The 138,822-nt window shown below is 52.7% G+C and overlaps 23 protein-coding genes across 23 annotated transcripts; 14 read left to right on the top strand and 9 right to left on the bottom strand.

The window, feature by feature from the left end:
* Positions 1-11,693: 11,693 nt before the first annotated feature.
* HRG_09850 (MULE transposase domain-containing protein) lies at positions 11,694-13,405 on the top strand (the record flags this gene model as incomplete). The annotated part of the gene is made up of 3 exons (XM_044868321.1): positions 11,694-12,168; positions 12,228-12,257; positions 12,810-13,405. The coding sequence occupies 3 exons, from the start codon at positions 11,694-11,696 to the stop codon at positions 13,403-13,405; spliced, it is 1,101 nt and encodes a 366-aa protein (XP_044716902.1).
* Positions 13,406-13,555: 150 nt separating this feature from the next.
* On the bottom strand, positions 13,556-13,954 carry HRG_09849 (transposase-like protein; the record flags this gene model as incomplete). Its single annotated transcript, XM_044868320.1, has 1 exon — positions 13,556-13,954. The coding sequence occupies one exon, from the start codon at positions 13,952-13,954 to the stop codon at positions 13,556-13,558; it is 399 nt and encodes a 132-aa protein (XP_044716901.1).
* A 7,795-nt stretch (positions 13,955-21,749) lies between these two features.
* Positions 21,750-22,413, top strand: HRG_09848 (uncharacterized protein; the record flags this gene model as incomplete). Its single annotated transcript, XM_044868319.1, has 3 exons — positions 21,750-21,829; positions 21,973-22,173; positions 22,227-22,413. The coding sequence occupies 3 exons, from the start codon at positions 21,750-21,752 to the stop codon at positions 22,411-22,413; spliced, it is 468 nt and encodes a 155-aa protein (XP_044716900.1).
* A 38-nt stretch (positions 22,414-22,451) lies between these two features.
* Positions 22,452-22,736, bottom strand: HRG_09847 (uncharacterized protein; the record flags this gene model as incomplete). The annotated part of the gene is made up of 1 exon (XM_044868318.1): positions 22,452-22,736. The coding sequence occupies one exon, from the start codon at positions 22,734-22,736 to the stop codon at positions 22,452-22,454; it is 285 nt and encodes a 94-aa protein (XP_044716899.1).
* Positions 22,737-25,437: 2,701 nt separating this feature from the next.
* On the bottom strand, positions 25,438-27,932 carry HRG_09846 (endonuclease-reverse transcriptase domain-containing protein; the record flags this gene model as incomplete). Its single annotated transcript, XM_044868317.1, has 8 exons — positions 25,438-25,876; positions 25,965-26,127; positions 26,214-26,363; positions 26,515-26,529; positions 26,576-26,849; positions 26,916-27,141; positions 27,219-27,517; positions 27,738-27,932. 8 exons carry the CDS (start codon positions 27,930-27,932, stop codon positions 25,438-25,440), a joined length of 1,761 nt encoding a protein of 586 aa, XP_044716898.1.
* Positions 27,933-28,885: 953 nt separating this feature from the next.
* HRG_09845 (DDE superfamily endonuclease domain-containing protein) lies at positions 28,886-30,060 on the bottom strand (the record flags this gene model as incomplete). The annotated part of the gene is made up of 7 exons (XM_044868316.1): positions 28,886-29,039; positions 29,097-29,268; positions 29,350-29,464; positions 29,510-29,645; positions 29,710-29,747; positions 29,794-29,849; positions 29,907-30,060. 7 exons carry the CDS (start codon positions 30,058-30,060, stop codon positions 28,886-28,888), a joined length of 825 nt encoding a protein of 274 aa, XP_044716897.1.
* A 5,232-nt stretch (positions 30,061-35,292) lies between these two features.
* On the top strand, positions 35,293-35,571 carry HRG_09844 (uncharacterized protein; the record flags this gene model as incomplete). Its single annotated transcript, XM_044868315.1, has 1 exon — positions 35,293-35,571. The coding sequence occupies one exon, from the start codon at positions 35,293-35,295 to the stop codon at positions 35,569-35,571; it is 279 nt and encodes a 92-aa protein (XP_044716896.1).
* An 11,877-nt stretch (positions 35,572-47,448) lies between these two features.
* On the top strand, positions 47,449-50,022 carry HRG_09843 (uncharacterized protein; the record flags this gene model as incomplete). The annotated part of the gene is made up of 7 exons (XM_044868314.1): positions 47,449-47,584; positions 47,636-47,871; positions 47,925-48,069; positions 48,460-48,848; positions 49,111-49,365; positions 49,426-49,542; positions 49,612-50,022. The coding sequence occupies 7 exons, from the start codon at positions 47,449-47,451 to the stop codon at positions 50,020-50,022; spliced, it is 1,689 nt and encodes a 562-aa protein (XP_044716895.1).
* Positions 50,023-60,512: 10,490 nt separating this feature from the next.
* HRG_09842 (uncharacterized protein) lies at positions 60,513-61,578 on the bottom strand (the record flags this gene model as incomplete). The annotated part of the gene is made up of 2 exons (XM_044868313.1): positions 60,513-60,782; positions 60,979-61,578. The coding sequence occupies 2 exons, from the start codon at positions 61,576-61,578 to the stop codon at positions 60,513-60,515; spliced, it is 870 nt and encodes a 289-aa protein (XP_044716894.1).
* Positions 61,579-66,820: 5,242 nt separating this feature from the next.
* On the top strand, positions 66,821-67,138 carry HRG_09841 (uncharacterized protein; the record flags this gene model as incomplete). Its single annotated transcript, XM_044868312.1, has 1 exon — positions 66,821-67,138. The coding sequence occupies one exon, from the start codon at positions 66,821-66,823 to the stop codon at positions 67,136-67,138; it is 318 nt and encodes a 105-aa protein (XP_044716893.1).
* A 4,916-nt stretch (positions 67,139-72,054) lies between these two features.
* HRG_09840 (helix-turn-helix, psq domain-containing protein) lies at positions 72,055-73,221 on the top strand (the record flags this gene model as incomplete). Its single annotated transcript, XM_044868311.1, has 6 exons — positions 72,055-72,202; positions 72,260-72,387; positions 72,476-72,595; positions 72,641-72,781; positions 72,995-73,008; positions 73,068-73,221. 6 exons carry the CDS (start codon positions 72,055-72,057, stop codon positions 73,219-73,221), a joined length of 705 nt encoding a protein of 234 aa, XP_044716892.1.
* Positions 73,222-76,702: 3,481 nt separating this feature from the next.
* Positions 76,703-79,904, top strand: HRG_09839 (polyprotein; the record flags this gene model as incomplete). The annotated part of the gene is made up of 13 exons (XM_044868310.1): positions 76,703-76,715; positions 76,806-77,045; positions 77,127-77,364; positions 77,526-77,618; positions 78,007-78,232; positions 78,405-78,464; positions 78,509-78,529; positions 78,684-78,702; positions 78,793-78,837; positions 78,901-79,046; positions 79,096-79,217; positions 79,403-79,758; positions 79,807-79,904. 13 exons carry the CDS (start codon positions 76,703-76,705, stop codon positions 79,902-79,904), a joined length of 1,677 nt encoding a protein of 558 aa, XP_044716891.1.
* A 5,464-nt stretch (positions 79,905-85,368) lies between these two features.
* HRG_09838 (ent-kaur-16-ene synthase) lies at positions 85,369-86,473 on the bottom strand (the record flags this gene model as incomplete). Its single annotated transcript, XM_044868309.1, has 5 exons — positions 85,369-85,422; positions 85,496-85,585; positions 85,640-85,929; positions 85,993-86,113; positions 86,168-86,473. The coding sequence occupies 5 exons, from the start codon at positions 86,471-86,473 to the stop codon at positions 85,369-85,371; spliced, it is 861 nt and encodes a 286-aa protein (XP_044716890.1).
* Positions 86,474-88,272: 1,799 nt separating this feature from the next.
* Positions 88,273-90,171, top strand: HRG_09837 (cytochrome p450 domain-containing protein; the record flags this gene model as incomplete). Its single annotated transcript, XM_044868308.1, has 6 exons — positions 88,273-88,374; positions 88,431-88,668; positions 88,930-89,219; positions 89,321-89,398; positions 89,461-89,814; positions 90,121-90,171. 6 exons carry the CDS (start codon positions 88,273-88,275, stop codon positions 90,169-90,171), a joined length of 1,113 nt encoding a protein of 370 aa, XP_044716889.1.
* An 831-nt stretch (positions 90,172-91,002) lies between these two features.
* On the bottom strand, positions 91,003-95,532 carry HRG_09836 (PIF1-like helicase domain-containing protein; the record flags this gene model as incomplete). Its single annotated transcript, XM_044868307.1, has 4 exons — positions 91,003-91,266; positions 91,396-93,325; positions 93,377-95,074; positions 95,429-95,532. 4 exons carry the CDS (start codon positions 95,530-95,532, stop codon positions 91,003-91,005), a joined length of 3,996 nt encoding a protein of 1,331 aa, XP_044716888.1.
* A 2,944-nt stretch (positions 95,533-98,476) lies between these two features.
* HRG_09835 (PIF1-like helicase domain-containing protein) lies at positions 98,477-102,549 on the bottom strand (the record flags this gene model as incomplete). Its single annotated transcript, XM_044868306.1, has 8 exons — positions 98,477-98,515; positions 98,578-98,718; positions 98,848-99,151; positions 99,241-100,264; positions 100,314-100,771; positions 100,823-100,941; positions 100,995-101,927; positions 102,157-102,549. The coding sequence occupies 8 exons, from the start codon at positions 102,547-102,549 to the stop codon at positions 98,477-98,479; spliced, it is 3,411 nt and encodes a 1,136-aa protein (XP_044716887.1).
* Positions 102,550-104,978: 2,429 nt separating this feature from the next.
* On the bottom strand, positions 104,979-106,169 carry HRG_09834 (nmrA-like family domain-containing protein; the record flags this gene model as incomplete). The annotated part of the gene is made up of 4 exons (XM_044868305.1): positions 104,979-105,244; positions 105,293-105,622; positions 105,689-105,842; positions 105,897-106,169. 4 exons carry the CDS (start codon positions 106,167-106,169, stop codon positions 104,979-104,981), a joined length of 1,023 nt encoding a protein of 340 aa, XP_044716886.1.
* A 7,434-nt stretch (positions 106,170-113,603) lies between these two features.
* HRG_09833 (reverse transcriptase) lies at positions 113,604-114,623 on the top strand (the record flags this gene model as incomplete). Its single annotated transcript, XM_044868304.1, has 1 exon — positions 113,604-114,623. The coding sequence occupies one exon, from the start codon at positions 113,604-113,606 to the stop codon at positions 114,621-114,623; it is 1,020 nt and encodes a 339-aa protein (XP_044716885.1).
* Positions 114,624-115,331: 708 nt separating this feature from the next.
* HRG_09832 (reverse transcriptase (RNA-dependent DNA polymerase) domain-containing protein) lies at positions 115,332-117,404 on the top strand (the record flags this gene model as incomplete). Its single annotated transcript, XM_044868303.1, has 8 exons — positions 115,332-115,457; positions 115,524-115,797; positions 115,845-116,114; positions 116,181-116,348; positions 116,420-116,454; positions 116,509-117,035; positions 117,084-117,130; positions 117,310-117,404. 8 exons carry the CDS (start codon positions 115,332-115,334, stop codon positions 117,402-117,404), a joined length of 1,542 nt encoding a protein of 513 aa, XP_044716884.1.
* A 2,089-nt stretch (positions 117,405-119,493) lies between these two features.
* HRG_09831 (taurine catabolism dioxygenase tauD, tfdA family domain-containing protein) lies at positions 119,494-120,985 on the top strand (the record flags this gene model as incomplete). The annotated part of the gene is made up of 5 exons (XM_044868302.1): positions 119,494-119,704; positions 119,791-120,132; positions 120,291-120,677; positions 120,737-120,800; positions 120,931-120,985. The coding sequence occupies 5 exons, from the start codon at positions 119,494-119,496 to the stop codon at positions 120,983-120,985; spliced, it is 1,059 nt and encodes a 352-aa protein (XP_044716883.1).
* Positions 120,986-121,947: 962 nt separating this feature from the next.
* On the top strand, positions 121,948-124,113 carry HRG_09830 (MULE transposase domain-containing protein; the record flags this gene model as incomplete). The annotated part of the gene is made up of 5 exons (XM_044868301.1): positions 121,948-122,028; positions 122,188-122,904; positions 122,961-123,413; positions 123,476-123,525; positions 123,576-124,113. 5 exons carry the CDS (start codon positions 121,948-121,950, stop codon positions 124,111-124,113), a joined length of 1,839 nt encoding a protein of 612 aa, XP_044716882.1.
* Positions 124,114-126,185: 2,072 nt separating this feature from the next.
* HRG_09829 (PIF1-like helicase domain-containing protein) lies at positions 126,186-130,529 on the top strand (the record flags this gene model as incomplete). Its single annotated transcript, XM_044868300.1, has 15 exons — positions 126,186-126,330; positions 126,587-126,973; positions 127,275-127,407; positions 127,449-127,610; positions 127,691-127,723; positions 127,929-128,349; positions 128,477-128,554; positions 128,639-128,689; positions 128,762-129,055; positions 129,113-129,545; positions 129,713-129,948; positions 130,002-130,052; positions 130,125-130,152; positions 130,201-130,240; positions 130,310-130,529. 15 exons carry the CDS (start codon positions 126,186-126,188, stop codon positions 130,527-130,529), a joined length of 2,712 nt encoding a protein of 903 aa, XP_044716881.1.
* Positions 130,530-130,875: 346 nt separating this feature from the next.
* Positions 130,876-133,087, top strand: HRG_09828 (DDE superfamily endonuclease domain-containing protein; the record flags this gene model as incomplete). The annotated part of the gene is made up of 4 exons (XM_044868299.1): positions 130,876-131,402; positions 131,534-131,631; positions 131,689-132,455; positions 132,572-133,087. 4 exons carry the CDS (start codon positions 130,876-130,878, stop codon positions 133,085-133,087), a joined length of 1,908 nt encoding a protein of 635 aa, XP_044716880.1.
* Between the last annotated feature and the right edge of the window lie 5,735 nt (positions 133,088-138,822).

Here is a 138,822-nt window from a genome sequence, read left to right as displayed (position 1 = left end):
CGGTCGGCCGAGCTTAAACTCCCGAGGAGAACTCCATACAACGACCGAAGCTTGCCTACCGTAACCTATCAAAGCGTTTCAAACTCGCCGAATAAACCCGCCAGGGCCGCCACAATGAATCGGAGTTACTATAGTCGCCGGTCGTGTCAACATGCTGCCAGCGATCAAAGCATTCTCCGCATCGGCCATCAACCACGGGATAGATACTTACGATCTAGAGTTGCCATCTACATAAGCATACTGCGAGCAGTCAAGACTCGTCGTCAACCACGGGCTAGATACTTACGTTCTAGAGTTGCCATCTATATCAGCATGGCTGAAATTCACAAATTTCTCGAACCTTTTCACGACGCTACAATGGCCAACGAAGGCACCGGCAATTCCATCTCTGACGTTCTGCCAACCATGGACTATCTCTTGCACCACATTGAAGCGGCCAAGGAGGCCACTACCATCCCCCACTTGGCTACAATGATGGAGACGACATGGGCCAAATTAGCCGACTACTACGAATTGACGGAAGATTCGCCAGTCTATTCAGCAGCGACGGTATTAAATCCTTCCTCAAGTGGGCATATATGGAGAAGACTTGGGACGACAAGAATGAATGGATTGAGAGAGCTAAAGCTCGGGTAGGGGAGCTCTGGAGGGAGGCATACAAATCTACCACTCCCTGCCCTGTTCTTCGACCAGCTTCCGCACAAGAGCCAAGTGCAAGACGACCAAATGGGTACAAAATGTGGATGAAAGAGCAAAAGGCTACGATTTTCAACATGGATGACGACGAGTACGAAGTGTATTGCCGCGAGCCTGTGGTGATGGTATCGGATCCGTTGAAATGGTGGTTAGAGTCAGCGCAGCGGCGACGGTTCCTAACTTATCTTTGATGGCCATTGACCTTCTATCGATTGCGCCTATGTCTACTGAGACAGAGCGGCTCTTCTCCAAAGCCAAACTTTCGGTAACCGACCAGCGAGGATCTATGAACATTGAAACTTTAAATCTCTTGGAATGCCTACGATCCTGGGACCGGAGCGCTCTGATACTCCCATCCGAGGTAAGATTTCTGTTTCGTCAGATGAAGATTGTCTAATTATGGATTCCAGTGTCGCTATATCGATCCGGAAGCCACCGGTACCGGGTCTGAGCCTCTGATTCAGGAAAGGGCGAGGAAAGCTGCAGGTAAGGCAGGCAATTCGGTGAGGGCGCTGAAAACTTGAAGGCAACCTTGCAGGTGCGACGGGTGCAATGCCAAATGTCAGACTATATGTTCACACTAATAGTGTAGACCACAGTTTGCACTGTAGTTCAGTTTGGCCGTGACGAACAGACTAATAGTTCAGTTTGAACATCTCAGGCACACTGGTAGTGTAGTGCGGCCAAGTCACACGCACTGAATGAGCAGTTTGAGGGGTCCAAACGCACTGGCCACACTATTAGGAGCATTGGTTGAAAGTGACCACATTCGTGCTCCAATTGACGATTGGGTTGTGATCTGTCAGCCAGGGTTTTCCGAGTATGACATTGTACTTCCCAAGCTTCGTTACGTAAAATAGCATCTTCTCCCTGTGTCCCTTGATTTCCATGTTGAGTTTCACCACATGAGTGATATCGCCAGCCGAGGAGGGTCTTCCATCGACTACGTTCAGCCGGCGACGGTTTCGTAGTTCATAAAGCGTGAGTTTGTTGGCGTGCGCGAAGGATTCGTCTACAAACCCTTTCCAGTGGCACCTGAGTCAAGCATTGCTTCGGTTTTAATCAGAGTGGAATTGTCTTCGATTAGGTTACAAGGCAGTAGCAAATGAGCTTGGTTAGTGTCCAGAGAAGAGAGCAGTAGATCGCCCTTTTTCTTGCGTCTCCTGCGGCGACTTCCGTCGGAGACTACACTTTTTCCGTCCTCCATGGTGCGGTGTCGCAATTGAGGGAACGATGTTTGCCTGAGCTGCACCAATGGCAGAGTCCATGCGCTGTGAAATAGGCTCTGCGTGCCCCTCTCTGCTTCCGTTTGGGGTCTACGACCAGAGGCGACATCTTTGGCCCCCCAGGTGATGACGCTCAAATCCATTGAATCCCCGCCGTTAGAGGTCGTCGATTGTGGCGTAGTGGAGGGTTGTAAGGTTGCTTTGTGACTTGCTGAGTTGTCGGTGTTTTTCTTGAAGTTGTCGCGAAGCACGTCTGAGATCTTGAGCTCGGGGTGACCATAAGGGGTATACAGCTAAGGGCCCCGACGGGCTAGACAGAAAGGCAGCCTGCAGAGAGTTCTGAGGCTGCAGAAGACTATTAGGAGACCGCATTAGGCAGCCACACAGGCTGTAGAGAGACTGCATATACGGGGGAAGCTGAAAGAGCCCTCGGCGACTAGGGAAAGTCAGTATGCAAAGGGGGGGCTGGGGAAAGGAGCCCAGCCTCCTAGATATTGTACCTATACAACTGAAAAGGGGATATCAATAGGGAACCAAGGGATATAAATAGGGAGCCTAGAAGAGGGCATTGCAAGAGGGACAGACACAACGGAATACAACAAATCATACCCATCGTTACACAATCAATGCCCACTTGCATGCTCTCTTCGTGAGAGAAGTAATTGGCATTGACTTGACGGCATTCGTTATCGCAGATACGGACAAGGTCCATAAATTGACTAATTTCGGTAGGAGTATCTTTGCCCTTAGTGAGAGAAAGTCTCCAGATAACGTTGTCGTGGAGGGCACGTCGGAGGTGAGCAATGAGCGCCCCACTATCCCACTCGGTGAGCTTGGCGACGGCATACCATTCGGGAGGAATGTCGTAAGGGATCTATGGCCTTGTTTCATGTCAAAGATTTTGAGTTGGGCGGTAGCTTTAGCGTCAATATCCCCGAAGGCTGACTGAAGGGTGTTTTTTATGGCATTGACATCGTCGAAGAGAACCACCCCATCTTTAATGTTGTAGCGGACTTGGTCATGTGCTTTGCCTTTAAGGCATGAGACGACATATCCCATACGTTGAGGTTCCGAGTTCCACCAATCTTTATTCATTTCGAGCTTCAACTCGAGGTGCTGGAGGAAATTCGGCAGAAGCGTGGGGTCCTCTCCGGTGAAGGCCTCAGGATCAGGGTGTTCTGGTGTGCGGTGAAGCTCCTTTGACTGAATGATCTTTATGTACGCTTCATTTTCTGCCATAAGACGGGCGATCATTGCGTCTCCATCACTTTTAGAAATGAGCGTGTTTTCTAGGCGGGTTTGGAGGTCCTCCATTGCCCTATTTGTCGTCGTGGTCGAGGCACGTAGTGAATCGATTACCGCTTGCATACTGTATGCGGCATTGCATACGAGGAAGACTTCTTTCATGAGACCGGCTGGGTTAGCAACAAAGGCATTTCGGAACGTTTCATCGGTATTGCTGGCGTTGAGGAGGGCAGGGGGCACTCGATCGACGGGTGTGGGGGTAGCGGTAGCCATTGGGTTGTTGACGGTGATGGCTATAGTGCAGGTGGCGTTCGACAGTTTCGTTACGTTTTAGTTGACTTTGCGATTGTGATTTGTTGGTTTGTTGGTTTGCTGATTCGTTGATTGGTGAATTTGGTGCGGTGGTGGTGGTTTAGGTGGAAATTTGGTTGCAGGGTGTTTTGGTGAGGTTAGAGGTATCGAAATCAATAGTCACGTCGCGGACAGTGGTCTATTGAGGAAGGGTAGTCGGTAGACAATATGTGACGGTACAAGTGCACGAACAAGGTCGAGTGCGACTTGGGTAAAGTGATTGTCTACAAGAGAGAAAGAGGTTCCTAAGGAAGACTCTGACTTTCGCTATTTACATGAAAGATACCTGGGTTGCCGCCGAATACGCCGTCACAGGAGTAAGCAAAGCTGTAAATTTATGTGCTACGAAGGCTGTGCTTGGAGAGGATTGCAAGCAAGCCAGCAATTCCCCTTATTAATCGTCATCCAAAAGGCTCCTGTTCGCTCCTGTGCATATGATCAAATGGCTCAGACTCTCAGTTAGAGAAAACCCCATCCCCGTTTTTGCTGACCCATAAGAGAGCCAAATTGTCACATTGAGAGTTTCTGCAAGCAGGCGAATGTATGACCAGTCAATTCAATGCTTCCTGGGCAGTCACAACCTGGCCAGCACGCCGGGCAGCGTCAGCAGCCCGAGCAGCCATAGAGCCATCCGTGCGACGCCGGATATCATTGAGATCAAAGGACGCATCAAACATGATGCCATTCAACGTCTTGGCGCGCGAGACGGCGACGTAGGTGAGGCCAGACTGGAAATCGCGATGGGATATATCGGCAACAACCCATTCAAGCGTAGCACCCTGTGCCTTGTGCACAGTGATGCTATATGCAATTGTCAAGGAAACTGAGTGCGAGAGCAGGGCATACTACCCTTGATGAAGTCCCGCCAGGAGCGAAAGATAGGCTGGACGTTGGCTAGCTCAGGGTCGTCGAAATAAGGGGGGCCGGTATAGCGATCGAAGCGGACCATAATGACAAAGGGATGATGAGCTTGAGGATCCTGTACGTGATCCTCATAGGCAAAGTCATATATGGTCCCCAGTGCACCATTAACAAGGCTAACATCAGTCCAGACGTTCTCAGTCAACATAACTCTTGCCCCAATGCAAATGGGTAACTGGTTATGTAAGTTGCCAGCAGTCATAGAGTCAGCTTCGGCGGCTTTTGGACCGACATTTGTTGCCCGAACCTGTATGCAAGGCACAGCTAGGCGTTCCATATGATCCCTATTGAACTCGCGGACCTGGGCATTCGTTGTGTAGATGCGTACTGCCCCGTCAAAGCACGTAACCTCGGCTAAGGTCAGATTGGCCTGGACGCGGGTGCAGAGCAGCTCCCAGTCTAGGACAGTAGGAGCATTTATACGTAGGCTCTGAAGAGCAGTGCGAAAAGGAGCCTGCTCTTCGCCCTGCTGACGCAACACTTGTCGTAACACAACTGTCTTGTCGAATGCCAGGTAGGCATTGCGGCCATTGATATCAGGTAAAGCCGTGAGCATAGACGTAGTAAAGAGCGGCTTCTCCATAACAGGTGGAAGCTGGTAGAAGTCGCCGAGCGACAAAACGCTACGGCCGCCGAAAAGGTGTCTTGATATTCGGGAAATATTTGTCGGAGGCGGCTATCAATGTAGCCAAAAGTACGCAAGCCAATCATTGACTTCTCGTCGATAATGAGGTAGCGGAGGTTGCGTAGCTTTGACTGTAGGTTGGCAATGTCTGTAGGGCCTAGCAACGGCAGCTCCGTTGAAGATTTGGTAAGAGGAGTCGTAGAAGGAGTGTAGTGTAACGCCGCCAATTGCATTAGCAGCCACACCGGTAGGGGCAGCCCGAGCGAAGCAGGTTGGAGATAGCTGCCCAAGACGTGCACAGAGCGCTCTGATCATAAAGGATTTACCTGTGCCACCTTCTCCGTCTACCTGCACAAGGAGCGGTGCCGGGTTTGGCTGTTGAGGGTCGAGAGCCTTCTCAAGATGTCGAGTAAATAGGTCAAACACAGTGCGCTGCTCGACGTTAAGCTGATCAAAGAGGCCATCAGGGACATCATCTTGGTTGTTGCCTAGGGGGTGTGAAGCTTTAAGCTCCTTCCAATAGTCATGCCCCAGAATGGCTAAATCCGGATACTTGCCAATGTAGGGCTGCCAATCGTGAGCAAGGTCAAAATCGCGATTCCCCAGTAAGTCAATGTCATCTTCATCTGGACCACGATTTGGAAGCACTGCAGCAAGCTCTTCCCAACCCTCAGCCGCAACATCTTCCTCGTTACGCGGTTCTTCCTGGAATTCCTCTTCGACTGGAGGAGGGAGGTCCCCGTAGTAGTCGTCTGGATGAACGTCGTGGACAGCAGAGCAATGGTCGTATGCCCCAGAGAAGGTGTCGAAAAGGGCGCCATCTACCTCTTTGAGTTCCTGAGGGTCGCGATGAGGATGGTGGAGGGTCAACTTGACACGACAAAAGTCTCGTACTGCTCGTTACCGCGGAGGGCCTTGTACCGAGGAAATAGCTCAACACACGGTCAGGGCTCGGCTGTAGTAGTGCCAGGCTGCCGGGCGTGTAAAGTCAACTTTGGTGAGAAGCTCAAAGTAGGTCAACTGCGCCCATTGATCGTTGCGAGCGAGGTATTTCTGATATATATTCCTTGAGGCCCGAATACCATCAGCAGCTTCATCTACAATAGCTGCCTGCCATTGCTCTTGAGGAGGGCGGCAGTCAACCGATCGTACAGTCCTCGTGCTTTGCTGGAGTGGTAGGCTGAGCAGCAGGTGGTTAATCTCCATAGCAGACCAGTCACGCTCAGCCGTAAGCTTGTTCATGAACTTGGCGACGAAGCTGACGAGACCCTGTCGTGCATTGACTCTAGGCAAGATGGCCCTGGCGACGTCGCGGTAGCTCTCCGTCTGCTTCTCAGCTTTAGAGCAGTACTTGCCGAGATAGTTAACAACTGCATGAAAGGAGGTGCAGGAGAAATGTCATGATTTGCAAGCCAGCCAATAGCCAAAGGGGATTGAAGTTGTTAAGCAGAGGGTCGTTGCGTGCGCCATCATACACAAGGAATGTCGGGTTAAGGCCATGTGTGACGTGGGCCTCGGCATGGGAGGCGCGAGGAAGTGGAATCGACATAGCTTTTCCTTGACAGAGAGTTGTCAGGCAGTCGGCGGTGTCGCAAGCAATAGAGCTCAGAACAACGATGGCGTTGTACGCGATTAACAACCTCAGCGAGGAACTGGAAAGTAGGCGGCGGTCGGACTAGTACCAATGGATTTGCGTCGCCTTGCTGCATCACACGAAGCGGCTCTGGGTTAATGGCAGAGACATAAGGGGCCCAGAACCGGGCAAACTCAGCTTTGCCTTCGAGAGTAGACATATCAGGCTTTGGTGTATCCCTAACCCAATAAAGGCCGTGCACATGCGTGCTGCCACGGGCCTGCCATTCGTAGCGAAACCAATAGTCGGTAATGTTGAACTTTGGCATCGATACTATCTTAAGGAAGCTAGTAAAACGGCTGTGAAAGTGATATGCTGCGATATGAGGGTTTTCAAGGAGATTCCGGAACGCAATAGCACCCTTACCACGGCTATCAGCCTCACGCCATTCAACATATGACGGCATGTGTCTCTGGAGGCTATCCCAGTGAAGATCAGCAGCTGAGAAGGTGAGGAAGACACCAGGACAGGTAAGGCCGTGGACGAGGGCCTCAAGCTGATGTCTCTGGCCGCCCCAGTAAGCTCGTGTGCCTTTTAAGCTGCTTGAGAAGCGCACAATAGAGCTCAGGAGTGCGCGAGATTCCGGGGTATCTTCCTCAAAGGCATTGCGTAATTCATCCATGTCAACTCGCTGCTGCAGGCCAGGCCTCTTCACAAAGAAGGAACTGTGAGAGTTAACCTGTTGCCGCATAAGTGTGTTAAAAGCAACATATCGAAAGCGTGGATGCCTAGCAAAACGACCATCATGGTATCTCACGGCGTGTGCGATATACTCATCGTACCGAATTGTCCTCTGACGAGGTGCCACAAAGTCTGCCTGCCCAGTAGGGTAAAGGGTAGGAAAGGCGAGAGACAGCAGAGGCTGGGAACGATTGAACTCATTGAGAGGCGTAGATCGGATATTAGGCATCTCGATGTGGGCCTGGCGCAGAGGGATCTGCTCGGGCGGTACGGGTTCGTGATCCTCAAGCTGAGCCCGGAGACGCTCAAGGTCAGCCTGCGCTGCAATGAAGTTTGGGACTGCTGCTGCATCGTAGTCGTCGATGCCAGCTGCATCAGCATTCTCAACAGCCTCAGGGTCAGGGTGCTCTATAGGATGTTGCTCTGCTTGCACGCCCTCAGGCACAGCGACTTCCTCGGCAAGCATTTGATCAACCACATCACCGTCGTTTGGTAGCTGACTTAGGCGTTCAGCGTCAATAATGATATCTCGATAGCCAGGGTGGTTAAGTTGAAGGTGCTCCAGCCAGACGCGAATGTGACCTTGCCGAACACGGAATTGACGTCGAAACTGCCGGACGACGTGTGGCTGGTTCGTTGAATCCGTGGGCGTAGTATGATGATGTCCAATTCGCGCGGCAGAAGAGGAAGCTGCGTATAGACGTGGCCAATATCCCGTAAGAAGTTAATGACATGACCACGATACTTATACTGCTGGCCACGGTACTGGAAAACCTGGATGTGGACATGCACCCGCGCAATGAGCATCTCCTCGACTTGGGATAGTTCTGGGAGCTCGTTGGGAACGCTGCCGAGATCCAGGTTATTTTCCTGGGAGAAGAGGAAAGGTTCGTGAGGCTGCCTTTTCCCATCGGCGTCACGACGACGGCAGGCAGAACAGACATCATTCACAAGGACCAGGTTGAACCAGGACTCCTTGCATCGACTGCAATACTCAAGAGACTCAGATTCAAGCCTGTCGTTCCACAGATTAAGGAGGTCCTGATCACTCTGAGAAATGGCCTGTGCGTTGAGATCGCCGGCAAGGGCCCAACGATGTCCAAAGGAGGAACGTCTTCATCGGCCTCGTTGCCTTGGATAGATTGTAGGCTTGCAGGGACAGAAAGGCCAATGCGAGGAACCAGGGACAGATTCAAATCGCCTGCTGCAAAAGCAGAAGAGGCTGGAGACGACACGTTAGAAGGGCTGCTTGACTGCGGATAAGAGAGATGAGAATGTGTTGCTGACCGCGGAATGGAGAGCGCAAGAAATGAAGGGACGGGAGACGAAGGGGCCGGCTGCATAGAAAGCAACTGGGAGGTGCGTTGCGTTGCGGATGGCTCATGGCCTTGCCGTCTCTCTATACGATGATGTCGACTGATGGCAACTTGGCGGGCGTGTGCCCTTGCATGGCCTGGACTATCCTCTGGCCGAATGCCCCGACGAAAGAACCTCCTAGGGGTCCGAGTGCGAGGCTGTAGTGGAGGTAGGCGTAGCGGAGGCGGGGCAGGACGAGGCTGCAGAACAGGCAGAGCAGGCAGAGCTGAAGGTGTCTGTGTAGCTGTAGGCCTACGCGCCGTTGGACTCTGCACATCCACGCTTGCATGTCGTTTGTGGATCGCTGAAAGGCCTCGAGTAGCTGCCATTAAGCGTTGAGCCTAGGTGAAGGAAGATTAGCAGACAAATTGGGGAAAGGAGGCAAAGGAGAAACGCACACCACGATTATAAACCTGACGACAGGAGACATTTTCTAGTGCGCCTAGACGGGTCAATCAGATGAATGAATTGATCGTCTTGCTTGAACTGGTGGCATTGAATGCAAAGACGATGGGGAAGGGTATTGGGTAGATCTGAAAGGCCCCCAGTGGGAGGAGGATCCCCTCGGAGGAGACGGAGACGGCATATAGATGTCATATAGGCAACTTTCTAGATGATTAATTTACCAGATTTCGAAAGGAGGACTAACGTCAAAGGAAACAATGCCAAAGGATTCGAAAAGAAGTTCAATGTCAAAGGACATCAAGAATCGAAATTTTCAAGAGTAAATTGGGACTTTCCCCCTGCGCGGGGGGGGCCCCTGCAGGGGGCTACGCCTGCGGCCGGCATTTTCGCCTGCAGCGGGCTTTTCGCCTGCGGCGCTGCATGCCACGCGATTCTTGCGGCGTGATTCTTAGCATCATATTTGCCAACAGCAGGCATTTCTACAGCTCAAGCTCCAGATGCAACAATGCATTAATATAAGGCGCGCGCTGTGTGACGTCTGTTGCGGCAAAAGGTGCCCTCTCCACGGCAAAGGCACGGGTAAACTTTTTGGGCCAATCAGGAGCACTCATTACGGTGTGAATAAATTTACTGCGTACAGTATACATGAGCTCTGACCAATCATAACGTTGCCCACGGATAAACTCTGGGTAAATCTGACCAATGATGGTTCTGCAAATTGTGAGTAGGGCCAATCAAAACGCTGGGCTAGCAAAACAGTGGAACGCACTTTTTCCTCAGTAAAGAAGCACAGCTGAATCTGCGCACTGCGTGTACTTCGTCACTTCGTAGCACAAATTTACAGCTTTGCTTAATGAAAGTCACATGATCGTTCCCTCACAGTAATCCCAAGTAAGCAAAGCGTCGAAGAGCTGTCGTACAAAAGCTTTTGTCAGGTTTGCTTGTGTCCACGTATCAGTTTGTGACTGAACAGCATCTCCAACTATGGGGAGTGGCGATAAAGAAGCGACAGTCGGCAAAACCCGTATCGAAAGAGTTTCATTGGCTTCCACCAATACGCTGGGATAGCCAAACAAAGAGCGGCGTACCATCGAAGAGGGCAGATGAGTAAGGCAACCCGCACAGATGACTTCCCCATGGCCGTATTAATGGGCTCAACTGGATATGCTATTCGTGGAAGGCGTCTTGAGACGGACCGGCATTGTTTTTCTTCTTCTCCAATGCCTTCAAGACGTCCTGACGCGATTTGTTGGCATCCTCAGTCGTTGAATAACCGCTCTGCACGTTTCATCATGGCTGAAAGAGAGGGTTTCGAGCAGTTTGTCCTTTCTCATGTTGCTTTCGTTTAACCGCTCGATTTCGGCCCGTAACTCGCGCTTTAATTTGCGCTGCGAGTCGTCGTAGAGGCATTCGCTATCAGCGTCCCGACATCGCCAGCAAGGGTTTCGTCCATCACACTATCAATCCCAGTTTCAGTACTATCATTCCGCTGGGAAACTTTGAATTGGAGTAAAGGCAAAGAAGTTGAAGAGTCCAATTTTTGTACTACCTTGATTCGTTTCTTGCGGCAACGCTCGCAAGCCTTGGGTACCTGGATTCGACGGGGTATATTCCGTTGTTGCCGCCCCGTAGATCGTTGGAGGAAAGGACTAGGCTGAAGTCGGGGTTGAATTTGTGGCATCCCTTTCATAGAAGCAACTGCAAAGTTCTATCGTCTCCCGATCCACAATACTGAGGTTTGGGACACGGACAGGTGGTTTTCCATATCTAAATATGGAAATACCCTTTCCATGAAGGCCCCTTTCCGCTCCCTGTGCCCGATTTTTAGTCTCCTGTGCACCTTACCGTACTTAGCAAGACTCACACGTAGACGCGTAACACACCATAATACACACAATTGGCGTCGCGGCAAGCAGTGCCTCCTGATACAACACCACAAGCCAAAATAACTCGTGATAACCACCCACCTCGCAATACCACATCGCGTCTGCGCAGCTAAGTTTCCAGAGGCACACAACCGCCACAAAGCAGCTAATCAAACCGTTCTTTCGTCAAGATGCTTCTCAGCCCCGCCAAACAATATGCCACTCTTTGAGACCTTTGACGATGCGTTTGACGAGCTCCAGCGGCATGCGCGCTGCCAAGGCTACGCCATAGTTAAGTTCAAGCCAAGCAACTACGAACATGGGCTCCCACGCCGTTACGACATCGTATGCGCATGCGGCGGCCGTGAATACAAGTCAGCCTCGTTAGGGCTCCGGAAGACTGGCACTAGGCGGACTTCCTGCCCGTTTAGAGTCAAGGTTGTGCGCCTGAAGCTAGAGGGAGACCTCTGGCGAGTCTCTGTGATGTGCCCAAGGCACAACCATGAGGCCAATAGGGCCGGTGCCTTCCCAGAATACAGGCGCCTTCATCCACATCAACTCCAGCAGGTTAAAGACTCGAGGAAGGTGCCTTCCATAAAGAGCTACTTGACGATGAGGATCGCTTCTTCTACCAGATTGTGGGCCTTGACCCTGCCTTGCGGCTTTGGGCACAACATTCACACCTCATGATGGCCGACGTAACGAACAACACGAATAGATATGGCCTCAAGCTGCTAGAGATCAATGGAATCACTGCCTTGGACTCTATCTTCCCTGTGGCTTTCTGTTTAATCCCTTCCGAAGCCACGAACGCATTTACCTGGTGTTTTATACAGCTTCGCGAGTGGTTACAGTCAAAGGCAAGGCTAAGAGGCGAGGCTGACGGCAATGCCTTTATCCCACACATTATCATCACTGACTATGACGCTGCTGCGCGCGCTGCATTGACGGCTACCTTCCCGGACTCGCAGCTACAGGTCTGTACGTGGCATATCATGAAGAACATCACTACAAATGCGAAGAAGCGCTGGCTTGGCGACTATGACGATGACGACCCATTTGACCCGCCGCAAGAGCCCCAAGGCGATGAAGACCCCGGCGCTCTGCTGCTGCCGGAGCCACTGCCGGAAAAAGAGGCCCTTGTGCCTTCACAACAGCTTTCCGGTCCGTAATGTATGCCCCGACCGAGGACGAGTTCAACAGCCGCTGGGACATCGTCAAAGCGCCTTCTCAGACCAGCACATTATTCTTAGGTATGTGGAAGAGGTCTGGATGCCTGTACGAACACAATGGGCGCGCGCTTGGGTCTGCCGTTACCGCAACTGGGGCCACACAACGACCTCGCCTTGTGAACCCCTTCACTCAAGCTCTCGCACCTTCCTTCGCAACGGCCAGTCGAATCTGCTTGAATTATATCATGCCTTGCAACTACAAGCCTCAACCTCACGAGAACACCATGATCGGACCGTTGAGCGCGAATCACGACGGACTCGCGACCCGTTCCGGCTACCATTATATGAGGAAGCCGTCGAGAAGGCGTCATATCGGTCTCTCGAGCTTGTACAGAAACAGGCACTAGCCGCCTCGGCCGGCCTCCTCAAACCACAAGAGCGGCCACTTGGGGAATGTGGGACTAGCTTCACTGCCCAATACGGGCTGCCCTGCAAGCATATTATCGCCTCGTACCTCCAGGTCCAAGGGGAGGGGACTAGCCGCAAAGCTATAGCTACAAGACCCTTGCCCTTGAACTTGTGGGACAACCACTGGCTTCTACGGCAGGATCTTGCCGTCACAGACCCATACAGACGAATTCGCGATCCTCGAGTCATTGCCCGGCGCCGCAGACCAGCCAGAGCCATTATCCATAGCCTTTGCACCTGTGGCCACGACTGCAGCCGTTGCAACAGCCGCTGTAACTACACCTGTGGCCTCGTCAGCAGCAGCAGCAGCAGCTACCCCACCAGCTTCGCAACAGCCACAGCCTCGCGGGCAACAGCAACAGCGGCAGCCAGTCTTGCAGACAGTGCTTTCGCGGCTTGAGGCTATTGGCAACTACCTTGGCATTGGGCCGGCTATAGCTTCGTGGCCGGTGTCAACACCACAAGCAACGTCAACGCCACAAGCCGACATCGTGATCCGTCAAAAGCCTACACAGCCGACCTCATACCAGCAGCCGCAGACTTTCCGGCGCTCAGAGTCTGCCACCCAACTTATGCGGCGGCTACCCTCCGCCTTCGAATATCACGAGCCGCCGCGGCCGCCGCCTCAAGGAGGGTCTCAACGGGGGCATCGCGAGCGCCCTCGTCTCTTTACCCTTGGGTCCTCGACCCCTCTTTCCAGCACCCTTGCATCAGTGGAAGGAGGATTCATGCCGCTCCCGGCCAGACTTGCAAATAGATAAATCAAATCAAATCCGGGGTCCAATTTGATTTGATTTGGATAGCAAAATCATGGATCTGATTTGATTTGATTTGATTTGAATCGATTTGGATCTCATTTGGATATCTGGATAGCCCCACTTTTTCCCACGACAAAATACATTGAGCCGCTCCTATACCTTAAGGTCCGCTTTGATAAGGTCCGCTTTGAGGCGGCCTCTCTGAGCTGCGGCCATCTGTCCGGCAAGGCTAAATATTCTCTCCGGCTCTGAAGACATCGCCGGAATGGAAAAGAGGTCGATTGCCATTCGCGACAGGCGTGGATATTGGCGTCTGCGGAGAAGCCAGTACTGGATGGGATTGTCCACAAGACAATCGCCCGGATCGGTACTGCCCACCCATTCTGCGTACTCGTCACGCATGGAGGACGGTGAGGGCGCAGGTTGGGCGCCAAGTTTCCTAATTGAGGTCATGAAGTCATCTAGGTCCGTTGTCTTCCTTGCAGCTGTGGGCTCCTCGGGTATCGTATCTTGCTCGACCGCGAGGTTCGGTACTCCTCCCATATGCGCCATTGCAGCAGTCAAGTGCAGAGCTGTCCCATTTTGGCCATCGGCTACAAATATCTCCCCGTAATATGGCAGATGCACCCAAAGATATATTTCACGATCAAACGTGTCAGGTAAAACACAAAAGAAAGCTTGGTGACACGGCCTGGAAAAGCAACTGCCCGTAATTAGCGACCACTCTAGGCCAGGCAGGGCTGGCTCCCAAAACTATTGGCCCAGGTCGCCATTGTGGGGCGTATCCAAATAATCAGATATCCAAATAAATTTGGGTGTTGCGATTTGATTTGATTTGATTCAGCGCAGGGGCAATTTGATTTGATTTGATTTGGATTAATTTGATTTAATTTGATTTGATTTGATTATGATTTATCTATAAGCCGGGAGTCCCGGCTTCGCAGCTAAGTAACGCTACAGTTAGAGGAAAGGGGGGACGCTCGCCACGGTGGAAAAGAGGCCACGCAATGCGGCAGCCGTATGAGCTTGTAATGCGGCTAGAAGATATGGAGGAAATGTGCGAATAGCTTCAAATTCACAATGTTCAACGCAAAGACTACAATCCGTGACTACCTTCTAATTGGTGTGTTGCACACAAATGCAAGTCTTGGCCGATTCGCGATGCTTCTACCTAATACGGTAAGGTGCACAGGAGACTAAAAATCGGGCACAGGAGCGGAAAGGGGCCTTCCATGAATGGCATGGAAAGGTATGGATATGGATCCATGTATTTCCATATTATTGGCTAAACCACGCCACTAACAGGGTTCCCACAGGGGTTATTTACAAGAGTCCTTGTTCACCGTAATCGTTGTAAGCCCATGTTTGCTGTACCTTATTCCAGGGGCTTGAACCCGCAAAAATCCCCACATCCACGAAATCATCTTCCCACCAACCCACACCATATTATCACCTCGCGACGATGGATTCTGAGTCTGTGTTATCCTTCTTCGATTCTGAATCCATTATTTCAGATTCTTCCACGTCTACATCTCGCAATACAAGAGGAAAACCGCCTTTGGAACATGGAAACATGCTCGTCCGGCAGTGAAAAGGGAAGCGGAGTTCAAAGGCAGGAACCGCCTCATGTATTGTCTTCATTGTCCCCAGGAGGATCCTACAGCACTTCGGTTACCACCAATTTTCGAAAACACCTTGAGGGCAAGCACGACATCAATGTCGTAGAGAATTTATCTCCTCTTCAATCGTCCATCATCGAAGGGTTTGATCAACTCTATGGGCAAGCGCGGGATCTGGGCCGTGCGACAGAGATTGAGTCCCAGGTCTTCAAAGGCTACCTTGACGAAGAAAAGATCAATAAAGCGCTAGCTTGGTTAGTCGTCATACTAAACCTCCCATACCGAATAGTTGAATCTCGGGAATTTCACCTATCGCACGGAGGATGAGCAAGTGGGCATAAAGATCAGGGACTGGAAGACTCTTGATTCTGCTATCTAAGGTGGGAAAGAGGCGAGATCTTTATAGACTGCCTGAATATGAGAATGGAAGGGAATGGTAGTGAATGGAAGCATCTGATCGGATCATCTGGAAGCCACTGATGCGTTGATGATGCCTCCTAGAAGTTTCTGTGGGGAAATGTGGAAACGGACTGTGCGAATAGGGGGTCAGACTGTTGGAGGCTGATATCCTATGTGTGACAAGGGGTTGGAACGCCATGGACCGGTACAGAGGGCAACTTGTCCAGGGGCCGTGACGACACCATGAGCTCTCTGGTGGAGATGGACCAAACAAGGATGGTCAAAGACACGAGCAAAAGGTGTCGTTGGTCCGTTCCACATTGGGATTCGTGGGCAACAGCGCGGCTGCCGGAAGCGTGACTCTCAGCTGTGACAATTCCGCAAGGTGGGTTTCGAACTGGCACGCAGAGCCAAGAACTTGGCTCTCTCCTGGTCGGCCTTATCGGGGCCATTGGTCGTGAGCGTCAAGAAAGGCAGGATTGTCAGGCTGGAAGGGAAGGAACAGAGAATAGATCTCTGAGATGGGAAAAGATAATTAGTTACTGGGCAATTCCTTCGGCTTTTCCATCTCTTCAAGAATCATCTCCATCGCCCTTTCTAAAAGTGCTCTACCCTTGGGCCTTATCGCTGTCCAACTCATCAACAGAACACGGTTCTTGACCATCCATAAAAACCGCGCTCGCACCGCAACTCGCCAATTTGACAAATCTTCTGGACTCTTCCTGCCATGCTTCGTGCATACTTATTTCCATTTCGGCGCTGATGCTCCTGAAAACCGGAATGCCCTCCCACACCCAACCTGGAGTCCTGGACGGCCCCAAAAATATCTATCCTCATTCCTCACTGAGCTTTCGACAATACCAGTAACGGAGAAGAGATGATTTATCTCTGAGGTCGTGGAAATTGTGGTGGAGTCTTTTGTGAGGGTCCTGCATACACCTCTTGCAATTTTCGGTGATGATCTGAAAGGGGTGGACTCCAAGTCGGCATGGCTCCTCATGGCTGCACTTCTTCTGATCAGTGTCGTTGAGGTGACCGCACCTAATCGAGCATGGGGTGACAAGATGTGATGCCATCGTCTTATTGCAGGTAGCTTGACTTTGTTGAGTCGCAGAAGACTTAGAAGACTTGAAATGGTGAAGACTTTATCGCCATTCGATGCCATATATACCAGAAATCCAGCTCCGCAGGTGCCTGCACACTCTCTGCGCCTACAATGCGAAGAAAAGCCAATAATACTTCACCTGAAATCTGTCGCAGGTCTTAAAGTCTCACTACTGTGCTATGTCGTTGGCCATGTCACCTGCAGCGTGTGCAGGGTGCAAGCAAGCCCGGTACAGGATCGATCAGGCCTGGCGTTGTTACTGTATGGCTGTGTCCATATATGCGCCATTTATAAACCCTGCTCCGTAGCTGCCACTTTCTCGCCCGACGCTTCAACTAGAAGCTGCCGCAGGATTTGAAGTCTCAGGAAGGCGTTTAGACCGGGCCAGGGCCACGCATTCATGTTCCCTGACACTTGTTGGTAGGGGGACATGCCCTTCTAACCCCTGCGAGCTGGACCACGGATGCTTGGCCCCTGTGATTACGAGGAACGGTTCGGATGGAGCCCAGCCTGTGAAATGGATGGTTTTAATTCGCCGGGAGGCTCTAAGGTTATGCCCAATAGGGCCTAGACGTCTAGCTGATTGCGCTTCCTCTTTTGTCTCGACCGCCCGCAAGCCCTTCCTCGCTTCCTACGCTCTGCATCCCTTAACCTCGTAATGTCAGTGATAGGCCCGCCACTTTCTCCAAGTGTTCGGCATCCTATCCTCAGCAGCTGAAGCGTGGTCTGTCGCTGTGTGAAACTTTTTGATGCTAGTGTTGCTCAGTCTGCATAGTCACCTCGACTGCTGCCCCTGCTCTCTGTCGAGCCTTCCCGTCGCGATTGGGAATTTGATCGCTGCTCTCACTGCTCTCGTCTAGCGCCCAATTCCCCGGGTCGTGCACTGCTTGTCCTTCACAAAAGTACGACAGGTTTCCGATTTTTGTTCTCGCGCATTGCAGCATGATCTCGCGTTCCGCCATCCATTTCTTGCATCGGAAAAGAAGATGCTCCCTTGACCGCGGTCGTACAAAGCGGACTCCGTGAGCCCGGCCCATGTTGCCCACAAAGAGGCGAGATGGGGATCATGATAATTAACCAAGACACAGCGGCCACAGTTGCATCGCCATTCGGGGCCCATTTCTATTGGCACACAGACAAGCCGAGATGCATTCGTCAAGCAGACAGTCGGTGCGGGCCAGACGCGCCAGGCGGGAAGGCCGATAACCCGGATATAATTCCGGCTGCAAGACTCGAGTCAGCATCCCTTGCGTCTTCTCCAACCGAAGGTGATGAAGAACACAGCCGCGCGTACGCCCGCCTCGGACGGAGGCCAGCTGTCTGTCAGGGTTGTCGAGGGTGTACGGATCGGCCGTCCGCAAGGCGAAGCGGCAGTGCCGGGATGAGGCCAAATGAATCCATCGGGCATGCGAGTCGCATGGAAAATGAGTGTCGTCGGAAGCAACGTTGAAGGTAGCACTCCAAGATGTTGGTGGACTATCCTACGACCCATTCAGCCAAAGAGGAGATGATGGACTGGGAGAAGTGCATGTAGTTGAATGGTTGACGCCAAGGCCATCACGTCAAGTTGCTTCTGGAGAAAGTTGTCACCAGGGGTGAAATCTTGCGGGACGGAGGAAGAGGGCACGCCGCTTCGGCCGAGAGCAGACTCCGAGGAAACGTATCCGAGCCAGGACTCGGAGGCAGAGGACGACGGGGCTGCAAGTTGAAGGACTACTCGTCCCACAGACCCACGTAAAGTGGGTCCTCACCACCTGTCTGTGTCAACCACCTGGCTGTGTCACTTGACGGCTTCAACGCCAACTTAATTTAATAATAAAACGGCAAAAAAAGTTAAAAATTGATGCATACGATAATTGAATACTGGCCGCAATAGTCTACCTATTTTTGACTTTTGTAGCTTATAAAGCTGATCGTTGGGCTTCTTTTTCGGCTTTCTTAGCCGCCCGGGCTGCCCGTCGCTCCTCGAGCTCAATCGCCCTTTTCTCCCTCTTTTGCTTCGCCAGTACCAACTTTTCTGCTTTTGCAATGCGAATATCTTCCTTTGACTTCGCAATAGCCCTCCCTTCGTCTACAGTCAGTACTCCACCGCTTTGAAGGTGGCGGTTCTTGTATTTCTTCCGGCCTTGGCGTTGCTGCTCGGCAAGCTTGGTATTGTACAGATCGACCATCGTTTGCTTTAACTCGTGGCCTTGGGAGATTGCACCTTTAACGTAGCGTTGAAGGTTATGTACGAAGACCTCCTTCTCAATATCATCAATTGGGTCAAACTCAAGGAGACGTTGGCCAACTGATTCAAACTTCCGTACGGTATGGGGTACCAAAGGGGATGAATACGGCTCTGCAGGTAGCTCTGTCGGCGGCGTCTGGTCCCGTACCCTCTCTTTGAGTCTCTCGAGGATTGGCTTTGGATTGAATGGGTGGATTCCTGTTTTTGAATGCCGAGAGGATTGTAGACTCCTTGAAGGCTTTGACGCGGATTGATTGGATCATAGCGAGGAACTCCAGCTTGGTGATTTTACTCGCACCACTGCGAATAGCAAAATCGACTGCCCGACTGTGGTAATGTTTATACGGCTGAAATACCACGACGTCAAGCGGTTGAAGGAGATGCGTAAGATGCGGAGGCAATGCAAAGAGCACAATATTATGGGCTTCAGCGTACTCGATAAGGTCAAGGATATGGTGGAGCCGTGGCCGTCAAGGAGCAATAGCCTCCAAGCACCTTTGCTCTTTGCATGCTTATCGAAATGTTGAATCCACGCTAGATTGAGCTGATCGTTCGTAAATCCCGTTTCCGTAACACCAATAAGGGTATCGCCATCTAGCTCCTTGATGGCGTACCACTGTTCGAGTGGACCTTGCCGGATAGGATCAAAAACGCAGGGATGTATCGACCATCGGCAGAAATCGCTTCAACGGCTGTTGCCGACTCCTGTTTTCCTCAATACCAAAGTATTGCGATCGCCTTGATTTCGTGACGACAACGGTCCCTGCCAATACCAATACGGAAGCCCGTCTCGTCCATATTCCAGATATCAGCCGGGTTAATCCCGTACGAGGCAATCGTCTCGTGGAGCTTCTTGAAGTACCGGTACTCGGTAACGTGCGGGACTGATTCGGCAAGCTTGCGTTGGTTATCGAGTACCTTTTGCTTCATAATATGATATCCCTTGCGTTTAATAAAACGGGATATCCAGTTTTGCCAACAAAGCATTGGGAGTCGAAGGGTTCGTTGCGGGTACCATCAGGGCCGACCGTGGAGCTTAGAACCCGATTTGCTGCATCGCGTAATAAGTCCTTCCGCACCGCAAGTCCTATACGCTCAAGACGATCGATATACAGATCGATTGAGTCCTCTTGAGCTGGCGATAGCCTCGTATGCGTTGCTTTATGGCCGCTGCGAGGTTGGATGCCGTGAAATCGCAAGCGGAGTCGTTCGCGTGGAACCCCAAATTCCTTAGCCGCAGCGCGAAGGGACATATTGGGATTTGCCTCAATGGCTTTAATAGCCTCGGCTACGCGCCTTTCAAGCGTAAGCTCTTTATTCTTCATAATGTGCCGTTGTTGAGGTCAAGATAGAGGCTTGAAGCGGTGAAGTGACACAGCCAGGTGGTTGACACAGACAGGTGGTGAGGACCCACTTTACGTGGGTCTGTGGGACAGTAGCTAGCTTCTTGCGTTTCCTTGAGGAAGAGCCTGTTCAGCTGGGGTAGACAAGGTGCACAATAGTGCCGCACAAAGGAAGGCGTCGACGGTACGTGGCTTTTGTCAGGGATTCCGCGATGCGAACACGGCCAATACAGACTAGCATGCTGTGCTACCGCAAGCGGACAAGAGTAGAGTGGAGGAGATAGCATTGGCTCAGTGGCTGTCAATTTGTAATCCTAAGGGTGCTAGAATTGCTTCCCTAAGGACAGGTGAGTAACGGTCCGTGCAGAGTGCACGTGATGCTTGAACCGAGGTGGCTTGTTGTCGGCGGCCTCAACTTCATAGCCACCTTGGCTATGAGCACTTGTTCCCGGACGAGCTCAAGGGCGTTGCGCTGGTAGAAGTTGATCGCGGTAAACTCGTGCTACGGATTTGCCACACGGCGTATAATCCCGGGCGAGTAGCGGCAGGCCGTGGTAGCCAAACCACGTCAAGGTCACGTCATGGTGTCCCCAAACAATGTGCAGCAGCTGGTGACGAAAGTGCTGCTGCACCGCTCTTGCACGTGTCGTGGCAGGGGTGGAAAGTCAACTTCAAGTGATTTATCGGGTCTCCTGTCCGTGAGGCGGCGAGTTGTTGAGGTGCGCTTGTTTGGCTGAGGAAGATCAATCCTCGCTATGCCGAGATCGAGGTCAACTCGGCAGGGATGATAGTTGGGACCGCACAGGGTGTCGTCGTGGGTGTACGATTGCCTAGAAAGGGCTGCACATCGCCAGCTATACTGTCCCTCCTTAAGCGCATATTCTTTTCGATGGCCTGTCGGATCTCTCCGACTTCCGCCTTGCTTCTGTCCTTATATTCGACTCTGGACGTATCAAAGTACAGTACAAGGTCTCAGTGGAGGCGCTTGGTGCTGTGCGAATCAACGAAAGGTGCGGACGTTTGTCGCCTGGCTCGGGGGTGATGTGTGGCCACATCTGCGTATGACATTCGTGGACCGGTCTGGTGGCTCGCGAGGATCGGCTACTCGCGATCACATTAAGCTTGTCGCGCATGTGCTTCAGTTCATCGCCTGTCTCCTTCACTTGTCGGTTTAGTTCTTGGATGATTTGCAGCTGTCCAGTGCCGCTGCTGCTGACCTTTCGCGGCTCGGTCGTGCTGTTAGCCGCAGCCTCGTCCAGTGTCGCTCGCGTCGTGCTTCTGGCGCTTTTCACTTTCCTATTCGCCGGGTCTTCAAGCTGTCGTGCGGTGTTTCGGACCTTGCTCCTAAGCTTGACTCGACCTTTCGTGGGCGTCGGGTGAAGGGCGCCCTGCCCCACCATGATGACGGCCTCCGCCCGCCCTTCAATATTCACCAGAGTTGATAGCCGGAAAATATTTTCCCGGCCTTAGGCGCCAGCCCGATTGTTGCACAACCGTCACCTTCAGGCACCGATGGACCTTTCTGTCCATCAACCTCTGCTGCACAGTTCTGCTTATGGCGTCAACGACATTCTCTATTGAGGACGCAAGGAGATTCCTTCTTGAAGATGGCTTCTACCACTTGTTGGACCCGGAACAGCAGGAACATAAAATGGCCATGGCGCAGGAAGACTTTGCCCTGTCGTCGGAGTACGGCCTGGACTTTGCAAGCTCAAAGTCCTTGACGACTTGGTCAGTAATGGCGAGACATCCTGGTGATATTTACCTAACTCGGATAAGCGCATTCGATCAATCCTTGAGGCTTTCTTTGAATGGTCCGGCCTAGGACTCTATCTACGATACAGAAGAGATCCAGGTCACATATTCTCCTTTAGGAGGGGTGGCGCAAAGGCTGGTTTGCGCGTCCTGCTTGTTCAGGTGTGGAGCAAGGGATCTCGAGCGGCATTCTACAGCGGTTCACATTTGCATTCGTTACCTACCGTTCGAGCAGCAAACGACTTGTTCGAAATACCATCTGCTGCCTTGAGGAGAGTGGGCTGTGAAGGCAAAGAGACTGAATTTTCGAATGGCGGCTTGTGAGTTTATCCGCCGCCGCCGCCCCGGCATTTACGTTCTGACGTTCGTTTAGAGTTATTCTCGACGCTCGACTGTCTTTCGAGATCAAGCAAGGCTCCGCAACCATGTTTGCATTTACAACCAGGGACGAACTGGCGACATGGGCTAAAATGATCCTGCCGAAGTCACCGGGCTTGGCGCAAAAGGTCGCCGAAATGGAGAGCACAACTATCGGCGTAAATTTTGCATTTGAGGAATGAGGAGTGAACTCTGAAGACATGGCTTAACAGAAAAAAGATTATTGCTCTTGGTACCCTGCAGCTTCATCCTGTGATTCCTGGAATTCAACACCATTGTTTTGCATACTTCGAGACCGATCAACTGTTGGAAGCAAAGGTGAAGTCATGATGTCTGTATGAACTTGATCCAACCCCCCCTGGTATTGCTGCGCCGTATGGTTTGGCGGAAAGGTCATGTTCCAGAAGACGGGAGCGCTATAGTCTTCATACGGTTGGTCCAGAAGTTGCGAAGTCCGGTACAAGGTCGGCACTGGAATATTTGCAAAGTCGCCACCGATAGCCATGGCCTCATCACAGCTAGCCGATGGCCTAAGAGTGGTGACTGATTGCATGGAGTTGAGGACGTGGCCACGGCCCGTGCCTTGTTGGACGTTAGAACGCTGGCGAGAAAATTCCGGAAAGAGTTCCATACCTATGAGGTCATGGAAAGGAGCTGGTGGCAATGAGTTCCTAATTTTCTCATCGACGCTGTTAGTTTCTGCTCTTGTCCTGGTCCTTTGAGCCCTCGAAGTCGTCGGGCTCAATTCCATGTTTGCGACATCCAAAGATCGTTTCTTGGTCCTATTTTCCCCTCTTTTTGATGGATGCCGAGATCCTGCAAGTAAAGGACGCAGCTCATCATCGACCCGTTTACGGAGCCCATCGCAGATCTGGGCTGTATACGAATCTTAGCCTCATGCCCATCTCTATGGCTGCTTGCATGCCCAATGTACTGACTCGCCCTGGTGAAAACTCGGAAGCAATACACGCATACTTCTTCGCACCGAACGTCTGCGCTTGGAGTATTAGCAATCCGCCTATCCAGAAAATGGAACGAGTGTTACGTGTTGCAAAGTGCCGCCGAAGTCTTTTCTTTTTGTCGAAGGGCTCGTTTCGCCTGCAGTCTTTGTAGGGGCAGTAGTGTGATCGCGACCATGCGATGTTCGTCGCTGCATATGCTACTTCACCGTCATCGTCCTCTCCGTCGCAGTTATCGCCATTCCCATTATCGTTGCCATCATTTCCATCACATGGCGTATCGTAGCTATCGATGAGCTGACTTGAGTGGGCTCGACATTTGGCGATCTCGGCTGATAGAAAGCTTTCCTTAGACTGGAGAAAGATCAGCACGGCCAGTGAAACGGCTAGAGATAACTTACTCGATATCCTTCAATATGGGTGCGTAGCTCCTGTTTGTTGGAAAGCAGCCCAAGCAAATCTGACATTGTCGCTGCTGATAGATCTCATCCGACATGTTCTCGTCAATTTTGGAGGACGAAATGGCAAGACAGTCAGCTGGGCAGAAAATTAAGTGGAGGATACGGGTATCACATGTTGCCCTTGTGGCCAATAAGCAATTTGCTGAGGTAGCGAGCTGACAAATTTCCCGCCTTTAGGTTTCTCCACCTCTCATGTCGGGAAGCATTCACCTTTTGATATCCTTGCTAAGAACTATTTGACTCGCCTTGACTCGCATCTGCTTACAACTGCCTGTGCCGAAAACGAAAATGTCCAAATGTTCCACATGCGCCGGTCATGGCGTGGTCAAGGAATCATATGCCCTGATTGCGGCGGGAAGGAGAGACCGTGAAGTGCAGGCGGGCATCATCTTGTAGGTGAGCGCGTCTGGAACGCACGACAGCCGACAGATTACCGCTTCGTATTTTACTAATTCATCTGTCAGCATAATCACGAGCCAAAGAGCAAGAGCAAGACGAGCGGAAAGACGAACAGCCAGAGGAACAGCCAGAGGAACAGCCAGAGGAACAGCCAGAGGAACAGCCAGAGGAACAGCCAGAAGAGCAGCTAGCCAAGCAGCAGGACGAGCCCCTTAGAGCAAGACTACCGACATGCAACAAGTGCCACACAGAAGGTCATAGGAGAGGTGCAAATGTTGCCCATTATTATTATTATTATTATTTTGTATTGCGCCCGGAGGGTTCCCCCATAGAGCCACTACGCTAAGCTACGTACCTACTATACATGGTTTCTCCTCACCTAAAGCCCAACGCTTCTTTCCATCTGTTTCAGCCTCGTTCGCTGTGACATGACAGGCCTGCTTGAAGGTCAGTTTCTCCAAGTGTTCAGCGTCCTACCTTCAGCGACTGAAGCGCGGTCTGCCAAGTTGAAGGCTGTTGTGTTAGTATGGTTGTTCTTGATCAGTACATGGCCCGTTAACGGTCCATACTGAAGCGTTTTGTCGCCAATGCGAACTGTATCGTCGCACGCACAGCCCCAATATCAGGTTGCCACTTGTCGTCGTCTGACTCTGCCTTGCCTCCTAGGAAGAAAGACAAGTCTCCCACCTTTCCGCGCGCATATCGCAGCATGGTCTCTCGTTGTACCGTCCATCTTCTGCATCGAAAGAGGAAATGCTCCACTGTTTCTGCAGACTGCCCACAAGTGCACTCATCCGATTCCACCGCCCCGATTTTGCAGAGGTAGCTATTCAGCCGCGATTTGCCAGTTCGAAGTTGTATCAACACTTCGGATTCCTTTCTTGTTAGCTCGTCGTACAACTTGCGGGTGTGCTTGCCCGGCAATGCCTTATCGATGCGCTTTGAGTGCTTTCCAACCCCTTCCGGGATCTGACGAACGCGAGCGTTTTCGTTGAGCAGCAGTCGTAACGTCGTTGATCTTGCTTGAAACGTTGCTGGTTCGGCGATGCACTCGTCTCGCGTCGCTCTTTTCGCTTGCATTTTGGCCAGTGGCCCAGGGTGAACTCCTCATTCTTTGCAGGCACCCAACGAAGTCTGACTCTGCAGCCTCTTTTCGCCAGATACTCAACAGATCCGTATATCGCCCGTATCGTGCACTGACCAGACTGTTGCCGTGGCCGCCCGATGACTTGCAGGACAGAGCGGTTGCTCGTCACAACCGTGAGATCTCGGTCATGAAGACCGAGAGGTACACACCTCAGAGCCGTGGCGATTGCCTCGAGTCCTGCTGTGTAGGCATTCTCTCATCACTGGAGCCGAGTGACGGAGTAGCTGGCCAGCACTTCGTCTACGCTGTCGCGGAAGCATCCCGAACGACGCCTCCCAACCCGACCTTGCCTTTCCTTTGCGAGCTGGACGTCGCAATAGTGATGTCCTCCGGGTCATCCGACTTCAGCACCTCCACTCGGTCTGTCTCATCCGTTGCCTGCACTCGTTCGTCCCACGGCGCCAGTGCGAACTCGTGGATGACTTCCAGGCGCTTGGTATCTATTCTTCCCATCGCCGAGGCGAGCTTCTGCATTGGCGACGCATACCTCCTGTTCAGTTTGAGCCTCAACGATGTCAGAGGATGCGTCTTCGGGAGCGTCCGCATCCTTATCCAGAATTTCGCTGCCGCTTGAGCATGCCGTTCTCGGAACGATTGCACGCCGGCCTCGGCCTCGGCCACTGCCGTTGCCACCGTGCGGAAGCCTCCCGTGACAGCCTGGGCTCCGATTCGCTGGGCCCTGCCAATCCACACCGCTTCTTTCACCCCGCACGCGTGCGACCACGTTTGAGGCATAGTCCATGGCTGGCGCCACGGTCGCGACGAACAGTTGCCTCGCCATCCGTGGCGAAGCCATCTTCAGTCGTTTCAAACACATGGCCGCGGCCAGCCCCTTGGCGGCCGCTCTGGCGATGTGTTCCTTGAAGCGAAGCGCTTTGTCCATGATGACTCCCAACAGCTTCACGTTGCTCTTCGGCTTGACATCGTTTCCTTTGATGATGAGAGGCAGGTCGCTGTCACGCTCCGCGATGCGTGTGAAGTGGATGAAGGATGTCTCTCTGCTTCAAATGTGGCGCCGCTGCGCTTCTCCCAATCAAGCGCATCATCGATAATCGACTGGATACCATCTCTGTTTGACTCTGCCGTTGGCCCCGTGACCCAGGCAGAGTAATCGTCCACGAAGGCGATGGAGCCACCGTTATTACTGATCCGTCTTTGCACCAGGTCTGCGTTGAAGAAAAGAAAAGCCACTGGCGACAGAGGAGATCCTGGGTAGGCCGGCCTGCGGCAGGGTTTGTTGCTCGGATGTGTGCCCGTTGACAACCACCGACGCGGTCCGTCCCGAGCAGAATGCGTCTATCCAATTGACCAGTCGACTCGGGATGCCTCGGGCTTTCATCCTTTCGAGCATTCGCTCTTTGCACTCCGTTGTATGCGCCTTTGACGTCAAAGCTGATGAGGCTGAGCACTCTGCCCGTTCTCCAGGCCTTGTAGATTCGCTCCTGCAGAAGCACGAGTGCTTGATCTGCGGACCTGCGCTTCCGTGCACCAAAGTGGTTCGCGGGCAAAAGCCCTTGAGCCTCGACTGCATAGCTGATACGTTCCGCGACGACTGCCTCCAGAATCTTGCCAAGCGTCGACAGGAGAGAAATCGGTCGCCACGCCTTGGCCAGGGTGTAGTCTCCTTTATCTGGTTTCCTCAGAGGGATGATCTTGGCCGTTCGCCATTGATGAGGCACGACGCCCTCTCGGAGCGATGAGCTGAAGAGCGTCCACACCCGGTGCTTGACCACGTGCCAGAGCTTCTTCCACACGATCGCAGGAAGGCCATCCTCACCAGGCGCTTTCCAGGGCTTCGCCGCCATCACCTTCTCCTCAATCTCTTGCAAGGTGAGGTCTGGCATGGCTATTTCTTCTCTCTGCGGACGTTCACCCTCCGGCTCGATCCTCGTTGGCAGAGGCGGAAAGAAGGTGCTCAGGAGTTCCTCGGCTTGCTCGCCCTTGCTTTCGGTGATCGAACCGTCGGCTCTCTTCAGCGGGGCACCTTGTCATCCGTCATCTCCGTACCAGGCTTCAGATACTTGGCAGCCCTCCAGATGTTGCTCCCTTCGATGACGAAGTCATCCCAATGGGCCTTCTTTTGTCTCCGCAAATTGTCGTGGTACTCCTTCGCAGCCTCCTTGGCGCGCTGCTCCAGATCCGGACGCGATTGACCGGCTCTTCGCTGCGCCCTTGCTTGATTGCGCCAATACGTGTACGTCCGACGGAGTCGCGTCAGGTCCTTTGTCCACCATCGCTTCGCGTATGACGGCGGCTGGGCTCGAGGAGTCAGATCTCGAAGCGCCTTGGTGACCACCCGCATGAGCTGATCCGCCTGCGTCTGCACCCCCCACAGTCCACGGAAGAGGCCGAAGCTCGTCCTCGACCCTGGTTGCGATGGCGATCCACGGCGCGTTCTTGAGCATCAGGCGCTGCGGAAAGGTACGCTCCGGCACTCGAATGTCGAAGGTCGTCTGGATCGCTCTATGGTCTGATCCGTGCTCTGTTGGATGAATCACGCAGGATGTCAACTCGTCCGCCAGTTCCGCCGATGCCAGCACCAAGTCGATGGTGCTCTCCTCGTCCGACCTTTGCCACGTTTTCGTTCCTCTCGGGAGAAGGCTGCTAAGACCAAAGTCGTCCATCAGGTCAATGATGGGCTGGCCCTCCCCTTGTCTGCTCGCTGACACTTCATCTCCGCCCCAGAGGAGGTCGTGGCGGTTGAAGTCCCCCGCCAAAACCACAATGTTGCCCATTGGTATGGATTTATTTCGCCCGGAGGATACTTCCTATAGGGCCTAGACGCTCTGGCTATTGACGGTTCGATACACTGATGCATGACACCTCAAGCCCCACAGATCATCTTACGCTGCGCCAACCGTTCCACTGTTCGCTTCATGACAGACCTGCTTGAAGGTCAATTTCTCCAAGTGTTCAGCATCCTATTCTCAGCAACTGAAGCGTGATTTGTCGAAGTTGAAGCTGGTTGTGTTAGTAATTGATGGTGGTTGGTACGCCGATTGTACTTGACGTATTCTTCTGTTGCAATTAACTTTTTTTTTTGTTTTCGGTTCTTCCTTTGAACTTGACGTTGTGAACTGGTGTTCTCTCATGACGTTGGCCCTGATGACGAGCGGGAACCCGGGTGTACCCTGTTCACCCAGGGGTGCCTCCAGCCGGTTTCGAACCGACCTCTCTGCAGAGCAGAGACTCCAGACGTGTCACCACTACGCCATGGAGGCAATGTTGCCCATTAAAAGGGTAGCACAAAGCGAATCCCAATAAAGTGGGGGCGGGCACGATTAGCCTGTAGCGAGAGGCAGGAAAATTTACCGTGGACGGTACTGACTCAGCAGGGACCCGTGGCTTGTACGGACCCGTGTAGTTAGTTAACTTAGTTAACTTAACGTAATCCAGCCCCTTCCCGGTCACACCCCCTACCCGCTCAAAAATTTCCCACCGACGCGACCCGCACCTCACGTCACGACCAACCGAACACAACAGACGGCAATTGATTCCAAGAGACAAACAAGCAAGTCAATTCAGAACTGTCTATCTATTACACGTCCGGGCATTGTGTTCAAAATACCTGCATTTACTATACCGTGGTGGTGCACGCTGTCTTAGGACGCATAGCTCTTCTTCTCTCTGCCGTCGGGCCTGCTCCTCCTCGACAAGTTGTTGCCGTGCATCATGGTTGCCATTCCTGTCAACCTGAACGCGTAACCGTGACAGAACCCGGGTCAGATTGAATGGGAAAGGCCTGTGGCCATGAATCCACTTCGGATGTTCGACGGGAGAGTGCTTGTCGGCGGGCCTCGACGTATAGAGGCAGGAAGTCCTCTTTCTCGATGTGGTTGACCCTGCGAGCATCTTCTCTTGAACCTTCCGCCCATATATCGTTTTAAGGGCGAAAGCGCCCGACATCCAGAGGCTGTAAGAGATGTGAGGAATGAGCTGGCATTTGGAGTACCACAATGGCATTATCCGTACAGTACTTGTCAAATTCCGGCGTAACATGGCTGCCGTGCCCGTCGAGAATGAGAAGTCGACGTGTTCCAACCGTACGGCGCCGTGTGTATGGGTCGAAAACTGCCTTTAACCAATGCAATCCAAGGTCGTCGGAAGTCCAACCTTTGTTGCTCACGGCAATCTGCCAGTCCTTGGGCACACCTGCTTTGTACCAGCTTGCTTTGTGCACCTTGCCCTGGAAGATGACCATCGCCGGCAAAGCCCAACCTTGGCAATTGATAGACTCAATCACCGTAACCCATTCTCGATTTCCTGGCTGCATGACCATAGGCCGACCTCGCCGGTCAGACCGAGTAAGGACTCTTGCCGTCGCAATGACTCCCATTTGAAACCCCGTCTCATCGAAGTTGTAGACATCCTCGTCAAGAATCCCCCATTTCTGCTTCGCCATTGCCACTCGATCGTACCATTCTTGGATCGTCTTCGGATCTTCGCATCTGGCACGTTGGTAATCATATCGACGAGTATTTCGCCTTGATTTCGTCGTGGTGGCCAACGAACTTCCGCACCCAATTCTCGCCGACAGTTTCTTGGCCGCGCTCAGAGAGCAACAAGTTGGCCGGCCATGCGGCGAGTGTAGACCACTGTCAGCGGCATCCCTCGCTCGTCCATCGGCAGGACCCATTGTACGAGGGCAGTCTCTTCCGTCGTCGTCAACTTCCGGTTGTTCATCTGCGCGTCGCGTCGGGAGCGGGCACCACGCAGTCGACCAGATACTGTCGACTGAGGGACATCATATGCCGTCGTGGCCTTGTGGGTACTGTCGAATTGGCCTTGCTGATAGGCCTTGACGGCGAGCAGGACGCGTGGAATCGATTGGTCTCTAATTTCCGTCATCGTGCTCGGCGCCATGGAGTGCGGGTCGCGTTGGTGGGGAATTTTGAGCGGGTAGGGGGTGTGACCGGGAAGGGGGTGGATTACGTTATTTGCTCCCTGGCCTGAGCACTGCTGAGGTAAGCACGAGGTCGCACGTGGGCACGTCATGCTGCTTGTGCACGTGACACTGGTGAGGCTCTGCGTTACCTCAGCAGTGCTCAGGCCATTTCAAGCGGAGTCTAACCGTTTTAGGTCAAAGTCACGTTACTTGGACTACTCCTCCAGTAAAAGGCCTGAGGACCCTGTCACATGCGCACACTGACTATTCGATAATTTATTGTCACGAAAATCAAGCCACCTGTTGTTCAGGTGACATGTTCAATTGAACATTAAATCTGCTTCGCGACATTTATATGTGTTTTCGCGATGCTGGCAAAATCGCATTTTCTCATATCCTTCAACAAATCACATCAAAGCACATTAGATCTGTCCTTAATCTCACTGGGCTGTGCATAAAAGCACCCTATATCTCTCTATCCAGCTTTTTGGTGCCTCCATCCTTTCGTCCTGTGGAAAACCCCGATATGTGATGAGCCGGAGCGCGTCAAAATCGCCATTGCCCTTTTCGGGGGTAGTTAAATAACCACCTCCTCTCACTAATCTGCCACCCCAAAGTGGGTCAATGTGGCGCACCTTTGAGGTAAAGGTGGCGTAACGCCAAAACCTCCTTGGCACACAAGGCACGCCGCGCAACATCACACAGTCAGCCGTAAGTGAAGCTTTCGCGATATCTTAACAACGCCTTAATCGGTTGCAACGCCGTTATCACCGCCGCGCCGCCCCGTCACGACCGTGCCACCCACGTCACCGTACCACTTGCCGCTATGGAGTCCATGAGCACTGTGTTCTCTACCACCTACGAGTCCGAGGCCGAGGCTACTCGTGCCTGCAAGACCGTAGGCTGGCAGATCGGCTTTGGCCTTAGGCGCCGGAATGCGAAGCCTTCGGCTCGTGCGCCGACCTATGTGTTCTGTGACTTTGATACGATGGAGCGGCTTGATGAGGCTAACGCCCTTGCGCTAAGGGAGATGGCGAAGGAATGCCCTTTATAGCCCTTGTAGTTATAGTGCTCTTGAATTGACGATGCGGGTCTAATGACTCCTAGAAAAGTGGCATTTCTATGTGTTCTATGCATCGCGGCCGGCTTCACTTGCGTTGTGTGCCTTGGGCATTGTGCCTTGGGTCTCGTGTGCACTGGGGCCGGCCGGACGTTGTGTGCGGCGATGCGCCACATTGACCCACTTTGGGGTGGCAGATTAGTGGGAGGAGGTGGTTATTTAACTACCCCTTTCCGACCCGTGCATGCTCTTAGCAACAAGGAAAGATCTCGGCACATGTTTCGGAGACTTTACTTCTACGTAGTACGAGTGAACAGCACGAAGTTCGTTTGATGCGCTGATGCCTTGTCAGATTCCAGGGGAGGACATGGCGCAGAGTCGTCAGTGATGGCGGCGTAAACGACCATATCTGGCTGTCTTGCGACTGGAGCAGCCCATGACGGCTTGCACCCGCTTATCGGCAAGCTTTGTGCGGTGTGTGAGAGGGGTGGAGCTACGACAGGAACTGGGGAATATCATGGGCAATATCAAGCCAGAAGCGAACGAGGGGACTCGGTCCCAGTGCAGAGAGGTTCTTGTATGTAAGGTATGTGGGAAGACGGCGGGGGTCAAGAAATGCGCGAGATGCCTGGCTGTGGGATACTGTAGTACCGATCACCAAAGAGTGACTGGAAGGTCCATAGACAGTCTCGACAGTTCCTTCCTGAGTCCGCTCAACATCTGTCAATGGGACCAACCGACGAGGCGCGACTCGACTTACCGGCTCCACGAGTACAAGCCTTGGACGAGCCGATCTACGTGTCCTCCGATGCGGAGTCCGAAGTAAGCGAAGGAGCCGGACAAGATAGTGTTGGCAATGGCTCTGTATAGCCGAGATCTGATTCCGATGTATTCTGACGATCCCGTATACTGAGTTGGGAGAAAGTCCATCTTTCTCGCCAATGGAAGGGTCGAGCCAGCCTGGCGAGTCTCGTTCGACCTACCAACCCCTGGCAAACCAGTCCAACGAGTTTTGTCCTACCAGCCTCCACAACCGTCGAAGATTCCGAGGACGACCATGGCAACCAGCGCTCCTAATAGTGTGGACCATTAAGAGGACTATTAGTGCACACTGTGGTTTACACTATTAGTGCCGCACTATTAGTGTAGTGTGCGTTTCTCACACCACACTGGTGGTTCAGTGTAGCTTGCCCAAACTGAACGGGTAGTTCAGTGCAAGGGTCCAGACTAATAGTTGCACTATTAGTGCGCCCCATGATTACCAGCAACCCGGATTTTACTACCTTGAAATAGGGTTTCGGATTGATTTCCAACGAAAAACATGTATAACCTGTAAGACGAAGTGCGTAAAATACTTCGAACACCCGTTAAGTTGCCAAGGCAAGGGGCTTAACGGCTGAATATCCAGCCCGAAGGGTGAACATCGTATTCCTGCAATTCAACTTTCCTAGGGGGGGACCCCCTAGAACCCCCCTTTCGCCTGCGGCGGCCATCCAGCTGTTTAAACCGCTCCTTGACTGGCCCAATCTAACTATATACCCTATATCGAACCTCCCCCTTCCCTGTAGCTTATAGGAAGACGTCGTTTAGTCAAGGTAGAGTGGTGGATACGGTGCATCGCTCAGCTGTTGACCCTGACGCCGTTGTTGGTCAGCGAGGCGCATCTTCATCCCTGCTTTAGCCTTTGTAGTTAGCCGTAAACGCAGCACGTAGGGAGACAGGCTTATAAACCTTCTGTCGGCGTGTGGTTATAGAGGCTCTGACGATCGAAAGGCGCCTCAAGGAGTAAGCCTTGCAGCGACGTAACCCGTGACACAGCAACATAGCTAATACCGGCCTGGAAGTCGCGTGTAGCGAGATCAGTAACTATTTGCTCCTTCGTTAGGCTCTGGCATTTGTGAACAGTGATAGCAAACGCCACCATCAGGAAACTGCGTGCGAGCGCAGGTCTCGTTGCCCATAAGGAAATCACGCCTGACTGGGAGGATGGGTGAGATTTTCCTGCCCTCGTTAGTTATTAGATATGGCGGTCCATCGTAGCTATCAAAGTCCACCATAATAACGGCCGGGGGATCTTCCAATGGTTCGGCGCCTGGGTTCCAGGCGATATCGTATACAGTACCCTGGGGGCTGCAGCAATACACACCCGCAGGTGGTGCCAGGGAATGTTGTAGCTAGGTCGGCCGCGGAGCTAAATTTGACCTAGAATCCGTTAGTAACCGATGGGTTCGATAGATTCGACCCACGATGGAAGTGGAAGCGTGTGCTTGAAACTTGCATTGAAGAAAAGCTCTCGGAAACGGCTAGCTCGTTACCTAGTCAACGCTCAGGGTTTGCGGCATGGCCTTCATTTGGTGGCGTTGCCAACCGACCACTCCCCGCACGAGTTGAGTACAGGGGAGGCCAATTAGCCAATGAGAAGAGGTTTTATGCCTCTCTTTCTGACTGAATAAACGCCCTTCGGGCTGAATGATCCAAGTGGCGGAACCCCGGTCGGGGAGTTATGATATACCCGTTATGTCACCGTATAAAGGCGGGGTGCCAGGTAGCCTCTAACCTATCTGTCATCTCTAGGGTAGGAGGCAGGCTGGCTCGTCAATATTTATGCGAAGCAGTTGAGATGCCAATACATTCGCTTCTTTCCGTTGTAATTAAGCATACTGGTAAGCGTCTAAACACAAGCTTTGCTAAGAGCTTCCGCCTGTTATTGACTTTATTATGCTATCAAAACATGTTGCTAAGTTATCGTTTCTGGTCGAGAAAACCCATTATACCGGATGTTGCCCTGCCAATTTGTTCAAGTTTGTCAGTCGGGTTACAGTCCAAAGCGCAGATTGAGCCTCGGCCACACTTCTACGGCCCCAGCTACACCAATCATTAGCTTCATAGGTCGATGCACCGCAAGCTTCTGATGCTCTTCTCGTCGAGGCTCAACTGAGGATCTCCACCGCCGTTGCGTACGCAAATTGGATGCCGACGTTAGGAACACTGGGGCGTGTCGCTTGGCTGGCACGAGATGAGCGCGAGACGAGCGCGAAGCGAGCACGTACGGAACAATTCGCGACGATGTTAAGTTTCGTTGTGCGCCGACGCTAAAGGGATATGACCGATCATTGGCCGGCAAACTCAAATTAATTGGATTCTGTGGTCCAAACCAAATCACTAGGACTTCCTAGGGTGGTCAAAAAGAGGAAGTTGTCCACCACAGAATGATCTGACCGGAGCTGCCACAAACAATCCGGTTTATCCCACCAATCCTGCTCTCCGCCAGATTCCCATGATCGCCACTCTTATTGTCTAGTGCAGTCCCTAGAGGATCATGTCCTCCATCGTGGATCACTCCGAGGCTGGCACCTATATAGATGATTCTGACCTTATTAGTGGGACAGCGGCTTCCCCGTCACCGGCACCATCCTCTTCGCCTGTCCTTAGCGTCTACCGCCGAAAGACGTCTCCTATTTGGCAGTATTGTCGAAGAGAAGAAGGTAGGAGTATTCCGGCAGCTTGGGTTGATTCCAATGGAACGAAATGGTGGCATTGCCAGCCCTGCTTCGACAAGAAAAGAGCGAAGAAATACAATTACTGTGGTGGGTCGTCCGCCATCGTCAATCATTTGCGAAAGGAGCACAATATCATTATTTCTGGGCGGCAGGAGATCAGGCGGGAAGTGACGCAAAGTCGCCTCGGAGACATCACCGCATTCCTGGCCAATGGAACTTTGTTCTCCACCAAGAAACGCAAGGCGACCGCAGAGGAAGATGCCCTAGATCAAGCGACTCTCCGCGAACTGTACTGCCGTTATACAGTAGCTTGCAGCCTCTCATTTGCTCATGTTGAGCAGCCGGCCTTTCGCGACTTTATCCGGTATATCCGTCCGGCCGCCGATGATCTCCTCCCGAGGTCCGGCGACACGGTTAAAAATGACTTACAATGGGGCTACGACAACAAGAAGGAGTTTGTAAAGCGAGCTCTGCAGAATGCTCTCTCGTCAATCCACATTGTTCCAGACAATTGGACATCGCCGAATTGTTTGGGCGTAATAGGGTTTACAGTTCAATTCGTTACCGAAGATCATGGTCTGCAGTCCCTGGTGGTGAGGATAAAAGAATTGGAAGGACAGCACAGCGGCGAGAACATGGCAGAAGCCATCATGGAGTTCATACGAGAATATGGAATAGCGACAAAAGTTGGATACTTTATGATGGATAATGCCACCAACATGAATACCATGATCGACAAAGTCTCCGACGACTTGGAGCACGAGTTCGAAGTTTTCTACGATCCTCTTCCTCACCGACTTCGCTGTTTCGGCCACATCATTAACCTGGCCGTGATGGAGTTCCTCATGGAAAGCGACCACCCACAGCAGATTCCTACCACGGACCGTCCGACGACGAAGTTAAGCAATGGAGAAAGCGAGGGGCGATAGGCAAATTGCATAATATCGTGGTCTACATCACCTGGACTCCCCAGCGACTTCAGACATTCACTGGTCTCACTGACGGTCTACGGCTACGGCGCGACAATGACACTCGTTGGAATTCGTGGCATAGCATGGTTGAGTGGGCCCTTAGAACAAAAGTCCGTCAAGGCATCACCATATTTTGTGCTCAAGAGCCTGCCCTGCAAGACGATGCTCTGACTTCCTCTGACTGGGTTACTTTGGCTGAAATTCACAAATTTCTCGAACCTTTTCACGACGCTACAATGGCCAACGAAGGCACCGGCAATTCCATCTCTGACGTTCTGCCAACCATGGACTATCTCTTGCATCACATTGAAGCGGCCAAGGAGGCCACTACCATCCCCCACTTGGCTACAATGATGGAGACGACATGGGCCAAATTAGCCGACTACTACGAATTGACGGAAGATTCGCCAGTCTATTCAGCAGCGACGGTATTAAATCCTTCCTCAAGTGGGCCTATATGGAGAAGACTTGGGACGACAAGAATGAATGGATTGAGAGAGCTAAAGCTCGGGTAGGGGAGCTCTGGAGGAGGCATACAAATCTACCACTCCTGCCCTGTTCTTCGACCAGCTTCCGCACAAGAGCCAAGTGCAAGACGACCAAATGGGTACAAAATGTGGATGAAAGAGCAAAGGCTACGATTTTCAACATGGATGACGACGAGTACGAAGTGTATTGCCGCGAGCCTGTGGTGATGGTATCGGATCCGTTGAAATGGTGGTTAGAGTCAGCGCAGCGGCGACGGTTCCTAACTTATCTTTGATGGCCATTGACCTTCTATCGATTGCGCCTATGTCTACTGAGACAGAGCGGCTCTTCTCCAAAGCCAAACTTTCGGTAACCGACCAGCGAGGATCTATGAACATTGAAACTTTAAATCTCTTGGAATGCCCACGATCCTGGGACCGGAGCGCTCTGATACTCCCATCCGAGGTAAGATTTCTGTTTCGTCAGATGAAGAGTGTCTAATTATGGATTCCAGTGTCGCTATATCGATCCGGAAGCCACCGGTACCGGGTCTGAGTCTCTGATTCAGGAAAGGGGCGAGGAAAGCTGCACGTAAGGCAGGCAATTCGGTGAGGGCGCTGGAAAACTTGAAGGCAACCTTGCAGGTGCGACGGGTGCAATGCCAAATGTCAGACTATATGTTCACACTAATAGTGTAGACCACAGTTTGCACTGTAGTTCAGTTTGGCCGCGACGAACAGACTAATAGTTCAGTTTGAACATCTCAGGCACACTGGTAGTGTAGTGCGGCCAAGTCACACGCACTGAATGAGCAGTTTGAGGGGTCCAAACGCACTGGCCACACTATTAGGAGCACTGATGGCAACTGCTCCAGCACTCTCACATATCAGTCCTCAACGGTCGACGATTCAGAGGACAATAGTAGCAACTGCTCAAACAGCTTCATAGAGCGGCGCGAGCTTGATCAACCGTTTGATCCATTATTTTGTGACACGTCAAAGACAGACTAGACAGTAACCCGCTAACGGTCGGCCGAGCTTAAACTCCTGAGGAGAACTCCATACAACGACCGAAGCTTCCCCACCCTAACCTTTAAGAACGTTTCAAACTCACCCAATGAACCCGCCACAGGAAATTGGAGTTACTACAGTCGCCAGTCGTGTCAACATGCTGCCAGCCCATCAAACATTCTCCGCGTCAAATCACGGGATGGATACTTACACACTAGAGTTGCCATCTATATCAGCATACAGCGAGCAGCGAGCAGCCAAGACTCGACGTCAGATCACGGGATGGATGGATACTTACGGGCTAGAGTTGCCATCTATATCAGCATACTGCGAGCAGCCAAGACTCGACGTCAAATCACGGGATGGATACTTACGGGCTAGAGTTGCCATCTATATCAGCATACTGCGAGCAGCGAGCAGCGAGCAGCCAAGACTCGACGTCAGATCACGGGATGGATAGATACTTACGAGCTAGAGTTGCCATCTATATCAGCATACTGCGAGCAGCGAGCAGCCAAGAGTCCAAGACTCGACGTCAAATCACGGGATGGATGGATACTTACGCCCTAGAGTTGCCATCTATATCAGCATACAGCGAGCAGCGAGCAGCGAGCAGCCAAGACTCGACGTCAGATCACGGGATGGATAGATACTTACTTGCTAGAGTTGCCATCTATATCAGCATACTGCGAGCAGCGAGCAGCGAGCAGCGAGCAGGCCAAGACTCGACGTCAAATCACGGGATGGATACTTACACACTAGAGTTGCCATCTATATCAGCATACTGCGAGCAGCGAGCAGCGAGCAGCCAAGACTCGACGTCAGATCACGGGATGGATGGATACTTACACACTAGAGTTGCCATCTATATCAGCATACTGCGAACAGCGAGCAGCGAGCAGGCCAAGACTCGACGTCAAATCACGGGATGGATGGATACTTACTTGCTAGAGTTGCCATCTATATCAGCATACAGCGAGCAGCGAGCAGCCAAGACTCGACGTCAGATCACGGGATGGATGGATACTTACGGGCTAGAGTTGCCATCTATATCAGCATACTGCGAGCTCGACGTCAGATCACGGGATAACCAGATACTTACGCCCTAGAGTTGCCATATATATCAGCATACTGCGAGCAGCGAGCAGCGAGCAGCCAGGACTCGACGTCAAATCACGGGATGGATAGATACTTACGCCCTAGAGTTGCCATCTATATCAGCATACTGCGAGCAGCCAAGACTCGACGTCAAATCACGGGATGGATACTTACGGGCTAGAGTTGCCATCTATATCAGCATACTGCGAGCAGCGAGCAGCCAAGAGTCCAAGACTCGACGTCAAATCACGGGATGGATGGATACTTACGAGCTAGAGTTGCCATCTATATCAGCATACTGCGAGCAGCGAGCAGGCCCAGACTCGACGTCAAATCACGGGATGGATAGATACTTACGTGCTAGAGTTGCCATCTATATCAGCATACTGCGAGCAGCGAGCAGCGAGCAGGCCAAGACTCGACGTCAAATCACGGGATGGATAGATACTTACGTCCTAGAGTTGCCATCTATATCAGCATACTGCGAGCAGCAGCGAGCAGGCCAAGACTCGACGTCAAATCAAGGGATGGATAGATACTTACGTTCTAGAGTTGCCATCTATATCAGCATACTGCGAGCAGCGAGCAGGCCAAGACTCGACGTCAGATCACGGGATGGATAGATACTTACGAGCTAGAGTTGCCATCGATATCAGCATACTGCGAGCAGTCAAGACTCGTAAAATTACGGGATGGATAGATACTTACGAGCTAGAGTTGCCATCTATATCAGCATACTGCGAGCTGCGAGCAGCGAGCAGGCCAAGACTCGACGTCAAATCACGGGATGGATAGATACTTACGCACTAGAGTTGCCATCTATATCAGCATACTGCGAGCAGTCAAGACTCGTAAAATCACGGGATAACTAGATACTTACACACTAGAGTTGCCATCTATATCAGCATACTGCGAGCAGCGAGCAGGGAGCAGCCAAGACTCGATGTCAGATCACGGGATAACTAGATACTTACGACCTAGAGTTGCCATCTATATCAGCATACTGCGAGCAGCGAGCAGCGAGCAGCCAAGACTCGACGTCAGATCACGGGATGGATAGATACTTACGCCCTAGAGTTGCCATCTATATCAGCATACTGCGAGCAGCGAGCAGCGAGCAGCGAGCAGGCCAAGACTCGACGTCAAATCACGGGATGGATGGATACTTACGAGCTAGAGTTGCCATCTATATCAGCATACTGCGAGCAGCGAGCAGGCCCAGACTCGACGTCAAATCACGGGATGGATGGATACTTACGCCCTAGAGTTGCCATCTATATCAGCATACTGCGAGCTGGACGTCAGATCACGGGATGGATAGATACTTACGACCTAGAGTTGCCATCGATATCAGCATACTGCGAGCAGTCAAGACTCGTAAAATTACGGGATGGATAGATACTTACGCACTAGAGTTGCCATCTATATCAGCATACAGCGAGCAGCGAGCAGCCCAGACTCGACGTCAGATCACGGGATGGATAGATACTTACGAGCTAGAGTTGCCATCTATATCAGCATACTGCGAGCTCGACGTCAGATCACGGGATAACTAGATACTTACGCTCTAGAGTTGCCATATATATCAGCATACTGCGAGCAGCGAGCAGCCAAGACTCGACGTCAGATCACGGGATGGATAGATACTTACGTCCTAGAGTTGCCATCTATATCAGCATACTGCGAGCTCGACGTCAGATCACGGGATAACCAGATACTTACGCCCTAGAGTTGCCATATATATCAGCATACTGCGAGCAGCGAGCAGCGAGCAGCCAGGACTCGACGTCAAATCACGGGATGGATAGATACTTACGCCCTAGAGTTGCCATCTATATCAGCATACCGCGAGCAGCGAGCAGCCCAGACTCGACGTCAGATCACGGGATGGATGGATACTTACGCCCTAGAGTTGCCATCTATATCAGCATACTGCGAGCTGCGAGCAGCATCACGGGATGGATACTTACGGCCTAGAGTTGCCATCTATATCAGCATACTGCGAGCTGCGAGCAGCCCAGACTCGACGTCAGATCACGGGATAACTAGATACTTACACACTAGAGTTGCCATCTATATCAGCATACTGCGAGCAGCGAGCAGCCCAGACTCGTCGTCAGATCACGGGATAACTAGATACTTACCCACTAGAGTTGCCATCTATATCAGCATACCGCGAGCAGTCGAAGACTCCTCGTCAAATCACGGGATGGATACTTACTTGCTAGAGTTGCCATCTATATCAGCATACTGCGAGCTGCGAGCAGCATCACGGGATGGATACTTACGGCCTAGAGTTGCCATCTATATCAGCATACTGCGAGCTGCGAGCAGCCCAGACTCGTCGTCAGATCACGGGATAACCAGATACTTACACACTAGAGTTGCCATCTATATCAGCATACTGCGAGCAGCGAGCAGCCCAGACTCGACGTCAGATCACGGGATGGATGGATACTTACGGACTAGAGTTGCCATCTATATCAGCATACCGCGAGCAGCGAGCAGCCCAGACTCGACGTCAGATCACGGGATGGATGGATACTTACGCCCTAGAGTTGCCATCTATATCAGCATACCGCGAGCAGCGAGCAGCCCAGACTCGACGTCAGATCACGGGATGGATGGATACTTACGACCTAGAGTTGCCATCTATATCAGCATACCGCGAGTAGCGAGCAGGCAAGACTCGACGTCAGAACACGGGATAACTAGATACTTACTTGCTAGAGTTGCCATCTATATCAGCATACTGCGAGCAGTCAAGACTCGTCGTCAAATCATGGGATAGATACTCGTTTCTCTAGATTTGCGTCCGATTTTGCGTCCAAAACTGGACTCGCTAGTCCCCTTGCGGCAAGGGCCGTGAAAAGAACGATCGTAACCTGCATTCTGGCCAAAAGGTGCTGAAAGGTGGGTTTGTTCAAGTATCAAGCTAAAGCCGAGTTGTAGTCATAGAGTACTCCGTATATATAGGAAGTTTTGAGCTACAATGTTATGATGTTACGACGGATGCGGATTCAGCCATCTTATACTCCGTATACGCCACGCTTTTTCTTTTCTTTTTATACGCCCCGCTTTCGAAGGGTCACGCGTGCCCTCTTTTAAAGTAGAGTAATGCTACTTGCATAGTAAAAAATCTCTATTTGAACAGTAAACCCCCTTTTAAAGGCTTCTGATTCGCTAAAAGCCACTTCGCCAAACCCCTGCTAGCGCGGAAAAGGGCCGAGAAGTACTCTTGTACCTTAAAGTATACCTAAGTCACTTAATCTTTATGGCGCTGCAATTAACGCTACAATTGAAGCTGCTGCAATTGACGCTGCTGCAATTGACGCTGTAATTTAACGCTGTAATTAACGCTGCAATTAACGCTGCAATTAACGGCGCTGTAATTGACGCTGCAATCGATGGGCGCTGTGCGCAATTAACGGAACCTAGAAGTTACCGTATGGTACGTTCAGTTTTCTGGAAAATGCACGTAAAAAGGTATTACTGTTCAAATAGAGATCTTTTTACTGTGCAAGTAGCATTACTCTTAAATTCGTATCGTATCGTATCTTAAAGTAAGGGTAAAAGCGAATCCCAAAAAGGCCACAATTGATATGCGGGCTAATTTTACTACGGGCACTCCCTACTCGGGCGGCGTCTTTTGATTGGCCAAAACTTCTGCTGCCAGATCCACCAGAGTACGGTAGTGAATCAGAATAACGAAACGTACACTGCCAAACTAAACCCCATTCGGAAGAGCACCGCGCCACGAAATTTTGGCGCGCGCGCGCGTTCCCGCCGCTTACCTCTTTTTTCCACCTAGTTTTGAGGCTATCACCACTTTTCTTCAACACAACACCAACGCCGCCACTACGATGGATACGATCGAGCTCGATGACTCTGATGTCGCATCCATCGAGAATACACTATTTTGCACGTATGCCGAGGCCCTTGAAGCCCTGAAGGATGACCAACAAAGTTGGGGTTATGTCGTGAGTGTTGCAAACAGCAAGACTTTTGGCAAGATTAGGCGTAAACGTTGCATTATTTGGTGCCAACACGGCGGTACAGGCAAGTACAAATCGTCAACCAAAAAGTTTTGGATGTCTATTTTCGCGCGCGCCAAAATTTGGTGGCGCGGTGCTCTTCCGAATGGGGTTTAGTTCGGGAGTGTATGTTTCGTTATTCCAGTGAATCATTGGGCCACCCTAACCGCACGGCCTCTCGGCGATTGTCGCACGGCCTTGTGACCGGATTAGGCAGTTGCGACACGAGAGACTTCGGGTCTAGGCAATTTTATTAGCAAATCGATGTACCTATTGTACCGACGTTTGCCGCACCATTAAACGCGTAAGACTCGTGATGTAGTAACGCGCGCGCGAAAACGCTGTCCGTCAACGCCGTCTGTCAACGCCGTCAACGCCATCCGTGCCGATATCCCCAAAGCCGTATTTAACGCCTAATTTGAAGCCTTTGCAATGGACTCAACGATACTGTCTACCGAGATGGCTGCACCCTTCGACTTAGGGCCGTTTGAGAGCTCGGAGACCGCGATTGAAGCTATTCAGGCCCTCGCGAGAGACGAAGGCTACGCTATAGTCAAAGTCAGATCCTCCAATAAGCGTATGGGTATTCCTCACCGTTGGGACCTCGCTTGCGCCCGTGGACCTACCCATCATGTGTCTATTGCAGCAAGGCTCCGCGAGGCAGGCACGAGGAAAGCCGGCTGCCCGTTTAAGGTCAAGATAGTGCAAATGTCTACACTTGTATCAATTGACGCGCCGGTCGGCTTGTCGCACGATACTTCTTTTCGTAGGCAAATTACAGGCAAATTGGAGGGCCACAGACAGGATTTGACTTGCCTAATCCGGTCACAAGGCCGTGCGACAATCGCCGAGAGGCCGTGCGGTTAGGTGGCCGAATCATTGCTCATGCACAGAGACTTAAACCCCATTAGGAAGGAGGACCCGCCACCACAATTTGGCGCGCGCGTTCCCCAACGCGGCCGCCGCGTCCGCCCGCCCGATTACTGTAGGAGGTGGGAGCTTGCGAGTTCCAATTACAGACAGACAAAGGTGCATGGCGTTCCATGAAAAAGACAAATGAATCCCCCCTAGTACACACAAGCGGCGGCGGCGGCAGGCGCGGCGCTCCCACCCCCATCGTTGGGACTCGGGAACGTTCGCGCGCGCCAATTTTAGTCGGGGGGCTTCTTCCAAAAATGTGAAGTTGCCGTGCATGATTCAGTTGAAGCGCGGGAAACGGCCCACTATTTCTTTAGTCACTCGGATTTAACTACCCCCCATCTTTTTGTCCAATCCCCCCGCCGCCACCGTCGCACCCAAGCAACAGTGGGGACTTGTAGGCCCACATCTCAAAAAAAAAAATGGTACTATTTGTCAGCTGATGTGTGTACCTGGTCCATGCATGTGGCCATGGAACACGACACGTGGATCCAATGACGACTTGCGGATGTCTCACACCCCCTCCATCGCCAGGACACTCTCTACTTGGGGGGACTAAAATCCGTCCCGATTCCCGCGCATGTCAAGTCATGCACGGGGGGTGCGTTGAGTAGCAAAAAGTCCGTTGATTCGCCAAAAAGAGTACATAGCGGCCCCGCCAATTAACTAGTAGGATTATGTACCTAATTTCCCCCCATGCATGACTTGACATGCGCGGGAATCGGGACGGATTTTAGTCCCCCCAAGTAGGCCCTGACCTGGAACTTCCTTCTACTCGTCCCACAGACCCACGTAAAGTGGGTCCTCACCACCTGTCTGTGTCAACCACCTGGCTGTGTCACTTTACGGCTTCAACGCCAACTTAATTTAATAATAAAACGGCAAAAAAAGTTAAAAATTGATGCATACTGTCGGGAGGTCTGTACTGCAGTAACGCAATGGGTTGTATTCAAGATGTCTAGCTAGGAAGGGAGGAAAGGGAATGAGGGGGCACACTACGTGCCCTTTATACACGGATCCCCGAGGTCCATACACGTGACGCTAAGGGTCACGTGTACGTGTGTGCGCACCTCCCTTACAATCCTACTATAGCTATATGCTACATTCCCACACTGGCAAATCTTCTTTTATCGCAGCAATCGCAGCAGTAGCAGCAGGAGTAACGAAACATGCACGGACGATTTCGAAACATGCACGGAGACTTAACCCCATTTGGAAGAGTAGGCGCGCACCACAATTTGGCGCGCGCGTTCCCAACGCCGTGGCCGCCTCGTCGCGCCCGCCCTATTACTCGACTATGTACCGGTACGGAGGATGCATTCAATATTGCAAAGATCACCAACGCCAGAAGATGCGTCCCTTGGAGTCGTTCAATTGAAGCTATCACTAAGCCCGGCCCGACCGATTCCGATGTGTATGCAATATGCACACAGCAGTGGAAGGTGCATTTTTGCCGCCTTGCCTACCTCTGTGACTGTGACTGTGACTGTGAGGAAGGATCCGTCCGACGCGGCGGAGGGCGAGGCACATAGGGAACGAATTTGGGGACGGCCCGCTCGCTGGAATTGCATGGTGCCGTGTCCGTCTGATCCCTGGCTGCTGGAAATGCTCCTTACCGTCCCGTGAGACTGTGCCGGCGGCTGTGCCCACATGAAGCCGTCGTGATGTGCCTGTGTCGAGGAGGCGGTTCTTGCCACCGTGACGGCGCCGGTGCCTGTACGTATACAGGCACAAGTGATGGCGGTGGCATCACAGAGTATCCCTGTGATGCCGGCGGCGCCTGTGGAAGTGAGGGTACCTGTGATAACGGTACTGGCGTTGCTGCTGCTTGCGACTTGATGAAATCACCGATCTGCTGAGCAAGATCGTCAACCCGGCTGCTCACGGAAGCAAGCGTATTCGACCTCTTGTTTACGACAGTAGCGCCCGTGCCCTTCCTCTTCCTTTGTGTCCCTGGTGGCCGTGACTCGAGATCGGATTTAGCTCTCTGCTCCTCTTGCTCCCAAGCACTAAGGATCCGGCCCGTGGACAGGGATGGACATCTTACGAACGGGAATCGAATCGATAGATTCATTCGATGCCAAGTCTTACGAATATCGAATCGAATTTCTTGGCGTTCGATTCGATGTCGAATCTGTCATGGTCCCATTCGATTCGCATCGAATCGAACGCGGTGTACCTCATTCGACATTCGACAGCATCGAATCGAACGTGGCGTTTTTCATTCGACAGACGAATCGAACAGGGTCACATTTTGGTCGCCATCGAATCGAACGGCTCCCAGGCGTTCGACCGGATTCGATCGATTCGATCGAATGAGTGACGCGGTTCGCGGAAATCACCGCGGGAACCTTTGCGCGTCTTCTCAGACGCGTCAGTCAGCCCCTGTTGGTGGCTGACGCAACCAAGCGTGATTTAGCGTCTATCGACCCAAACCAGGTCAAGGCGTTAAGACATGTTGGTATGTACAGCCAAACCCCCCATAAATACGTGACATAATTAGTATCTTGAAACTCCAGCAAACATGCTCTGCGGAAACCCATTGATGGCTGCTCTATAAGATCACGACGAAGCTCTACAGTGTACGGCTATCATAAGCTCTATGGCGACGTTGCATACGTGCGGTATGTTGGAACGAAATCTCGGTCATCAGGTGGGATTGATGCCATAGGCGCCAGAGATAAGATAAGATGTGTGTGTGTGTTGTATTTTTCGTCCAGCGGCCTTTAGGCCGCTCAGGTCCCCGAGACGGGGCACAGGACGTGCTGAGCTAGACTATCTAGAATTCCTGCCACCGAAAGGCCACCCACCAGGGCCCCCGCGGCCAGTCCTCCCAGATGTCCATCCAGCATTTCATAGGCTCTTTGGCGCTCCTTGTCGAAGCCTGTCTCCCGTCAGCGGGACTTCCAGGCGCGTGGCAATCGCCACAATGGTCAACCCTTGGTTTTCCGGTCAGAATTCTCTCGCCCTTTGCTAAGGCTGCTGTCGCAGTCCATGCTCCAGTAACCAAGCGATGGAAATAGCGAGGAGCGGCGGCAGGAAAAACCTCAGAAGGAATCAGAGGCTGTCGCGCAGCTTGCCTTCAGGAGAAAAACCTCCGCGACCGGCCACCGTTGTTTAGAAGGGCGGACCTTCCAATACCCACAGCTCCTTGGTTCCGAAGAGAGCCATGAGGTCCGAGTGGACGTGTTGTCGAGACCGGCTTCGCAGAGGAATATGAACTCTCTAAGGTCTTCCTCTGTGTTGTTAGGGTCACGATGGACCCCGCAGCTGAAGCGCGGTCGGGTCGCCTGCAAATCTGGCCCCAGCTAGCAAGCCGCTAACAGCCCTCCAGGGGACAGAATTTTTACAGGGGAGAGTTGTGGATAAGATAAGATTTCGATTGTCTGACCAGGGTATAGGGTAGGTTTACCCGGGCACCCGGTTCCGACGTTGAGTTTACTATACGTGCCCATCCTCTCTGTATTTCGACGGCTGCAAACAAGAAACCGACACATTTAGAGTATCTCTCCCGCAGAACTTGTATATCAGCACCTCAATTACCACAGCTATAATAACATTTCGACGTTGGAATCTCATTTGTGCTACAACTTTGACCGTCTCCTACAGGCCCTCCCAAATGTTCTCAAAATATTCATCGCCTTTTGTCACAGTAACTTCTGCCCAAACCCAACCAGCCTCTAGGCCGATGTACAAGCGACTTCAGAACACTCCCCCAGCTGCACTCAAAGCTCTGACTACCTCAAACGAGCTCAAGGCCGATTCAGATACGAGACGAGAATGGCACGAGAAGGGGACCAGAGCCAAAGGAAACGACTCGTCACACGCCACGATGATCTGTGCACTAGGACGCAAGCCAATGGGGCACTGGAAACGCTGATGAACAGGGATCTATCAGACAAGGTAGCCGGGGTCTTATGGCGCCTTCGATTTAACTGGCTGCAAGCACGGGCGGAGATGCCGTGCCTGACGCTTCGGAAGCCAGTCAAGCAAGCATCAATGCCGGAGGCCAGGGATCTTCGCAGCACCCCACGGTCCATCGTCGTTGTGCATTGGTGACGGAAGCTCTTTTCACTCGTCCAGACCACTTTAGCCAATGCAACGGAGATTGCGCCCCGACGGTTTTTCTTCTTTTCCTTTCTTTTTTCCCCTTCCCGCGTCTACACGCGCGTGGGACGCGTTATGCCTGCTTCGCCGAGCTTCGCTGCCACGATGTGGCATGAGTTGAGCGCCGGCGAAGCCTCGATGGCTTCTACCTTCATTTGTCGGCCCGCTCGCTCAATTCGCACGATCGAACCAACGTTACGATGTCATCCGAACCACTGTCAAGCCCTTCCCCGTCGAACCGGTCAGATCTGATTGGGCGTGTGGAGTACTCGTCTTTACCACCCGCATCATCCCAAGGAACCTCGTTGCCGACGACTCCATCACCTCGTCCTCGCGGTACTGCTGTCGACTTTATACAAGTAGATTGGACGCTCTGGGGCCGCCAAGAGTGGGCGAAATGGCCTGGATTCGAGCGCTATACTGGCGGCCAGGATACGAGGGCGTGGTGGCAGCAATACGGGTATCGTGTTGAGGACCGGTCCACCTCGCGCCAGGGCAACAGGCTGAAGTGGATCTGCGCGGATTGCTTCGCCCGAGGCTTCAAGAAGAAGTCAGACTTCTGCTTCGTCTGCTCAACAGGAGCCGCTACCAAGAAGCACCTTCGTAACGCCCACGGAATTCTGGTAAGTGTGTGCCGTTCGGAGATATACCAGCAACATGAGTGTTCACTTGGCAGGCCCCACACGACGTTGCCGGAGGCGTGCGAGCCTCATCTCTAGATGGCCGGCCCATCACCCACTTCATTGGTGCCGACTTCAATAATCCGCACGACCAGTTCCTTGTCAGCAAGCTGCGTGGAAGATTCAACAGCAAGGCTCCGGGTGCTCCTACTCGACTGGATCACGTACCATAATCTGCCATTCGATATCGTCAACACCGAGAGGTTCCAACGGCTCCTTCTCTACGGCAATCTGCTCCTTGATGCGACCCATATACCCTCTGGGAAGACGCTACTTCGCATGCTCGAATCTGAATACAGAGGTGCCGTCGGGCCCGTAACGGAAGTACTTCGCACCGCTCGATCACAGGTTCACTTCTCCTTCGACGGCTGGTCATCCAAGTCCTACACCGCATTTCTGGGCATCAATGCTCAATTCATTGATCACGACTTTGCCCAACACCGCATCCTCCTTGGGCTGCGACCTCTCTCGGCAAACACAACGGTGCGTCGCTTGCCGATGAGGTCGCCGATACACTGGCATTCTGGCAAGTCAACAACCCAGACACGGTCGGCTACTTCACGCTGGACAATGCTGCCAACAATGACACCTGCATGGAAGACCTTGCCTTTGAGCACGGCTTCTCACCCGAAGAGCGACGGATCCGCTGCGCTGCACATATCCTCAACCTCTGTGTGCGGGCAATGCTGTACGGTTCGAAGCAAGAGAATTTTGCTGCAATTGTTGCTGCCGATGGGGACGATCTAGATGACGACGAGGAGCAAGTTGATCAAGCTATCGACGAGGCCCTAAATGGAGAGATGAAGGACGGTACGGACGAAGACCCAGGAGCAAACACTGCCGTTGACATCCCAGAAGAGGACCTCACATCGTCTCACCCGGCTCCGGACGAGATCAATGCTGCCAGCTTCAGGAGTACAGTCAGAACGGCGCCCCGGAATGCTTCATAACATCGGTCTTCAGCTGCGAAACACACAGCTGTACGAACATTTTCTTCAGTCTCAACGTAAGGAATCCGGCCACGGAACAACACTTCACTGGGCCTTCAACAATGCCACCCGGTAGAACCTTGGACATGCGTATGATGGAACGGGCTCTTCGACTCCGCCCGGCGCTCAATACCTTCCTCAATGACGTTCAGAACCGGTGGGAAACGGAGGCCTCTGTGACAGAACGAAGCAGGCAGTTCTGCAGTACCGCTTAAGTGCGTACGACTGGAAAGTTATCGAGGTACTTGTCAAGCTTCTGAAGCCGTTCGAGATTTCCACCAAGCAACTTCAGGGCAGTGGTGTTCCCGGCGGTAGGTCCACATGTGGCAGTTTCGATGAATACTTCCCCGTCTTTGAGATTTTGCTTGACCACCTCGAAAGTGCTATCGAAGGCACAATCTTCGAAGAGGTTGAGGATCCAGTGACTAGGGAGAAGAAGGACGTCGAAGTAGCCATTTATGACGGGCTCGATAGCAGGACCCGCAGGTTGCTCAAGGTCTATATCAAGCTCGGATGGAAGAAGCTGCATAAATATTACAGCCGTCTGACTAGCGCTGCATATGTCGGGGCTGTTGTCTTCAATCCTGCGAAAAAGTGGCGCCTTCTCGATCAACTGTGGTCTCGAGTACCCTCTCGGAAGACGAAGAGTTGGCGGTTGGAATACGAAGCAAAGCTCTTGGAGATCTGGGAGAAGTATAGGGAGCGCGACGTTGACAACGAGATCCTCGCTACGTCTGATGAGGCCTCCATGGATTACATTGAGCGGAGACTTGCTAGGACTGTAGCTGCGCCGCCATTCAACCAGGGCTCGTTCGGAGCATCAGGTGCCCGCAAAAGCAACCGAAAGACGAAACCGTCTACGGCGGGAGCGACTGGTGATGACAAATATGCTCGATATTGTGCCGAGGACGTCGTCAACAGCCGCCACTACAGAAGCAGACCGATTGACTGGTGGAAGATCAACCGGAGCCGATATCCGCGACTGTCTCTGATGGCAGTAGACATGCTTACGATTCCATCGACGTCCGCGGAAAGCGAGAGGACGTTTAGCAGCGCAGGACGTATGACGGCACCATTGAGAAGCCGGCTGCGGAGGAGATCGTAGCGATGGCTCAATGCATTCGATCGTGGAGTAAAGCTGGGATCTACAGGCCTTCACTGCCGCTGTTTAGCCTCAACGAGGATCAATGGATTGATGCTCTTGCGTCGCTGAAGGGGCGGAGTGACATTTAATCAGCTTGACAAGACAGCAATTGACCGTGCTTTCGACGTCTCATCTGCTGCAGCCATGATGTCTTTACACCCCTTGGCACTTCTTAAATCGAGGGATGTAGGAGTCCTCGTGATGGTGACAAAGACATGTATGATGTCGGTGAAACGCACGTTTGGTACCCCAATCTCTGCTGAAGTCCTACGTTCGATCGAATTCGTATCGAATTCGATCGAACCTTGGCATTCGATAGGTATCGAATCTACGGGACACGCGTTCGATTCGAGTCGAATCAAACGGGCAAGAAATTTCACGCGTTCGATTCGATGCGAATCTGGGGACACATTCGATTCGAGGTCGAATCGAAGGGGCAACAATTTTCACGCATTCGATTCGATGCGAATCTGCTGGAGCCATGTTCGATTCGATGCGAATCTGCAGAGGCCCTATTCGATTCGAACGCCAAGTCTTGGCGTTCGATTCGATAGATTCGTAAGATGTCCGTCCCTGCTCTGGACAGTATGATGAGAGAGCACCAGAGGAAACGGGTAGACAGAGAGATGCAACTATCTGTGGTGACAGACCCCGGTACTGAACGGTCGACGGAGCACCTGGTATTATCCTGAGGGCACTGAATCAGACAGACGGTAATTACATGATTATCACTGTCCGCCCTCTGCCTACGGCTACTATCTTCAATTTAAGCGTCCCAAGTTTGGGCCACACGCAGATGCCGCATTGAGGTCGTGCAAATGCTCACAATAATCCTTTAAAGTTGGAAGCGCGACGCAAAGGTGCCTTCAAAGCATTAAAGGAGGCCATGCTTTCGCGTAAATTATCTCGTGCGTAGGATCTTCGGTTCAGTTACACTCTCCTCGACCGAACACCTACATACGTTAGTTCACGGAAATTTCCACCAGTCGTCTGAAAGACATGTCCCAAAGAAAGGCTTCCTCGGACTCGCAGAAGGGTTCGCTAAGGACAACCGGCTCGTCTCTCCTAATATCTACGCTGTAGACAGTGTCCAGACGTCCAGACATGCTCAATTTACCTCCGCAAATGAAGTATCAATCGGATTCCAAACTCTGGGGGGCCACGAGCTCGCCGCGAACGACTACAGTTCTGATGGCAGTGAAAGCGGCGAGCCGAGCATGAAGTGGCGGTTGTTCCAGCGTACGACACCCCAACCTAGGGAAGGCAGCGACAATCACTCATCACGCTTATGGTGGAGAGTGCAAGAAAGCAACAGTCAATCTCAGACAGGGGATTTAGCGAGGAGCCTCGATTCAATTTTCTACATGCTCAAGTCATATGCGACCGCGGAAAACCCGGGCAGTTCTATCGCCACGAACGACTCGCCGCAGTATGCTCACGGCCGAGTTGACCAACTCACTTAGAATTGGACTCGTGTTGGAAAGGCAACAGGGGGGACTCACAACCGACGCCGTCTTGGATCATCGACACGCATCGCATGATTCGGTGGCCCGAGGGCAACTCCCCGACAAGTCTCGCATGAAGGCGAGCGAGGATGCAAATGCCAGCTTGTGGAACCAACGTTTCCTGGAGGATGTATCTAGAGACTACTACCATTCTAAGGGCTGGTGAAGATAGGAGAATTCAACACTCCTCTACGACCAGTCGCTTGCTCCTCCGAAATTTGTGAATCCGCTGTCGCTTGTGCTTTTTTCCATGACTTTGCCATCTTCGCCCAGGCGATCGACATTCTGTATCCACACTTCCGATTATCTCGTCATGGTCGCTTCGCTCGTATTGCCTGGTGTGTCGTGACGAGCCCGAAGGAGAAGACTGAGAAAGGCTGATAGTAATTCTAACAGGCTTGCAGAGAGGGAGGTCAAGTTCCATCTCAACCTGTTTGTCTTGTCCGTTCTCGACGGTACCGCTGGCCTCTACTCGATGGCAAGTATCGGATACAGTGACTCGAAAAACAAGCCCAGTAGGAGGACGATTCTCCTTGTCATCGCCGTAAGAGGAAGAGTAATCACTCTCTTCGAGATCGCTAGGTGCAAACAAAGGCTGTGTCTTTGGTGTAGGTGACACTGCAATCTCGTCTTGCAGATATTTGTCTCGACAGCTTGTGCCGTTGAACTGACTTTCGGTATCCGAGAATTCTGATGTGGGCAAGGCAGGACAAAGAAGCATATCGAGAGCACGAAGATGACCAGTTTGTCCACAGGCAATCGATTCAGTGGAACTTATATTCCCCTGCATTGTCGAGGTAGAGTCAGTCGACATGGCGGGAAGGAGGGCCTTGTTGGCTTTCAGAGAGGTGCAAGAAAATGGGAGGTATGGAAACCGGGACAAAGGGGGGTGGTGCCTACCTCCTTCACTTTCTACACGAGTATGAGACGGGCTGCCTTGGTCGGGATGAGAGCTCCAGCGAATCATCCAGAGAATCCCCAAGGCGCAGCTTTGGCCATCTCACCGCACATATCGTCGGGTGGGATCATGCGCCTTCCTCCACTTCCGGGCTGTGGTCCGTTGTTGCTTCGCTGACGCCTGCCGGCCACCCCTGAGATGGTTTATGCGTCTTTGACCAGGTTCAGCTTCTGCATCTATGCGCCGATCACATCCGCTAATGCTGCAAAATTACGAGGAGCCAACTTCTCTGTAGGCGCAGGGGGGCGAACCGAATCGTGCAGACTATTCCGCAGCCTCCCCTGCGCCGGGGCTCAGGGAGGGAACGGGAGGCAGGACTTGTCCGTTAATTTCTCTTCCCTCGTCGTTGACCCAATGTATGACAATGTACATGTGCATGCCTGGGAAGTGTCGGGGGTGGCGAAGCTTGCAGCGGAGGGAGCCTGATGCGTTTTTGCGTGTCCCTACGCACACTGGGGCGTTGGGCACGGCACCAAGCATCAGGACACCGGCTGCCGCACGCACAGCCATGTGAACAGGCAGCCATGTGAACAGGCAGCCGTGTGAACAGGCAGCCGTGTGGACAGGCAGCCGTGTGAGACAGGCATCCGTATGTGGCTGCCTTGTAAACCGGCCGGATCACCTAGATAGTCCGACCTGGCTGCCTCCTACATAAGGATGAGGCAGTCATAGCTTAGTTGGAGAGATAAGAATCCCACTTCATCTCATCCATATGCAAAATGCATCAGAGCCTCGCGACAAGGGGAGGGAGGGCTGCCCACGTCGGCATCAACTTCGGGAAGAAGACGGCGACCTTCGCGAGACCTACATTTCTATCTAACGAGGTAGCAATACTTCGCAATATATGAAAATTAGCCGGAAGTCCAAAGGAGCGGCTCTAGAGAGCCGTCAGGGACACCCTTAGGGTGGGAAAACGAGACATCGCGATGTTTATACACTCAGCTTGTTAGACGCCACCATAGACTGCTGGTTTGTATGATTACCTGTCCGGCTTTCACGTCGTGTTTCCCAGCTCTGCTACCAACTCCGTCTTCCATTCATACCTTGACTCAACACTCGACTTCTAGGTCGTGAGTATCTTGCGGTACTTACGTCTTACACGCTACCTATAGGCACATGCGAGAGCTTGTGGTAGCGAATCTAATCGAGACAATGTCACAACCTCAGCGTCATCTTTTCGACTCCTACGCAAGTGCGAAAGGCTCTCGGCCCAACAACAACCCAACCTATACGCCGAAGCCACGACAGCTGCTCCAAAGCCCGAGCGCCAGGACGATAGTAAGAACGGCTTCGTGATATTTCATGGCGCCAGCGAACCTTTGGCTGATGTGAATGATACAGGAGACTCGGGTAACGCTGCGGGCGAGTCGAACAATGGGACTGAGCGCAAGCCCAAGACGGCACAGATCGAAGAGGCCATGAAATCTCAATCCAAGGGCCTCCGTCAGACATCCAGTCGTTTACCGGCACACATACTGAGGTCCCTACCGTCGCCTTCCAAACAATTATCTTTGGTATCATGCGGCAACTTTTCAAAGAGATTGAAGAGAATTCAGAGAGCACGCGTATTTGCGCAAGCGTGCTCATCAACACTATCACCTCGAGATCTCCAGGCGATTGCACAATTCAAGGACAGCTTGGATCCTCAGACACACTCGGAGAGACCCTCCATACCCTGTGGCCGAGAACATGGAGATTTCTCGTCGGTATGTCCTCTACGAGGGCGGCTGTTTTGATCGCGAGGGGACGGAGAACGCATTTGTAAGTTCTCCCAGAAGCAACCTTGATTGGGAACTAACCTAAGTAGCGACAGCTTTTTCAAGCTGTTGAGAATATAGCGAAGGAAATGAACCTTGTAAAACTGAAGAGATATGCGAGTGAAAGCTTGAGAGATATAGACGAAGATGCCACGGCGAGAACGAGCATGTAATAATATAAACTCGTCTTCTAACACTGGCTACTGCTACCTTGCGCCGTAGCTACATTGCCGTACGCCGTCGCAGTAGAGAACACTACAAAATAGATCATTGACATTAAAGTTGGAGGTCGCCTGTCTATGACCTCTTTTTGCGGAATTCGCGAGGAATCCTGAACCACTAAGCATTCCGCGCCAGACAATGTCACACTCTCCATTGTACTTCGTAAGTCGCTGCCCCTCGATCGGCTGGGGTGGACAGTCAGCGAGGCGCATGAGGACGTGTAGTTATTTGAGACGCCGAAATGCATATCCAACCGTCACCTGTCCAAATATCCGTGAAGGCTGCAAGGGCTGCGCCATGGTTTGCATGCGTCTCGAGTAGGTATAGAAGGATTGGAGCCGCTGGAGCAATTCTTCCATCTCTTCCCCCCCCAACTCTCTTACACGCTCACAGATATTCTACTTGGAGACGCTTATTTTTTACAATCCTTTCCCCGTTCATTAGTCAAGGAGGGTGGCCCCAAACAAGCTTGCAAGCCAAATGTCAACCCTCGCGGTAAGTGACATCAACCCAGGTGATACCGTAGACTGGAAGGGCCTTAACTAACAGCAGAGTCCCTTTCTCTTTCTCTGCTCTAGCGCGAGAACAAATTAGCCCGAATTCGAGACAACCAGAGGAGATCGCGCGCTCGACGGAGAGAGTATGTCCAGGACCTCAAACGGCGACTCAGAGAATACGAGACTCAGGGCATCGAGGCCTCTACCGAGGTCCAGATGGCCGCGAGAAGAGTAGCCGAGGAGAACAAGCAGCTCCAGGAGCTCCTCAACAGGCATGGCATTAGCGACGACCAAATAGCCCGTTTCTTGCAGTCGGGCACCTTGCCACTTGATTCCAACCAAGGCCAAACCTTTCACGCCGACGACCCTACTGCCGCTGTCCAGTCGCTGCAACGGCTCCTGATGCCGCGACAACTGGCCAGTCTAGATGAAGACTTCTCCCTATATTTGTCGGGACAGTCGATTCGGAACCCTCCACCACCGAGGGTCGACGACAAGTTCGTCCGTCTGGGAGCCGTCGCAGCTCGTGACGTCCTCGTACGGCTATCAACATCACATGGGCGTGGCTACCGCAGTCATGGCATCGGCTGTTCATTCTCCGTATCCACCGACAACCCCATTGAGTCGCGCGAGCACCACGCGACAAGGCTGCGTCTATGGCGGGCAACCGTCCCCTTCGATGCACGACAGTCCCGGCCAAGCCATGGTAACAACACAGCCTACGTCTACTGGCGGCCGTACGGTAATGCACTTGCATTATTCTGTGCCGACTTATCCAAACGCAGTGGTACCGCATTATGATTCCCTAGGAGCACCTGCTGACACGCGTTGACGAGGGCCTGCAGGGGCGTATCGCCGATTCCATTGGTTGTTTTAAATATATATTGAAAATTGGCACTGTTGGCCATGCCCTTACCGATTCACTAAAGCCTTTTGATATCCTTCTGTCGGTGGACCAGGGCAGCCCTGTTAGGGAGGGACCCGGAGAGGGGATTCCTGGCCCATGTAGCAGGAACGCATGAGGACTTCCTGAGTAAGGAAGGCAACCCCTTTATGCGTGGGCACAGCCAAGTATGCATGGGTAGAGCCCCGTACCCAGGAGGTGTCCAGAACTCCCTAAGGCCTCCTGTATAAATAGCCCCTTCTGTTGGGTCGTGGGTATTCGTGCTGTGCACAGGGGTGATAGAGAATACGAATCAAAGGTGCTAAAGAGCTATGCCTGTGACTGTTGTATTGGTAATCTATGAAGAGAAGAGAAAAAGATGAAGAAGAATGAGGGGAAGGAGGAGAAGAAGGAAGGAAGGGAGGAATGAAGGAGGCGTGTAACCCCGGTCCGAATGTCTTCCGAGACCCTCCTATAAAGCCTCCTTCTCGCGTAGGGCCAGTAGAGCCCATGTCCCCACATAATGAAGTCCTCCGCATCTAGACACTAGCAACTTTTTCTTTCAAGGAAAGACAAAGGTAACAATATAGCTGGTTGATAATCTAGTGGCCAGGAAGGAAAGAAGTCAAAAGGCAAGGAGACGCTCTGTTTCACACTGGCCTATGGACTGACCCTTCTACCCGGATAGTCAGCTGGTTAGTCGAGATGAAGCGCTCAAGGGCCTTGTTTGGTGACGCCTTCGTCATTGCATCAGCTGGGTTGTCGTTGCCGTTGATCCATCGGACTTCTAATATCTCCCGTCTCTCATATGACTGCCGTAGAGCCATAATGTCAATCATAAGACGCTTTTCCTTTGTTGTGCCGAGCTTGACAATGCATTCGTAAAGGGAATAAGAGTCTACGCAGACGATAAGGGGATTGGAGGAGATTCAGTCGGTCGGTGATCATTCTTAGGGTCGTTGCAATAGCAAGGCTGATGTCAAATCCGTCGGTCATGCCGTAGATCTCGGAGGCAAGCACACTTCAGGTTACCCTCTTGCACTTCGTAGAGCTCCAATGGATCAAATTGCCGTTAATGTTAAAAGAAGGAACATCCTCGGAGCTTTCTTGTTTTCGTTAACAAGCATAACAAGAAAGCCGATTTGTGATGAGAGGTCCTTGTTGTTGGCAAATGATCCATCCGTAAAGACCATTAGTTTAGCTGTCTGTAGGTCTAGGGGCACGTATTGGATCCTCTTTGTAGGTTGTCCTGTTGCCATTTGAGTCTTTTGTTGAGGTGATGCAGTCCGTGTCTGTGGGCTGTTGGACCTGTGCCGCGGTTGACATATCACACGTAGCTTCTGGCTGGCAGATTGAGGCGATATAGGCTCCTCGGGCGCGTTGTTCCATGTACTTTTGCATACGATCAGAAGCTTCCACGTTAATAAGGGCGATTTTCTTAGCTTGTCCCTTCTGCTTAAGGTGAATTCGACCTTTTCGTCTAGTGCAAGCGTACAGCCGTTGAAGTCTAGGGCCGAAGAAATTAAAAGCTTTGTCTTTGGCTTGGCGATAAACTTAGCTTCTTGTATCTTGTTTTCTTCGTGTACAGAAAAGCCTGCTGTTCCGAGGATCAGGGTGTATCCGTCTGCATGCCCACTATGCCAAACGCTTGGTTGGGGTCCGTGTTCGTTATAAGGAGGCATGGGTCGAACGTTGAAGTCGACATCCGTAGCTGCTCCCTATGATGCTTGTGGTATGTTGCGAACCAATGTAGGCCTGCTTCTGCAATGCCATAAAGAGGGCGGACGATCCGGATGATAGTCCCTTTGGGTACTTATCCTGTAGTTCGATGGGAAGATAGGTTAGGACTAGGCGTGCAAGTCCTGTCGTTGAATGCGTATAGGCTTGTGATATATCCCTTAGTTCGAGGGACATACCGGACGTAAGGAGCGTTGGGGCAAGGGCTATGATTAGTCTTTGACTAGCCCGCTGGATGGTAGGCGATTGGGTCAAAGAGTGTTCTTCTCGTCGTCGTTATAGCCTTGGACTACGAGGCGAGACTTTTCGTACGGCTTTATATACTTTCCTTTAACTTCTCGGACTAATCGTGACTTGAAAATCCGTGTTCCTCGATGCTTGGTCGGGTCGAATAACTCGAAGGTAAATACCCCCTTCCGATGAGGTCATTGATTTCCTTTTGATCGGACTGTTCAAACGGGGCACCTGGCGTTGTAATGACGCCGTCGTCTCGAAGCTTAATGGCAAGGGCAATATCGTCCATTTCCGTTTCTGTAGGAAGGTCTGGGCGTTGTACAAGCTATGCTTCTTATTTTCGATCCCGGGGTCGACCTCGCTTGCGTGGTCCTGTGGGCGGCTTTACGGCTGTCTGGGCTGCGGGCTCCGTTGTCTGAGCTGCGGGTGCATTCGTCGATCTAAGCGGGCGTCCTCTCTTCCGAGGTTGTTCGTCCGTGCCGGGGCAGCAGGGAGTTATCGTCCTTATAGTACGGCTTCACGACAGTTGATCGGAAGGTCGTTGGTCCGTTAACCATATCAACCGTGATATCATGGTCTTTTATACTTATAACCTTATAGGGCCTCGCCAGCCAACCTTCTCCCGCCAAACGCATACCTCGCTTTGCAACTTGAGGTTTAGAACGTCAATAGTTGTTGGACCATTGCGTGTGCCTAGGGCCTCTTTAACGTCCCGGTTGGCCATAAACTTGCGTAGTTCCTTCATAGCTTTGCGTACGACCTCACCGCGTCGGATTACCGAGGATTCGGCGGCGAATCGGCGGTGATTCGGTAAGCCCGAAGACAAGAAGGGTAGGTACAAGTCCGTCTGGTCCGGCGGTATCGTTGACTGCTTTAACGGCCATCTGGAGGATCGAATCTGCGTCTGCCTGGCTTGAGAGCTCTGCGTACATAATCTCAAACGCTCGTCGCAAAGGGCCGTGGTACCGTTCAACCTTGCCGATAGACCAATGGGCTTCAATAGGGACTTCCTTACAGGTAATCCCTAGCATCTTGGCCTCGGTTTGAAATTCCGTTGAGGCGAAGTTCGTACCTGCATCGTGGGTAACAACGTCCGGGGGTCCTTGGTACGTATCGATCCATAAGCAGCGGAGGGCTTCCCAAGTGTCCTTTGTTGATAGGGACTTCAGGAACCTAGCCCGTGGAAAGCAGTAGCAGAATCGACGACATGTAAGACAGGGCGGCTAATTAAGTACATCACATCGACAAGAATTTCATAGTTGAATTCATGGTCATCTTTTAGGCTGAATTTAAACCTACGAGGCTCTCGTCCGTGTAGTTGGCAGTGATGACAGAATTTGCCGATTTCCTCTAGCCGTTGCTGTTCGACTTCGTGGCCGGCCCGGGTTAGCAGCTTGAATAGGCGATCTGTAGCGGGGTGCCCGAAACGGCGATGTAGGCGACGTAGTTCCCCTTCTGTAAGAAAAAGGCTCTGTTCTTGCTTGCTAAGATGAAACCAAGGATGTCCCCATTTGCGTATAATAGGGATGCGGGTCTCGCCTTGGATAAGTTCGTCTGTGGTATTATTGAAATAGACGTGCAGCCTATCCATGTCTGCAAGGCAAAGCAAAGGGGTCGGAGCGTTGAGGACCTGGAAGTCGATCTGTCCAATAGCTGTTCGTACGTTAACATTCCCTATAGACGATGTTGACTCTCCTTTTCCGAACGTGATGGAAGCTCTTCCGGCTGTCGATTTATCTATAGCAACGGAAGGATCTTCCCGCTGCAGCGCAAGATACTGTTGCATACCGACAGTCGAGACGTTGGCTGCACCGGTATCTGGAAGGATGCCTTGAAGCGTCCTGCATACCGGTCCTCAATAAGGAACTGGTTGGATGGGGTCTTTGGGGCATTATCGGCGTAGATGTCTTCTCCGGTGACTTGGTGCAAGAAAGCCTGGTCTGTAAGGAACTGCGTTACGTCCTGCAACTGGTCTTCGTCTTCGTCGTCAAACGGGTCACTAGGGTCAAAGTCGGCTTCCTCGTCCGTATCGGCTCCTTCATATTCCGTGAGGTAGGCAGCGTAGTCCGTAGCTGTGGCCGTAGACCCACTGAAGTGGCATTGTGAGATATACTGGCTTCGTGACTTACGTCTTTCTTCGTCGGAATGCCTCGTTGACCAACATTCTGGCTTTCCACAAACGAAGCACTTCTTCGTCCACTGTCGTTTCTGATCTCGGCTACCTTGTGGGTTCCCTCGGGGCCGAAAAGAGGAATATCCGCGGTTCCTACCGTACTGATTGTACCGTCGGTCCATGTAGTAGCTGTCCGTCGAGGTTGTATATATAGCTTGTCTACTGATAGAGGTCTCGATTGAAGACCGTAAATCAGCAAAAAGCTCTTCGCACACGCGGGCAGGCTTGAACAATGCGTGTTCAAGTTCTATGACTCCTCGGCAGGCTCGGATAACTGTAGTACGTAAATTATCCTCCCCTCGATACTCAGGGCCTAGGGCCCCTCTGGCAAAGCTGTAGCTTATCAAGTAGCAGCTGAAGAACCTGATGTAGGGTCTTATCACTATGTTCCCTACGGACCCTATCGAAGGTAGCAGTTGTCCAGTCGGTGTAATAGTGATGATGGTTAACATCGGTGTCGAAATGCGTCTTAACCTTGTGATACGCTATTGCAAATGTATCGTCTTGATCGACGTAATGAAGGTAGAAGGTTTCTGCTCGTCCGTTAAGAATCCTAGAAATACCGCATAGAATTGGGTCTCCCGGATCTGTGCATGGAAGCAGATGTTGAAAAAGATCTTCATCTTATCGTCAAGGAGGTCGTAGGGCTCGCCTGTGTACTTTTGGTCTTTGTCAAAGGTCTTTAGAAACTGGGCAGAAACGGCGGGGTCAAGCCGTTCGTTCGGAACGGAACGAGGGGGCAGGGCCTTGTACGGCTGATGCCCGTCAGGCTGGGTCTGCCTTGAAGGAAATGACTGTAGTAAGGGGGCTTGGGGAATAGACTTCGTCTGGGTCTGTTGAGTGGGGATGTCTTGGGGAAAGCTTTCCTGGGAAAATGGGGCTTGGAATAAGGTTCCTTGGGGGGTCATCTGTTGGGCTTGCTCGGGAGGCCTCTGGGGTCCTTGAAACAACCTGTTGCTGCTGTTGCAAAGCCTGGGCTTGGGTTGTAGGCTGGTCCCTTGGTGACTGGTCTTGGGTCGGATTTTGGATATTCTCTCGGGAAGAAGGCGTTGCGAGGGCTTGTTGTTGCCAGGAAGCATTTGATCGTACGTCAAATATCTGTTTTGTGAATTCCTCGGGGTCCCAAGTAGGGAAACTGTCGGCTTCGAGTAGCTTAATCAAGGATCGTTCGATTCGCTGGTGGTTCGTCCCAGTATATACTCCCTTTCGGCGGAGAACCCGGCGGAGCTCCCGCCGGTATGAAATTTCAACCATAAGGAACATGTCTAGCGTCCATCCTTCAAAGTCTTGTTGGAAAGCATGGAAGACTTCATCATCCCACATCTTCTCAAGAGTATAGGCTTTAAGGGCCTTAGCTGCGTACGTGGTTGCATGTATCTCCGTTATATTATCGACTGAGATATCTTTGAATCGAAGCTGAGGGTCTATAGCGGAAAAATCGGCCGCGAAGTCGGTTCCGCGCATAAATTCCTGAGCAGAAATAGGTTGGCGTAGGCGTACATCTTCTTGAGGTTGTATAACCCTTATGCCTTCTGTTTGTCCTTGTGACATGTTGATTGTTGTGATGTCAAGGCTTTCCTACCGGCTTGGTCTAGTCGGTTCTTGTCGTGTGTGTAGCATAGACTTCCTCTCTCGGGACTGTGGTGCAACCTATAGAAATAGGTCTCGCAGGGAATTCTTCAAGGAATCGGGTCTTTCTCTTCCACTTGCAAACTTCCTCTCTCGGGACTGTGGTGCAACCTATAGAAATAGGTCTCGCAGGGAATTCTTCGAGGAAACGGGGATGCTTTTCGATACCTAACTTTCTGTGGTTAAACAGACGTTCAACCACTGATCAGTGTTGGGTCGTGGGTATTCGTGCTGTGCACAGGGGTGATAGAGAATACGAATCAAAGGTGCTAAAGAGCTATGCCTGTGACTGTTGTATTGGTAATCTATGAAGAGAAGAGAAAAGATGAAGAATGAGGGAAGGAGGAGAAGAAGGAAGGAAGGGAGGAATGAAGGGAGGCGTGTAACCCCGGTCCGAATGTCTTCCGAGACCCTCCTATAAAGCCTCCTTCTCGCGTAGGGCCAGTAGAGCCCATGTCCCCACATAATGAAGTCCTCCGCATCTAGACAGTAACACAATTATACTTAAATAACTTTGTTGCGATTGAACTTGCTTCTATTCAATTCTGTCTGACAGCTCTCAACATATATATACATAGTGGCACGTCCGTGCCACTATCCAGTGACTCACCACTTGTAAGTGCTGCCTAAACATGTCTTGGTCCATGTCTCATACCAAGTCAACACTCCCCTAGAGCTGTCAGACTTCAACTAATACAATGGCAACGCTATTCATAGCGTACGGGTCCAATTCCAATCCTCCTCCTGTTCCTCTCGAAAGCCTCCTAGGCAGAGGCTTGGTCATCCCATCTGCTAGCATATTCTCCCCTGGAACCCAGTACACTTGGATTCTCCTTCCTTGACCTCATCAACGACGTGATGAAATGCTATATCAACATGCTTGATTTTCGACGTGTTCGATACTCCTCGGGTCAGCTGTACAGCTCCTTATTATCTCCAAGCAGTAATGGCACTGTTTGCTCCCCTTTCCTTCCAGTTCTGCAAGTAGTCGACGTCCCCAGAGGGCAGCTTTGTGGCCTCCCCATCCCAACATACTCTGCTTCTGTCGTAGATCTTGCCACTGATTTCATCTTCTTGCTATACGTCATGACGGCGCCTCCGTAGACCATAAAGACGAACCCCAGGATACTCTTCCGGTCCCTTGGATCAGTAGCGTAGTCGGTGTCAGAGAACGCTTCCCCATCTTGTAGGCCTGCAGAGCCGACGTGCCCTTCGATGTTGTGGTCAATGGAATAATAGTCGATATCGCTGCCTTCGACTCCTTGTGCGTGCTCATTATTTCCGCCATATGTGATACCGTGGTGAATAGTCCTGCTGACATAACCCAATATTCGTAGCAAAGCCTTCCAGTGGTTCCAGCATGCCTCTACCGTGAAAGATGCCATTCTGTTAACTGCGAATATAATGTCGAACCTCGTATTGCATAGCCAAATCAGCTTTCCGAGCAATTCCACGTATTTCAACCATTCGTCATGGTTCAGAGGTCGTCCGGTTCCTCAACGAGCTTCCGTATAGCTCCAGGTTCCATGGGGTTGCGTGCTTCATTGAGTCGTCGTAGAAATTCTGCCACGGTTTCCTTCGCAAATTGTGATTGATCAATCATCAGCTTTCCATTGTGCCTTTGAATCCGAATTCCGAGAATGTTCTCTGCTTCTCCGAGGTCTTTCATCTCAAATCTTCCCTTCAGCTTTTCCTTGACCCGTTCAATGGCAACCTCGTCCCCCCCTGTAATCATAAAGTCATCCACGTGCACGCCGATGATTACCCCCGACTCTGTATGTCTGAATATTGTCGGATCCACTGTCATCGGTGAGAAACCAATCTCCTTGAGATATTCTGATATTAGCAAATACCACATCCTTGCTGCTTGCTTCAATCCGTACAAACTCTTCAGGATCTGAACGTATTTCCCGAAATATTGCTGGAGCTCAGTTGGCACTTTCATGAAGATCCTTTCCTTTAGGTCTGCTGCAAGGAACGCAGCCACAGCATCCATCTGGTATACCTTCCAGCCTTTCTTCGCCGCTAAAGCTAGAATGATCCTCATCGCATCGAGCCGGATCGTGGGTGCGAAGGTTTCCTCGTAATTGATCCCGTGTTTCTGTGTGAACCCTCTCGCGACTAGACGTGCTTTATACCGTAGTATCTTCCTTCTTTGTCTTTCTTGTGATCAAACACAAGCTTGGCATCAACTACTTCTTCTCCGTGCACGTCAACTTCGTTGATTTCCTCCGAGAATGTCTGTCGTCGAATGAGATTCTGAACTTCCTCATCTATAGCTCCTACCCATTGATCCTTCTCACTGCCTTCCATCGCCTGTCGGAAGGTAAGCTTTTTCGGGTCGAAGTCGTACAGGTCTGTATTAGGCTGGAGAAGCGTCCTTGCTACCATGGCTCTTTCCTTCCTGCCACTCTCCCCTCGCTTCTTCAGACGTTCTGCCATGCGCTGTTCTTCTCTTTGCCGCCATTCCAGCTCTGCTCGCTGCTTCTCTGCTCTTTTGAGTGCCACGGCCTCTCGTCGAATCTGGGATCTTGTTTTCGGCAGACTCCTTTCAGGAGAGGTTATATCCGCCTCCCCTGTATTGACAATGATTGTGTCTCCTTGGAGCTCTTCCTCCGAATCTGCAGTGTCTTGGTCGGTCGGGTTCCCATCCGCTGCTTCTCCGGCATCCTCCCAGCTTCTGTAGCTTCCTGGTCCGTAGTCCTATCCCCGACCGAATCTTCGGCATCAGAGTCATCATCAGTGAGCTCCCTTGCTCCTTTTCTCTTCCTTCTCATCGTCATACTGCGATTGTGATTCTTGGCTGATTTCATTGTCCATATACTTGCTCTCATCGAATTCCACGAATCGAACCTCGTGGACCTTCTTATCAGCTGGGTTCCAGACTAGATAGATTTTATCTGTCTCCTCTTTGTATCCAACAAAAACTCCTTGCCATGCTCTTTTCAGAAGCTTTGTTCTCTTTTCTTTGGGAATAAATACCCAGGCAGGACATCCGAACACTCTCAAGTGCCCTGATCTTGGCTTCTCTCCACGCCATAACTCCCATGGGCTTTTAGCCATTCCCTTGACAACTCCCCTATTTCTCAGATAGGCCGCTGTTGCATTCGAAAACTCCCAGTATGCTGCCGGGAGGTCCATTTCGTGACGCATAGCAGACCCCTCTCTGATATGGTTCTCATGCTCCTCTCAGAGATACTATTCCCCTCGGGTGGTAGCCCACTGTTGGTTCGATCCGAATAGTTCTTCCCGTGCAAAATACCTTCATTGCCTCGTTTAGAAATTCCTTTCCGCGATCAAAGCGCATCGCCTTGACCTTTTCGCCTTTTCCGTACTCGCGACACTCTGCCTCTGCAACAACTACCCAGGCTTTGATCTTGTCGGTAATTCTCGTTTTGTCTCTAGAGAAATAAACCCAAACTCGCCCGGTAGCCTGATCGGTGATTGTCAGCATGTACTTCATTCCTTGAAGTGATAGCTCAACTGGCCCCCAAAGATCTATATGGACTCTCTCTAGCTTTTCTGTCACCGCAGACATTGGCTCCCTTGAGACCTTTCTTGTCATTTTGGCCTCGGTGCAGCTTGAGCAGAATGACGGGCAGAATGAGTTGTCTCCGAGATCATCCATTACGGCGTTCAGTTTGCCCTCCATATGCTTTCCAGGGTGTCCCAGCCTAGCATGTAGTAGTCTTTCAGGCATCTTCAGGATTGACTTCAGCGCTACCCCGTTATCGCCATCCTTTTCTTGGATTGTATGGGCTCGGTGCCCTCTTGTCTGGCTCAAGCGCCACACCTTTTATGTCTGTGGCCAAACAGCACCTCCTCCTGATTTCTTGTCACCGTGACTGTCTTCCCCGGAGAGTCCACGACAATACATGCTCCCCTGTCTTCCAGTTCACCGACTGATAGCAGGCTGCTCGTCGCCTCCGGGATGTAGTGCACCCCACGTACTATTGTCGACCTTGCTCTTCCTTTCTGTGAGACGTAAAGATCCTCACATCTCCTTTCCCTCTTGAACGAACCTCGAGCCGTCTGCAATCTCAACACTTGTCTTTGTAGGGGACAACTTTGAGATAAATTGGTCTTCCTTGGGGTGATATGGACGGAAGCACAGCTGTCGAGATACCATTGTGGAGGGCTGTTACTTTTGTGTTCGGAAGCAAGTAGGTAGATCTCTCAGATTCACTACCACTGTCTTCAGGATCCTGACCGCGTTTGCCTTTTCTTTGCTATCCATGGCCTCTCTCGCCTTCGCTTTTTCAGAGGCTAGCCAGGTCTTCCCTGCTTTGTTCGATATCGCGTATCGCTTAACGAGGGACTGATAAATTGCTCGTGGATCGGTGAGATGGTTGACTGAGTTCTTGTGGATCTGGTCAATACTCTGTCGTATTTTCATTCTCGCAAGAGAGACATTTTTAATGTCCGCAGCATTCTCTCCTGGCATTGATAAATCTGACGATTCCGCTGTTGCCATACCGGTGACGCAGCTCATAAGATCGTCACTCAACAAGTTATCTTCAAGATCCATCTTCCAGCTGTCAAGGAGTCTCTTCCATCAAGGATGGTTCCTTTGTAGTCTTTCTTGCCCATAGTGCCGGGTCTTTGCTGTCAACCGTCGATTCTTGACGAAAAAGTGTTCTCATATGCCGAGTTCAATCGTGCAGTGGAAGCAAAATAAAAGCAACCGGGTGCATAACCTGTTGCGATTGAACTTGCTTCTATTCAATTCTGTCTGACAGCTCTCAACATATATATACATAGTGGCACGTCCGTGCCACTATCCAGTGACTCACCACTTGTAAGTGCTGCCTAAACATGTCTTGGTCCATGTCTCATACCAAGTCAGTCTCATACCAAGTCAACAAGGCAGCCAGGTCGGACTATCTAGGTGATCCGGCCGGTTTACCAGGCAGCCACATACCGATGCCTGTTCACACGGCTGCCTGTTTCACACGGCTGCCTGTCTCACACGGCTGCCTGTTCACATGGCTGTGCGTTCGGCAGCCGGTGTCCTTGATGCTTGGTGCCGTGCCCAACGCCCCAGTGTGCGTAGGGACACGCAAAAACGCATCAGAAGGACGAATGGATGGCTACATGCTTTTGAACAACGTTTACTGTTGCTACCTTCCAGCACACTGCTCTCACGGCCTCCAGCCATTGGACAATGGAGTATTCAACGCCTCCAAAGCTGCATATCGACGAGAGTTGGAAAGTTCGCTTCCTGACTGATTCTGCTCCGATGGATAAGGTCAATTTCATCAGAGCCTACGCCAAGGCTCGTGAAGTGGGAATGACGAAGAAGAATATACTCTCCGGCTGGAGAGTTACTGGCATTGGCCAATTTCGCGAGCCAAAGCTCTACGGCACCCAGAAATCCAAGAGGATAGGCGGAATGACAGCCCAAAAGGACTCGGAGCCGGCGCCGTATTTTGGCTCGGATGATACACCAAAACCAGCCGCCAGATTCGCGATCTTGGGCTAAACAAAACACCAAAGACACGGAGACGGTATAACGTGATAGCCAAAGGCTTTGAGACTCAACAACAGACGTTAATGGCGCATGTCACGAGAATTGCTGGCATGGAGGAGGAACTGGCACGCCTGAAGAGAAGAAGAGGAAGGCTATTCCGAATCCCAATAAACGTTTCATGACTCTGAGCGAGGCTCTAGCCTCTGGAGAAGCCAATCCAGAAAAAGGAAGCGAAAAGAAGCATGTTGTGGTGAACCATAGCTCTTCGGGAGTCAGGGCCAGAATCGGAGGCTGCTTCAGTTATTGAAGTCAGAGAAGAAACCATACTACCTCAGCGCACCACACGATCAGGAGGCCGGTCAAAAGCCCTAAAATCCAATAGATACATCAATTGTAAATTTACACCAGGCAACCATTTGCAAATAACTTTTATTTTGGTCAAGTTGTGTGAAAGTGAAATAGTTAAGTTTTGGTGGTTTTTTTGCCTGGCGAAAAGGTGGGAGGTGGTGGTGCATGGGTACTCGTTGCAGTCGCTCAGCTAGTTGTCAACACACTTGGTTGAGACCGTTACATGGAACGACCAGAATGGATCTATATTACATCGCTTCATATACGACAATGAAGGTCGCGCGTCACATGAGATTACATGGGAGAAAGACAATTGCAAGTGCGAGAAACGCGAATTGTTAATAGAGAGCAGTCGTAAGCGCTCCTTCTGCGGCAGGTAAGCGGCAGGCCGGCCCCGGCTCGCTCGGACTCCGGAGCCAGTTGAGAGACGGAGGAAGGGCCGAAAGGGAAAGATTTCGACATCTGTTCGGCTCCGACCCAGCCAGGTTGAAAGCCACTCCACTCAATCCTCTACCCGTGCCACCCGCTGGAATCATACCCATGGAATGCATCGACTGCCAAATTGGAAACACCAGTTCGGCCCGCATAGCAACTGCCTAAAAGAATGGCCGAGTTGTGCGTTGCTCCAGGCTCAGCTTCATCCTGTAAGCTTCCATAGGAAGGGATCCAGAGACTTCCGCTCCCTAATCAAGAGACGAGCTGCAGGATCGGAAACATATCGCTGTCAATCGTAAAATTGGCGGGCCTCTTTGCACCAGGGGGAAATTTAAATTCGTACCGTAGAAGCAGGTGAGATAGAATCAACTTCATTTCGTTGGCAGCATAGAACCGGCCGGGACACGCGTATCTCCCGTATCCGAAGGCCATGTTACTAGAGTTGGTCATGGTGAACATGAATCGCTGTGCTTTCTCCGCTTGAGCCGGATCCTCGCGCAGTTTAGAGTATCTGAAAGGGTCAAATTTGGAGGGCGCAGCGGGCGGGCACGAGCAGGATCCTGCAGAATGGCATTCGAAGGCACTGCGACGCGAGTCCCAGGCGGAAGAAAGGTGCCGTCAGAGAGTGTCATTGGATTATGAAAGATGCGGTTAAAAGTCACTGTGAACATGTCAACTATCTCTTGGCCGTATTCTTAATGCAAACACCTTACTTACAGAGAAACACGGGACTGAATCGCTGCGACTCCTTTAAAAGGCTGTCCAACTTACAGAGTCGACTGAGGAGAGTTTTGTCCCATCGGCCGACGTCGAACAATGCGTTGGCGGCTTCTGTTCTAAGCGGCTCGAAATATTCTGGGTGTGCACATAGATCATACAGCGCCTGCGTCATCGTCAAGGCCGTTGTATGTATTGAAGTCAAACTCAGGATGAGCATCCGCTGGGCCAAGTTGTCGAGAGATCGCTCTCGACCAGTCGCTTCGTCCATCATCCACTGCAAGATATCCGTAGGCTTCGCATAGTTCGGCCCCAGCTCCTTCTTAGAAGCCTGGCGTGAATTCAAAATGCCGCCGATAATTTTTCGAGAAGTTGCAACGTTTGTGAGCAGCGCCCTGTAGGAAGGCATTAGGAGAGCGACAACTGGTCGGAGCCAGCGCGGGAGCATCCGTAGAGCCATGCCAGTGATGAAAAGATTCTTGCTGTACTCGGCCGTTGCTGTATGCCATTCTTCGTTCCTACACTCTTCCGGGCCAAGAAACACCCTGGAAGAAATGTGGGCAACAGTCCGCGCCAGGAGGTGGTTTATATCAACCTGAAACCATTGGTCTGTGGGAATACAAACTAAGACAATGACCCTGAAGAGTTATGGCCGATGGGTCTTACCTTTACATTCGGGAATTTCTTTCTTCAGAGCAAGGTCTAGTTCAGTCTTCATGATGGAAGTGAGAAGGCCCAGGTTTGGGGTCAGTCTTTGCTGGATCACTCGGTTTTGTAGATCGCTCTCCAGAAAAACCGTGCCGCGAGTATAGTCACCGACAAAGTCATGGATGAAAGGCTCAACAGAGCGTACTTTATCCTGTGAAAGGGCACGAATCTCATCAACATATTTGGGTGTGAGGATGACGATGTCAGCCCCAATGCGCCGAACTTGAAACAGGGAATCCTTGAACTTGATTGAAGCATAAACGTTAGACCATCAACACTTAAGCTTCCAACGCAATTGGTTATTCTGTCGCCTCCCTCATGAATCACTGACCTGATGATAACCCTGACGAATAATGGAAGGCCCGTCTCGCACAAATCGGAGACGGACCAGCCAAGTAGGCTCCCAATAGCTTCGATATCCGGCGAACGGAACTTTGACTTCAGCTTTAAGCAGTGTCAAAGACATGGAGGCCAAGAACAATGACACCATTCCCAAAACAATAGCAGTCTGCACATTAATTCCGTTTTGTTGGATGTGATCCAACTCAAAAGTGAATAATAAAGGCCAAGTCATGGTTGTAGTATTATTGTTCATACTGGTCATTCAAACGTTTGAATGAAGTGTTGACAAGCGTAACAAAAGCAGAGTATAGTTCGACGGCCTCGATGAAGCATGATCAGTCTCTGACCATGTATTTGCCGACGGACGCTCGGCTCCGGCACATCACTGGACACGTACCCTGGATCTTGGATCAGGAAATGCCGTCATTGAGCGACTTGCTCCGACCGTTGAGGTATGGAGCTGTTGACTAAGGTGCTCCCTGTCGGTGGCGCTATATCGGCTTTCGGCTTACGACAGCTACCATTCGTCCACGTTGTATTATTAGCAACCCCGCAGCGTGTACAGGTCAGCTTCCTCCCCCCTCTTCGCCTGAGGGAGGGTTCGAGCGGCTGAGGCAATGTGGGCGTTTCAATGAAACGAATTCCTGATTGGGGTAGAGCATCGCAAGTGTGTGATGCTCAGGGGATGTAAGTGCGCAACGAGCCTGCACCAGAATTATGACCGCAATGAGCAGAAAAAGTTCTCATCCGGTCAAAGATATCGCGTATTGAACCATGATGAGGATTTGCTCCATGAATCTGAAAATATTTGTACCGAAGAAATAGCTTCCAGTGTTTAGATAAAATGAGGTAGGCTTGCCCATATCTCCGAGGCTTGAAGATAAAAGGAACAGGGCTGGCTGGGAAGGGACACGATGGCGTGTCGGATGACGTGTTACCACATAGGGCCGTGTTGTCCTACCCCACATATTGAGGAAGGACTACCGGTAGGGTGTCCACTTAAATCGGATATTTCCTCACCGCTTGCCCTAACCGCAGTGTGGGTATCCATTGGCCAATGATGGTTTGCCATCTGGTTTGTCTCGGAGTCTAGCTGAGACATGGACAGGGCATCTAGCTGAGACATGGACAACGCACACCCGCATTACCGTAGAAATTCAGCAAATTCGTTCGACTTTTAGCGCCTGGACCGGGGGGTTCCCCACAGGTCTCAGCGCCACCAAATTTGTATACAGAATGTACATCTAGCCGGGCCCGCCTCTGCCAGTCTGACAACGCAGCGCACAACGCCGGCACGGCCAGGTACCTTTCGTATACAAATTTGGTGGGGCTGAAACCTGTGGGGAGCCCCCCGGCCCAAGCGCTAAAAAGTGAAACGAATTTGTTGAATTTCTACGTATGGCAAAGTTCTTTCCATATTTTCCATTATGGACAGATGTACGGAGGAAGCTTTCAATAGTCATTGCTGACGCTAAAATAACCCCTGTCAATAAAAAAGAAGAACGTACCAAATTTCTATGGCTTTATTCCCTGCTAATACTATCCCTCCTTCCCTCTTGATACTCATTGCCGCCTTCCAATTTAATGATTTTCTGCACATGCCGAGGAATTCGCTCAATCCAAGCTTTTATCTTCTCTTGCGGCAGCTCTTTCCAAGCTGCCTCCCAAGCAGAAATAGCTTCAGCCCGGCTTTTCAGGGCGCCTTTTTCGTAGTAGTTCTTTTAGCCAAGGCCAGCAAGGCTCAATAGCATTAAGATCAGGCGAATTGCCACACCAAAGAAGGCGCCGGACTTTATATAAGTCGTACACCTGCTGCTGGATATAGTGGTTGTGAGCTGGAGCTTTATCTTCTTGTATAAGTATCCCTGGAAGATCCTTCTCGCATTCCTTTGCGAAAGGAAAGAGCTTTGGAATTAAGATCTTAGTTTGGTAGCGATACTGTTGGGTCGTGGGTATTCGTGCTGTGCACAGGGGTGATAGAGAATACGAATCAAAGGTGCTAAAGAGCTATGCCTGTGACTGTTGTATTGGTAATCTATGAAGAGAAGAGAAAAAGATGAAGAAGAATGAGGGGAAGGAGGAGAAGAAGGAAGGAAGGAATGAAGGGAGGCGTGTAACCCCGGTCCGAATGTCTTCCGAGACCCTCCTATAAAGCCTCCTTCTCGCGTAGGGCCAGTAGAGCCCATGTCCCCACATAATGAAGTCCTCCGCATCTAGACAGATACCATAGAAATTTGGTACGTTCTTCCTTTTTATTGACAGGTGTGGGAATGGTATTAGTCTAACGTAATCTACCCCCTTCCTGGTCACACCCCCTACCTGCTCAAAAATTCCCCACCCAAGCGACCCGCACCTCATGGCGAGACAGGCCGACCACCATGACGGAAATTCGAGACCAATCGATTCCACGCGAAGAACGGGTCCTGCTCGCCGTGAAGGCCTATCAGCAAGGCCAATTCGACAGCGCCCACAAGGCCGCGACGGCATACGATGTCCCTCAATCGACAGTCTCTGCTCGACTGCGCGGTGCCCGGCCCCGACGCGACGCGCAGATGAACAACCGGAAGTTGACGGCGACGGAAGAGACTGCCCTCGTACAATGGGTCTTGTCGATGGACGAGCGAGGGATGCCGCCGACAGTGGTCTACACTCGCCGCATGGCCAACTTGTTGCTTTCGGAGCGCTGCCAAGAAACTGTCGGCGAAAATTGGGTGCGGAAGTTCGTTGGCCGCCACGACGAAATCAAGGCGAAATACTCGTCGATACGATTACCAACGTGCCAAATGCGAAGACCCGAAGATGATGCAAGAATGGTACGATCGGGTGGCAATGGCGAAACAGAAATGGGGGATTCTTGATGAGGATGTCTACAACTTCGATGAGACGGGTTTTCAAATGGGAGTCATTGCGTCGGCAAGAGTCCTTACTCGGTCTGACCGGCGAGGTCGGCCTATGGTCATGCAGCCAGGAAATCGAGAATGGGTTACCGTAATTGAATCTATTAATTGCCAAGGTTGGGCTTTGCCGGCGATGGTCATCTTCCAGGGCAAGGTGCACCAAGCAAGCTGGTACGAGGCAGATGTGCCCAAGGACTGGCAGATTGCCGTGAGCGACAAAGGTTGGACTTCCGACGACCTTGGATTGCATTGGTTGAAGGGAGTTTTCGACCCATACACACGGCGCCGTACCGTTGGAACACGCCGACTTCTCATTCTCGACGGGCACGGCAGCCATGTTACGCCGGAGTTCGACAAGTACTGTACAGACAATGCCATCGTGGTACTCCAAATGCCAGCTCATTCCTCACATCTCTTACAGCCTCTGGATGTCGGGTGCTTTTCGCCTTTGAAAACGATATATGGGCGGAATGTTCAAGAGAAGATGCTCGCAGGGTCAACCACATCGATAAAGAGGACTTCCTGCTTCTGTACATCGAGGCCCGCCGACAAGCGCTCTCCCGTCGAACATCCGAAGTGGATTCATGGCCACAGGCCTTTCCCATTCAATCCGACCCGGGTTCTGTCACGGTTACTAGTTCAGGTTGACAGGAATGGCAACAACAATGCCAACGATGACGGCGACAAGCACACCAAGCCCCAGAAAGCTTGGAAGCCCACAAGACACCTTGCAATGTTAGCCAGCTTACCACTCACGTGGAAGGACTTCTTCAGCGCCGGCCACAAAATGCGGGCACGCCGGTCTCACAAGCCATAAACCAGCTCATCAAAGGATGTCAAATGGCCATGCATAGTGCCGCGCTGCTCGCCGACGAAAACAGACATCTTCGGTCAGAAAACCAGCGGCGAAAGAGGAAGAGAGAGCAACGACGCGAGTATATTGGTGATGGTGGTGCTCTGTCTGTCGCAGAAGGCACGGCTAAGATAAAGCGACGGCGAGAAAAGGAAGAGGAACGTGCTAGGCGACTGAGGGCAAGGGAGGATGAGCAGGCAGGGCAACAACTTATCGAGGAGCAGGCCCGACGGCAGACAGAAGAAGAGCTGTGCGTCCCAAGACGGCGTGCACCACCACGGTGTAGTAAATGCAGGTCATTTGAACATAATGCCCGGACGTGTAATAGATAGACAGGTCTGAATTTACTTGCTTGTTTGTCTCTTGGAATCAATTGCCGTCTGTTGTGTTCGGTTGGTCGCGCCATGAGGTACGGGTCGCTTGGGTGGGGAAATTTTGAGCAGGTAGGGGGTGTGGCCAGGAAGGGGGTAGATTACGTTATTGCACTCACCTAGCTAGCTTACGTACACAGTCACGTGTACGGCTGAGTACGGCTGAGGCCACAAAGCTAGCTTCGTGACTTCCTCTCCCTTGTACTTGGGGGGACTAAAATCCGTCCCGATTCCCGCGCATGTCAAGTCATGCACGGGGGGTGCGTTGAGTAGCAAAAAGTCCGTTGATTCGCAAAAAAGAGTACATAGCGGCCCCGCCAATTAACTAGTAGGATTATGTACCTAATTTCCCCCCATAAACGCACGAAGCCCCACCACGTCGATTTACGCACTTATCCGTACAACAATTAGACATACTGTTGGAATACTAACCTGCTGAGTAACCCGTGCAATCGGGATACCATCACGGTTCATGCACGACTCCCACGTGACACCCTACCCCGCGATCAGGGCACGCAGCCCCGGCTGCATGCCCCCATTACCGGGTGCACATTCCGTTTCTTGTGAATAGCTTCCTCTTCCTAGTTAGCTACAATTGAAGTCATCACCGGTTACCCTACCTGTCGTGACTGTGACTCAGCCTACAGCTTGTGCGCATGCGTATCTGTAGGCACATAGGTGCCTACCATCACTGATCAGTGGTTCCAGGTCCCGAAGGAGCCACAGAGCAGCAAGGTAGACGAAGAGTCGCCGATCTGATCCGCCTGCAATTCACCGTGCCGTTCGGAGAAAGTGATACTTTTCCTCTACGGGTAGAAGAGACAAACTCCGTGAATCGTTCCGCCGAGCAACTCACCGACCGTTCGAAGACGACAAGTTTGTGCTAAGAGCAGGAGACACTCCTTATTCCGATCCGCCTTCAACTCACTGTGCCGTTCGGAAGAAAGAAGCAGAACCTACGGCTAACCTATTGCTATTCCTAACTGCCGTTCCGCCGAGCAACTCACCGACCGTTCGAAGGAAAGGAAAGACATAGCTTAGCTGCGTCAGCAACGTATTCCGACTCCCTCGCGATTGTGCTTTAATCAGTACAATTGATTACTACAATTCACCTCCGACACTATGTCTGCAGGACCTAGCAGCAGTGCCCCGGGAGGCAGTAGTAATACCCCCGTCCCTACTATCTATATTGCTCGCGATCCCCCAAGCCAGGAGAGAGTGCAAGGATGGCTGGACAAATATACTGGCATACCGATCGACATGTCAGACATTGACCTATCCCTCTGGCATACCCCTGTGAACCCAGATGAAGAGCCAACGCCACGCCACCTGATCACACAACTCGCCCGTGCGTGGACCGACTATGAGAGAGCCAATGTAGGAAGAATCGACACTCTTATTATGTTCCAAGAGCACTTCGAAGGATGGAATAGTGCACTCTTCGGAAGGATTGAGCCAACGATTCGAGCTGCATTCGTCAACTATCTTCGTACGAAGGAAGTGATCACTGGCCCCTTGAGAAGATGCCGACATGACTATCTTCTCGCTTCCTCGTCACCGAAGAATATTGGGAAACCCAGGATACCCCGGTCACCTCCATCGACGAAGGAGCACAACCCGTGCCCGCAGCGATCCCTTTGCCCTCCCAACACCCATTCAACCGCCTGTACAACCTGTCCAGCAGGCCACTCAATCCGTCACCCCAACCGCTTTTACAAACGCTCCGACGAGCTACACCTTCCTCACCGCACAAGGATAGCTCCCAGGTAACACCAGCTCCCTATTACCTACCCCAATTCAGTGGCGATTCCCAAGAGCCAAGTCAGATCCGCCACAATACACCCCATACCGCACATTGCCACCACGAGACGTGCCGAACACCCCGACCAATGCCCAGACTCTCCCTCTTCGTCAAGATTTGGAATAAGGAAGATACCTACTCAGGTCAACCTTACGATCTCCTTGACGATAAGATCAGGAACTTCCTAACCACCTGCCGTTCGGTTGAAGTCCCCGAGAGTCAGCTACACGCCTTTCTCCCCCGCGCCCTTACAGGTCGAGCAAAGACCTACTATGACCTTTATCTTGACCCAGACCTCACGTTCGCCGCCGCTTACCGACAACTTAAGCAACATTTCGATACCAACGTGAATCTGGAGCATTACCATACGGACTGGTCAACTATCACCTTCAACAGTGTCCGTAGCAAGCACAGTGACAAGGACCTCCACGCTGTGCTTGATATAATGCTTGACAAGCTCCAATTGTGTCAACGAGCGATTGGGCCGGAAATAGCTGGCGAAAGCAACCTCCGCAACGCAGTCATCCGCGCTTGCCGTGGAACGCCTGAGCTCAAGCAAGCCTTGTACAAAGCCCCGCCCATTGCGAACAACTCTTTGCCGACCTCCGCGCCTCTATTGAACTTGCGATCACGGACAACGGTAGCACCCAATGGTATACCGACCGCAAGTATCAACAGAATAGACCCCTTCCGCAACAATAACAGCGCGAACCCCAAACGACAGCCGCAGAGAAAGAAGGTGTGCTTCATCTGCGGCAAAGCTGGCTGTTGGTCTACCAAGCATACCATAGAAGAACGGAAACAATCACGGATGTATTTCCTTAATGCCCACAATGCCTCCGACACGACCCCGGACTTCGCCATGTTCCTCGCCGAATTCGAAGGTCATGAACTTGACGAGACCCTGTCCCTGACTATGATACTGCCGATGAAATTGACGATGAAGACCCAGCGATTGGCTCGCTGTTCTTCACGCAATCATTCCTCGCAGATTACGCTGTTTTACACCGTCTGACTAAGGAAGATGCCTATAGCGCTCCTCAAAAGGCCCCGGCACAACAATTCCTTGTCGATGACCGTTACACAACGCGTTATCAGGGCATCATGCTCGACACAGGTGCTTCCGACGTTTCAACCGCTGGCCTAGACCAATTCCATGCCTGGCAGCGCGAAGACCACTGCGCTACCCTCGATACCACCCGCGCAGGCCAGGCAGGCATCTCCTTTGGAGATGGACCCCGGATTGTGTCTGTCGGTGCGACCGCGATTCGCACGGCATTCGGGCCCGTTGATTTCCACGTTCTTCCCACTAAGACCCCGTTCCTCCTCTCCCTAGCCGATATGGACCGGCTAGGCTTGTTTTTCAACAATCAGACCAACGAAGTCGTCCGCGATGACATTCGCGTTCCCGCAGTACGTAAATGGGGCCACGCATGGTTCCATCTAGGTAAAGAAGAGACTGCGAGAGTATTCCTGACCGAACGCGAATTGCGACGACTTCACCGACGATTCGGTCACCCGGCCACAGCTAGACTCCACCGACTGCTTAGATGTGCCGGGCATGATGATATTGATGAGCAGTCAATCCGTGAGATCACGAGGATGTGCCACCACTGTCAAATCAACGGCACCTCCCCCCAACGCTTCAGGTTTACCCTTAGAGACGACCGCGAGTTCAATTTCGAGATAACCGCGGATGTAGTCCAAATAGGCGGAAAGCCTGTGCTACACGTGATCGACGAAGCCACAGCGTTCCAAGGCGCCAGGTTCCTCCCTCGATGACCGCCCGAGACACCTGGGAAACGCTACGGATGCTGTGGATAGACACCTACCAAGGCCCCCCGGACTTTATGCGCCACGATGCCGGCACTAACTTTGCAGCAGAGGAGTTCCAAAAAGAGGCATCGTTGATGGGTATCACTTGCAGGCAGGTGCCTATCGAAGCCCACAACTCGATTGGAAAGGTAGAAAAGGCACACGGCCCTCCGCCGCGCCTACGATATCCTCCAAGCAGAGTTGGGTGAGTCGAGAAGCCCAGATGCCCTCCTCCAAATGGCTGTAAAGGCAGTCAATGACACAGCCGGCCCGGATGGCCTTGTCCCTACCCTCCTCGTCTTCGGCGCATACCCACGAATCAACCACGATTCACCGCCCTCTCCCCCTATGATCAAGCGCGCAGAGGCTATTCGGAAAGCCATGGCAGCTCTGCACCGTGCTGCCGCTGCCCGTCAGGTTAGAGATGCCCTCAACACGAGGAATGGACCAAATGTAGAGCGCGCTGCAGAGCTTCCCTGCAGAGCGAGGTCCTCGTGTGAGAGAGGCTGACGGCTGGACCGGCCCGTGGATCGTTATCGGCAATAACGGCCACGAAATAACAATCAATCATGTCAATGGCCCCGCAACTTCAGGATCACAGCGGTCAAGAAATACCACCGTGATCCTCAGGCCCCCTCATCACAACCCCACGACGACTCGCAGCCAAATCCCCGACGAGTCGACCCCAATGCACCCCCTAACCCCGATCAAGATGATGCCCCTGCCCCTGTGCTCCTACCTGAACAACGCCGACGAGGACGCCCCAAAGGCTCCAAGAACAAGCCCAAGACCGGCGTAGCCAACCTGTCAAAGAAGGAAGTTAATCACTATTATTCTAGCCGCCTTTAAATATCGGGTCTCTGCTAAGGGGCGGTACGAGATATATACTATATATCACGCTGTTCAATTGCGCCGCGAAGGCCACATCACCACACCAGGTGCCCCCTTTGAACAGTCCGATACCCAAGAGATTAACAACCTAATCGCACAGGGTGTGTTTGAGTTCATTCGTTTCGACCCCGTGGCCCACAAAGGCCAAAGACTCTTTAAAGCACGCATGGTCCGCGAAGTTAAAGGACTCGGACCAACCACAAGGCCTACGAGAAATCCCGTCTCGTCATTCAAGGCTATAACGATCGTGATAAAGAGAATATCCTTACCCAGTCGCCGACCGTGCAACGGGCAGCACAGCGGCTACTCCTCTCAATTGCCCTCCCTCGCAGGTGAAGCCTCCGTCTTCCTGCGTGATATCACACAAGCGTATATTCAGTCCAAAACCCCCCTGAATCGTACGATACTCGCACGCCTCCCAGCGGAATTAGTGCCCCGCTATCCCCCAGACACCATCATCCATGTCATCCTTCCCCTGTATGGCATAGCAGAGTCAGGTCTCCATTGGTTCGTGACATATTATAGGCATCATCGTGAGCGCCTCGGTATGACACATTCCACCTTTGACCCCTGCTTGTTGATCTCCAATGATCAAGCCGCCGGCTTCGGCATGGTCGCTATGCAGACGGATGACACCCTCCTCCTCGCCTCCCCTGAGTTCGCGGCCGCAGAAGAAAAAGAGATCCAGAAGGCTAAGCTCCGCTCGAAACCAAGGAGCCAGCTATCGGCCGCGACTCCTCGAGTTTAATGGTTGCACACTTCTAGCCGAAAAAGACGACCTTATCATCCAGCAGAAGGGCCAAGGCCAGAAGTTAGCCACCATCTTTCTCTCCTCCACGGATCGCGCGCAGCAATACGCCCAACAGCGCGCGCGCGGAGCATATATCGCATCAATCTGCCAGCCCGAGGCCACGTTCGACTACTCAGTCGCAGCACAAGTGCAGCAGCCGGAAGCCCCGGACTACAAGACCCTGAACAAGCGGATACAATGGCAGACCGACAACCTGCAACGAGGACTCCGCTATGTTCCCTTGGCCTTTCGACTGCGAAGCTAATGGTATTCACGGACGGTTCGTTCGCGAACAACAAAGACCTAAGCTCACAACTGGGCTTTGTTATTGTGCTCGCCAACGAGGAACAGAGCCCTGCTGATTTCACGATCAGAGGCAATGTCCTGCACTGGTCATCTACGAAGAGCAAGCGAGTGACCCGGAGCGTGCTAGCCTCGGAGATCTACGGCATGGTCCAAGGTTTCGATATGGCCATTGTCATCGCGACCACCCTGCAGGCTATTGTCAAGCAGCTGGACCTACCCCGACTCCTCATTGTCTGCACCGACTCATACTCGCTATACGAATGCCTCGTAAAGCTCGGGACCACGAAAGAGAAGCGACTCATGATTGATATCATGGCGCTAAGGCAGTCCTACGAGCAGCGCGAGATGGCAGAGATCCGTTGGATCAATGGGGATGACAACCCGGCTGATGCGATGACCAAAGCAGCACCCAACCGTGCTTTGGAACGGTTGATTGAGACGAACAGGCTGACGATTCGAGTGGAAGGATATGTACAACGACCCGTGACCGCAGACACCACCTAACGACAAACGACTCCATGATGACGAGCCTCCCTTCATTGAGACCGGAATGAAGGGCAGGCACGGCAGCCTTCGGATTCCATCACGAAAAGAAAAGACTGCCTGTGTTGGAATACTAACCTGCTGAGTAACCCGTGCAATCGGGATACCATCACGGTTCATGCACGACTCCCACGTGACACCCTACCCCGCGATCAGGGCACGCAGCCCCGGCTGCATGCCCCCATTACCGGGTGCACATTCCGTTTCTTGTGAATAGCTTCCTCTTCCCTAGTTAGTTACAATTGAAGTCATCACCGGTTACCCTACCTGTCGTGACTGTGACTCAGCCTACAGCTTGTGCGCATGCGTATCTGTAGGCACATAGGTGCCTACCATCACATACAGCTAGATTGATGGTCTCACGATGCTAGATTGCCTATCTATTCCTCCTTTATAATAGCTTCAAATTCCTCGGTTAGCCCGTCAATAACGATCTCTTCAGTAATCTCAATTCCGTCAACTTCAAACGTAAGCGCCCTTCGTGCTGTAGACCTCTCTTGGGTCTCTAAGATAACCAATTCAACGGCTTTCTGTACGACCTCGCGATCGTAGTCTTTGGGCCAAGTAAGAACGCTGCTTCGAGTGTACGTAATGTCATTGTACCATATCCAAGCGAAAGGACAGTCAGTCGATCGATCTGGATCGCCAAGGGCACGGAAAGCGGCGTATTGGTAACATATCGACTCGATACTATCCATGTAGCTTCGAAGACCTCGTTTGTCGCGGCCAAGGAGCCGTAGCTGCTTGTTTGATGACTTCGAGATACTATCTCGGCAGGTACCCTTAACCTGCCTAACCCAGCGGCGCAAAACGCAGCCTCTTCACGGACTTCCTTTTGCCGCCTTCGTGCCTCGTCAGCCTGTGCAGCCAGTCGGTTGTATTCGTCTTTGCGACACGTAGTCTCGAATCGTGGACGGTTAATGGCCCGAATTTCCCTACAATCGATGTCCCTTCTGCTAGTTTCGATCGTCTAAGCTGATTCTCTTTGAGACGCCTCATCTCATCCGTGGCGGTGATACCATTGAGTGCGAGGGTGTGCGCTGCTTTACGTACTTTTCCCTGTACGTGTGCAACTGACGGCGTAATAGGCGTACCTGATGCAATAGAGAGGTCTATCCGTAGTCTGATGAATTCATGGCATTTGTGGATGTCGTGAAGATTTAGCCGTGGTGTTTTGAGGGTCTTCCAGTCAATACGATGGACTGTAACGGGCGTTGCTGGCCCTCTACCGCCTGGAACCGCTTCGATCGATCGAGAAGTTGGCGTCTGTGGTGTAGAGCGCATATTTTCGAATGCATCCTCGTTACTACTATCGTCATCTATTGGCGTGCCTTCCTCAACGAACCCAGGGAGTTCTCGTTCGCGGACAGAGTCGGTTAATGAGGATAACGCATCTTGCAACTGGTCGAGGACGACGCTTGGGTTGAATGGAAAGAGACCAGATTTCTCCCAGGCTGATAGGATCGTAGGCCGCTTAAAGGTTCGGTTACGCATCTCTTGAAGATGGAAAAGGAAGTCGGTCTTGTTGAAGTTAGTAGCTCCGTTTGCAATCTCACGATATAGCACTTGTTGATGCCAGTGCTTGTAGGGACCAAAGACCCCAACGTCAAGCGGCTGGAGTAGGTTAGTCACATGAGGCGGTAACGGGAACAGCTGTATATTGTGTTGGTAGCAAAAATGCACCAATTCGTATGTAAAGTGGTTCTCGCAGCCGTCCATTAAGACAAGGCGCTCCTCTTCGGGGACTCGGGGCCGGGTGTGACGCTCGAAGTGGTCGATGAATTCGAGGGCAAGGATATCGTTGACGTAGCCCTTTGGGCTTGTTGTAATTGTTATGCCTTTATCGAGGTTATCGTTAACCCAACGGACCGGGATCTGTGCCCCTGGAAGGATGAGGAAAGGAGGGATACTGCTGCCGGTCGCGGAGATTGACTCTATAGCAGTAATCGAGACCGTATCCCGAGAGTCTGTTAAGACGGGGTTATTGACTTCGTTAAAGGTCCAAATATACGTCCCGGTATGTAAATACCCCACCATAAAGCCTGTTTCATCGAAGTTCCAGATATTCTCGCGTCTGATGCTATTTCTATCGATGTACCTATTCCAGTCTTGGTAGAATCGAGAGAGGACTTCACGGTCTTGCATGACTTTACGCTTTGCGTCTCGGGCAACTGCCTTTCGACGATGGAAATATTGTTTGTAGCGTTTTATAAATCGTCGAGCCCATGACCCACTAGCTGTAGTATTACCTCGGCCCGTAGCTTTGAGTATCGCGTTGGCATGTTGTTGTAAGGAGCGTTGCTGGATGTGGTGGCCTTGTGTGATGCGGCGATGCGCCCAGCATAGTACCTCCTTCTCTTCTTCCGGTGAAAGAAGTGTACGGTTGCCTCCATTGGTAGCCTTTGGATGATTGCCTTGAATACGAGACCGTAACCGATAGTAGGGTACGCGTAATGCAGCAGAAGCTGCCATGATTGTACGGTAAAACCCATCGTGATAGAGCTGGGTTGCTGCGACGGTTCGCGTCTCGAGGTTATCGGGTGTAAAGCGCGAGAAATGAGGCAAGCCGGTCTCTGAATCGATCCACGTATTGATAATAGATGAGTTACCTTCTAGAGAGGCCATACTGCAAGGGATAGATAGTAAAATCGTAGTAATTGTTATCGTTAATTAACTAGTCTTGTGATGTACTAGTAAAGACCATGATGTCTAACGCGCATCGCGCGTCATCTAGCGTTAAATGCGGGGTTGTTTTTCTTGTAACGCGGATATGTAGGAAAAGGGGGGTACCTTAATTTGTGTGGACCGCTCACTAAACTATAAGTCACTATTTTTTTTTTGCGAATCAACGGACTTTTTGCTACTCAACGCACCCCCCGTGCATGACTTGACATGCGCGGGAATCGGGACGGATTTTAGTCCCCCCAAGTAGATAGACAATCCTCATAGCATAATACGACACACCGGTTGAACGACGTTCCCAGTTTGCCTCATGCTCGAGCCCTGCCAACAACAGGGGTTATTTTAGCGTCAGCAACGACTTTTGAAAACTGCCTCCGTACGAAGGTACTTCGTACCTTGTATGGAAAGACCCTTGCAATACTAGGTATATGGAAAACCACCCTGCTCTTATGTCTTCCGTAAGTGTGGGCCGTTGGCTCCACAATATGTGAGTCATGATGCAAGGGGGTGTGACGGTGCCCGGCCGTCACAACGTCCAACCTTTGGCAGCCAATTGGCCTCCGCAGTGCGCTCGCGGTACGGTCTACGATATCGCCTGGGCACCTGGGGCCGATCTGACGCGAGACCCGCGCTGTGTTATAATGATGGAGTTTGACAGGTACGGCGGACCGGTGGTCTTGACCATTCGCGACGGCTTGACCACCAGCGACGGCAGGAAAATTGTGCCGATTCTCCCAGTGGAGAGGGACTTCCTCATCGGAGGCAATCTTTGCTCTCGCACCCAGTTTCCCCTGATCGTATGCTAGGTAATCACCGTGCACAAGTCACAAAGCATCACCGAGGACTTGATCGTTACGGACCTGTCCTGCCGTGACTTTCAGACCGGTTTAAGCTACGTGGCCGTGTCGCGAGTGAAGACGTTCCTCGATGCGCCGTTCGACCACAATCACCTACTTACGAGTTTCCGCCAGAGGGCACCAAGATGAAGATGAGATATCAGCAACTTCGCAGACAACAGGTTCTCGCACAGAACCCCTACAAGACAGACCACGGGTCTGCATAACTCCACGTGATGCAGCTCGCGAATCTCGCGATGAAGAACTGTTACGAAAATGATCCAGGGCGTAGATAATGCACGGGATAGTTTTATGGTTGTAGATAATTTGACTGCTCAACCTTCGGCGACTGCTTGACCTGTTGGTCCGCAGACTCGCAGCCTTTGGCTGATTGTACGCCTTGCACCACAGCCCTAAAGTGCAAGGTGTGACGTAGTATTTTAGTTATAACTCCAAGGGTTGATGCGCAAGCTTAGGTTTTGATCTTGCTCGAAAGATCCCGTTGAACATAAAGTTGGTCAAACATGTCTGTGACGTCACAAAACAATCTGATGACACTCATTTTCCTTTTCTTGAAAGCCCTGGATTCGCACGGCCCAAGCTGTGTTCTCAGAGACTGTTGCTCAAGCAAATCAAGCGCACGGATGAGACAGTCGTGTTCGTAATCAGCCAACACAGCAAGAGCGTGCTTCTTTTCCGTTGGCTCCTCGGGTGATACGGATGAGTAATGCCCAAATTCAGGGAAATGGACAGAATTGACGTTGTGTTCTGCGGTATCACGAGCTACAGAGCCGAAATCGTTGTACATGCGGCACATCGTCGTCAGATGTCGAGCGGCTGCAGCTGCAATGTACTTCTCCGTCACAGTGGGGAACACTTCTGTGCCGGAGCCTAATGAGGACGAGATGAGGCAACACGCGAAAGCGAATGAGTATGCGCACGCCACATGATCTGCTCCTGTTGTGCGGACCCAGTTGAAAAAGGATCGCATGGCGGATGTGTAGACAGTGTTGTTCTGCAGCCCTTGCTGCTCAAACCGTGAATTTTCCTCAGCTTGGGTTGCATGGGCATGCAGAAAAGCTCGCAGCTCATGATGCAAGTTCTGGCGATCCCAAGCACTGCTGGTCAAAACCAACTCGTGGTTGAGAACATATGCCACGAAGCGAGTCAAAGGAACGCTGACTTCCTGGGGCGCTAGCGAATTGCTTCCGACAAGGTCACCGGGGGTTGATTGAGCATTTTTGAAGCGATTCGTGTCATTGGATGGATCGCTGCTCTGCTGTTGAACCGTGCCGTCAATGATCTGATCGATTAGTTCATGTAGGATAGAGACATCTTTGATAGCAGGCGAAGCGACAGCCTCGATGAATTCGTCGATCTGAAAGCCGAGCATAGACAACCGCATAAGGTCGTAGAGCAATGATGTAGGCGCAAAAGTACGAACCCTGTTGTTACAACCAATCCACGTAAAGGGATGATGTTTAGATACTTGTCCTCCGCTATGTGAATCTCGTCTCTGTCAAACACTTTGAGTCGTTGGGCTCGAAGAAGCGGTATGAAAAGGCTTGATTCGACCAGCGACCCTCGGAGTACCCAGTCCGGGAGCCTGGAAAATAGTGGCGTTTGGCGCACCAGATTCGTGTACCCATTCAGCTCTGTCGCGGTGAGAGCAGGTGGGAGACTATGGCCAACAGCTCCAATGGTCTGCTTCACATGAGGAACGTTGAGAGCGGCAATCTCATACGCTTCTGCGACAAAAGCAACTCGATAAGCTGTTTTCGAGGCCCAACCGTGATCCATTCGCTGGTAATCACGGGAGTCCAGAAAAAGAACCCCACGGTCAATAGCAGCTTGTATCTGGGCCAGCAGATCCCGGAAAAATAATACCTTTCGGGCCTCGGCTAGCGTCAGGATGGCATAACAGGTTTGCTCTGGGAGCCCGCCCCAAGAGCCGTCCTCTTCTTGCTCAATCAGCGTCCGGAAGCAAGCCTGAAACAAGGAAATGCAAACTCTCGAATGAAGTTCCTGACTGACAATATCAGAAAGGGCACCACCGTCTAGGAGTTCAAGGAACAGTGTAAAGGCTTCTGCTAAGAGCATGGTCGGATACAGGTGGCTCAGGTGCTGAGATCCAGTGTCAGAGATAAACTGACCAGTCCCGGGAATGGATGTACTTACCCATTTGTCCTTCACATGGCAATCACTGGACCACCAGTGTCCACAGATGTATTTGGTCGTCTTTAAGATTTGCGAATGGAAACAAGAAACATCTGGCTGGTGGAGAAGGGCGACGAGAACGTGACAGTTGGAAGTGAGACTCGGATCCCGTTCTGAGCCGAATGTAATAAAATGATGCTGCCCTTCGTAGACCTCAATCATCCGATCCGGGCTAACTTGGTGATCCAGCAGGCTTAGAGCCAAAAGGCCTTTGGCTGTATCATCCACGTCCGGGGCGCACGGGGCTATTGCTAGGTCAGCACACAACCATATTTTGTAACGCTGCCAGTGTAGGTAAGTTGGACGGGATTTACCAAACCCAATGATGCCATCTTCTTCTTCAAAGGCCTTGCGGAGGGTATTTGCCATGCATTGTAGTTCCGCACATTCTAGATCCAACTTGGAAAAGCCGCTCCGAAGTAGTGTCGCCAGAACCTAGATCAAACTGTCAGCTCTTCCCACCTCAGCAAGTTGATAATATTGACTTACCCAACTGTACTCAAAGTGCGTTATCGGAAATGTTCCGGGGATTCCGCCGCTGCCATGCCCAGCACCGGCCTTGATAACGTGGCGTAGGTACACTTCGGCTTCTTCGTCCCAGTGTGATGCGTGAATTAAATAGGCGGCAGTAGACGAGGGCGAAGCCATCATGGAACCTTGCCAGAGGTGATGGGAAACCTGGTCAAAGTCGATCTTGCCGACAAAGGCCTCGAGCGAGTGAATCGCAGACGATGGCTTCTGCTCGTACAAGGACTCTGGTTTGAAACGGGACATTTTTTCGTTGTTCATCGCCATGAGAACCGCTTTGCAAGCGAAGTCGAAACTTAACGGCGCGTCTTCCTGCTCGAGATAACTGAGCAAGGAGGAACAATCATCTCAACACCAATGTGATTAACCTCCAAGACGTCGTTCCATGCTTCCAATTGTTTCTGAAGTGATTTAGAGCCGCTTGCAATGCGTTTCCTCAGCTCTCCAAGGGACACATTGTTCACTTGGAGTGGTTCTTTGACATGTTTGAGGAGAGCCAACAGGGCCGAAGCGGTATCCAGGATTCCTGCGGTTTGTGTTGCAGGAGGAGAGCCCCAACTGCCATCATCCGCCTGTATTTCTAGCAAATAGTAGAAGCTCTCGGGGAAGAGCCACCGCTTCTCGTTGTCAGTTATCTTCATGACCATAGCTACCCAAGCTGTGTCATAGACTTGGCAGCTGGCCGTGCTAAGACCGTAGTGACGGTCGCAGCTGGTGAAACACCTGGCTATGAGTGACCTGGCGGCTGAGCCAAGAGGTCGCAAGTCGTTTCTCTTGTTTGTTTCATCTTGAAGGTCTCTAAAATGACTCTGGATTAGCTTTACCATATGCACCATGGCGACACGTACACGTACTGGATTGCTCGTGCGGAGTAAGAAGTCAGTCGGAACGCTTCAGATGCTTCGACAACTTGAAGCTGAGCATCCAATAACCGGCGATGCCTTGTGGCCTCGGGCGTTCGTGACTCTTGAAGTGAAAGACTGGTCAGACTCCAGCCTCGGCTTCACCGGGTGTGTATTATGTGAGGTGCTGGGTCGGAGGTGAATATGTTGGGCAACGGAAGAGCAAGAGCTTGAATGTAACCCCAAACTGACGAATCTAAGATGCAGGAGCGGCGTATTTGTAAGCGGTTTGTTTGTTTTAGATATGGTTGGTCGTACTCTGGGAATGGAGTTATTAGCGGCTAACGATCCAAATATCGCCAACCCTGAGCCAGCACTTGCACCCACCCCCCGCGGAGTATGAATAGCATGCATGTGCACATGTGGGCACTGGCATGCTCCCTTATCCTAGCGGATTCGTTCTGCATGACCCCAAGTGCGAGACAATGGTGGCCTTGGTGGGTATGAAATCTCCAGTTTCTCCACCCGGTGACCCCCGCCTTATGCGCGATGTGCAACGAAAGGTGTGCCAGTATTCGTATTCTCGGCTAAGAAGTGCCTCAAGATCGGCCATCATAGTCGTCTGTGATGGATTTATGTTCCCTGTTTATGAATGGTGCTTTTGATGTTTCTGGTCTGTGCATAGGTAACATGGGGTTGCAAGTCGTCATTGGTCCACGTGTTCCACTACGGGTAGTTCTCGACCCGTTTCCTGAGACACGAGGAACACGCATACCGTACGTACTCCGTAGAAATTCAGCAAATTCGTTCGACTTTTAGCGCCTGGACCGGGGGGTTCCCCACAGGTCTCAGCGCCACCAAATTTGTATACAGAATGTACATCTAGCCGGGCCCGCCTCTGCCAGTCTGACAACTCAGCGCACAACGCCGGCACGGCCAGGTATCTTTCGTATACAAATTTGGTGGGCTGAAACCTGTGGGAGCTCCCGGCCCAAGCGCTAAAAAGTGAAACGAATTTGTTGAATTTCTACGGTGGCCTGCGCCCAATGATGTCGCGTCACTTGCACACCGCGGGTACCGGGCTCGACTCGTGCGAGATGGCCTGTACGGTAGTCTATATAAGCCATGACGCACCTTGGGGAGCGGAGAGTCTCGTCACTCGGCTCTCGAAAGCTAACAGTTTTCTTGTCCGCTTATTAGCAACTCTTTGCAACTTCCTCGGCAATGAGTTCTACCGACCTCAGCAAGATCGGCTTTGATTCCTGGCGGGGCCTTTGGCAGTACGATGGCAACCTTTTGCACACTCTTGGCCTGTTATTCTTGCTGGTAACTGCACTAAGTTAGTCCTCCTTTGACGTGGCTGTGTTCTGACAGCGATCTAGATCGTTGCCTACGGCGTAGCGCAAGGCATCTATCGTATTTGGTTCCATCCACTTTCCAAGTTTCCTGGACCGCTGCATCTGTCTCTTACATCGTTACCCGCTGCATACTCCAACTACATCCAGGGAACTTGGGTGAGACATGTTGCCAAACTGCATCAAAAGTATGGCCCCGCGGTGCGAATCGGACCAAATCACGTCTCCTTGGACGGCTCCATTGGATGGCCAGAGGTTTATGGCCGTCGACCAGGCGGAAAAGCAGAATTCCAGAAAACACCCCCCGTGTTTAAAGAACATGTCACACATAGGATATCAGCCTCCAACAGTCTGACCCCCTATTCGCACAGTCCGTTTCCACATTTCCCCACAGAAACTTCTAGGAGGCATCATCGACGCATCGGTGGCTTCCAGATGATCTGATCAGATGCTTCCATTCACTACCATTCCCTTCCATTCTCATATTCAGGCAGTCTATAAAGATCTCGCCTCTTTCCCACCTTAGATAGCAGAATCAAGAGTCTTCCAGTCCCTGATCTTTATGCCCACTTGCTCATCCTCCGTGCGATAGAACAACACGAAGCTCTCGTCTCCGCTTCTCGTGACGGTCACCGACGACAACGCCGACAGCTGGGCCATGCATTTAGCGACGCTGCCCTGGCGCAGCAGGAACCTGTCATTATCAAGTATGTGGATATGATGCTCGACCGCCTTTCTCGGCGTGCCGACGAGGGCCAAAGCATCAACATTGTCGAATGGCTGAACTTTACAACTTTCGACATCATTGGCGACTTGGTGTTTTCCGACTCTTTCTCCTGGAGAACAACGGATACCACCCCTGGGTACTGACCATCTTTCGCGGCGTTCAAGGCATACTTCTTCTACGCTTTTCTCAGTACTACCCACTCATCGGCTGGATCATCGGCAAATCCAGCCGGCGGTCGTTGGCAAAGTATTACTCGGGGCCCGATCCGGTGCCAAAGACAAGGCCAAGGCTCGCCTAGAGCACGGCCCGAAACCACCCGGTGAACACCAGGATATCATAGCCTACATGATGAAGAAGACTCGCGATGGTGGCGACGGCATGAGCGAGAGCGAGGTCCTGGTGAATACGCATGCACTTGTCGTCGCCGGCAGTGAAACAACGGCGACAGCTCTGTCGGGATTTTGCTTTTACCTGTCGCGGAACCCACTGGCCTACACCCTGCTCGCCGACGAGATTCGCGCCGCTTTCGCATCCGAAGAAGACATCAACTTGGTCAGCACCCGCTCGCTCGAGTATCTGCAGGCCTGTATCAACGAAATACTTCGAATGTATCCGCCCGCGGCCGAGACTGCTACCCGAGTCTCCCCTGGCGATATGGTGGACGGCAAGTTTGTGCCGGCAGGGGTGAGTCCGGCTTTCAATTCTCGAGACACCCTTTTTTCTTTGATGCGATCCTTGACAATCTTTGTTCTGACGTCTTTTGCTGGTCAAGGCGCAGCGCCGATACAGGAGACCGGCCCCTTTCAGGGTCCGCCAATGCCTTGAGGAACGGGACGAGAGTTGGGCATAACCGAGCGCGAGCATTCGGTTTGGTTCTTGGACAAGTCTGTTGGAGAAGAGAGGTGGGAGTGCGGCTGCTTGAACCCATTACAGCACCTTACCCGTTTAAGCCTAAGCTACCCCCCATCTTCTGATTCGACCTTTTTTCAGAACGCAATCTTCACGATTTGGTCATGGGAATTAGGTCACCATGGCCCTTGAGTGCAATAGCTGCAAGAAGTCGCCGCCTGAAGTCGCCCTCAAGAGGTGCGCGAAATGTTCCACCACGCCGTACTGCTCCAGGGATTGCCAGAAGGCAGACTGGAAGGTCCATAAGAAGGTTTGTGGCAAACAGGCCGATGCCACGACATCGTTTCAAGATGGGCCTACAACGGCAAATTTGTCGCCTCCGAAGGGGTTGGAACAGGGCGTCGCCCGGCCCTTCACGCGTCTTGAAAATCGCACTTGGCTCCATGATCGATCGGAAAGAGATGTCTACGGGTTGCTGATCGACGCTTACCGACTGCGCGCTGAGGACATGTACAACATTGAAGGCGAAGCAGACGCGGATAGCATATATGGTGGTGCCGGCAACGGGCTGCGTGGCTTCAAGCGCTTCCTGGAGCGCGTCGAGCGTTGTCCCGGTTTACTGCCGCCATGGTGGGATGCAATGACGAAGAAAGAGTGTGAGACACTCGGTATGACCCCATCGCAATGGCACGACCTACGAAGCGCGGTGGAAAAGAGCGATATCATCGAGCAATATGGGGATTCACGATTCCCGATGCAGCTTCGGATGTTTGCTGAGTCCGTGTATGGTCGAGCTCCGGGCGGGACAAGTGGGACGGCGATGAGGCAAATGATGGTCGCAATGGAGCAGGGTAAAGCAGAGGGAATGGAGTCACACATGATGGACATGTCAGCAGCCGTGCTTGGTCGGTGAAGGGATAGGCTTGATTGGTCGACAGCACCGCAGATCGAGTAGAAGCTGGCCGATCGTGGCCCGACATACGGAAGGTCAAACTATCAGGATGGCTACCTAGTATACTGCCACTACTTTTCGAAATCTTGGTCCTCGTATAACCGTCTCGTTTCCGCGGCCAAGTTCTTGAGTCTCTGCATTCCATCAAGTATGGCCTGATCCAGCCCATTGCCAATGAAATCATGGTGTCTCACGGGACCAAGAAGCTTGATGCCCCGAAGCGAGGTGCACCTGGACAGTTGCACATAGAGGCTCGTAAAATCGCACTTGGAGGGTTCACCATTGGTCACACGATTTCCACGCAGCCCCAACAGTACTTCGACGAACGTTTTACCCTGGGCTTTGTAATCAGTGAGAACGAACGCTGGTACGACGGGCAATCCACGTCGCGTGCATCTTGCCGACAAGAATTTGAAGTGAGAGTTAGTCGAATCAAGTGTATGTGACATGGGGCGGATGAGTACCGTCCCCACCGGGAGGGACGGTATCGCCAAGGCTTTCGTCTCCTCGGACTGCAGAAGAATCCCGAGCGGTGGCCCGAAGTGGATGGTCACGTCATCCGCCAAGTGGTATCCTGGGTGATTGGGATCGAGTATTACGTCCACGGCAGTAAAGTCTGCCCCATTCACAACTTTCAAGCCAGTGTAGATGTTATTGTTCTTGTTCACAACAACAGGCATGCCCTGAGCGTAGAAGAAGACGCCGGGGACCTTGCAGGCGGAGTCGTCACCTTGTCCTATGGTTCGCGCCACGATGTTTGGAGAAAGCGTGCCGTTGCGCCAGGTGTGAGTCGAGACAAAGATACGGATATGCCGCTTGTTGAAGCGCGCCCAGCCCACGACAGCTTCCATGTTGAGGGCCCAGCGGGTGCGGTTCAGCGGCGTTATAGCACGCAAACCATCATGGAAGGTGATTTGGGAGCGTCCTACGATATTGGCATTGAGCAAGTCGAGGTCTTGCTGTGTCTGCCGCCCGTTACGGACTCGATCCAGGAGTGCGCGAAGTTGGGGATCGTTGCGGGCCCGGACTTGGTCTTCAAGGAGCACCACGGTTTTGAACATATGCCACAATCTGCAGCCGCTGTGGTGAGAGATGGTCGCTTGTCGCAGGGGGGTCTGTGTTCGGTCCGGCGGTCTGTTGATCAGGAGGCTTGTTTCCCGCACGGGGGCGAACTGGTAGAAGTCTCCCATCAGTAGAACGACAGGCATCCCACCAAACGGCTCGTCCGGACAGTCACGGAGTGCCTGCAGGTGGCGGCTGACGTTGTACAGAGTGGCTCCTCCTAGCATACTGACCTCGTCAATCACGAGTACTAGCTTCTGTTTCCATATCCATTTCTTCGCCTCCGAGAAGGGGGGAGGCGGTTTGTTTGCATCGCGATGGGAATCTAACCCACAGGCCGAGTGGATTGTCGTGCCGCCAATCTGGGCCGCCGAACTGCCTGATGTGCCGGTTATCTGCAGAAGATGTGGCTGGTTTCTCGCCGCGAACACGTCCTTCAGGACATCGATGATCCTCGACTTTCCCGTGCCACCCGGCCCGCCGGTATATTGAAGATGCTGGCCCGCCGAGTCCGGATTGGCCGCATATTTGTCCAGAAACATGCAAACGAGTTGAAGGGCCATGGTCTGTAGATAGTTCAGTGTAAAGTTGGCCGCGGTGGTGTGCCCCATCTCCACGAAGCTAGTCACCGGACTGACGTCGACAAGCATCCGAGGGCCTTGTTCATTGAGGTCACTGCCTGGGAGCGCAGCGGCGGACTCTATATCGCCGTAGCGAGCTAGGGCATCGTCGATGTCGGCGCCATCCGTGGAAAGCATGGTCCCCTGAGAACCACCCTCATGTCGTCTAGCATCCGAAGATGCAATAGTTGTTGGGCCTTGGCCGCTGCTTGACATCGTCTCGAGATATGGGAATTGGCACAAGGCGTCACCTTGATCGTGGGCTATATTCCGGTACAGATCCTCTTGACGTTGGACAAAAGGTTGCTCGTCTTCAGTCGGGTTCTCTTCGCACAGATCGCGTATTAAACCTCCAAGGACGGGTGAGTCTTTTGTGGCGTCCGTGTCCTGGACGGCATTTCGCAAAATCTGGAGTAGAGCTCTGTAGGCCTGACGATGAGCCATCGCCGGAGGCTCTTCTTCGTATCGGCCATCGTCAAGTGGGTACTCAACGTCAATTGTGTCGTCGCCCTCCGATCGACTGGCCCAGAGCTTCGCGTCCTTACGCGCGTCCTCGGCAGACTTTCTCAAAAGACAAATGTTAGAGACGTAGAAACGGAGACGGGGACAAAGGCCCGCTCGATGCCTCGTCCATATTTCGGTTATATCACCTAGGCTCTCAGAAATGAAGTTTTCCCAAGGGACGAATAACGCCAAATGTAGGACAGAGTTTCTACACACAGTGTCAGATGGAGCCAAAACGGTCCCGGGGATTAGAGCGTACCGCTTAATATAGACTGGGTGATCGTCCTCATGGTCGTCGCTGATGTATCCTTGGAAGATCGGGACGGCGTACTGGTCGGGCCGTCGAAGCTTTTGCATCCAGCCGTCACAGTCGGAATCCTGCCCATCGAGAAAAATGTGAGACTCATCTTCACTCCGACCATTTCGACGCAACAAGTGAATCATTGACATGTAGTCATACAGACATAAGTCTTGTAGAACATGACCGCGGTAGGCGTACGCTTCTAGGCATAGAAGGGTTCGCCCTCCTTGCCTCAGAGGGATTGTCTCGGGGGGGTGTTCGGCGTCCGTCAGCTCGCCGGCCTGATGGCGGAGATGTGCCCATAGCCGAAAGATTGTCCAGTAGAGGGCCGTCAAGTTCAGAAAGGACCAATGCGGCACGTTGGTAAAGTCGGTATCATATCCAAGGAGGTGGTAACAGACCTCTACGGCCGAGAGTTGTCGCTCGGAGAAGATCCGATTTGCCGTTCTCATCAGGAATTGACGGCTTTCGTTCAACACTGCCTGCTGCCTGTTGTCGGGCAGGGCGGGATCTGGTGCGCGAGACGTCGGACGACCGGCTTCGCGGAGTTGGCGGGCAACCTCGGCGGCGAGAGCAATGCGCTTCCACATCGGCGTATCCAGTTTGGTGGCGTAGTTCGTGATGTAGTACACCATGGCCAGGCCCTTGGTTTTGGTCAAGATCATCGAGACGTCGTGATTATGACGAAGGCCGACCGCCAGTGACTTGTTGTACCGGTTGACGAGCGGATGGTTGCGCCGGATCTGAAGCAAGCCATCCTCTGTGAACCCTGTCTCCTCGACGATCTTCCACGGTGCTTTGAAGCGGCAGGCCGTCCGTCCCTGTGGATCCGCACCCTGTTCGGCAACCCCCTTCAGAGAATACTTGAGGCAGGTGTACGTGTGGGAGTGCACTTGGCAACAGTACGCGACGAAGTTGGATTCGTCTTCGAAGGCCGCAGTGAGAGCCGAGGTGCTGGTCATGACCTCCCCCACAGGATGGATGGGCTTCCTCTGTTGTCGCACGGCTTTTCCGGCATCTTCATCTAGACACTCGTGAAAGACAGAGTCTACGTATCGGATCACTTGGGCACGATATGCTTCTTCCGCGGGGTTGGCCATGTCGTCCATCAGGTTCGGCAGTCGCATGTTGCCGTCCAGCCAGAGGAGTCCATGCAAGTGGAGGCTGCCTCGCTCGTTCGTTTCCACCGTGGCGTAGTAGTGGCTGATCTTCCCGAAGATCGATTCCTGGCCTGTGTTCACGTATTTGTCAAAGAATAGGGATATTTCTCGGTGGAAGAAAATGGCCGAGCTGACCGGATCCATGGTGCTGAGGGCGATTCTATCGTACCTTTCACGGAGATCGGCCAAAAGTTCCTTTGCAGACTCATAATCGTGGAGCCTATGAATGGCAAGCCTCAGCTTTACCGGATTATTAATGTCGTTAGGATTGATGGTAATCCAGATTGCAGGCATACCGGCGCGGATGTCCAGAGCTTGTATCTTCCTCCGCATAAGCAAACGGGATTCGTTCGAGAGCGGCTGTGCATGGCCAAAAATCGACAGCTCGCGAAGCAAGACCGACACGTCGGGGTCCGACGTAGTCCTCGTCTCCCGCATCTCCGCCTCGGCTCTCTTCAGTCGGTCCTCGGTCAAGTTCGCATAGGCTTGCTCAAGTCTGTGGAAGGAATCTTTAGCGACACGGGCCATGCTGATGCGGCGGTTGGAGGAGCGAAGGAGGGTGTTGAATACTAAGAAACAAAAGACAGGATGGGTGGCGAATCGGCCTCCATGCCGTTGCAATACGTATCTGGCCCAGTAATTAAGAGAGTGATTCGGGTGACGGTCGACAGCATCGCTTTGTCGGCTGTGACTCGAGTCGCACTTCGATTTCGGGCCGCCCCTTCCCCACGGAAAAAGCTTCGGAAATGTTCGAGGGAAGAAATCTTCGTGTAGGTTGTCTGCGAAATCCGCACCACGCTCTACTCGGACAAATGGCTGATCTCCCGTAGTTTGGACCTGCATAACGCACGGCACAGAGTTGCCATGTCGAACCGGATTGGCGTTGACGATATCAGCCAGAAACGACAGCTTATCGGTATCCGCGAAGGCAGCCGGTCCGTCGAGGGGAAACATGCCGGACGTAGACGTCTCACAGACGGTGTCAACTTCCAGGCCGATGACAGCCGAGTCGGGGACAAGAGTCGCCGGCTCACCAGGGGATGGTTGAGTCTGCTCAGTGGACAGAGTACAGTCTAAATCGCAAGATTCAGCCGCAAGAGTGGGATTAATCGAGTTCACCAGTTCATCGATGCTTCTGAAGTTGTTTCCTCCAAGCCTCGATCAGTGTCCGGGACTATGTGGTCCGTTTGTGTCTTCTCAACGGTCGACGGTTCCTCCCTTCGCATGCGGTCCATGATGACGGTCGGAACAGTGGAGCCGTCGGCATACTGCCAGCCGTCCATCTCTGCTTGGTTAATTGCGGTATCCTCGTAGAGCGGGTTGTTCCTTTGCAGCCATGCCAGGGCAGCTGCCACTCGATATTTGCGCACCTGAAGCAGGTGTCTGACGTCTGCGGAGCCAGGCTTACCCGAACCGCTCCAAGAGACGTGGATGTTCTCAATGGCCTGCAGCAAGGGATGAGGTAGAACCGTGGCCACCAGATCGTCAACCTTGTTCGGAAAGACGACGATATGTCCCTTCACGTGCTTGCGGTAACTGATTCCCGAACGGGTCTTGTTGTCGACCGTGAACTTGGTGATATAGCCAAAAGGCGCATGCAGGGCAATCAGTCTCTCTTCGACGGGAGAGAGGTCATCAAGCTCGTCGGGGTACCGATGCTCACAACCGATGGCCATGTTGTTGACCGAGCAGGCCTTGGGCAGGCGTCCACGGTCGAAGCTGACGCGACACTCGCGGCAAACGTCAACTCCTGCGCGCTCGTGCGGCGGAAGGCAAGCGTCACACGTCTGGATAGTCCTGGTCGCCTGCAGCAGGAGGGCGACAATCGACCCTCCACGGCATGATCGAGAGCTCGCAAGGCGGGTCTTCCTGTAGCAGAAGACGCAGGGAAATCGGCAACGTCCTCTCGTCCGTGAACGCTTGGTAGAACGATTTGGTAGCCGCTACCTGAAGGGCAAGTGGAACTTCGTCGCACCAGGATCTTGTTGATGACGCCTGCTCTTTGGCGCGGAAACAGGCGTCATAGTGATATAGAGTAGACCTGACAGAGTCTCGTTGATCTTGAACGGATTCTCGCGTAGGTCGGGGCCTCGTGGGGGAGCGCCTAGGCCGCGTGGGCGGCGGAGAACGAACCGTTTGCTCCGCTCTAGGTCTACTCGGCGACGGGGAGGCTGGTTGCTGCGGGTGCCTTTCGAGGGACCGCCTTGGCTGCGTCGGAGGCGGAGTAGGAGGTGCTTGCTCTTCTCTAGGTCGTTTCGGTGATGGAGTGGGCGGCGGCTGCGTGTGTCTTTTAGGGGGGCGCCTTGGCTGCGTTCGGGGTGGAGTGGAAGGTGCTTGCTCTTCTCCGAGTCGTCTCGGGGATGGATTAGTTGGCGGTTGCGCTTGAGCGGTATATTTGTATTGAGCTTCACGGTGGCGGGCTCGGTCTTCAGCGCGCTGGCGGTCGATATCTTGCAAGACGCGGAGGATCTCGTCGTGGGGAACTCTGACAAGCGGTGAACGGCGCCGACGGGACCTGTGCGATTCAAGATCCCCCAAGGTGCGCCGAACCTCTTCGGGCGAAACCGTGACTGGCTGTTCTCGCGGCATCGTGCACGGGGACAAAAAGGAGCAGTTACCGGCGGCCGGCCGGGAGTAAGAATCCGGCGAGGAAGATATGGACCGGAGCGGGCAGCAGGAAGAAGGTGGGCCCGGAGCGGGCCGCAGGTGGCGGTGAAAGTGGCTGGTGGGCACGGAGCGGCATGCGGTCCGTGCGTAGGGGGGGTGGAAGGTTTGCGGGGGAAAGAGGCGGAAGAAAGATCCTTTCGTCACGTCGTTCCTCGTTCCTCAAGGCACGTGCACGAGACCATATGTATCGTAACGAGGTCTCCCACAGGAGACCGGCCCTTGCAGGGTCCGCCAATGCCTTGAGGAACGGGACTGAAGCATTCGGTTTGGTTTGACACTGACAAGTCTGTTGAAAGGAAAGATGAGGCTTGCTCCCGATAGTGTGGCTTGGACGCCGTTTTACCCCGCCACAACACGATAGGCTTAGGGCGGGGTAAGGACGTAATGGAGCCTTTTCAGGAGCCATCATCTTGAAGGTCGAAGGAGTCCGAACCGTTGCGAATTATGCAGTGAAGGGTAACAATTTTTCAAGAATCGACCCAATGCCTCCGATTGATTACTCAAAGTGGGACAACATCGGCACCGATTCGGAGCCAGAGACATCGCCCCAGCAAGCGCCAGCGGCAACCCCCCCCCGCCGGCCACGCATGCCTCGCCGCCGATGGGTACGTCAGGTTTGAGGGAAACGCACAGCAAGTCGGGGCATGTCGAAGCTGTCATTGTCCGATGCGAGGCCGAGAAACGCAAGTTTCCCCTCTGGTCTGCCACTACAATCCCTGCGAATCATGATATGTTTTCGCAGTCGGTGCCCTCCGTCCCAGCGCTCATCGAGGTCCCGCTGGTCCTCTATCGGACGGGGACTCAGTCCGTCAACGAGGCAGACCTCGACAACCAGATTGCTACGTACCTCAATATTGATGCCGACTCCGGGTTTGCACCTCCAGAATGGCAGTCACAAGTTGGCACCGTCGTGGTCGCGCGCAAGGACAGGAGGCCATTTTATCCGCAGCATCTTGAAGGAGTGTGGATGTTCTGCGACCATATCCTCGACCTGTTCGGGGAAGGAGAAGGGCCGCCGAGATGGCTTTACAGCCGCCAGGCGTTCGAGAAATGGTGGGTAAATTATTGTGAGGAGCAAAAGCGCTTACGTCCTGGGAAGGGAGGGGAGCGAGATCCGGATGATTGGCGTGCGGCCCGGTCACCTTATCAGGTGTGACTCTTCCACGCACGAAAAGGCGTACATGTGGACGATCGGATTGACCAGTGTCACTGCTTTTCTAAATCGCCACCCTCATATGCCCGTCTCGTTTGCGCCGCCAAGTTTGTGAGTCTGCGCATTCCATCAAGCATGGCTCGATCTAGCGTATTGTCAATAAAATCCTGGTATCTCACGGGACTGAGGAGTTTGATGCCATGGAGCGTAGTACACCTGGACAGTTGAACATAGAGGCTCGTGAAATCGCATTTGGAGGGTTCGCCATTGGTCAGACGATTTCCACGCAGCTCCAAGAGTACTTCTACAAACGTTTTACCCTGGGCTTTGTAATCAGTGAGAACGAACGCTGGTACAACGGGCAGTCCACGTCGCGTGCATCTTGCGGACAAGAACTTGAAGTGAGAGTTAGTCGAGTCAAGTATATGTGACATCGGGCGGATGAGTACCGTCCCCACAGGGAGGGACGGTATCGCCAAGGCATTCGTCTCCTCGGACTGCAGAAGAATGCCGAGTGGTGGCCCGAAGTGGATGGTCACGTCATTGGCCAAGCAGTATCCCGGGTGATTGGGATCGAGTACTACGTCCACGGCAGCAAAGTCGGCCCCATTCACAACCTTCAGGCCAGTGTAGACGTTCTTGTTGACAACCACGGGCATGCCCTGGGCGTAGAAGAAGACGCCGGGGACTTTGCAGGCAGAGTCGTCGCCTTGTCCGACGGTTCGCGCTACGATGTCTGGAGAAAGCGCGCCGCTACGCCAGGTGTGAGTCGAGACAAAGATACGGATGTGCCGCTTGTTGAAGCGCGCCCAGCCCACAACAGCTTCCATGTTGAGGCCCACCGGGTGCGGTTCAGCGGCGTTATAGCGCGCAAACCATCGTGGAAGGTGATTTGCGAGCGTCCTACAATGTTGGCGTTGAGCAAGCTCAGATCTTGATGGGTCTGGCGCCCGTTACGAACTCGATCCAGGAGTGCACGGAGTTGGGGATCGTTGCGTGCGCGGACTTGGTCTTCGAGGAGCACCACGGTTTTGAACAGATGCCACAATCTGCAGCCGCTGTGGTGAGAGATGGTCGCCTGTCGCAGGGGGGTCTCTGTTCGGTCCGGCGGTCTGATGATCAGTAGGCTTGTTTCCCGCACGGGGGCGAACTGGTAGAAGTCTCCCATCAGTAGGACGACGGGCATGCCGCCAAACGGTTCGTCCGGACAGTCACGGAGTGCCTGCAGGTGACGACTGACGTTGTGCAGAGTGGCTCCTCCCAGCATGCTGACCTCGTCAATCACGAGTACCAGCTTCTGTTTCCAGATCCACTTCTTCGCCTCCGAGAAGGGGGGAGGCGGTTTGTTTGGATCGCGATGGGAATCTAACCCACAGGCCGAGTGGATGGTCGTGCCGCCAATATGGGCCGCCGAACTGCCCGACGTGCCGGTTATCTGCAGAAGATGCGGCTGGTTCCTCGCCGCGAACACGCCCTTCAGGGCATCGATAATCCTCGACTTTCCCGTGCCACCCGGCCCGCCGGTGTATTGAAGATGCTGACCCGCTGAGTCCGGATTGGCCGTATACCTGTCCAGAAATAGGCAAACGAGTTGAAGGGCCATGGTCTGTAGATAGTTCAGTGTAAAGCTGGCCGCGGTGGTGTGTCCCATCTCCACGAAGCTAGTGACCGGACTGACGTCGACAAGCATCCGAGGGCCTTGTTCATTGAGGTCACTGCCCGGGAGCGCAGCGGCGGACTCCATATCGCCGTAGCGAGCAAGGGTATCGTCAATGTCGGCGCCATTCGTGGATAGTACGGTGCCCTGAGAACCACCCTCAATATCGTCCAGCATCCGAAGATGCAATAGTTGTTGGGCCTTGGCCGCTGCTTGGACATCGTCTCGAGATATGGGGGAATTGACACAAGGCGTCACCTTGATCGGGCATATTCCGGTACAGATCCTCTTGACGTTGGACAAAAGGTTGCTCTTCTTCAGCCGGGTTCTCTTCGCACAGATCGTGTATTAGACCTCCAAGGACGGGTGAGTCTTTTGTGGCGTCCGTATCCTGCACGGCATTTCGCAAAATCTGGAGCAGAGCTTTGTAGGCCTGACGATGAGCCAGCGCTGGAGGCTCTTCTTCATCGCGGCCGTCGTCAAGTGGGTACTCGACGTCAATTGTGTCGTCGCCCTCCGACCGACTGGCCCAGAGCTTCGCGTCCTTGCGCGCGTCTTCGGCAGATTTTCTCAAAAGACCAATGTTGGAGACATGGAAACGGAGGCGGGGACAAAGCCCCGATCGATGCGTCGTCCATATGTCGGTTATGTCGCCTTGGCTCTCAGAAATGAAGTTTTCCCAAGGGACAAATAACGCCAAATGTAGGACAGAGTTTCTACACACAGTGTCAGATGGAGCCAAAACGGTCCCGGGGATTAGAGCGTACCGCTTAATATAGACTGGGTGATCGTCCTCATGGTCGTCGCTGATGTATCCTTGGAAGATCGGGATGGCGTACTGGTCGGGCCGTCGAAGCTTTTGGATCCAGTCGTCACAGTCGGAATCCTGGCCATCGAGAAAATATGAGAGTCGTCTTCACTCCGACCTTTTCGACGCACCAAATGAATCATTGACATGTAGTCATACAGGCATAAGTCTCGTAGAACATGGCCGCGGTACGCATACGCGTCTAGGTATAGAAGGGTTCGCCCTCCTTGCCTCAGACGGATTGTCTCCGCGGGCTGTTCAGCGTCCGTCAGCTCGCCGGCCTGATGGCGGAGATGTGACCATAGGCGAAAGATTGCCCAATAGAGCGCCGTCAGGTTCAGGAAAGACCAATGCGGCACGTTGGTAAAGTCGGTATCATATCCAAGGAGGTGGTAACAGACCTCTACGGCCGAGAGTTGTCGCTCGGAGAAGATCCGATTTGCCGTTCTCATCAGGAATTGACGGCTCTCGTTCAACACTGCCTGCTGCCTGTTGTCGGGCAGGGCGGGATCTGGTGCGCGAGACGTCGGACGACCGGCTTCGCGGAGTTGGCGGGCAACCTCGGTGGCGAGAGCAATGCGCCTCCACATCGGCGTATCCAGTTTGGTGGCGTAGTTCGTGATGTAGTACACCATGGCCAGGCCCTTGGTTTTGGTCAAGATCATCGAGACGTCGTGATTGTGGCGAAGGCCGACCGCCAATGACTTGTTATACCGGTTGACGAGCGGGTGATTGCGCCGGATCTGAAGCAGACCATCCTCTGTGAACCCTGTCTCCTCGACGATCTTCCACGGTGCCTTGAAGCGGCAGGCTGTCCGTCTCTGTTGATCTGCCCCCTGTTCGATGACACCCTTCAGAGAATACTTGAGGCAGGTGTACGTGTGGGAGTGCACTTGGCAACAGTACGCGATGAAGTTGGATTCGTCTTCGAAGGCCGCAGTGAGAGCCGAGGTGCTGGTCATGACCTCCTCCACGGGATCGATGGGCTTCCTCTGTTGTCGCACGGCTTTTCCGGCATCTTCGTCTAAACACTCATGAAAGACAGAGTCCACATACCGGATCACCTGGGCACGGTATGCTTCTTCCGCGGATTGGCCATGTCGTCCATCAGGTTCGGTAACCGCATGTTGCCCTCCAGCCAGAGGAGTCCATGCAAGTGGAGGCTGCCTCGCTCATTCGTCTCCACCGTCGCGTAGTAGTGGCTAATCTTCCCAAAGATCGATTCCCGGCCTGTATTCACGTATTTGTCAAAGAATAGGATATTTCTCGGTGGAAGAAGATGGCCGAGCTGACCGGATCCATGGTGCTGAGGGCGATTCTGTCGTACTTTTCACGGAGATCGGCCAAAAGCTCCTTTGCAGAGTCATAATCGTGCAGCCTATGAATGGCAAGCTTCATCTTTATCGGATTATTAATGTCGTTGGGACTGATGGTAATCCAAACTGCAGGCATACCGGCCCAAATGTTAACAGCTTGTATCTTCCTCCGCATAAGCAAACGGGATTCGTTCGAGAGCGGCTGTGCGTGGCCAAAAATCGACAGCTCGCGAAGCAAGACCGATATGTCAGGGTCCGACGTGGTCCTTGTCTCCCGCATCTCCGCCTCGGCTCTCTTCAGTCGGTCCTCGTTCAAGTTCGCATACGCTTGCTCGAGCCTGTGGAAGGAATCTTTAGCGACACGGACCATGCTGATGCGGCGGTTAGAGGAGCGAAGGAGGGTGTTGAATACTAAGAAACAAAAGACAGGATGGGTGGCGAATCGGCCTCCATGCCGTTGCAATACGTATCTGGCCCAGTAGCTAAGCGAGTGATTCGGACGACGGTCGGCAGCGTCGCTTTGTCGGCTACGACTCGAGTCGCCCTTCGATTTCGGGCCGCCCTTCCCACGGAAAAGCTTGGGAAATGTTCGAGGAAGAAATCTTCGTGCAGGTTGTCTGCAAAGTCCGCACCACGTTCTACTCGGACAAACGGCTGATCTCCCGTAGTTTGGACCTGCATAACGCATGGTATAGAGCGGCCACGTGGATCCGGATTGGCGTTGGCCATGCCCGCCACAAACGACAGCTTATCGGTATCCGCAAAGGCAGCCGGTCCATCAAGAGGAACATGGCGGATGCAGACGTCTCACATATGGTTTCCACTTCCTGGCCGATGGCAGCCGAGTCGGGGACAAGAGTCGCCAGCTCACCAGGAGAGGGTCGAGTCTGCTCAGTCGATAGAGTACAGTCCAAGTCGCGAGACTCGTCGACGAAGGTGCCATCGATCGAGCTCACAATTTCATCGATGCTTCTGAAACTGTTTTCCTCCAAGCCTCGATCAGTGTCCGGGACTATGTGGTCAGTTTGAGTCCTCTCAACGGTCGACGGTTCCTCTCTGCATGCGGTCCATGATGACGGTCGGAACAGTGGAGCCGTCGGCATACCGCCAGCCATCCATCTCTGCCTGGTCGATTGCGATATTCTCGTAAAGTGGGTTGTTCCTTTGCAGCCACGCCAGGGCGGCCGCCACTCGAGATTTGCGCACCTGAAGCAGGTGTCTGACGTCTGCGGAGCCAGGCTTAGCCGAACCGCTCCAAGAGACGTGGATATTCTCAATGGTCTGCAGCAAGGGATGGGGAAGAACGGTGGTAACAAGATCGTCCACCTTGTTCGGAAAGACGACGATATGTCCTTTCACGTGCTTGCGGTAGCTGATTCCGGAACGGGTCTTGTTGTCGACCGTGAACTTGGTGATATAGCCAAAGGGCGCTAGAGGCGGCGCTCGCGTTCCGGAGAGGCGGCGGACGGCGGCGCGCGTCTTCCTCTCCGAGCATAAGTGGAGGGACGGCGTGCCGACGGAAGAGGAGGCGGTGCTAATGCTAGGCCAGGGCGACGACAGCGCGACGCCGGTGCCGGCCGTCTTCCTCTTCGTGCCAGGCATGCCGGTCGTCGTGAACCAGAACACGCACCAGGGGCTAAAGCTTGTGAACGGGGCCGGGTACACGGCGGTGGACGTCATCCCCGACCGCGCCTTCCCGGCCACCGCGTCTCGGCGGAGCTCATCATGCACTTCGGGCCGCCGGCGGGCATCGTGCTGGCCTCGGAGACGACCAAGGACTTCCACTTCGTCGGGATGCCTGCCGGGACGATCCTGCTAACGCCCATCAGCGTCAAGATCACAGCGCAGCGGAAGCGGCCATGGCAGCGCAACGACGTCAGCCGGAGGGGCCTGCCGTGCGCCGCGGCCTTCGCCTGCACCGACTATAAGGTGCAGGGCGGGACGCTAGAGCGCGTGGCGCTGGAGCTGCGGGGGGCGAGGATGACGACGGTCGAGGGAGGGCGGTGCCGTCGTCGTGCGACCCGTATAGCCTATACGTGCAGCTGTCGCGGTGCCCGACGCTCGACGGCATCATGCTCGTATCAGAGGTGCGGGAGCGGGACCTAGTGGGGAACCGGGTGCCTGAGGAGATGACGGCAGCGCAGGCCCGGCTAGAGGAGCTTAGCAGGCAGACAACACAGGAGGCGGCCGACTGGCTCCGCAGGTAACGCAGGCGCCCTGCATTTTCCACACTTCTGACGTAAAAGGAGTGTAGGTTAAGGGCCAGGAGGACGGGCGAAGGGGGTGGTCTGTGGAGGCGTGTGGTCTATGGCGGAGTTAGAAGCCGGGCCGGCTTGGGCACCTTCCTCTATGTGGTCTGCGGCGGCGTATGGTCTACGGAGGCGTTGGAAGCGAACTGCGCAGCTGGAACTAAAAGGGGCAGCAAGGGGGCAGGGCATTATTTATTTTTATTTATTAACGAATGAAAAGCGAGAACATCGACGAATCAAAAGCGAGAAAAGAACAACCGACGAATCAAAAGCGAGAACGCCAGCGAATCAGAGGGCGGCATTTGCGGGGGGGAAATCGATGGCGAATTTTTTTTCTCCCCGGGGAGGAACCCTAAGAACCTTTCGTCACTCGTTCCTCGTTCCTCAAGGCATGGCGAATTTTTTTTCTCCCCGGGGAGGAACCCTAAGAACCTTTCGTCACTCGTTCCTCGTTCCTCAAGGCACTAACGTTCCTCAAGGCAAGGCAAAAAGGCAAACGCCCTTCGGGCTGAATTAAGTGGGGCGGGCACGAGTAGTGCTGGATTGCTCCTCAGAACTCCTTCCCGCCAAAATGGTCCTGGAAAAACTCCTTCATGGATTGCAGTCTCGCATCTTCCCGAGGCCGACCTTGCGCCGCCGCAGCTAAACGCTTTAGCTCAACAGCCTCCCTGATGCTTGGTTGCGCCCCGAAGTACAATCCGCCACATTGCTGGCAGTAGTCGAACATCTGCTGAACAGTGGTCAAAAACCTTTTCCCACGGGTGTTAAAAGATTTGCAGTCCTGCATGGGAATGTATCGAGCTTTTTTGCCCGTAACTGAGATTCATTAGCAAATGAAACTTGCCGTGCACAGGACGATCTCACCTTGTTCAAAATCCTTCACTACCTCCTCCGATGTGCGGGATTGGCTTAGCCCTTGAATGAACGCCCTGTTGAACTTGGCTGGTTGCAGTAGAATCCCATGCACCAAGTCGCCGAAGTCGGCCGCAATCGAGGTTAACGGCACCTCCGCATTGCCACCCCACGAGGGCCAGCTGAGAGTGAGAACGTTGTCCTCGTCGGTAAAATGAGGGAAGCCGCCGAAAACGCTGCAGAGTTCTTCGGAGAGGAAATTCTCCATGTACCAGCCGGCGGAGATCGTTGCAACGTACTCAAATGGTTGAGCCTCCGCGTATTTCGCAATAGCATACTTTTCTGAGTTCAAGTTAGCCTGAGTATGCCACGGCGATGTTTCTCACTCGAGGGTGGAATATTACAAACCATCGAAACAGTCAGATTTGACGTTTCCATCCGTGAGAAGACCGGCAGAAGCCAGTCCGCTGTAGACGAAGCATTTTATCCCAGCCTTGATCGCAATGTCCACGATACCTTTGCCTAAATCCGTCTCGCTTGGGCTCCCAACATTGCCAATGGACTCAACCCCAAATTAGCACAGTGATGGTCACTAAACCGGGTCAATAGGACATACAGGATCATCAGAGTCGGTATTGACGAAAATTCCCCATGCATCCTTGAGAGCGATATGTAAATCTTCAGGGTTCAAGCCATTCGCTTGGGCCACCTCGGCGCCGGCGGCTTTTAGGGACCTAGCGAAGTCTGATTCTGAGTTGCGAGTAATGGCCCGAGGTCTGATTCCTCCTGATTTATCTCGCAGGAGAGCATGCACAACACTTCTGCCCTGGTTCCCAGTGGCCCCGTAAACAGCGATAATTTTAGGGGAAGGCATTGAATTTGGATGCATGGTGGTCGTCGGCCAAAGGTGAGCAAACTTTTGCATGTGTCAACAAGTGATTCCACGTTGAGAACAAGGTCCAAAACCCCAAATTGGACGAAGTAATTGCAATATATACTGTTGCTAAGTTGTGCCACGGAATTTTTGGCCGATAAAGAGCAATTGCACGACAATCGGGCTGAGACTCTCGCGAAGAGAGCATGCAAGTGGGCATTGATTGTGTTGTATTTTTGTTGTCTCTGTCCCCTCTTGCAATGCCCTCTTCTGGCTGCCTATTTATATCCCGTGTTTCCCTATTGATATCCCCTTTTCAGTTGTATAGGTACAATATCTAAGGGGGGCTGGGCTCCTTTCCCCAGCCCCTTTGCATACTGACTTTCCTTAGTCGCCGAGGGTTCTGTCAGCTTCCCCCGTATATGCAGTCTCTCTAACGTACTTCACCACCTAGTGAGCCACACCACCTAGTGAGCCACCCCCCTGTAAAAATGTCAATCGGTACCTATTCCGCCCGTCGCGGGGCGCACCATCAAATTTTACAGGGGGGTGGCTCACTAGGTGGTGAAGTACGTTACAGCCTATGTGGCTGCCTAATGCGGTCTCCTAATAGCCTTCTGCAGCCTCAGAACTCTCTGCAGGCTGCCTTTCTGTCTAGCCCGTCGAGGCCCTTAGCTATATACCCCTTATAGTCACCCCGAGCTCAAGATCTCAGACGTGCTTCGCGACAGAGACAGGACAGGGGACACAGCGTGCAGACTAATATTCTGGGAGCTTTTACTAACCTACAGCGATAGACTGAAGGGGGCTAGTTTACGTCTGTCGGGCGCCCTTAGTCGTCCTGTGTGCCGTTTGTATTCGTCCTGTATAGCCAGAGCTTCTGATTGGCGCCTAAAAGGATGTGACCTTGCATGCCACATTAAATGCCAGCAGAGGGAAGTACCATATGCCCCATACTGACCCACTCTTTCTGCGCATAGCAAAACCATCAAGGGTATATGTTCTCTCTGCTGTAAAAATTATTCTCTACTGCGGACTGTTATGGTATGGATTTATTTCGCCCGGAGGATACTTCCTATAGGGCCTAGACGCTCTGGCTATTGACGGTTCGATACACTGATGCATGACACCTCAAGCCCCACAGATCATCTTACGCTGCGCCAACCGTTCCACTGTTCGCTTCATGACAGACCTGCTTGAAGGTCAATTTCTCCAAGTGTTCAGCATCCTATTCTCAGCAACTGAAGCGTGATTTGTCGAAGTTGAAGCTGGTTGTGTTAGTAATTGATGGTGGTTGGTACGCCGATTGTACTTGACGTATTCTTCTGTTGCAATTAACTTTTTTTTTTGTTTTCGGTTCTTCCTTTGAACTTGACGTTGTGAACTGGTGTTCTCTCATGACGTTGGCCCTGATGACGAGCGGGAACCCGGGTGTACCCTGTTCACCCAGGGGTGCCTCCAGCCGGTTTCGAACCGACCTCTCTGCAGAGCAGAGACTCCAGACGTGTCACCACTACGCCATGGAGGCACTGCGGACTGTTAGCAGCCTGTTAGTGGAGAAAAAAATTTCAAGTGGAGATCTCGCGAAGGAGAGAGCAAAAGTGGGCATAAACGTGGATAAAGGGACTTTTTGAAGGTTGAGTATCGTACGATCAGATGTTGTGTTAATCGCTCTCCCCCCCGGTTGCCTCCTTTCCCGTCTACACAGCCCCTTTTATAGAGGATTGCTATTTGTACAGTAAGGAAATGCTAGTCGTACAGTAACATCGATTTTTGTATCTTTTTGGCGCCACGCCCCACCACCAAATTTATATGCGCGCGCATGCCGTAAGGGAGGACCACCGCAATGTATCTATGTAGCGCCGCTATGACGAATTTTCCTTCGTATACTTCGTAGGAGGAGGCTATCACCACTATACGTATCACTGATACATTACCACCGCACGCATCTCCAACGCATACTACCGTACGCATCTCAAACGCAAATGGATTCCCTCAATGCCGCCTCTGCCACTCCTTCTGCTGCTGCCAAAGCTGCTGCTGCCAATGCAGCTCTTGCTGCTGCCAATGCGGCACTTGCTGCGGCCCAAGCTGCGGCCGATGTATATACATTGCGACGGGGCCTCCCTTACGGCATGCGCGCGCATATAAATTTGGTGGTGGGGCGTGGCGCCAAAAAGATACAAAAATCGATGTTACTGTACGACTAGCATTTCCTTACTGTACAAATAGCAATCCTCCTTTTATATCCCTCCAAGCTTCTCCCAAGTTGATATCCCGTTTTCAGGTATAGTATACATTCTATCAGGAAGAGGGCACTTCTTGCCACTTACTGAAGGCCACGTAAGTCATCTACGTCAGCAGCATCAGCTCCATCTCCCCGATCGAATAGCTCTTCTAGTTATGAGATCGATAGTTCAGTCTCTCGAGGTCCCCGAGCCAGTAATAGCTATGCCGGACTCCTCAAAGGGTCCCCGTTCGAATAGGAGATCCTCCGGACCCCTCAGTGGTCCAGGAAGAAGAAAGAACAGTCTGCAGACTTCCTGTCAGAACCTTGATGAGGTTCTCGTCGGATAGGTCACGGACACAGCAAGAATGGTACGATCGGATGAAGTGAGGTATGATGTGTGTCTGTCTGTCTGTCTGTGTCCCCCATTTGGGGGTGCTCTGCCCAAGCCCTATATCAAAGGGCGATGGCCTCAATCCCTATGACATGCCATCACGTCATATCTCTGTAACTGTCTCATAGATGTCCTCGTGGCCTCATCGGCTGCGCTACCTGGTGCGCTATCGTCTGCGCTACCGTTGGCGCTGCCACTAGTAGCCTGACGCTATCGTAGCTGCATCTACCCGGATTCTACCGGATCTAACACTTCCCTTCTTACCTGGTTTCAAGCTGTATTACCTAGAGAGACCTAGAGACCTCAACTCGTTCGGACCTTCTTCTCGACAGGAGAAGAAATTTTCAGGCCACCCGACCATGCTTCTGCCTCTCTAGCCCTAACGGGGCTCTAACAGGCACCAAAGGCAGACTTTGAAGAGTTCGTCTCCTCTTGGGAAGCTGGTCTCGAATAACGGCATGCGTCGCGCTGCCTCGCCTTCTGCCGCCTCGCGGCCCGACTTCTTCTCGCCCTTCCTGGCACGCCTCGCGCTGCCTCGCACCCTCTGCCGCCTTTACTGGCTGGCCTCGCCTTCTGCCGCCTTGCGGCCCTGACTCCTTCTGCCGTCTCGCGGCCCCGACCTCTGCCGCCTAGCGGCCACGACTTCCTCTGGACTGGTGGGCCGCGGGGGCCCCGAGGAGCTACAAGAGCCTAGAGCTCAAGGCCTCACCCGGGTGTCCCCCGGAGCTGCACACCAATCGACAACACCTCTACCGCCTGCTTGCTACGAGGAGTAGGCACGGGGACTTCGCCGACTGTCATGACCACGAAGTGGCCCCGGATCGAACGCTCCTGCGGGAGAAGACAATCGCCATCGGGGCGAACCCCCGACTAACATTGCTACACTCTCTGCTTCCTTTTTCTTTTCTTTTTCTTTTCTTTTTCTTTCTGCCCCGTAGGCCCTCGAGGGGGCTTGCGGCCGGCCCATGACTTCGTGGGCTTTCTCAGTCACCCAGCCTCGGCCAAAGACTGACTACTATTACGGCTTCACTGCCGTGCCTGGAACCCGCTGACGGGGGAAGGGCCCCGAATTTCCGACCGGCCTCAGAGCCTCAGAATTGCTAGATGGAGTGGTTAGGTGCTACACACGGTCCTTAGTCCAGGTCTCACGAAGAGAGCAGGGCAAGGGGCATAATTATTTTGGGGTCCATGTGTGTTCATTCTTTTTCTCCCTCTCTGCTGTATCCTCCTATTTATGCCCCTTGCCCTGCCTCCTCTTTTGTCTTCCATCTTCTTCCTTGCTGACTTACTAATCATACCCCTCTGTCCACGTCAGCCTGACACGTACTCCCTGTTTCACCCTGTCTCGTTCCTACACCTTCAGCTAGCTATCAGGCTTCAGGACCAAGTCTTAGACCCTTCTTCTCGACACCAGGTACTCGGGATATTCTATGTACAGTGGGTCTACAAAAGTGTCGACGGATCGTAAGTTGAGGTACGGATGTACCCGTTGATCTTGGTGTGGGGCCACAGCAGCCCAACAAGTGTCTTCGCCACTTACCCGTGCCACGCCCCACTTAATCTCGCGTTCGTTCCTCACCAGCTCCATAAGCCGAGGAAGGTGTCGAGAAGAAGGGTCTAAGACTTGGTCCTGAAGCCTGATAGCTAGCTGAAGGTGTAGGAACGAGACAGGATGAAACTGGGATGACGTGGCAAGCTGACGCGGAGAGAGGGTGCCTATGTATTAGTACCCGTTGGCGGGGCCTCTGGCAGCCAACTAAGGGGCCCCTTCCCCTTAGTTGGGCCCAAAATTCCCGGACAGCCCCAAAACTCCCGGACGCGCGCCTACAGCCCCGCCATCGTAGCTGCGTCGTAATTAGTGCGCATTCCCACCAAAACACAAGAACGCGTGATGCGCAGCACGTGTTTCAATGTCTCAATACGTCGGGCTTGAGCCGACGGCCACGTCAAGGGCTGTGGAGCTAGTTATAGACTCTCGCGATGCCATCGCACAAGGGCGGCGCCGTCAGACGCGCCGCGCGCTCCCCAACACAGTCACAATACGGCAGGCGGCTCAGATCTTCGGCGTACCGAGCTCTACGGTACACGACGGCGTCAAGCGGCATCCACGATGGCTTCAGGGTCGCGTTCGAAGCCGTGGCCGGCCAAGGCTGCTCTCAGACGACGAAGACGATGCCATCGCCGCCTATGTGACATGGCTACAACGCTCTGGCTTCCCAGCGAGCAAGATACAGGTCGAATCGGCCGCTCTAACGCTCCTTCAGCGCCGTAACCCTAATGCGAAGCCACCAGGCAAAAACTGGTATCGTCGTTGGCTTCAGGATCACCCAGAGCTTCGAACCACATATTTAAAGGCCGTAGAGAAGTCCAGGAAGGTATTTGAGGCCAACGATGTGTCATACGTCGAGAAGTTCTTCTCGAGGCTCAAGGAGATCATCAGCTCGTATGGAATCGGCCCCTCAGAGGTCTGGAACGAAGACGAGTGCGGCATCCGTATTGGAAGTCTACGAGAACGCATTCACGTCGTTATAGTGCGTACAACGCGTCATCAACGCCCTCAAGTCTCTGACCCAGGGAATCGCGAGTCTTGTACGCTTATTGCCGCTGCCAACGCGGTTGGGGACACGATCCCGCCTTGGCTGGTGTTCAAGACCTTCCCTTGTGAGTCTTGGGCCGAGATCAACGCCCCCGACGATATACGATTCGCACGATCCGACACAGGCTTCAGCAACAGCGAGATAACGTTTGATTGGATACACCAGTTTAATGTATGGTCTTGAAACGGTCTGCCCGTGCCCAACGCACCGGAAAGTCCTCGAGGAGTGGTTTGGTGTAGATGAGTGGTGCAGAGAGCCCGAATATCCCTTCCTCGAGGCAGAGCCACGCCTTATCCCGGAAAACGAGCGAATTCATCGTCTTCTCGTCATCGACGGCTTCACAGGGCATACAGGCCTCGATTTCATACAGTATTGCATCAAATTTGACATCATCGTCGCGGTGTTCCTCCGCATTCAACGCATATCCTTCAGCCGCTCGATGTAGGCGTTTTCCAGCCTCTTAAGCACGCACAGCAGAAAATCCTACATAAGTTCATCGAGTCAGGGGAGCTGAACTTCACGAGGCACGATTTCCTAAAGTCTTTCTGGGAAGGGTTCAAAGAGGGCTTCGCAGCGTGTTATATCATAGGGGGCTTCGAAAAAACGGGCATCTACCCTCCCACAGAGCAGCCGGCAATGAAGAAGCTCGTGGCCGAGCAGCTGAAGGCATCACAGGCCGTTAACCCAGCGTTCGCATCGCTCCTCCCTAAGGAAACACGCTTCCAACAAGCTGCCGACACTGTACAAGACCTTCGAACGCGTTATCACGAGATTCTAAGCTCTCCAACGCGTGGCAGGCTTTCCAACGTCTCCCAGGCCGTCACAGAGGCATCTCTTCTTAGCTCTACACTGGCCAAGTGCTATAAAGACCGCCTACAACGCATCGAGAAGATAAGCAGCCGCCCGAGGCGCGGCAAGGCCGTCAAGGCTGCCGAGGGCACTTTCTACACTAGCGTCAGCCTAGAAGATATCCGTAAATCTCGTGAACGCACGCTTCGGCTCGAAGAAGAGAAAAGTCAACGCCAACAGCTCCTCTCGATGCGTGGCATTATACGGCGCGAGCGACAGCAACTCCTTGACGAATACCGTAAAAACAAGGTGCAGCTGGTGAACGGAAAGATGAAGAGACTGACTATCAAACAATGGCTTGACTTCGTCGGGAAGAGCGAGGGATTCCTTGCCCTAGAGAGCAGCGAAGAGGTCTACAACAGACTCCTCAGACCACGAGACCAGTTCACGATCGATACAACACGCACGCAGCGTACAGCTGCCGAGGAAGAAGCCGTCGATAGAGCTTGCGCCTCGGCGCGGCCTCTGCAATCAATTCAATGGCCTCACCTCCAAAGAGAGCGGTCTATTGAGATCATCATATCGTCAGAAAAGAAGCCTCAACCTGAGCCCTACGAAACGAGCGAACCGAACGAGCCCGCGCCTGACGAGAACACACAAGAAGCCTCACTCGATTCTACACTATGCACTGCCTCCTTTGACGAGGTTGACAGTATATTGGGGTCATCGCCGCCGCCGGGGGCCACGCCGCCATCGTCGCCGCCGGTCACCCCAACACCGCTCATTCCGGGGTGGAAGAGGCTTCAAGGGATCGTACAATACTTCCGAGCTTCTCAGGCACCGAATTCGGATCAAGAAAGTACCGGTATATAAATTGGGAAGAGCCGAATACGGGCTACACACTTCAACAGTAATAGGTGCGCGCCTCAACGCCGTGCAACGCCGCATAACGCGTGTTTTCTATATCGTAAATAGCCTCAAATAATAAGGGCCATTGGCTCTACAATTTGCATGTCTAGAAAATATATTTAGACACTCATAGGACGCTGTGGCGGCTGTTTGCCCAGATTTGCCCACGAGGCGCGCGTCCGGGAGTTTTGGGGCTGTCCGGGAATTTTGGGCCCAACTAAGGGGAAGGGGCCCCTTAGTTGGCTGCCAGAGGCCCCGCCAACGGGTAAGTCAGCAAGGAAGGAGATGGAAGACTGAAGAAGAGAGAGCAAAGGGCATAAATGGGAGAATGGTACAGCAGACAGGGAGGGAAAATGGAAGACAACACATGCATCCTAAAAACATTATGCCCCTTGCCCTGCTCTCTTCGCGAGAGAAGGCACAAGACGCATCTCGGCTCCAAAACTCGCGATAAAGGACGCGGAAACCGGGGATCCGACGAACTCGACAAGAAGCCTGAAGCGAACGCCAGCTAGGCATTGAGGGGCCTCATCATGGAGACGCCGGCTGAGGCCGTGAATATGGTGGGGCGAAGCGCGTCGCCTGCGTCGACACCCGCGAAAAGATCGACACGCGTCGTGAGGTCAAGCACCAAAATTCGAGAAGCCGCGCGACAGCCCGACGATCTGGCGGAGAAGACAACACGCGCAACTAGGCTTGCAACGCGCATTGCCTCGGACGATGTCGCCATCAGTGACGCGACTGAGCGGCGCAAAGTTGCCAGCAGCAGCGGTGGCGCGAACGAAGGCCGAGCCATGCTCCAGAAAGTTCTCGAACTCTTGAGCGAGTCACGTCAAGAAACGCAAAAGCTCAGCCGAGCGATAGATGCGCAAAACGAGATCATATCCAAGCAACAGCAGATGATCCAGGAAATGGATCAACAAGGGAAAGAGATGAGATATGAGCTTCGTCACATCCGAGCGCAGTTAGAGACCCTGACTACGCCCGCATCTTCTCTGCAGAGCAGTCCGCAGATGTCGTATGCGAGCGCTGCAGGGTCATCGCCGACGATCCAGACAATGAACCGGGGCACCGTACCAGCAGCTAAATCGGCACGAACAGCCGTCAGCGATAGTCTCTACTGTACGGTGGACACATCACGAGTCGAAGAAGCGAACAGGTGCCAGACGCAGATCGGCAACATCCGAAAGGCCATAGAGAGCGACATGAGAAAGAGTCAGAGGCAGGAGACTTGGAAATGCGCAGCGGTCGTGACAGACGCTCGAAACCCCGACCGGATCAAAATTTTATGCAGAGACCAAACCGAGTTGAAGCAGGTCAAGGAAGCAGCGCAGAAGACGGTAACTTCGGGAGCCAGGGTACTGAGAGATCAGCTTTACCCTGTCAAAGTCGACAACACCAAGCGTACCGCAGTGCTGGACGCCGAAGGCAACGTTCTGCCGGGCGCAGCTGAGGCGCTCGGAGCCGAGAATTACGTCACGATTGCCAAGATCACCTGGCTTAGCAACAGAGAAAGCCAAAGCGTACGGGTCAATGGTGATCTATGTCACTAAAGAGAGTGACGCGCAAAGACTTCTGGACGGCGTGTGGTTCGATGTTGCGGGAGAGTCCGCCTGCACCAATGTTTTTGAACGCCGCGTAGGACCGATTCAGTGCTTCAACTGTCAAGAGATGGGACACAAGGCGTTTTCATGCAAGAAGCCGCAAAGATGTGGCAGATGCGCGAAAGCAGAACATCACCACAGAGAATGCAAGGAGACAGTGCCAAAGTGCGTGCCCTGCGGTGGACCACACGAATCGTACAGCCGGAACTGTCGGGCGCGGAACCCTGGGGATGAGACGCAGGCAGCGTTTGGCCCTTCGGGCTAAGCAGCGGAAGTGAGAATCCACTTAGGATCGATTATGGCACTAACCTTCAACAATACTAACACACAGGTATTCGACTTCGGATTTCGACAGACCGCGCTTCAGCTGCTGAAGGTAGGACGCTGAACACTTGGAGAAATTGGCCTTCAAGCAGGCCTGTCACGGAGCGAGTAGCGGCGAGGTTGGTGTAGCGTATGCTGACCCGTGGGGCTTAAGGTGTTACGCATTAATGTATTGAAATGTCAGTAGCTTTTACGTCTAGGCCCTATAGGAGAAATCCTCCGGGTGAAATACACATACATACATAAGCCGAGGAACTCCTGAGCACCTTCTTTCCGCCTCTGCCAACGAGGATCGAGCCGGAGGGTGAACGTCCGCAAAGAGAAGAGATAGCCATGCCAGACCTCACCTTGCAAGAGATCGAGGAGAAGGTGATGGCGGCGAAGCCCTGGAAAGCGCCTGGTGAGGATGGCCTTCCTGCGATCGTGTGGAAGAAGCTCTGGCACGTGGTCAAGCACCGGGTGTGGACGCTCTTCAGCTCATCGCTCCGAGAGGGCGTCGTGCCTCATCAATGGCGAACGGCTAAGATCATTCCCCTGAGGAAACCAGATAAAGGGGATTACACCTTGGCCAAGGCGTGGCGACCGATTTCTCTCTTGTCAACGCTTGGCAAAATCCTGGAAGCAGTCGTTGCGGAACGTATCAGCTATGCAGTAGAGGCTCAAGGGCTTTTGCCCACGAACCACTTTGGTGCACGGAAGCGCAGGTCCGCAGATCAAGCACTTGTGCTTCTGCAGGAGCGGATCTACAAGGCCTGGAGAACGGGCAGAGTGCTCAGCCTCATCAGCTTTGACGTCAAAGGCGCATACAACGGGTGTGCAAAGAGCGAATGCTCGAAAGGATGAAAGCCCGAGGCATCCCGAGTCGTCTGGTCAAGTGGATAGACGCATTCTGCTCGGGACGGACCGCGTCGGTGGTTGTCAACGGGCACACATCCGAGCAACAAACCCTGCCGCAGGCCGGCCTACCCCAGGGATCCCCTCTGTCGCCAGTGGCTTTTCTTTTCTTCAACGCAGACCTGGTGCAAAGACGGATCAGTAACAATGGCGGCTCCATCGCCTTCGTGGACGATTACTCTGCCTGGGTCACGGGGCCAACGGCGGAGTCAAACAGAGATGGTATTCAATCGATTATCGATGAGGCGCTTGATTGGGAGAAGCGCAGCGGCGCCACATTTGAAGCAGAGAAGACATCCGTCATCCACTTCACACGCATCGCGGAGCGCGACAGCGACCTGCCTCTCATCATCAAAGGAAACGATGTCAAGCCGAAGAGCAACGTGAAGCTGTTGGGAGTCATCATGGACAAAGCGCTTCGCTTCAAAGAGCACATCGCCAGAGCAGCCGCCAAGGGCTGGCCGCGGCCATGTGCTTGAAACGACTGAAGATGGCCTCGCCACGGATGGCGAGGCAACTGTTCGTAGCGACGGTGGCGCCAGCCATGGACTATGCCTCAAACGTGTGGTCGCACGCGTGCGGGGTGAAAGAAGCGGCGTGGATTGGCAGGGCCCAGCGAATCGGAGCCCAGGCTGTCACGGGAGGCTTTCGCACAGTGGCAACGGCAGTGGCCGAGGCCGAGGCCGGCGTGCAATCGTTCCGAGAACGGCATGCTCAAGCGGCAGCGAAATTCTGGATAAGGATGCGGACGCTCCCGAAGACGCATCCTCTGACATCGTTGAGGCTCAAGCTGAACAGGAGGTATGCGTCGCCAATGCAGAAGCTCGCCTCGGCGATGGGAAGACTAGATACCAAACGCCTGGAAGTCATCCACGAGTTCGCACTGGCGCCGTGGGACGAACGAGTGCAGGCAACGTACGAGGCAGACCGAGCGGAGGTGCTGAAGTCGGATGACCCGGAGGACATCACTATCGCGACGTCCAGCTCGCAAAGGAAAGGCAAGGTCGGGTTGGGAGGCGTCGTTCGGGATGCTTCCCGTGACAGCGCAGACGAGGTGCTGGCCAGCTACTCCGTCACCCTTGGCTCCAGTGATGAGCAGAATGCCTACACAGCAGGACTCGAGGCAATCGCCATGGCCCTGAGGTGTGTACCTCTAGGTCTTCATGACCGACAGCTCACAGTTGTGACAAGCAACCGCTCTGTCCTGCAAGTCATCGGGCGACCGCGGCAGCAGTCTGGTCAGTGCACGATACGGGCGATATACGGATCTGTTGAGTATCTTGCGAAAAGAGGCTGCAGAGTCAGACTTCGTTGGGTGCCTGCAAAGAATGAGGAGTTCACCCTTGGGCCACTGGCCAAAATGCAAGCGAAAAGAGCGACGCGAGATGAATGCATCGCTGAACCAGCAACGTTTCAGGCAAGAGCAACGACGTTACGACTGCTGCTCAACGAACACACTCGCGTTCGTCAGATCCCAGAAAGGGTTGGAAAGCACTCAAAGCGCATCGATAAAGCATTGCCGGGCAAGCACCCCCGCAAGATGTACGACGAGCTAACTAGAAAGGAATCTGAAGTGTTGGTACAACTTCGAACTGGCAAATCACGACTGAATGGCTACCTTTGCAAAATCGGGGCAGAGGAATCGGATGAGTGCACCTGCGGACAGTCGGCGGAAACGGTGGAACATTTCCTCTTTCGATGCAGAAGATGGACGGTACAACGAGAAATCATGCTTCGATATGCTCGCGGAAAGATGGGAAACCTGTCTTTCTTCCTAGGAGGCAAGGCAGAGTCAGACGACGACAAGTGGCAGCCCGATATGGGGGCTGTACGGGCGACAATACAGTTCGCATTGGCAACAAAACGCTTCAGTATGGACCGACGAGGGACCATGTACTGATCAAGGGATAATCATACTAACACAACAGCCTTAAACTTGGCAGACCGCGCTTCAGCCGCTGAAGGTAGGACGCTGAACACTTGGAGAAACTGACCTTCAAGTAGGCCTGTCATGTCACAGCGAACGAGGCTGGAAACAGATGAAAAGAAGCGTGGGGCTTTAGGTGCGATGGAACCATGTACAGTAGGTACGTAGCTTAGCGTAATTAACCATTCCTGTAACTTCCGGAAACTGCGCACATTTGCCCTAGCCCGAGGCCGAGTGAGTTCGAGCCCTGTGAGTGTGACAGTGTGAGAAATACCACGAAGCGACGGAGCCAGCCCGCGTCGTGCAACAGAAGGCGGGGCAGCGAATCCTCCCCGAGAACGGCAGAGAGGAGCGCAAGGGTGGCACTTTAGCATGGGTGTCTGCGAAAATCTCAGACGTCTGAGCTTGAGCTTGGAGTGACCACGAGGGGTATACAGCTGAGGGTTTCTGTTAGGGCTAGGCAGAAGAGCAGTCTGCAGAGAGATTTTAGACAGCATGAGGCAGCCACATAGGCTAGAGGGAGACTGCATATACGAGGCCCAGAAAGCCTACATACAAGGGGGGAGGCTGGCGAACGGAGCCCAGGCCCTTAGTTCTTGTACCTACGAAAAGGGGATATAATTAAATAAGGAGCCAGAAGAGGGCAGCGAGAGGACACACAGAGGGCACAACAATACACACACGAGTGACACGACAACACTAGCCATCTGATCATATACAAAGACACCTCTGTGACTACCTTTTATCCACTTTATCATCCCTCTCGCATGCTCTCTTCGCGAGAGTTATGAGCCCGGGATGGCGAACTATCCCTGTAACTTCCGGTGACTGCGTGCGGTGCGGGGTTCAATCCCCGTAGGCGACGCCCTCCTCTTGGATTCCTCCATGCCCGGGCATGGCGCGTGTGTTCGACTTCCGCATCTTAGGCCATGATTCAGGAATCCCGGCGGAGCCGTGGTCCCTGAGGGGGTGTGTCGAGAAGAAGACTGTCGAGGGGAACACTTGTTGGTCGGAAGGTAGACACGTCGCCAGAGCACTTGTAGGAGTGCATTCCACTTGCCTGAGTGGCGTACAGTCATCGCAACATGGCGCGCTAAGGTATATACTCCATATAGTATGTGCCTCTGACGACACATAAATACAGTATGTGTGTCTGACAACACATAAATATAGTGCATAAGATGGGTGTCGATCATAAAGCCATGCTTCCGGTCTCGACTAGCCCATGCAGTTCGGAACTTCAGCGTGCAGGGCGTTGTGTTGTCATGGGGTGATTTGCCAATGCGCAAGTTATTTTGCATTGGATCTACATCAGCTGATATCGATCACATACATAGGTTGGTTAGACGCATGCCGCGTTTACCTTACAGCAACCTGCTAGTGAGTATCCTACTCGTTCTCGCCCCAATTTTCTATATTCGCTTTAGCTTTCACGAGTAGTGAGGGGAAGGTGGTGAGTTGTGATCATGGGCCACGAAATGGGTGGTCATGACTGCATGGGCGAGACATTCAAGGTAGGTGGCGGGCTCGGCAGGAGCTGTGATTCCATCGTGTATATAATGCTGAAGATTCCTGGATTTGTATTGATGTGATAGAATCACTCTTAGCATCATTGATTCCAAACAAATTCAGGCTTCTATTGTAACTCAAGGCCGTTCTCACAGACACTTTACCATGGGTCCTGCTGTCGTCGACTCGACTCCCACGACCGTAACCAAAGAAGCTCAGCCAGGCCCCAAATCCCTTAAGACGACAGGTGTCTTGGACCAGTTTGAGTCCTTTGATGTTACCCCCATCATTGGTCGCGAGTTCCCCAACGCCAAGCTGGTCGAGTGGCTCAACGCCCCCAATTCGGACGAGCTCATACGCGACCTCGCCATAACCAGTCAGTCTCACTCATTAGTATTTTTTAAAGTCAACTTCGCCCTTCTTAGTTGCGATATAAGCGCAGCCCATGTTGATAGCTTTTAGTCTCTGAGCGCGGAGTCGTCTTTTTCCGTGCCCAGGACGACCTCACCAATAACCTGCAGAAGGAGCTCGTCCTAAGACTCGGTAAGCTCACCGGCCGCCCGGCGACATCGGGCTTGCATATCCACCCAGTCCTCAACTCGGAGCGCGAGCTCGGCGGCAAGGACGAAAATATTAGCACTATCAGCTCCGTCCAGACCGACGAATTCTGGAAGGTTGCTGGGCCGGACGAGCTGAGCCCTAAGATACAGACCACGGCGAGGTGGCATAGCGATATTGCGTTTGAGCCTGTGCCTGCGGATTATACGTCTTTGCGTCTAGTTCAGCTGCCTAGAACTGGTGGTGGTGAGTTCCCACATCGTTATGACTTCACTCTCCCATCTAATCGTCCCACGTCAACTACTTGATTACCCCCTTACCAACACGCAAATCTCGAAAATAAATAACTACCTACCCATACTATACTTGCTGTCTGTGAATACGCATGGTAATATAGAACTTAGATACCCTCTGGGCTTCCGGGTACGAACTCTACGACCGCCTTAGCGAGCCTTACCAAAAATTCCTCGAAACCCTGACCGCCACCTTTAAGCAGCCGCTCTTCCGCATGGTCGCCGAGAGGGGGGGCTTCCAGCTATACGACAAGCCGCGCGGCGCACCCGAGAACGTGGGCTCCAAGCTCAAGGCGGTGCATCCCGTAGTACGCACCAACCCCGTCACCGGCTGGAAGAGCATCTTCCCCGTGTGCAGCAATGAGTTTTTCTCATCCATCAATATAAATGGCGTGACCGAGGAGGAGAGCAGGAAGCTGCTGGATTTGTTTCTCGATATGGTTTATCATAACCCTGACTTGCAGGTGCGGCTCAAGTGGCAAAACCCGAATGATCTTGGTAAGTCCTATGTCACAGTCCGATGAGCTAGAGGAACATCTATACTAACGAGGATATAGCTATATGGGACAACCGCAGCATGTTTCACAGTCCTATTTTCGACCATAGCGGCTTCGGGGATAGGTTTGGATATAGAGCTGTTGGTGTGGGTGAGAGGCCATATTTTAACCCAAATAGTATATCACGGCGTACTGCCTTACGACTGCACTAGTAGTAAATGGATTGACTCGGCTTCTTGATGCTGGCTGAACAGCCTTTTCTTCATGCACTTCGATTGGATTGGAGACAACCGCTTCATCGGTTGCTAGGCGCTTCCGAGGCTCGGGTTCGTCATTACGGGCGACTGTAGGCCAGACTGTCTCAAAACTCATTTTGGGCTATGGGTACCCCGGGGTTAGATTACCCGATCAGGTCCAAGTCCAACTGGTAACTTGTATATACCGATACTCTTCTATTAGCATAGGGCATTGAAAGAAAGGAAGCGTTCGCTATGCGCATTAGTACACATTTTCAGTGCTTTTCTCCCTTCTACGATATCATTGAGCCCGAATAGCGCTGTACTCAGTTAAACAAGTATGCCTCGACCACGGATTGATCTTTCCACAGTTCAGGAGGAAATCACCGGCTTGCATCGAGATGGATCCTCGATTAATACAATCCGTACGCATCTTCTCGAGCATCATCAGCTTCAAGTAAGCCGCGCCAGTCTCTATCGATCGATCAAAGACTGGGGACTTCTTCGTCAAGCACGTACGATCACTTCAGACACCTTACGGGACCGAATTAGGTCGCTCTTCTTTGATGAATGTCTTAAGGATGATTTCATGCTTAAACGACTTAGAGATGAGGGGTTTACGATCTCAAAGTTCCGTCTTGAAAGAATTCGGCTTGAAGAGGGGCTATACCGCCGCCAATCCCCTGAAGCGCTCCAAGCCGCAAGAGAACGCGCCCGGTCCTTTTTCAACAGCCAGTCATAGATCTCTACAACTGTACAAGGACATGGCCGGAACTATCTCTATTCGTATATGCGCCAGCAACATCATATCATTAGGGGACTGGATATTTCCTACCCCAAGTCGGCTAATTCCTACCCCAAAGTGGCGCAAACGCCACGACTTGCAGTGCCCACATAAATTCGCTGGTACCAACAGGTACCCATGTCTCAATTCCTACCTGACTTTTCACTCCATCCACAAGGCTTTGAGGGTATTCGCACGCACGCAGCGTACCATTTTCTTGCCTACTGTTCTTCGTTGTCAATCCCCTCATCATGCAATCGATCATCGGCCAGACCTTCGACGACTTTGCCTCGTGCGAGGCTGCGATACACCGTGCCGCGAGGTCCGACTCTGTCAGCCTCGCCTTAAAGTCGAAGAAGCCCAACGCTACTGATCCTCGCCGGGTTATTTGGCGTTGTTGTAAAGGCACGCCATATCGTCTTCGTGATAGTGGCACACATGAGACCAAGCGACGTAAAGGGAATACCCAAGATACTAGCTGCCCCTTTAAGATCGTGGTTAAACGCCGCGCTGATGGCATGTGGAGCCCTGAATGGAGTGGGACTGCAGAAGCGCGCCTCCATAATCACCCGACATTCGAGATATCTGCCTATTCGAAATATAGGACGGAGATTTCTCAGAAGTATCGTGATGATATCATCGAGATGCTTCGTTCGAGCCTTCAGCCAGTCGGAATACTCACGAAGTTACGCCAACACGATGACCCAGACCTTCGTCAAATTGGGAGGCGCGATATCGTCAATATCATCGCGAAATACCGCCAACAGCAGCTCCAAGGACAGGCGCCAATTGAATGGCTCTTCAACCAGCTACGTCAGCAGGAGAGCTTCTTCGTCCGCCACGAAGTTGACGATAATAAGCGCCTCACCCGTCTTTTCATTGCGCCGCAAAGCGGCATCAACCTACTCCACCAGTATCCTGAAGTGATGCTATTCGATAGCACCTATAAGACCAACCGCTTCAATATGCCGCTTTTCAACGTCTGCGCTTGTTCTTCGATCAAGAAGTCGTTCCAGGTTGCTACTATATTCCTGAACGGCGAGAAAGAGGGGGACTACGCTTGGGCTATTGAGAAGCTTCACGAGCTTCTCAACGAGAAGCAAATCCGCCACCCAGGCTGCGTTATAACCGACCGCGAGTTGGCGTTGATGAGGGCGCTCAACGGCTCAACGCCCATCCAGCCTTCCATACAGTGCCTCATCTACTCTGTCAGTGGCATATCAACACCAATGTCGTCGCTAATACGAAGAAACACTTCCCTAAGCCGACCCGTGGCGCCGATGGCGTGATACAACAAGACGCGAAATTCGAAGAATTCATTGCAGAGTGGCACCTACTCGTGCGAAGCCGGAACGAGGTTGAATATCAGGAGAGGCTTCTAAAGTTCAAAGACCCAAGCCGCTATACAGGCGAGGCTGCCCAGGCCGTGGAATATTGCGTTAACACCTGGATAGAGCCTTGGAGTCATAAGTTCGTGAGGTTTCAAGTTGACCGCCTTCCTCACTTCGGGCACGTTACAACTTCGATCGTGGAGTCGTCTCACGCGAGCCTTAAACGCTTCCTTCAACAGCGCTCATCTGGAGCTCTCAAGATTGTCTTTGAGCGGCTCCAGCTCTTTTGGAACCACCAAGAAAGCGAAATCCGAATCGAGGCACAACAGCGCCGGAATAAGGTCATCTCCGTGCCTCACTTTTTGCTTCAAGATATCAGATTCGAGGTTTCCCCAACTGTCACAGGGATATTAAGCAAGCAGCTTCGTGGGCTGCCTCGTCAGGGCAGGCTCGAGGGCCCTTGCCGATGTCGTCTGCCGACTACACACGGAATTCCGTGTAAGCACACGCTTGACCGACAAATTGAAGCCTCGCTGCCGCTCACGAAGGATCAGATTCATCGTCGCTGGTGGTGGGCTACGGCTTCTCCAGATAATCACGAATCTCATGATAATGACGAACCTGCACCTACGCCTACGCCTGCGCCTACGCCTACGCCCAGCCGGCCCAGGCCTGTGCCTCTCGAACCAGTTATACAACGCGCGAAAGGCAGACCTCGAGGTAGCGTGGCCACACAACCACAGTCTCATCAGCGAGGCAGAGGGGTTACAAGCAGCCGCCGCGATCTCTCTCATTTCGAGCGAGCAGAGTTGCAAGCACAACCGCGGTCCTTGCCTCCCCCTTCGGCCCCAGCCCCTGCTCCGCGCACGAGAGGCAGGCCTCGAGGCAGCGTGGCCTCTCGAGTTCGAGGCGGTGTGGTCATACAACCGCAGGCACAACCGCCTCGCCCTTCGGCCTCTGCTGCCCTCGTTGACCTTACGGTGGCTTCACTCGAACAAGCTCATCAACACGATACAATGCAGCCTGGCACAGCGGCGCCACGGGCGTCACAAAGAGCAGCGTATTCGCCCCGACCTCTTGAAATAAGTATGCAGGCCGATATGGAGGAAGATGACGAGGTTGACGATACCTTCATTGATCACTTTGATGACGTTTTGGGGTATGCACGGCGGCAGGGCAATAGCCGTGTCAATGAGCCAAGCCCGGTTGATGCGGTTCACGAGGCAGACGAGGCTGATAAGGATGCTGAGGTAATTGAGCGAGAGATTGAGGAGGCGATTGAGGCGTTAAACGAATCGTGTGAATAGCTGAGGCAATTAATTGGGAGGTTGAGGCATTGTATCATGTAAAATAGGTACCTATTGGTACCAGCGAATTTATGTGGGCACTGCAAGTCGTGGCGTTTGCGCCACTTTGGGGTAGGAATTAGCCGACTTGGGGTACTTGGGGGGACTAAAATCCGTCCCGATTCCCGCGCATGTCAAGTCATGCACGGGGGGTGCGTTGAGTAGCAAAAAGTCCGTTGATTCGCAAAAAAATATAGTGACTTATAGTTTAGTGAGCGGTCCACACAAATTAAGGTACCCCCTTTTTCCTACATATCCGCGTTACAAGAAAAACAACCCCGCATTTAACGCTAGATGACGCGCGATGCGCGTTAGACATCATATCACAAGACTAGTTAATTCAGCCGAAGGCTGACTATACATTAATCAGAATAAGTTTCCCAATATATGAGGATTTGGTGCAGACAGGGGTCATAAGTTTCTTGGGCTCTGATTGGTCCCAAATTTGTATGTACGGTCGCAAAACGATCAGCAACTGGATGACGGCTCCTAAAAAGTGGGTCCCGGTTTGTTTACTTGGAATGTCGCGTGACTTGGAATGTCGCGTGACATGGAAACTTCACTGACCCAACTCGTCTTGATATCTTGCTTCAAGCCTTCGGCTGAATAATGAGTTCTAGGTCTACTCAAGGGCTCCAAGTTGACTTGGCTTCGATCGTCTGTGCCCGCTGTGGCGAGAAGAAACCGGCAGGTGACTTCGTGAGCAAACGGAAAACTGGCGGGAACACCAAGAACTGCCTGGACTGTCGGAGTCGGTGCAGTTCTCATGTCAGCTCTGTCTTCCCGCTCCGTATGACATTCAATACTAACGAAGTGAAGTGTTCAAGATCCCGAGGTCGATTCTGACGTTGAGGACCTCGCCGCCCGTCCTTCCTCGCCTGGGAGAGCTAGCGTGAAAGAGTCGAGGCAGATGCTGACCTGTCGCCTCCCAGCGAGAGATCGGGAACCCAGCCTAGTTCGCCGGAGAAGCTACGACGACTTCATGCAGCTATGACGTTATTCAAAAAGTCAATTAGCCAGCCGCACATAGAGCTGGGAACGCCAATTCCACCAACCCAACAAAGCTCGCGGTTCTTACCTGCTGAGCAGCCAGCGACCGATCCAGTCGCCTCCCATTTTGATCCATCGACTGCCCGAGGCAACGCAACCAGAATGAATTATTCTTACCTGGCTGCTAGATTTCACAAAGGCGGGAAGGTATCGCAAGATGATCTCTCTACCGCAGGGGCTAGGGTTAAGCTGGCCGCTATCCAGCGCGACCATCGATCACGACGTCGTGCAGGGGAGACTGTGTCCCTGACTCCTTCCATATCTCAACTCGGCGTCTCGGAAGGTTCGGGTGTCCTGGATAAGATGTCCCTTGTGTTTTCGTTGCAGCAGTGTGTTCGGGCCAACAGGGAAAGTAGATGCGAGTCGAGATCGGCCGCAGCCGAATGGGGATCAGGTAGCCAAGGAAGGGGGCAATAGAGACCAGTTTTCCGAACCCGATATGGACGCCGAGGACTATTTCAACCTGCTGCTTTCCCCCGCTCGACCGCGTCGCTACCGTGAACAATTAGGGGCTGATTGTAACTCCGATGCCGAGAACGAAGACGAGAACAGCGATAACGATTCAGTGTATGAAAGCCCTGTTCGTAGTCGCTTGCAGCAGCCGTCTGCGCGGCCAAGACGCGGCCGCCGTGGTCCTGCCCTGGCACAGGAGGGCGGCCGAGACAACCGGGAAGGCGAATCCAGAGACAACCTCGACGGCAATATCGACTGTCGCGGCCGCCACGGCGTATTCGAAGTCCAGTGATAATTCCACCGGAAGAAATGGCGGTCTTCCGTGCACAAGATCCGGCGTGGACTGGCGACCTGGATGCTTGGGCCTTGACGGACTGCGATAGGGCCACCCTCCGTGAGTTCTGGACCAAGCTCAACAATGACCAGATGGAATACTGCAGCCGATGCCGCGAGTGTTGGTTTCAGATGGAAATAGATTATGACGGCATTTGTTCGCGTTGCTATCGAAAGGATGAGAAACGTGGCCCCGACGAGCCTTACTTCTTCTCTGCGGAAAACCAGCTCGACTTTGGCCCCGTACCGACCCGATTGCCCGAGCTCACACCTACCGAAGAGGCATTGATTGCTCGTGTCCATGTCCACGTGAACATTATGCTTGTGCGGGGCAGCAGTACAAGTATCGAGGGCACGTCGTTCACTTTCTCCGCGAGGTTGGCTTGGTGTACAACCAGCTCCTCTCCTGCCGCGGGAGTTGAACACGGTGTTGCTGCGTCCTGCCAACACGTCGTCACACGCTAATCTCAGCCGGCAATTCACCCGCCAGTTCCGCGTGCGTCGCCAGGCGGTTATGATATGGCTAGACTACCTGCGCCATCATCATCCTGGCTATCGATCCATCGCGATCGACGACGAGCGACTGAGCCAACTGCCCGAGGACGGCAATGTGGTGGACGCCATCCCCCAAAGTCAGGTGGAGGCTGCCGATGTGGGACCGGAGGAAGATCAGGAGGCAGAGCCTGACCTAGAGGATGCGGCTGCGGTGCCTGACCTGTTGGCCAAGGACACGGAGCTGGATGCTCTGCGGTCTATTCTCGCGGGTGAATCCGAAGCGGATGCGGGGCAACCCCTTGCCACAGGCTCTCCAGGGCAGGCGAGGCACGAGCTCCAGCTTCCCAACATACGGCACACGCCGATCAATGAGTTCAATCACTCTCATGCCCTGCTCTCCTTGGCATTCCCTGCCTGTTTCCAGACGGCAGAGCCGACTTTGTGGAGCCTCGCTTGCGGTCCATTGAGTACAAGGATTACATCGAGCACGCGATGCGGTGGCACGACGGCCGTTTGCGCGCCATCCAACCTTCCGCTTTGTCGCATTCAACACCCTGATGCGGTCCCAAGCACGTGCGAGGTCCAAATTCTTCGTGAAGCAACACGATGGCACCCGTGAGCCGCTCACGCGAGAGCAGCTTATTCAGGCGCTCGAACACGCTGAGGATCCACGGGCGCAGGCGCTGATCAACTCGATCACAAGGCATGCGGTGTCGATTCGCGGTACGCGACCCTTTGGAATAGAAAGAGGCAGGACCTCGAGGCGTATGCCTACAGCTTGGGTTGTCCTGGCGCATTCATCACATTTAGCCCGGCTGATTTACACTGGCGGAGCCTCTACCAACACATGCCCCGATATGAAGAATGGCTGGGCGCGTCCGAGCCGGAAAGGATGGCATTGTCGCGGTACTTGTTGCGGCAGAACCTCACATTGCTGCTTTCCACTTTAACCGCCGATACTGTCTCTTTCGGGATATCGTGTTGAGAACGAAGTTTAACGTGACGGATTACTGGGGCCGGTATGAATGGCAAGGGCGTGGAGTCCACACAACCACGATCTGTACTGGATGGAGAATGGCCCGGTAGCCGACATGAGGGATGAAACCGCTCGCGACCTTTTTGCACGCACGTGGGGATTCCACATCACTGCCATTAACCCGGAGCCGAACAGGACAATGCCCCAGGGTGAAGGGAATCCCCTGAGTGTGGATCCGCTGGGCGTAGAGATGACATTCCTGCGGCTCTCGCAAATCGTCAACCGCTGCCAGCGCCACAGATGCAATACCGCGTACTGCTTGCGGGTCCGAAAGAGAAGTGGGGACCTGGCGAACGATATGCAGGGGCTGCAGCCGATATCGAGGCGGCCAATGTCGCCGATCCGGAGAGGGAGTGTCGTTTCAACTTCCCCCGTGCCTTGCGGGAGCTAGCCGCAGTCATCAGGAAAGAAGGTAAGTCATATTACATCTTCGAGGCAGCCCACAACGACAGCCTCATGAACCACTTCAATCCTGCCATCATTCTGGGCTGGCTGGCCAATATCGACATATCGCCCTGCACCAGCTTACAGGCAGTCATTACGTATGCTGCCAAGTATTGCAGCAAATCGGAGAAGAAGACGGAGCCTTACTGCAAGCTCGCAGATCAGGTTTTGCCGCATACAGCACACCACCAGCCCCTGTTGTCCTTCTCCTCTCGCCTTATGAATAAGTTGATTGCCGAGAGATTATTCAGCGCAGGAAATTTCCCACTTGCTGCTCAACATCCCTCTGCAGGAAGGCACTCGGATGGTTGTGTACGTCGACTGCCGTCCGTTGGAGCAGCATGTGCGGTCGTTCCGCGTCGACGAGGATGTCAGTGAGGCTGTCGGCAGCTACCGGAAATATCTGCAGAGAAATGACCAACATGAGAGTATAACCTATCTCGAGTACCTGCAGTCCTACAATCTCAAGACGTGGAGGAGACTCGGTGCGAACGCGAAGAAGAGGGTCCTGTCCTACTTCCCTCGGTACAGGTCAGCGGAGGCATCACCCCAGTTTCATGACTTCTGCCGTGTCAAGTTGATGATGGCCCATCCGCATCGCTCTCCGGAGGAGCTGCTTGCTGTGGACGGGCAGCCGTTTGAGTCCTTTGCGGCGGCGTACCAGTGCTGCCGGCAGCGACACCATTTCCATGAGGACGACCATTACGGCGAGGTGGGAGCAAATGAGCTGCAGGCAGAGGACGATGAGTTTCAGCGGGAGGAGCACGAAGAGCCTGTCGTGGAGGAAGATTGGCATGAACTCGCCCGTATGCTGCCAGACCATCCGCTGGAGGAGGAGGATATCGACGTGCTGGGCCGGCGAGATGTCGACGTGAATTATGACTGGACTCCCCACGTTGGACGGTATACCGATGACGGCATTCTCCAGGGCGACTTCTGGAAGCAACGCAAAGCCGAAAATCCCCTTCACCTTGATGTGGATCATCAGCCGCTGGAGGCTCGCGATTCCCTGAATCCGGAGCAGCGCCTAGTGTACGATACGGTGATGGGCCACTTTCTGACCCAGGCCTGTTCCCAGTTGTTACTCCATGTGGACGGCGGCGGTGGCACGGGCAAATCATACCTCATCAATCTGCTTTCGGCGCACCTCCAAGCCGCCTCGGGCGGAAGAGGGACGCCTGTTTGGCGTGCCGCGCCCACGGGCGTTGCGGGAAATCAGATATCGGGCACTACCTTGCACTCCCTGCTGCACCTCCCCATCAACAAGGACTTCAAGCCCCTGTCAGCGATCGACAAAGCTCAGCTCCAGAAGAAGCTAAAGGATGTCAAGTACCTGATCGTCGATGAGAAGAGCATGCTGGGTCTGCGACAGCTGTCATGGATTGATGACCGTCTCCGTGAGGCGTTCCCGAATAGAAATGAGGAGTTCTTTGGTGGTCTTAATATCCTCCTGGTTGGCGACTTCTTTCAGCTTCCCCCCTGTACTGCAGAAGCCTCTTTATTACGACAAGGAGGTGCAGGGGGGTAGAGATCAAGGGCAGGAACGCATATCGGCGCTTCGACAAGACGGTTTTCTTGAAGGTTGCCCAGCGTCAGCGCGGCGACGATCAGGCAGCGTTTCGCTCAGCTCTTGAGGAATTGCGGCTGCTCCAACTCTCTATGGAGTCCTGGAAGCTCCTCTCCAGCCGTGTTCAGGCGAAGCTGGACGATCAGGAGGTTGCCAAGTTCGTCAATTCCCTACGAGTATACGCCACGAAAGACAGGGTGAACGAATATAACCACTACCACCTCGACCGCCTAGGCCGGCCTGTCATCAGGTCATGGCTAAGAACGTTGGCCCCGGTGCTGCTGCTGCTCCTGACGACAAGGCAGGCAACCTTGCGAAGCAGATTCCCGTATGCATTGGCGCCCGTCTGATGCTGACGTCCAACCTTTGGCAGCCGGTTGGCCTCTGCAACGGTGCACGTGGTACAGTATACAATATCGCGTGGGCGCCTGGAGCTGACCCCATGCGAGACCCTCCCTGCGTGATCATGATGGAGTTTGACAAGTACCGGTACACGGGGCCGGTATTCCTGACCACCACAGATGGCAGGAAGATTGTCCCGATTCTGCCAGTAGACAGGGACTTCCTCGTCGGAGCCACACTCTGCACTCGTACGCAGTTTCCCCTGATCGTGTGCTACGCCATTACAGTTCACAAGTCGCAGAGCATCACCGAAGACATGATCGTGACGGATCTGTCGTGCCGTGACTTTCAGACCGGTTTGAGCTACGTGGCCGTCTCGCGTGTGAAAACGCTGCAGGGTCTGATGCTGGATGCCCGTTTGACCGCAATCACCTGACTTATGCGTCGCCGCCGGAAGGAATTAAGATGAAAATGAAGGATCAACAACTTCGCAAACGACAGGTTCTTACCCAGAATCCGTATAAGATAGGCGACGGGTCTACGTAACTCCACTTGATGCTACCGGCGACAAGATCGACATTTTCAAGGCACAGATGAATGTATGATTGTAGATACTGTACTGATTGTTCAGTGACTGACTGCTTGACTGGTAGCCAGACTCGCAGCCTTCGGCTGATTGTACGCCTTGCACCACAGCCCTAAAGACTAAAGTGCAAGGCGTGGCGCAGTATTTTTAACGATAACAATTACTACGATTTTACTATCTATCCCAATTTTGCAGTATGGCCTCTCTAGAAGGTAACTCATCTATTATCAATACGTGGATCGATTCAGAGACCGGCTTGCCTCATTTCTCGCGCTTTACACCCGATAACCTCGAGACGCGAACCGTCGCAGCAACCCAGCTCTATCACGATGGGTTTTACCGTACAATCATGGCAGCTTCTGCTGCATTACGCGTACCCTACTATCGGTTACGGTCTCGTATTCAAGGCAATCATCCAAAGGCTACCAATGGAGGCAACCGTACACTTCTTTCACCGGAAGAAGAGAAGGAGGTACTATGCTGGGCGCATCGCCGCATCACACAAGGCCACCACATCCAGCAACGCTCCTTACAACAACATGCCAACGCGATACTCAAAGCTACGGGCCGAGGTAATACTACAGATAGTGGGTCATGGGCTCGACGATTTATAAAACGCTACAAACAATATTTCCATCGTCGAAAGGCAGTTGCCCGAGACGCAAAGCGTAAAGTCATGCAAGACCGTGAAGTCCTCTCTCGATTCTACCAAGACTGGAATAGGTACATCGATAGAAATAGCATCAGACGCGAGAATATCTGGAACTTCGATGAAACAGGCTTTATGGTGGGGTATTTACATACCGGGACGTATATTTGGACCTTTAACGAAGTCAATAACCCCGTCTTAACAGACTTTCGGGATACGGTCTCGATTACTGCTATAGAGTCAATCTCCGCGACCGGCAGCAGTATCCCTCCTTTCCTCATCCTTCCAGGGACACAGATCCCGGTCCGTTGGGTTAACGATAACCTCGATAAAGGCACGACAATTACAACAAGCCCAAAGGGCTACGTCAACGATATCCTTGCGGCCTTGCCCTCGAATTCATCGACCACTTCGAGCGTCACACCCGGCCCCAAGTCCCCGAAGAGGAGCGCCTTGTCTTAATGGACGGCTGCGAGAACCACTTTACATACGAATTGGTGCATTTTTGCTACCAACACAATATACAGCTGTTCCAGTTACCGCCTCATGTGACTCACCTACTCCAGCCGCTTGACGTTGGGGTCTTTGGTCCCTACAAGCACTGGCATCAACAAGTGCTATATCGTGAGATTGCAAACGGAGCTACTAACTTCAACAAGACCGACTTCCTTTTCCATCTTCAAGAGATGCGTAACCGAACCTTTAAGCGGCCTACGATCCTATCAGCCTGGGAGAAATCTGGTCTCTTTCCATTCAACCCAAGCGTCGTCCTCGACCAGTTGCAAGATGCGTTATCCTCATTAACCGACTCTGTCCGCGAACGAGAACTCCCTGGGTTCGTTGAGGAAGGCACGCCAATAGATGACGATAGTAGTAACGAGGATGCATTCGAAAATATGCGCTCTACACCACAGACGCCAACTTCTCGATCGATCGAAGCGGTTCCAGGCGGTAGAGGGCCAGCAACGCCCGTTACAGTCCATCGTATTGACTGGAAGACCCTCAAAACACCACGGCTAAATCTTCACGACATCCACAAATGCCATGAATTCATCAGACTACGAATAGACCTCTCTATTGCATCAGGTACGCCTATTACGCCGTCAGTTGCACACGTACAGGGAAAAGTACGTAAAGCAGCGCACCCTCGCACTCAATGGTATCACCGCCACGGATGAGATGAGGCGTCTCAAAGAGAATCAGCTTAGACGATCGAAACTAGCAGAAGGGACATCGATTGTAGGAAATTCGGGCCATTAACCGTCCACGATTCGAGACTACGTGTCGCAAAGACGAATACAACCGACTGGCTGCACAGGCTGACGAGGCACGAAGGCGGCTTAAAAAGGAAGTCCGTGAAGAGGCTGCGTTTTTGCGCCGCTGGGTTAGGCAGGTTAAGGGTACCTGCCGAGATAGTATCTCGAAGTCATCAAACAAGCAGCTACGGCTCCTTGGCCGCGACAAACGAGGTCTTCGAAGCTACATGGATAGTATCGAGTCGATATGTTACCAATACGCCGCTTTCCGTGCCCTTGGCAATCCAGATCGATCGACTGACTGTCCTTTCGCTTGGATATGGTACAATGACATTACGTACACTCGAAGCAGCGTTCTTACTTGGCCCAAAGACTACGATCGCGAGGTCGTACAGAAAGCCGTTGAATTGGTTATCTTAGAGACCCAAGAGAGGTCTACAGCACGCTTACGTTTGAAGTTGACGGAATTGAGATTACTGAAGAGATCGTTATTGACGGGCTAACCGAGGAATTTGAAGCTATTATAAAGGAGGAATAGATAGGCAATCTAGCATCGTGAGACCATCAATCTAGCTGTATGTCTAATTGTTGTACGGATAAGTGCGTAAATCGACGTGGTGGGGCTTCGTGCGTTTATGGGGGGGGAAATTAGGTACATAATCCTACTAGTTAATTGGCGGGGCCGCTATGTACTCTTTTTTGCGAATCAACGGACTTTTTGCTACTCAACGCACCCCCCGTGCATGACTTGACATGCGCGGGAATCGGGACGGATTTTAGTCCCCCCAAGTAGGAAATATCCAGTCCCTTATCTAGAACGTTCGACACCATCGCCTTAATCCGTAGTAATGTGACAGCGACAATTATTGCGCATTCTATCCAACAGATACAAGTGTGATGTCAATATGAAGCCGCTCGTGCAAACAGAATGTCAACAGCACTGCCTACCGAGAGTGGGAAATTGAGTCGCCCATGTCGCCAACTCCGTTCGGGACAGGCACTAAATCTAAATAGGAAGGAGGTTTATGACGGTAAATTACCAGTCAGTCGAGTAATCAAACATACACTCCTGATTTTCAAACATACACTCCGACTTAAGCCTATTCGAGACCGTAGCCCCACTCCGGCGCGCTTCCGGCGCCTCTGGCGCGCAAATTCAATTCTCCGAGCGCGACACAACGCTACCATGTTCGCGCGGGCCAAGGCCTTTGCTACCAATAAATTAGGAATCCAAAACTCTGCTCCGGGCATCCGGCGGTGATAATTCAATTGCCAATTCTTTTAAACGGGAAAGTTGGGAAGTAGAAAGAGTTGGTAGCCGGGCGCCTTGCGGCGCATAGAATTAATTGAAATACGCGCGCGAGTGGGGCTGCGGTCTCGAATAGGCTTAAGTCGGAGTGTATGTTTGAAAATCAGGAGTGTATGTTTGATTACTCCTCTTTTGTGTCCTTTTTCATCCCGCTTTCCTGTTGGCCATAACGTACCCCGCTGCGTCATGCAACGCACTAGGTCATGCAACAATTTTCAACACCTGACGCGTCTTCTTCAAATTGACGCGATATGGACCACAACCCTCGTATTGCAGAGGCAATTATAGAACTGCAATCCCAAGATCGCCCTAAATATGCAGAGACCGCGAGGAGATACAATATCGACAAATCCACGCTGTGGCGCCGCTTCAAAGGCAAAACAGCCTCAAATCACGACGCGAACTCTTACTCGCGACAGAAACTCACCAGCGCGCAGGAGGAGATTCTTATTGGGCACGTCAATAAGCTGACCGACCGTGGTATCCCGCCTACCCTCAGATGTTGAAGAATATCGCCGAGGAAATCGCAGGGACAGAGCTTGGTGTCAACTGGGTGAGCCGCTTCCGCAAGCGACACCATGACCGTCTTTCGAGCTTGTATTTGCGCACCATAGATCATCAGCGGAAGGCTGCTGATAATTCCAGGCATTTCAAAACTTCTTCAATCTAGTAAGACTGCTTTTATCGTCATTTCAAGGGTATACTGCCGACAATACTCGGTCAAATGCCGTAAAGTCGCCATTTCTGACCGAATCCAACTAGCTCCGCGAAAAGATCGAAAAGTACAACATCAGTCCTCAAATGTTTATAATTTTGACGAGAAGGATTCCAAATTGGTCTCTCTCGCTCCACCAAGCGAGTTGTCCCCCGAGAAGCCCTCAGGCGCGGAAAACTGGTCGGGGCAAGCCAAGACGGGAACCGGGAGTTCATCACGCTGATCGCTGCCATATGTGCAGATTATTCGTACCTGCCACCGGCCCTCATTTACAAAGGGGAGTCAAAAGACTTTCAAGATACTTGGCTTGAGGATTTTGACCATTCCAGCAAGTAGCCTTCTTCGCCAGTACGGAAAACGGCTGGAGCTGTGATGCACTGGGTTTACACTGGCTTCAGCGCATATTTGACTGCCATACGAAGCAAAAGGCTGGTCGTGCCTACCGTCTCTTAATTTTAGACGGTCACAATAGTCACATTAACCTGAAATTCATTGACTATGCCGATCGGAATCGAATTCTCATTGCTGTGTTGCCATCGCACTCAACTCATCGGCTTCAACCACTCGATGTTGGCCTGTTTTCCGCACTCTCCACCTATTATGCTCAAGGTTCCGACCAGCTGATGTCCATTGGATGGGGGTTAATTCGCCTTACCAAACGGAATTTTTGGCCACTCTTTCGTGATGCGTGGAACCAGGCATTTACGGCCAAAAATATCGAGGCTGGTTGGCGGGCCACAGGAATCCATCCACTCGACCCCGGCAAAGTATTGTCCAAGATTAGCCACAGCAGTGATGTGACACCCCCACAAACTGCATCTGAGGAAAGGGCGATGAAGACTCCAGGCTCTCTTCGGGCTATTCGGCGCATTACCCGCCGTCTCCGCAAGGAAGGGCTGATGGACTCCCGAGTCACAGCGCTCTCCCGAGCATCAGAGAAACTGGCGACACAATATGAGCTCGTACAACACCAAAATCGAGATCTACAGGAAGCGCTCAAACTTGCACATAAAAAAGGGAAACGCAGAAAGGCCTTGGGCCTTTTCAATCCAGAAGAAATGGTGGCCAGCCGGTCTTTTTCAGTCCAGCCAAGGTGGAACTGGCGCGGCGACGTCAGACGGACAAGGCACAGGCCGACGAGCAGCGCAAGCAAGCCATTGAAGATCGTCGACTCCAGGTAGCCATATCACGTGAAGAAAAGGCTCGAGAATCCGCCGAGAAGAAAAAACAGCGGGCTGCAATGCGTCAGGCCTTGCGAGAGCAGCGTTCTCGAGAGAAGACAGAGCGTGCTGCGGAGCGCGAGGCAAAGCGAGCTGAGAAACGGGAGGCCGCAGCAAAATTAAAAGCAGAGAGGTCTGCACGCGAGGCTGAACGCCAGGCTATTCGGGAAGTCAAGTTTGAGGTAGCTGCTACGTCAAAGCCTGGTGTAAGAGGGCACAAAAGACATGGTAGCGGTGAGAAAAACGAGGGGCGTTGGAAGCGGGTTTGCGCGACGGGCATTCAACCACGCAACAACTCGGAGGAAGAAAGGGTAAAGATTGGTTCTGAAGCCTTCAGTGGCTCGAGACCACAGTCCCGGAGCTTTAGGGGTAAAAGACATACCTCCCGTTCGACGGAAGCGCAGGGAAGTATGGAGGCCGGTTTCTCAGTCTCTCAGGTCTGGGCGGACCACAAGACCGCCTGCTCATATTTCCTAAGAAAACCATCATATAGATAGGCCCAAGTTATCTATCCACCCACTTTCATTAACTGTACACCCAAAAAGTGGATTAACTGTGGCTGACGGCCGAAGAGGGCCGATACCGCCAATTTGTATGCACACATTCTCTACGATAAGTAGAGCCAGGTAGTAACAGTTCTCCTTCAACGATAAGGCACCCAAAATTGAAGCTATTCGTACTGCGCTTTCTATGCTGATGAGACTATTCTTTGGTGTTTACAACAGGCCTCCTTCTTCGAGTGCACTACGTGCCTGATCCGCTTCATCTAACTGTGATTCCAATTGATCCCATACATCCTCAAGGGCGGCATCGTCCGTGAGGCCAGCGACGAAGATGCAGTCTTGGGTCTCCCGCCGTACCGGCTGATCGTCATCATCAGAGACTGGCGTTTGACGCCCGGCTTGTTGATACGCCCGTTGCATCCGTGTGCCTGCCTCGTACGTATCGCCGTTTTCCTCGATGTGCCGCAGCCCTCGTTCCGTTGAAGTCATCGCGGCCGTTACCGTACCCGTCATCGCCGCTGGTGCCGTTGAGGAGGAGGCAGTCGTATAGCCTCAGCCCGCTCATGCCGTTCAGCGATCTCGTGATGTGACGGATCCCGCCGCGTTGATCTTGACCGCCGTGACTCTTCGAGGTTGAGTGAGCCCTTGGGGCGGCCCTTAGCCCTGATAACTTGTGGCTCGTATGGTGCCCGAGTAGGGCTTGTGCCCTGAGCGCTTGTATCGATCGGAATATACCAAAATGGGTCGAAGTCGTCGAGTGTAAGGGAGGTATTGGTGTTGATAGACTCGAAGATTCGATGGCAGCACGGTAGCCCTCGACTAGTAGCCCAATTACAAGGACATTGACCTGGCGGCGGTTTGGCCCGTTGACTTCGGGGTCTAGAGGATCTTGCGATGCTCATCTATTAGTAGCTTTAACGCATATGACGATACTCGCTCGCGGATCGGCATATACGGCGCCTGTAGGAGAACGTTGATATCTTGTGGAGGTTTCGATTCTCTATCGCTGTGATCTGAGCAGCCTGATGGCCCCAGAAGCGTTCGAATCGTTGGAAAACGGTCGTCAAATCGCCCGTACAGGACCAAAGGAACTTCTTCATATGAGAGTGAAGTCCTCGACGATCGAGGTCGTTGTACGCCCGAAGTGGCGATATTGATTAACGAAACAAGATACAAACTTCTCCTTCCAAGGCGTTAGCCACGTATTGCAACAGTATTGTATAGCTGCAAGCGGGTGGCGGCCTGGTGTCTCAAATTGGCGTAAACGTTCGTTGAAGCTATTCACATCTTGTGACTTGACGATCTCGTTCCACTCTTGTAGAAACGCTTGGAATGCCGGGGCCCGTACGACTCGATTGCCGATTTTTGATGCCTTAGGGAAAAATTGCTTGCATTTCGCAACGACATTCTGGTTAATATGCCACGTGCAGAGAAGGTTAGTACTGTTTTGAAGCTCGCGAAAGCTATCTAACGCCTTAAGCAACGCAGTATCTCGGTCCGTGACAGTGACCCTTGAAATGGGATCGACTCCTTCTCGCAAAGGACTAGCAGCAACGAGATAGCCCAATAGTAATGGGACTCGGTCTCGCCGTTCAAGAAGATAGAGGCAATAGAGAACGTTTTGTTATCTCGAGTGGCCGCGCAGATATTCAATAACGGCATATTGAATCGGTTCGTCTTGTAGGTACAGTCGAGGACGAGGACATCGTGATGCTGACGCCATCGATGGAAGGTAGCACGAGGCGCGAGAAATAGCCCAGTTAGCCGGCCCTGGGGATCACGACTATCTCGATGAAAGAAGTCGGACTTATCTAGCCGGTCGTAGAGAAACTGAAGAGGCGTACGGCCAGCTAGTTCTTCCTGACGGTGCCTAGCCAAGGCGTTACTCACGTCTTGAGCCGTGATACCGGCTAAACGAGGATCGTCGTGAACCAGGTCACGAAGCTCGCCAGCAATATCGGTCGGCCGGGTATTGTTATTAAACTTCCGGATAATGTCGTCGCGATACTTCTGGATAACAAGCGCCCGGTACTTCGGAAAGACCATCGGGTCATCAACAAGGCGATGATTGTGAACATCGTGAAGATAAGAGATAGTCCAGTAACCGCGTTTTTCCTTCAACGAGAGGCGAAATTCACAGTCTGTTTTCTGGGTTGCTGTATTGAGGCGACGACGAGAGATATGAGCAGCTTTATCCTTCCGATTTTCGTAGGGGCCGGCCTTGATACAACGAACAAGTGCAGACTTGCGTTGGCCAGCGTTATCCCGCTTCGATGTTCGAATGTGTAGGGCGTAGCCCTCAGCCTCAACAACGGTATCGGCGGCTTCCATCGCGGCCTGGAAGGTCGGGAATAGTGTCTTCGTAAGCGACTCCATGATTCGGGCTCGTAAGGGCAGAAAACGCGGTGCGAATAGCTTCAGTTTTGATGGTATTGCTGATAGTTACGGTTACAGGATGTTGTTACGCAAGCATCACGAACTGGCCAGCTGG

The sequence above is a fragment of the Hirsutella rhossiliensis genome (genome assembly GCF_020360975.1).
Source record: "Hirsutella rhossiliensis strain HR02 chromosome Unknown scaffold00013, whole genome shotgun sequence".
NCBI lineage: Eukaryota > Fungi > Ascomycota > Sordariomycetes > Hypocreales > Ophiocordycipitaceae > Hirsutella > Hirsutella rhossiliensis.
This window is presented reverse-complemented; position numbering and strand designations above follow the sequence as displayed.